Source organism: Corythoichthys intestinalis, chromosome 1, assembly GCF_030265065.1.
Source record: "Corythoichthys intestinalis isolate RoL2023-P3 chromosome 1, ASM3026506v1, whole genome shotgun sequence".
NCBI classification, from domain to species: Eukaryota; Metazoa; Chordata; class Actinopteri; order Syngnathiformes; family Syngnathidae; genus Corythoichthys; species Corythoichthys intestinalis.
Window position 1 is genome coordinate 10996331 of NC_080395.1, and position 119420 is coordinate 11115750.

The 119420-nt window shown below is 40.1% G+C and overlaps 7 protein-coding genes across 25 annotated transcripts; all 7 read right to left on the minus strand.

Moving 5' to 3' along the window:
• Window positions 1-818: 818 nt before the first annotated feature.
• On the minus strand, window positions 819-7072 carry LOC130921463 (gastrula zinc finger protein XlCGF52.1-like). The gene is made up of 2 exons (XM_057845393.1): window positions 6978-7072; window positions 819-4031 (listed from the first exon to the last, which is right to left on the minus strand). Exon 2 carries the CDS (start codon window positions 3990-3992, stop codon window positions 2691-2693), a length of 1302 nt encoding a protein of 433 aa, XP_057701376.1. The 5' UTR covers window positions 3993-4031; window positions 6978-7072; the 3' UTR covers window positions 819-2690.
• Window positions 7073-7557: 485 nt separating this feature from the next.
• LOC130924990 (gastrula zinc finger protein XlCGF57.1-like) lies at window positions 7558-31017 on the minus strand. The gene is made up of 3 exons (XM_057851290.1): window positions 30916-31017; window positions 30534-30654; window positions 7558-12065 (listed from the first exon to the last, which is right to left on the minus strand). The coding sequence occupies exons 2-3, from the start codon at window positions 30537-30539 to the stop codon at window positions 10710-10712; spliced, it is 1362 nt and encodes a 453-aa protein (XP_057707273.1). The 5' UTR covers window positions 30540-30654; window positions 30916-31017; the 3' UTR covers window positions 7558-10709.
• A 608-nt stretch (window positions 31018-31625) lies between these two features.
• LOC130925006 (gastrula zinc finger protein XlCGF17.1-like) lies at window positions 31626-38863 on the minus strand. 4 transcript variants are annotated; one of them, XM_057851293.1, is made up of 4 exons: window positions 38762-38863; window positions 38475-38571; window positions 36974-37074; window positions 31626-32939 (listed from the first exon to the last, which is right to left on the minus strand). In XM_057851293.1, exons 1-4 carry the CDS (start codon window positions 38787-38789, stop codon window positions 32902-32904), a joined length of 264 nt encoding a protein of 87 aa, XP_057707276.1. In that variant the 5' UTR covers window positions 38790-38863; the 3' UTR covers window positions 31626-32901. The 4 variants fall into 4 exon arrangements, with proteins under 4 accessions (XP_057707276.1, XP_057707277.1, XP_057707274.1 ...); XM_057851294.1 differs by having other exon boundaries at window positions 31627-32939; window positions 36961-37074; window positions 38762-38860; XM_057851291.1 differs by lacking the exon at window positions 38762-38863 and having other exon boundaries at window positions 31628-32939; window positions 38475-38594.
• A 381-nt stretch (window positions 38864-39244) lies between these two features.
• On the minus strand, window positions 39245-65693 carry LOC130927356 (zinc finger protein 40-like). Of its 6 annotated transcripts, none has more exons than XM_057853160.1 (7): window positions 65581-65693; window positions 52447-52566; window positions 52205-52345; window positions 47663-48070; window positions 47309-47450; window positions 42625-44194; window positions 39245-40690 (listed from the first exon to the last, which is right to left on the minus strand). In XM_057853160.1, exons 4-7 carry the CDS (start codon window positions 48045-48047, stop codon window positions 40013-40015), a joined length of 2775 nt encoding a protein of 924 aa, XP_057709143.1. In that variant the 5' UTR covers window positions 48048-48070; window positions 52205-52345; window positions 52447-52566; window positions 65581-65693; the 3' UTR covers window positions 39245-40012. The 6 variants fall into 6 exon arrangements, with proteins under 6 accessions (XP_057709143.1, XP_057709116.1, XP_057709135.1 ...); XM_057853133.1 differs by lacking the exon at window positions 65581-65693 and adding an exon at window positions 52807-52894; XM_057853152.1 differs by lacking the exon at window positions 65581-65693 and adding an exon at window positions 52807-52894 and having other exon boundaries at window positions 52205-52361.
• Window positions 65694-67252: 1559 nt separating this feature from the next.
• Window positions 67253-73409, minus strand: LOC130921456 (gastrula zinc finger protein XlCGF8.2DB-like). The gene is made up of 3 exons (XM_057845379.1): window positions 73333-73409; window positions 72966-73037; window positions 67253-70885 (listed from the first exon to the last, which is right to left on the minus strand). Exons 2-3 carry the CDS (start codon window positions 72969-72971, stop codon window positions 69920-69922), a joined length of 972 nt encoding a protein of 323 aa, XP_057701362.1. The 5' UTR covers window positions 72972-73037; window positions 73333-73409; the 3' UTR covers window positions 67253-69919.
• Window positions 73410-78544: 5135 nt separating this feature from the next.
• On the minus strand, window positions 78545-81681 carry LOC130920039 (gastrula zinc finger protein XlCGF57.1-like). Of its 2 annotated transcripts, XM_057842865.1 has the most exons (3): window positions 81598-81680; window positions 81220-81343; window positions 78545-80808 (listed from the first exon to the last, which is right to left on the minus strand). In XM_057842865.1, the coding sequence occupies exon 3, from the start codon at window positions 80733-80735 to the stop codon at window positions 79620-79622; it is 1116 nt and encodes a 371-aa protein (XP_057698848.1). In that variant the 5' UTR covers window positions 80736-80808; window positions 81220-81343; window positions 81598-81680; the 3' UTR covers window positions 78545-79619. The 2 variants fall into 2 exon arrangements, with proteins under 2 accessions (XP_057698848.1, XP_057698839.1); XM_057842856.1 differs by lacking the exon at window positions 81220-81343 and having other exon boundaries at window positions 81598-81681.
• A 5736-nt stretch (window positions 81682-87417) lies between these two features.
• On the minus strand, window positions 87418-116774 carry LOC130920020 (gastrula zinc finger protein XlCGF26.1-like). Of its 10 annotated transcripts, XR_009064090.1 has the most exons (14): window positions 116653-116774; window positions 111342-111465; window positions 110439-110544; window positions 109633-109760; window positions 109363-109500; window positions 109186-109261; window positions 108804-108907; window positions 108674-108728; window positions 108138-108556; window positions 107865-107936; window positions 107701-107777; window positions 107451-107537; window positions 107239-107350; window positions 106981-107141 (listed from the first exon to the last, which is right to left on the minus strand). XR_009064090.1 is itself a non-coding variant. In XM_057842796.1 (3 exons), the coding sequence occupies exons 2-3, from the start codon at window positions 111345-111347 to the stop codon at window positions 89294-89296; spliced, it is 1824 nt and encodes a 607-aa protein (XP_057698779.1). In that variant the 5' UTR covers window positions 111348-111465; window positions 116653-116774; the 3' UTR covers window positions 87418-89293. The 10 variants fall into 10 exon arrangements, 3 of the variants coding, with proteins under 3 accessions (XP_057698779.1, XP_057698788.1, XP_057698799.1); XR_009064096.1 differs by lacking the exon at window positions 107701-107777; XR_009064088.1 differs by having other exon boundaries at window positions 107701-107936.
• Window positions 116775-119420: the final 2646 nt, after the last annotated feature.

A 119420-nucleotide genomic window follows, 5' to 3' on the forward strand; every position in this document is an offset into this window, starting at 1 on the left:
TGCCAGACGTGTCCCCCTGCTGAAGAAAGTACACGTTCAGGCCCGTCTGCGGGTCGCTAGAGAGCATTTGGATGATCCAGAAGAGGACTGGGAGAATGTGTTATGGTCAGATGAAACCAAAATAGAACTTTTTGGTAGAAACACAGGTTCTCATGTTTGGAGGAAAAAGAATACGGAATTGCACCATACACACTGTGAAGCATGGGGGTGGAAACATCATGCTTTGGGGCTGTTTTTCTACAAAGGGACAAGGAGGACTAATCTGTGTAAAAGGAAAGAATGAATGGGGCCATGTATCGAAAGATTTTTAGTGAAAATCTCTTTCCATCAGCAAGGGCATTGAAGATTAGACGTGGCTGGGTCTTTCAGCATGATAAAGATCCCAAACACACAGCCACGGCAACAAAGGAGTGAGTTCATAAGAAGCATTTCAAGGTCCTGGAGTGGCCTAGCCAGTCTCCAGATCTCACCCTCATAGAAAATCTGTGGAGGAGTTGAAAGTCCGTGTTGCACAACGACAGCCCCAAAACATCACTGCTATAGAGGAATGCTCTGCATGGAGGAATGGGCCAAAATACCAGTAACAGTGTGTGAAAAGCTTGTGAAGAGTTACAGAAAACGTTTGGCCTCCGTTATTGCCAACAAAGGGTACATAACAAAGTATTGAGATGAACTTTTGGTATTGACCAAATATTTATTTTCCACCATGATTTGCAAATAAATTATTTAAAAATCAAACAATGTGATTTTCTGTTTTTTTTTCCCTCCACATTCTGTCTCTCATGGTTGAGGTTTACCCATGTTGACAATTACAGGCCTCTGTAATATTTTCAAGTGGGAGAACTTGCACAATTAGTGGTTGACTACATACTTATTTGCCCCACTGTATAGCGTGGACAAAAGCAAAATCAGAGTAAATCAAAGTATCAGGAAAGAAGTCATAACATAAAACAGAACTGATGATCAAGCGGGATATGATCATTTAACAATACATGTTTTGAGTCCAGATTTGAAAAGTGGGAAAGAAGTTACATTGAGTACCAGAGAGTTCCAGAGCTATGGGACAGAATTGGCCAAATATAACAGTTACTCTTTATTTTTTTCAGTGTGAAAAGTGATTTTTTGAAAATAATGATGACGTTATACACATTTTATTCAAACCTGAATTAGATACATCTTGAAGTGATAAAACGACACGGAAAAACAAAAATTGCCAGCGATGCATTTTCACACAAAAAATGCTGGAATAAAAACATGTCCTTTTAAATTTAAAACTATAATTTACCCTTTAAGTCCTGAGCCTTTGTGTTTTTTGGTAATAAAAAAAAACTGCAAACAAACTCTGAGGTTAACCCCCCCCAACAACTGAGGTGTGTTCAAAGTTCCCTCAGGAATAATAGAATATTATTAGGACTGTCAAACGATTAAAATTTTTAATCGAGTTAATTACAGCTTAAAAAGTAATCGTAATTAATCGCAATTCAAACCATCTATAAAATATGCCATATATTTCTGTAAATTATTTTTGGAATGGAAAGAGAAGACACAAGATGGATATATACATCCAACATACGGTACATAAGTACTGTATTTGTTTATTATAACAATAAATCAAAAAGATGGCATTAACATTATTAACATTCTGTTAAAGCGATCCATGATAGACTTGTAGTTCTTAAAAGATAAATGTTAGTACAAGTTATAGAAATTTTATATTAAACCCCTCTTAATGTTTTCGTTTTATTAAAATTTGTAAAATTTTCAATCAAAAAATAAACTAGTAGCTCGCCATTGTTGATGTCAAGAATAACACCATGCTCACTCATTGTGCTAAAACTCATAAAATCATTTGGCCCAAGCGCCAGCAGATGGCGCCAAACACCAAAAAACATGTAACAAGCGGACATTACACTGCTGACATTTTAATCTGTTTGAGCAGGCCATGTGCGTTAATTGCGTCAAATATTTTAACGTAATTTAAAAAATTACCGCCCGTTAACACGATAATTTTGACAGCCCTAAATATATCACAAATGATCACTCAAAATTTCCTAAATAAATACTGTTGATTTGAGTGGGGGGGGGGTGTGCTGTAGTTATTGGATTATAGAGCGTGCACTAGAGTGACGTCACCAGTAGTGATTGTTTATGGGTTGCACCTGCTGAAATAAAGTTTGATTGTCCCAAACGCCTGTGACGTGTTGTGTGCCGGTTGTTCCTCTTTAAACTAGATTTTACCCGGTTATCCAGCCCAGAGAAATGGCAAGTGCAACAAATACAAATGAACTTGACAGAATACAAAAATACAATTAGTGAAAAAAAAAGTACAGATAAAAAGAAACCAAATGGTCATTATTTTGAACATGCTTTTTACTCGTTTCATTCAAACCGCTCATCTTCCACTCTTGTTGCATGTTGTCTTCCGTTATCATGGCAAGCGACCGTACCACGACCAATGAGTTGAGTGGGATTTGGTATAGTGGTTGTTCCGTCAGCTCGTTGGTCAAACAGCAGGATAGGCAGGGAATGCGTTTCCCTGCATATTCTAGTAAATCGCAATAACAGAATTGATTCGTTATACAAATAATTTTGTAATTTCATGATAATAACCCAGTGTGATTTATTGCATGCAATACCAAATGTTGTTTCTCAGCAAATCTTGTACCACAAAGTGTGCAGGAAAAAGGTGTTTATCCATTGTGTATTCTTAAATGTCTCCTCAACACATCCTTCCGAGAAAATCTTTTCTCACAAAAGGAGCAGGCGAAAGGCTTCTCTCCAGTGTGTATAGGCTTATGCTTTTCTAAATCAGTCTTCTGACGGAATTTTTTACCACAAAGTGAGCAGGCGAAAGGCTTCTCTCCACTGTGTGTAGGCTTATGCTTTTCTAAATAAGTCTTCTGACGGAATCTTTTACCACAAAGTGAGCAGGCGAAAGGCTTCTCTCCAGCGTGTGTAGGCTTATGCTTTTCTAAGTCATTCTTCTGACAGAATCTCATACCACAAAGTGTGCAGGAAAAAGGTGTTTCTCCAGCGTGTATTCCTGTGTGCTTTTTTAACAAATGCTTCCGAGAAAATCTTTTCTCACAAAAAGAGCAGGCGAAAGGCTTCTCTCCCGTGTGCCTACGCTCATGCGCTTCTAAATGACTCTTCTGACGGAATCTTTGACCACAAAATGAGCAGTCAAAAGGTTTCTCTCCAGTGTGAGTCCGCTGATGCCTGTCTAAATAAATCTTCTGACGAAATCTTTTATGACAAACTGAGCACGGAAAAGGCTTTTCTCCAGTGTGCGTGCTTGCGTGTTTCTTTAAATTTCCCTTCTCGGTGAATCGTTTACCACAAAATGCGCAGACAAAAGGCTTTTCTCCAGTGTGTTTACGTATATGCTTTTCTAAATCGGCTCTATTTGAAAATCTTTTATCGCAAAGTGTGCAGGCAAACGCCTTCTTTTCAGTGTGTGCGCTTCTGTGTTTCTTTAAATTTTCCTTCTTGGCGAATCGTTTGCCACAAGATGTGCAGGCAAAAGGCTTTTTTCCAGTGTGTGCACGCATGTGTATTGTTAAGTGATGCTTCCAAGAAAATATTTTATCACACAGTGAACATGGAAAAGGTTTCCAAACCGTGCATTCTTTTGTGTTTGTTTCCAATGTTGACTTGTTTAAGGATTTATTAGCTTTCTGGTCAAAGTTATCCTCCTCATCAGTGTTAAAGTCAGAAGAGTGTGACGTTACGTCGTTGCTGTCTGAGAGCGGAGCTAAGAGGCCATCTGGTTGCGATTGTCCCTCTTCTTTTGTTGTCAGGTGCTGAAATGAGCTGTCGTCCAAAGGTTCTGCTGCACTGCTGACTTCGTCATTTTCTTCACTCTTCACAACGATTGTCATTGGAAATTTGATTTCATTTTCCTGTTCTTCTTCTTTAATGCTGGGGGCCTCTGCCTCCGCCTCCTGTTTGATGTACGGCATCTCTTGTTTAACGTAACAGGAATCGTGCATCTCAAGATGAAGATCTTCTGCAGTGAGGGCTGTTGGACACTGAGTGAAAAAAAAAAAAATCATGTGAACTGCTAAAGTTGAGCTTTTGCCTTGATTTTAATGTTGCACATTTTTTTTTAACCGACACTAAGAACCCTTTCGCTGTAGATACGCATACAAAACAGAAAAAAGTTAAAATTATTATTTTCATGGGAGAAAGTAATTTTTCAAAATAGGGGAATCCACATTGGTTCATATGAAGAAAATTTACAGTGGTTGTTTTTTGAGGTGTGGGGGAGATACTACTTGACATCTTCATGGAACTACATGTTAGCTGACATTGTACTTCACCACAAGAGTAACACATCGCTTCAACTGGTTGTCTCTTTCAACTTCTTTTCCGTTCTTTTCATCTCTAAAGTACATCAGTGGGTTGAGCATTCATTCATCCATTTTCCATGCAACTTTTAAATTATAGGAAAAAAAATTCTCAATCAGAATTAAACGTATCTCTATTATGATTAATGTATCACTATCTGAAAATAATGCCAGCATAGGCTGAAAATAAAAATATTTTTAAATAATGTAGAAAATAAATGAATAAATTTGAATTCATTAATGAATGCACTAATAGGTATTTGGTTTCAAAAAGTGTAAAGTCAAAACATGCTCAACCCTTTTTTCCTTCTAAACCAGGCCGTTTACAAAAAGAAAAGCAGCAGCATGTTTTTTTTTGTTTTTTTTTTACTGTCAACACTTTCCTGTGAAACGCGGACAGGGTCCTGGGACCTCTCTCACTAAGCAGCTTCTTGCTCACGTTTTACTGGTTCTATAGTTTCCAGCAGAGTTCACTACGTTTCTCACCGTTCAATTAACACTAACAGTAGAAAACACACTGCAAATTAATAATTAGATCATAAGTCTGTCAATCTTACTTCTATTTTTCTACACTCTGGAATTTTCTTTTGTATTCACATTTAATACTCTTTTGAAAGTGCAATCTAAGCAAGCCTTTGTTTTACATGTCCAAAAATTTATTCTGCAACGCATTAAATGTTCTTAATCCGATTACTCGATTATTCGAACTGACTAGTTGATACATTAATCGGCTACTAAAATAATCGATAGCTGCAGCCCCCCACACACACCTAAATTTAAATTTGCTGACTGAATTGTCTGCCTTGTTACTAATATCCCAGCTAGGGGTGTGACAATATATCAAAAAGGTGATATTAGTGCTGCAACGATTAACCAATAAACTTGAGTACTTCAATTAGAAAAACGCTTCGAATCAAATTTGGCTGATTTGAGGATTTGTTGAGCGGGATTGTAATGGTTTGTTTTAAAAGTGTTTGCATTCAATTTAATTCAATTGGGTGGATACACTGACCTCTAGTGGCAAGAGTGAATATGACAGGTCATTGAACATGGCTGAATCAAACTGCTCCTTGTTAAGACCAACATAAGGAAAGTTTTTGTTTGAGCCAATATTTTTTTTTTTCATGAATCGATTTGTTAAGAGCATTGCTTTTTTTTAAAAAAAAAAAAAGTATTTTAGAGCATTTAAGATAGCTGACTTTTGCTATGCAAGTTAGCCAATTCTTTTGTTGTACTTAGATCCTCATTTATTTGTTTATTTTACAGGCTAAGCTCAGGTATAGAATTGTATTTTTAAATGACAGTGAAAGTCTGCATAATTTGAAGAAACACTTGAGAATTTTATATACTAATTTAACACTCTTTTGAAAGTGCAATCTTAGCAAGCCTAAATCTCCTAAAATTGATTCTGCAACGCATTTAATGTTCCTAATCTGATTACTCGATTAATCGAACTAAATAGTTGATAGAATACTCGATTACTAAAATAATCAGCCCTCGGTGATACATAGCAATACTTTGTAGCCCAAAAGGTTATCGGTATGCTTACACCAAAATTCGATTATCCGTTTAGAAAAGGTGTCGCTGTTTAAAAATGTGAAAAGAACCAAAAGGTTGCGACCAAAATCTTCCTTTAGAATAGTGTGTACATTAGCTAAAGGGAAAACATTTCAATTTGATTAAACATAAATGGCACTGAAACCAGAGCATTCAGTCTTTTGCGGAGATTTACAGATCACTTCTTGTTCATTTTGTGGTTACTTCCTGTTGATTTTGAGTGACTTCCTATTCATTTAGAGACATTCCTGAGTCACTTCCTTGAAGGCATCCCACAATCTACCGGAAGTAACCCATAAATGCCCCAAAAAGGTAAAGGAAGTGACCAAAAATCAACAGGAAATGATGTGAAATGCCCCAAAACGAACACATTGCCTGGCATTGGCTGTCTCTGTCGGCCAAAGACAACACATTCATTCATTCGCTGCCACACTCCCACTTCAAATGGATTGGATGTCTACTAGTGATGAACTCATTCCAATTCACAGCAGAATGATGAAAATAGCTTGTTTTTCTTTTTTTAGTTGTTTTGTAGAATATCCTAGACCTAGAATGATTTCCTGAGGTTTGTTTATCGCCGTATCGTTATTGTAAAAATCTTAATAAATGAATATCTCTTAGGTGATTATTGCTTCGTTTTGTTCTTGAATTGTGTGTCGTCATCTCCTGTTCGTTAAGAGAATAACCTGAACCTGTAAAAAGAGGAAATCGACTTTTTTTCTCTAGCACTCTCATCTTCCACGTCTCTACTCTATGACTTGATGTCTGAGATTGCGTAGGCCTTGAATCACTACTATTTTGTTGCATCTTTAAGACAAGTCGAAAAGCGTCTTGTACAATTAAATGTAAACACTCTTATGTTAACCAAGCGAACCCCCGCCCCTTAAAGCTACATTTACAAATCGGAAGTGGCAAAGCAATCGAAATACGTGAACGTGTCTTGGCTAGCGAGCTAAGCTAAACAAAATGAAATTATACAAGCCAGCAAAGCTCAACATCACGCCAAACGACTTCAACTAAGCTTAAAGATGGGACGTTTTAGTACTATAAAACGCTTACTTTGGTACTAACCTGATGAGAATGCTTTGAAAGAGCTCGTCAGGGTAGGAGAGTACACTAATGAATGGCAAATCCCGGATGGTACACGGATGTTGCGTCAAGTGAACCGGAAGTAGAAACGTTCAGGTGCTGAAACTTGAGTGCAATATGTTAAATTTGGAAGTTCCATCTCAACTTCACATCACTGGACTCCAAAAATATTCAATAAATATAATAAACATATGAGTCGTAACTATCAATAACTCCATTTTCAAAGCTCAGAACTTTGTCCGTAACTCTATGAAAGTGTGGTCTTTATCCAATTTACTGTTCCGCTTCCGCTGGACTCTTGATGTCTGCGATTTCTGCATTGCGATTTCACTCATAAAATCCCCCAAAAGTCCGACTGTGACCAATCACAGCTGTGTCTTGACACTCGGTGAGACAAGCGAGATGGAGTTTTTGGATTGAAACAAATAATATCTCGTTTAAATAATGAAAATTGAGATTTTAAGCTTTCCAGTGATGTATCACACATGCACAGAATAAATAAAGAGCAGAATCCAAGTATTTTAAATAATGTCAATTTTATTTCAAAGCGCCTTCCAAGACACTCAAGGACCCGTTACAACAGAGTTTACAAAAGCTACTACAAATAGAGTGGACAAAAGCAAAATCAGAGTGAATCAAAGTAACGGCAAAAAAGTCATAACATAAAACAAAACAGATGATCAAGCTGGATTTGATACCCAGTTATGTTTTGAGCCCAGATTTTAAAAGTGGGTAAGAAGTTACACTGAGTTCCATAGAGTTAAAGAGAGTTCCAGAGCCGTGGAACAGAGTGGCTAAATATAACCGTCACTCTTTGATAATTTTTTCGTGTGTGAAAAGTTTTTTTTTTTTTTCTCTCTCTCAAAATAATTATAATATGGTAATTTTACTCAAATCTGAATTAGGTACTTATTTAAGTGATGAAAGCGCATGAAAAAAAAAAATGGCAGCAATGTATTTTAACACAAAAACTACTACAATAAAAACATCTGTCCAGTTAAATTTAAAACTATATAGCCTAATAGGGGGACCCATCGTGATAAGTGAAAAACCGCGAACTAACACACCAATTTTGTGTGTGTGTGTGTGTTTTCAATCTATTTATTCAGATTTAGCATTGAAAAGAGATAGAAAAAGGACATGTTTTTTCACCGTTTTCCCCAAAGTATAATTTAATAAAAAAACTTTTATTTAAATATATTTTTTCAATAAATGGTTTTCAAGCACTTGAAACGTAATGATGATAAATTTAAACATGTTACTGTCCCACCGAATTATTTCTAAACAAGAATAATATAGAAAAATGTTTCTTTATTAAATGCTTAATTGAGTGAGTCAACTCAAATCCTCTCATGCTGCTCATTCGTCTGTCTTTATTAAATGCTTAATTGAGTGAGTCAACTCAAATCCGCTCATGCTGCTCACTTGCACATAATAAGTGAGATGCCACAGCAACTGTTTAACATGCTAAACGATGATGGACACATGTGACGCTTTGAATTGTGGGATTCCAAGCTTCTTTGGCAAGATCAAACCATAACATCTGTCAATTATCGTTAACTTTAAGAAGCAACTCTAGTGCACTGCCTGAGAAAGAAGAAAAGCAGCAGGAGGGAGGGTGAGACTACATGGTCGGATGGGGGCAGCTCATCTGTATTTTTTTAATTGGGAAAAAAAAATCTGTGATGGACTGAGGGCGCGAAGTTTGAAGGGTGAAGTAGCGAGGGATCACTGTAATTTAACCCTTAAGGTCGTGAGCCATTGTTTGTGCGTGTTTTTGGCCATTTAAAAAACGATATACTTTAAAAAAAAAAAAAAAAAAAAACTGCAAACTTTAAGGTAAACTTTTTCCAACAACTAAGGTGCAAAGTCCCCTCAGCAAAAATATTTTTGCAAATGATCACTCCAAATATCATGTGGAAATACAAATGAACTTTACAGAATACAAAAATACAATTAGTAAAAATAAATTAAAAAGAGAATAACAAAATATCAAATTATCATTATTTGGAACATGCTTTTTACTCAAGCTTCATTCAAACTTCCCACACTCTTGAGTTGTCAACCGTCATCATCATCATAGCAAGCGACAGTATCACGACCTATGAGATGAGTGGGATTTGGTATTGTCATTGTTTTGTAAGCTCAATGGTCAAAAAGCAGGCGAAGCGGGGGAATGCGTTTCCCAGCATATTCTTGTAAATCACTATACAGTGGTGCCTCGACATGCGACAACTTCGACACACAGTATTTTCGACATCCGACGTAAAATTTTACTTACCATTTTTTCTACATCCGACGACATGCTTGAAATACGACGATTTTTGCCGCAGTTTGTTTTCCCGCAAGACGGACACACGGAGGATTTTCTTGTTGGAGAAATCAACACGGGTTTCAAGAAGGTGAGTGCAGGTGGTAAAAAAAAGATACAGGCGACGCTTAACATCGCAATGAAAATGGAAATGATAGAAAATATGAGCGTGGTGTGCGCATTCGTGAACTAGCTCGACAATACGGCCATAGAATGTCTACGATCTCGATGGTCCTCCTCTGACTTCCATTCCAATTTTTTTAAGGTGGCAATTGTTATTGTGGTATGAAGGGAAGTGATATTTAATAACGGGTACTAACATATTAAAAGTAATTATACAATAAAATGCATTTGCAATAAGAAAGTTGAGACTGTTTCTGTAAGCAGGTGGGCCCGATAACATACCGCTTCTGACCAGTGATTGACATCCGAGGAGTGAAGGCAACAAAAGACAACATGCCATCTGGAATTGGCCCACCTCGGAGAGGTCTAAAGAAGAAGAAGGGAGGAAAGGGCACATTTTTTAGGGCCAGGGGACACGTAGCAGCACCAATTCTGGCGAAGCCAACAGCTGACATCTAGAATAACCATCTCCCCATTTGGCATCAAGGGACAGGAATTCCATGGACATTCAACCAGTCACATGAACTCACATCCTCAGTTCCTCATCCTCATCTACAAAATACCGGGCAAGCCGGAAAGACCGGGTCAGTCTACTCCAATCACTTTTAGGAAAGGAGTAGGTCACTGACCCAGCATGCGGTTTAGACTCCTATGTCAAAAACTTAGGGCAATGAATTGTTGACTTCAAACATGTCGTTGTTGGAGTCCTTTAACAAAAACGAATACGAATGGAACCTTGAGGATTAATCATTCAACAGGTAATTTAAAACACAGGTTCCTTTAGGTAACATCGCCAAAGAAATTGCCAGCTTCGTCAGGTTTTTAATCATTTATTTCAGAATTTGTGCAACACAACACACCTACTGTCCGCAGCAGTTGGCGCCAACGACAAAACATTAAAAGTAAAATCACGACCACACCTTTCTCACTCTGTGACTCGTCAGCCACGCAGTGCGTTCAGGTATAGCACGCAAAACACGTTTGACACATTAGAAATCGATTTGTTCAATTTTTACAGGAATTAATTATTCATTTAATTGTTTTGCTATGTGTAATTGCCATTTGTAATAGTCCCAGCAGCATTTATGAAGGATTTACTGTAGGTTTTTTGGCTGTTGAATTAATTAATAGAATTATAATGTATTCTTATGGGGGAATCCAGCACGACATACGACCATTTCGACTTACGAACAAGGTCCTGGAATGAATTAACTTCGTATGTAGAGGTACCACTGTACCAGTATCCGTTCGTTCTACAAATAAGACACTAGTTTTCAGTTTCATGGTAATTCACCAGTGTGGGTTCTTGCATGCAATACTAAATGTCGCCTCTCAGCGAATCTTGTACCACAAAGTGTGCAGGAAAAAGGTGTTTCTCCAGTGTGTATTCTTGTATGCATTTTTAACCGATGCTTCCGAGAAAATCTTTTCTCACAAAAGGAGCAGGCAAAAGGCTTCTCTCCAGTGTGTGTATGCTCATGCTTGTCTAAATAAGTCTTTTGACGGAATCTTTTATGACAAACTAAACAGGAAAAAGGCTTCTCTCCAGTGTGTGTGCTTATGTGTTTCTTTAGATTTCCTTTCTCGGTGAATTGTTTACCACAAAATGTGCAGACAAAAGGCTTTTCTCCAGTGTGTGTACGCATATGCTTTTCGATATGAGTCTTCTGAGAAAATCTTTTATCGCAAAGTGTGCAGGGGAAAGGCTTCTCTCCGGTGTGCGTGCTTGTGTGTTTGTTTAAATTTGCCTTCTCGCGGAATCGTTTACCACAACATGCGCAGACATGAGGCTTTTCTTCAGTGTGTCTTCGCTTATGCTTTTGTAAATAACTCTTCCGAGAAAATCTTTGATCGCAAACCATGCAGGCGAAAGGCTTCTCTCCGGTGTGTGTGCTTGTGTGTTTCTTTAAATTTGCCTTCTCGCTGAATCGTTTACCACAACATGTGCAGACATGAGGCTTTTCTCCAGTGTGTCTAAGCTTATGCAGTTTTAAATAACTCTTCCGAGAAAATCTTTGATCGCAAAGTGTGCAGGAAAAAGGCTTTTCCCTAGTGTGCGTGCTTGCGTGTTTCCTTAAATTTCCCTTGTCGGCGAATCGTTGATCACAAGATGTGCAGACAAAAGGCTTTTTTCCAGTGTGTGTGTGCATGTGTATTTTTAAGTAATGCTTCCAAAAAAATCTTTTATCACAAAGTGAGCAGGGAAATGATTTTCCAATCGCGCATTCTTTCGTGTCTCTTTTCAATGATGAGGATTTCGAAGCATTTTGGTCAAAGTCATAATCCTCCTCATTAGTGTCAGTGTCAGAAGAGTGTGACGTTACGTCATCACTGTCCGAGAGCGGAGCTAACAGGCCGTCCGGTTGTGATCGTCCCTCTCCTTTTGTTGTCATGTGTTGAAATGAGCAGTCGCTCGAAGGTTTCGCTGCTTCGCTTGGACTTTCATCTTCTTCACTCTTCACACCGACAGTCATTGGAAACTTCATTTCATTTTCCTGTTTATCTTCTTGCAAGTAGGAAATCTCTGGCTCCGCCTCCTCTTTGATGTACAGCATCTCCGACTCCTCTTCCTGTTTAACGTGGAGGGGATCGTGCTTCTCCGGGTGAAGTTCTTCTAGAGTGACGTCTGTGGGACACTGGGCGAAAAAAAAAAATTACATGATTTGCTGACGTCACAGATATGGAAAAAAATACATGTAGTCCCTGGGTTACGACTAGAGTAGGCATGGGAATTGATAGGATTTTTACGATTCCGATTCCATTATCGATATTGCTTAACGATTCGATTCTTTATCGATTCTCTTATCGATTCTAATTTGGGGGGAAAGAAGAACAAACGTTTTGATTGGCATCGAGTTTGTTTAATCAGAACTCACAACCTTACAAACTCACAACGAAATCAAAAGAGGCCCAAAGCCTCAATGTTAACTATGGCAATAAGTGGCAAATACACAAGAATGTGTAACATTTTACTGAAACATTTATCTAATAGAAATAAAAAATATTGGTATATATTGGCAGATAGGTTGTTGTTCTGCCTTTGGCAATATGTGTTAAAGCAGGGGTCCCCAAACTTTTTCCTGTGAGGACCACATAACTTTTCCCTTCTCTGATGAGGGGCCGGGGTCAGATTGTAACAGAAAAAGTGTGACGATTGCAGAAGTGCATAAATGTAAAAAAATATTGTTTTTCAGAAAGCCACAATCAAATAACCCTTTCTGGATTCTTCACGGAATGAAAGTAAATAAAATAAAAATAATAATATAATAATAATAATTAATAATAAAAACACTATTAATTAAATACATAATAACCAAATAACCCTCTCTGAATTCTTCAAGGAAAAAGGCCAGGAAATAAATAACACGATTGAGGGGAAAAAAAAAAAAAAAATCAAAATGGCCGGACCAAATGTGGGGGCGGGCCGTATTTGGGCCGCGGGCCGCAGTTTCGGCACCCGAAGAAATGCCGCATCCAAGCGAGTGAGCGAGCGAAGTGAGAGAGGGTAACACTTCTACGAGCCTACGTTCTTTGTTAATGTTAATATCTACAGAGGCAACGCCTGTATGTATCATCTTTTGTGTTGTTGTTGTTGTGTTTCCACTTGCGATCGGACACTTAAATCCAGTTGTGTAGTGGTTTGAACGATGTGCTAATGCTAGCGAACGAATGCTAACCATACTGTTATTAGCAGCTAATCATCGCTGATTTACGTTGATGCAAACCTGTTTGTTATTGGAGACGAAATTGATTTGTTTCATTTCTATTCTTAGTTTCACTCTTCAAGTGATGGTTGAATAAAGTCAGCAAATTATACCAACGTCTTCTACATCGTCATTTGGGAGTTTAGCTAGCTGTATAGCTAGAACTGAGCCTTAGCCTCTCTGTGAGGACAGCACAGTCGTATTCCCTCCCGATGCAGTAATCTCCACCTTGCAATGACTGCAAGTCGCTTTGTTTTAATTTTTCCTCGTGAAGTGAAGACACACTTTCGAGCGTTTGAACCTACGTGCTGTCATTGTTATGTTTATGGCTGCAATGCTCGTGCTTACCCGTCGTAACCTTTCATTTTCACACTCTTTCCTGGTGAAGTGTAGTCAAACTTTGGAGCGAGTGGTTCTTGGCGCCATGCTAGTTTGATGCGTCTGGACAACAAGTCACGTCACGACGCAATACGCGTCTTTAGTAATCGTTAAAGGGATCGTTAAGGCTTTTTCATTGTGATGTCGAGGCCTCGAAACAGTCGGAACCGGTTCCGAATTGGAATCGGATTTCGATTCCCATCCCTAGACTAGAGGTGTGCGAAATTTCCGATTCTTGGATTATTCGGCCGTGGAAGATTCGAGAACGATTCACAAACTTCCAAATTCCAATTACTGAAATATGTCAAGTAAAGCGGAAGTAAAACAAACTCAGCGCGCCGCGTGGTCTTCGGGACACAATGAGGAACGGAGCACGAGTAGCTAAACATCATGCTTGTCATTACCCGGTGTTCTGACAAATTTTTTTGTCAGAACACCGGCCCCTCGGGTAATGCCAATGCTCAACTCATGCCGCGAGATGAAATAACAACAACAACATACCTGACTGCTGCTACAAAGTACGTCCGCATAATGGTACGGTAGATATCATATTTATATAGGACTAGATGCATTATAGACTCGGTGGCTATAGCAGCACATGTGCAGAAAGCTAAAGCTAGATGCGGACGTTAGTAAACGGCCGCCATCTTAAAGCAGTAGACTTCCCTGCAAGGCTGTTGTAGCGAACTTTCCAAGCAAACCTAATTAACTTTTTATCTAAAATACTCCTAAATCAGTAAAATATTGACTTGAAACTATCTTTAAAATAGTTTTAAAACTTTCACATGTCGAAAGTAGACAAAAGGGAAATTATGGAATAACGGGAGGAATTTTAACAACTTTAACGGTTGATTCACAACATTAAATTAATTGAATGTAGTTTAAAGCTGCTGATACAGAATGGGGATTTGAGTATATTACTTATTGTTTTTAACTGTTAACTTGATACTGAAATAGTCGTTTATTTAAGCCTGCGAGGCTTTTTTTTTTTTTTTTTTTTTTTTTTTTTTTTTTACAGTTTTTGTAACTAACGTACAAAACATTAAACGCAGCTAATAGCGTGGGGGGGGGGGGGGTCATCAATAATTGATTTATAATCGAATCGTAGCCTCTGAATCGTTATCGTAATCGAATCGTTAGGTGCCCAAAGAGTCCCATCTCTAGTTACGACATACCCGACGTGATTACGTGATTTCAACTTTACGACGCTGGAGTCTCCAGTCTTTTTTTTTTTTTTTTAATAATGTTGACTTTTGTTTTGTGATGCATGCTTTTATTTTGGCGTAGGAAGCGTAGAGCAGATAGTACCTCCGCACGCGAGATTTGCGAGTAAGGGCGCATTTACACACAAAGTCGAGCGTACCTGCACATAGCAGTCTACGCCCACTTGATGCTAAACTAGATATCACATGCATATAGAACTAGATGCGAAATGACAGACTCAGCGGCGTTAGTAAACAGCCGCCATCTTAAAGCACTAGACTTCTCAGAAAAAAATTTGTGTGATTCACTAAAGTAGAGATTTTTGTGTTGCTTAATTTTTACTGACACGTAGAACCCTGTTGTTGTAGATGAGTGTAAAAAATACTTAATCATAATAATAATAAATTTTATTTATAGAGCGCTTTTACCGGTGCTCAAAGACGCTTTACAGTTTGAGGAAAAAATAAATAAAAAGCTCACACAACATGGGCAGAACAAAACAATAGAGAAAAGAATTACAAATTAATAGCCTGTTTAAAAAGGTGAGTTTTTTAACAATTTTTTTAATATGGGGAGATCAGAACAGGTGCGGATGGTTTGAGGGAGTGCGTTCCAAAGTGAGGGGGCAGCAACGGAGAACGCTCTGTCCCCCCAAGTACGGCGTGTTATTTGTGGGGCATTGCGGGAATGTTTCCATTAGATGAGCGGAGATGGCGGGAGGGGGTGTGGGGACAGAGAAGGTAATCATGTACACTCATCTTTCATCAACTCTTTCAACGCCATTGTTGATTATCGCTAGAATCGCAAACTCATTAGCTGCCATTGACAGCGCTAGAAGTCCAATTCATTTTGACCAAGAAGAGTGAATGAAGGAATGTCTATCGCCGTCAGTGTCACTGAAAGATGAGCATTCACAGCCAGTCCTCCCAGTTTAAACAAATTGGATGTCTATAGTCGTCAATGGCAGGTAATTCATTAAATCTGGGTCACTTCCTTGTTAATTTTAGGGTGCTTACAGGTAGTGATTTTCCTTTTAAGGCTGATTTATGCTTCTGCGTTCCAGTGACGGCGGAGCGACCGTGTTGACCCAACACTGTCATTGCGCATTCGAACCTCTGCGTCGAGGAAACAGGTTGCTCTGTAATTCACCGCCATGCCACTAGAGGGTTGTGGCTTTGTCTTTGTACGGTTTTGGGGCACTCTTGTCGAATTCCTTTAGTTTTCCTCCGGTCATTGACAGAAATGGCAACAGAGATGGAACATGTGTACTTGCAGCTGCAGCTAATAAATATTGAACGACAAATGTCGTTAATACAGTGGTACCTCGACATACGATCGCTTCGACACGCAATCTTTTCAACATCCGACGTAAAATTTGACTCGCCATTTCCTTCTACATCAGACGACACGCTCGAAATACGACAACATGACCGCGCCGCAGACAGACCACGGCGGATTTTCTTCTAAGAGAAATCAACACAGGTTTCAAAAAGGTTGGTACAAGTAGTGAAACAAGGAAAAAGGTTACCATTGAAATGAAAATGCAAACGATAGAAAAATATGAGCATAGGGTGCACATCCATGAACTGGCTTAGCAATACAGCCGTAGAATGTCTACGATCTCCAAGGTCCTCCTCCGACCTCCGTTCGCCAGTCTTTATAACTTAAGGTGACAATTATTATTGTGGTAACATCGCCAAAGAAATCGCCAGCTTCGTCAGGTTTTTATCATTAATTTCAGAAATTGTCCAACACAACACGCCTACTGTCCGCCGCAGTTGACGGTGTTCTCAACAAAACATTAAAAGTGAAACCTAGACTTCATTACCTATTGACATGACACTTCGTCATTCTTTGCGTCAGGCCTTACCATAGGGGGCTGAGCTGCCGAGCTTCATTTAGTAATAGTCAGCCGAAGACGGCACACGCTCTTTCCAAGCCAGATTTAAGCTTGGATTTTTGGAAGAACTACGAAAGCTGTACCGCATACAAACAAGAAGGATTGTCTCAGGAGTGATTTGTTCGAGGATTCAAGGTAAATATTTTATTTTTCGTACCATGCATGCATTTTGAAACGTTGTGAAAAAAATTAATGGGAGAATTGGAACCGCTACGGCATTGGTGTCATTCTTTGGCAGATATACTTAAAATAGATGCCTAACTGCCTGTTTTTTTTTTTTGCTCTTTTAACAAGGAATCGAGACAGTTTTACGTCCATATCTATAAAGAATTCAGTGATTTAAGCATTTATTTACAATAATTTTGATCAGAAAAAAGCCATTGTGGCAGCCCCCTAATTATAACAAAGAGCTAACAGACTAGCATAATTCTTCGACAGATTTAAGTAAATTCAAACTGCCCATTTTTTTGTTTTTGTTTTTTTATCCAAGAATCGAGACTGTTTTACGTCCATTATCTATATAGAATTCAGGGATTTAAGCATTTATTCACAAGAATTTCAACGTAAAAAGCTCCTTGCTGTGGAGATGTAGTAAGGCGGCGCCACAGTGAACTTAAATGGCACATTCACCATATCTACGTAACATAAATACTACATGTACGGTTTCTTTTGCTTTTAACCAAGAATTGAGACTTTTACGTCCATATCTATAAATAATTCAGAGATTTAAGCAAACACAAGGCATAGTCCAACATTCATTTATATGCAATATTCTATGTGCAATACTCACCTGCAATATTCAAAGCCTTATCTGTCAAACTGCTGCTACTTCACTCCGATTATTTGCACTGCCTGAACATAGGGCTATCTCGTACACATTTTATATTTGTTTATTTAGAATTTATACTTGCAAGTCACTTTTGAGATTTTAACTTATCATGCACTGCAAAGGGAAATGCTCCACAATTTCATTGTACAACTGTATAATGACAATAAAGGGCAATTCTATTCTATAAAAAGATGTGATTGTATGTAGAATTTACTAGTAATCTATTTATATAATTTAATTTAGTGATGCACGATGATGCATTTTTCAGCCGATACCGATAACCGATAATTTCCTCCTCGTTCCAACCGATAACCGATAATGTCAAGCCGATAATTTTATTAAAGATTTATGTAAAATTTTAAAGTATACACAAGAGAAAATATTGCTGTGCAAAAATAATATTGCTCTTTTTTTTTCCAACATCAAATGTGAACAAGTAGTAGTAGTAGTAAATTCCAACATCTAAATAAAGGCATTGTCTGACATTGTGTAATGGTAAACTTTTGGCAACAATTACTTACAGAATAAATACATAAGTTGCACAAAAATGGCTTTAAAAGTATGCCATTCCTAAAGTATAACATTACTACACTGCAAAAACACAGCTCCTTAAGACTAGTTAAAGTCCCTTGTTTCCAGTGTAAATTTATTGGAAATAAGTTAAATTAACTGCCAGCACTTCAAGTATATTTCACTCAGATTTCTTGAAGAAAAATGGCCAGCTGAAAATAAGATTAACAGCCTTATTTTAAGCAATATATTATTATACATAATCCTAAAAAAAAAAAAAAAAAAAACTTGTCAGAAATGTTCAATGGTTCAAAACATTATTTGAAAGCAATTTTTTCTTGATTTAGGTGAAAATGACCTTATTTTTTTTAGATGTTTGGGCTTAATAAGAACAAATTGCAATATTTAGTTCAAGTAAGTGGAATAATCTGGCGCATTCAACTAGTCTTCAACACTCAAACAAGATGGAGAAAATTATTTGACTAGATTTAAGAAGAATGATCTGATTAAGACGTCATAAATTTAAAGCGTACTGAATGCATTACTGACTGGATGACTTCTTTGTGTGGTTTGGTGCATGTTACAATTATCAACTAACCACTGTGCCGTCATGATAAACATGGTTTGTTGACATCACCTGTGTAAATGTCTGTGGTAAAACTGATGTGATCGGCATGTCTTTCACGAAGAATCGTGGTCGTATAAACTGCATTATTTTTTCATCCAGGGATTTGGCTATCGGGTCATTTCGGGAATTTCCTCCCGCCTGTGCCCTTCAGTCCGCCCGGCTGCCAAATTAGCACCCGCGCCAGGCCTCTGTCTTGAACCGGAGTGGCGGCGGCAGCTAAGTTCGTACCGGATATCCGCCCGCCCCGGCCGGCTCGCTGCGGCGCATTCGGTGCATGGCTCTGCTCTCATCCTCTACCCGCCTAGGGCGAGGCGGCGGCGGCGGCGGCCTGCCGGACCGGCGGGCTCCGTTGGAAGACAGCTACTTGTCAACTATCGATCTCGTGAGGTGTTTAGCCATAGATGGGAGTTTACCACTTGCTTTGGGCTGCATTCCCAAACCCCCCGACTCCGGGAGGACCGCAGCGTCTCTGTATCGTCACAAGCCCCGTAGCTTCCTTTATAGTTTATTTGTTAACAATAGCTTTAGCATTCATGCTAGCAGCAGCCTCATATTCGTTCCAAAAATCATTGTGATGCAGTTTTAAATGGCTGCTGGGTTAGTGCTAGTGGTGTTCAATGAGGACGCTTTCTTTAGGCCTTGAGGAACTGTTTTGTAGATGGCGAGAGCATCGTTTATTTCATCTCACACACGGGAAAAGCAACGCACGCTAGTGAGAGCGCCTCAACAGTGTCAACACTGATGTGTAACACCGCCTCCTCTATGACGCCGTACTCCTAAACCCCTCCTCCCACAGGGGCTTCAGAGAGGGGAGGGGTTGAGCAGGCGGCAGTGAAGAAGTGGAGAAAACTGCTTGGTTGCGCACATTTGGAGGCTAAATCAAGTATATAATTATCGGATTGCATTATCGGTTGATTTTTTTATTATCTGTATTATCTGTGTGACGTCATAATTGCCATTATCGGCCGATAATTATCGGTAGCCGATATTATCCTGTATCTTTAATTTAATTGATTCTGCATGCTTTCCTCAAGTATTAAGTTTCTGATGTGAAAATGTAGTGTTTTATTAGCTGTTGAAAACATGCAATAAATAAAAGAAAAATAAGTTGGTATTTTGGGCAAAAACTTATATGTTAAATATTGCTATTGATCCTGAAAATATAGGTGATAATCTCCGCATTTGGTGAATTTTGTGCATCTAGTGTTAAATCTGAGAATTCTATAGCAATTTTAAATTTTGTTATACTTACACAAAAAAATAATTAATCGGGATTTTATTAGGGAATGACTTTGAATTTTTTAATGCCGCTTGTACTGGCATTTTAGCAAACTCAAAATCAAGCCAATACTGAGTACACCTTCGGAACCTGAATGTACGCATAGGCTATACCGGCAATGAACTGCCCACATGGATGGTTTTAGTTTGGTGATTTATTCCAGTCATTCAGCAAACAGTCCACTTTCCAATGCAGCTCATGCTACGGCGTGCTATGGTCCTATGGTAAAAACCGTGTGTCCACCAGGTGCACTAATTAACAGTGGCTCTCTAGGCGCACCTTTATAGTAAAATACCTAATGACATTGGTGGTGCCCCCTGGTGGCAAAAACAATAACACAGTTTCAAAATAAACGCATTGATGCACTCAATTGTGACAGTGAATATGGCTTCTACACTCCGGCCCCTAATTGTGCGTTACACTCCACAATTACCCGAAATATTTAAAGAAGCCATTTAAACTCAAAATAATATATTCAATGAAACCTAACACCCCTATTTTTTTTTTTTTTTTAATTTTTCTTTTAGCTAAATTGAGTTTTCTTAAGTTTTTGATCAACTCCTCTGCTCTTGCATTCTTAATCAGTCCTTTTCATCTGTTGCCTCCAATAGTACACAGCTTTGTTACAGGTCGTTCCAATACACTGGTCTTCGTCTGCAGCCGCACAGTACGTACCAGCCCTCTGGCATCAGGTTTGGCCTCCACGACCCTTCCAAGCATCCACGAGCCTCTGGGAGCAGTTGCATCCGCAATTACGACAATGTCTCCCGGGACTAGATTTCTCCTTTGCATGGACCATTTCTGCCTTTCTTGCATCATAGGCAATACTCAGAAATCCATCTGGTCCAGAAGAGGTCAGCCATATACTGCACCTGCTTCCACCGCCTTCTGATGTATAGATCTTTCTTCTCAAATAACCCAGGAGGTAAAACTGGCTTTCCTTTCAAGAGAAGTATGTGGTTTGGTGTGAGGGCTTCAAGATCGTCTGGCTGCTCTGAAATGGTAGTGATGGGTCTGCTATTCAGGATGGCTTCTGCCTCACAAAGGACTGTTTGCAAACCTTCATCATCAAGGATTTGCTGATGCAGAACAGACTCGAGTACTTTCCTCACCATGCGTATTAGACGTTCCCACACCCCGCCATGATGGGAAGCTGCAGGGGGGTTAAAGTTCCATGTTACACCTTCATGCAGTAAGGCACCTTGCATCTTGTTATGGTTAAAAGCAGTCAGAGCCTCTTTTAGTTCTCTGTTGGCTCCTACAAAGTTTGTCCCATTGTCAGACCGAATACTAGACACTGGTCCTCTTCTGCAGATAAACCTTCTCACAGCATTTATACAGGAGTCTGTATCCAGACTGTACGCCACTTCAAGATGCATGGCTCTGCTTGTCAGACATGTGAAGATCACTCCGTACCTCTTTAGAATATTCCGTCCCCTCTTGACGTTGATTGGACCAAAGTAGTCCACCCCCACGTTGGTGAATGGGGCTACGTCAGGTAAGACTCTTTCCTTTGGCAGATCAGCCATTTTTTGGTCACCGATCTTTCCTCGTTGGCGTTTACAAGTGACACACTCAGAAATGACCTTTCTTATTGCAGAATTGGCGTTTGTGATCCAGTATTTCTTCCTAAGGTGGCTCAACACATGATTCCTCCCTCCATGTGCCAACTGCTGATGGATGTGGCGAAGAATGAGTGTAGATACATGAAAATCTTTGGTCAGGATAATCGGGTGCTTGGTTTCCTCCGGCATTGAGGATCTCCTAACACGGCCACCAACTCGCAGGAGTCCATCGTCCAGCACAGGATCCAACTTGTAAAGCTGGCTGTCCTTCTTGAGAGTGATACCGCTCTTCAGCGTGGCAATTTCCTTCTCAAATTTCAGTCCTTGTACAAAGCACAATATCGTCTTTTCTGCCTTGGCGAGGTCTTCAGGGTGCAGGTATTGCCCACCGAGTGTCCTCTTGAAGACTTGCATTCTCTTTGTGACTTCTTCTGTTTGTTTTTGAAGATCCTTTTCAACTTTGCAGACAGCAGCATGGGTTTCAGTCCTCTTCTGATGCAACAGCCTCAGACAATGCCTGACTCTTAAAAACCAGGCTACTGCAGTTTTCAGCTTCCGCCATGTCGAAAAGTAATTCATCAGCTGGTAAGTGTAGTTCTCATATGTCTTCATGATAATGGCATTGGCTGTCAAGTCTCTTTTAATCTCCGGATCATCCTCAGCAATCGGTTGGAGCTTGGAGTCAGAGTCTGGCCAATCCTCTTCTGACGTTGATAGAAATTTTGGTCCATTACTCCACCTTTTGTTCATCAGAAAGTCGGCGCCTTTCATGCCTCGTGAAACATCATCCGCTGGATTGTCTTTGGTACCAATGTACCGCCACTGTTCCACACTTGTAGCCTCTCTTATGGCCGCAGTCCTATTGGCAACAAAGGTGTGGAAACGCTTGGTTTCGTTGCTAATGTACTTAAGCACTGTAGTGCTGTCTGTCCAAAATGTGGACTTCTCCAACTTGAGTTCCAACTCCTTTTGCAGCATTGCATCAAGCTTCACTGCTAGAACAGCAGCTGTGAGTTCCAGCCGAGGGATTGTCGTCTGTTTCAGTGGCGCGACTCTGGCTTTGGCCAAAATGAATGCGACGTGCAGCCTTCCAACAGCATTCTCTAGCCTCAGATAAGACACTGTGCCATAGCCATCTTGACTAGCGTCAGAGAAATGATGCAGTCTTGCCTTGATGGTCTTTCCAAAGTTCTTGGGCTTGAAACACAGATTCACCTTGAACTCTGTCATCCTCTCCAAGTCGTTGAGCCACTCTGACCACTGCTGAGAGAAATATGGAGGAATGTACTCATCCCAGGTGTGGCGTCGTTTGCACAACTCCTGCAGCAACAACTTGGCTGACAGAGTGAAGGGTGCTAGAAATCCCAGCGGGTCATAAAGTGAACTGACCACTGATAGGATTCCTCTCCTGGTCTGTGTTTTTTCCTTGGTGGTGGTCCTGAACATGAACTGGTCGCTTTCAACACACCATTGCAATCCGAGAGCTCGCTCCAATGGTAGACTCTCCCGTTCCAAATCCAGCTCCTTTATTCCATTTGTTCTGTTCTCTTGTGGGATTGTTGTCAGCACTGATCGACTGTTGCTTATCCACTTGGAAAGATTAAAACCGCCTTTCTGGCAGAGCGCAGTTAGGTTCTGCACCATCTGAATTGCCTCCTTCTCAGAAGACAAGGATTTCAGAAGGTCATCAACATAAAAATTGTTTTTGACTGTAGCAACCACTTCTGCTGGAAACTGACCTGCATGATCATCTGCAGTTTTCCTCAGTGCATAATTCGCACACCTTGGCGAGGATACAGCACCAAACAGGTGGACAGTCATTCGGTATTCAACTGGAGGGTGTTCTGTATTTCCCTGGGGCCACCACAGAAACCGAAGGAAATTGACGTCCTTTTCTGACACTTTCACTTGATGGAACATTGCCTGGATATCAGCCATCAACGCCACAGGTTCCTGTCTGAATCTGAGCAAAACTCCAATCAGTGAGTTTGTGAGATCAGGTCCCTGTAGAAGCTGGCAGTTGAGTGACATTCCCTTGTACATTGCTCCGCAGTCGAACACCACTCTCAACTTTCCTTTTCGAGGGTGATAAACTCTATGATGTGGAATATACCACTGCTTTCCATCCTCTTGTCTCAGTTGACCCTCTGGTACAATTTCAGCATAACCTTGATCGATGACATCGGTGAGAAATGCTACGTACTCCTCTCGAAAGACCTCATTTTTTCCAAACTTCCTTTTCAGGCTCATGAGGCGCTGTTCGGCAATGCTGCGATTGTTTGGCATGATGGGGTTGGCATTTCTAAAAGGTAGGTCCAAGTAATAATGACCATCCTTCAACACTGAGGAGCTGTGCATTATGTCCATGAACTTGATGTCTTCTCTTGACATTTCAGGTTGTTCCTGTAAAGTTGTCTCATTAAAATCATGGTTATACTGCTGAATCATCATTTCCTCAATGTGTACCAGGGATATTCGATTCACAGTAATTGTGGAACTAACATGGCTACTCCTCCTGTCATTGCCAGCTCGAAGTGGGCCATTGAGCACCCATCCAACTTTGGTCCTTACAGCATAGGGACCATCTCCTTGACTGTTTATGATTTCCCATGGTTCCATTACTTTTGATGCATTAGTACCAATGAGAAGGTCGATATTTGAATCAATTTGTTGGAGCTTGACATCGCTGAGATATGGCCATTTATCCACATCATCTTGCCTGGGAATATTGTGGTGGGACACAGGCATGCGTGTCTGGGTAACAACATCAGGCAAGTCAATGAAATCATTGTCGTCCAATCCTGACACCTCCAGGCCGGATACGACATGACTGGCAATTATTTTTTCCTGTCCCAAGGTACGCAGCAACAAATTAGTTCTTCGTTTCCTCATGTTCAACCGCTGAATGAGGCTTTCTGTACAAAATGTTCCTGAACTACCAGGATCCAAAAAGGCATATGTTTGTAGCACAACATCACTCTTTTTGGCTTTAACTTGGACTGGTACAATAGAAAAGATGCAATCATCCTCAAAACCGGCCCCAATATGACCACATGTCTGAGATGCAACAGTTTCAACGGTGATTGCTGGTTCCTTGGGGTCATCCTGTTGTGGCTGCGTGTCTTTTACTTGTTGAACTGTTCTTTTAACGTGCTGCTTGATGTGCAGAACTCCAGGATGCTTTTGACGGCACACATCACACTCCAATCGATTATTGCAGTCTTTGCTAACATGTCCCTCCTTGAGGCAGCCAAAACAGATTGCTTTCTCCTTGATGAAGCTGATCTTGTCACTGTGCAATTTTCCTTTAAAATGATTGCACTTGTCCAATGAGTGACCACTCTTTTTACAAAACATGCAGCATTGTAAAGTACGAGGGGAGGTTTGTGATGCAGACAAATTTGTGGCGAAACTGCTTTGTTTGCGCTCATTCAAATTCTTTATCTGATTTGGAGTTGAGCTTTTACTCATGGCAGCAGTGTGGGTATCCTGGATGTTGCCAAAAAGTGGATCTGTGGCCGTCCTAACTTGCTTTTCAATAAATGCCACCAAATCACTGAACATAACCCTTCGCCCAGAGTGCTCCATCAAATCACACGCAGCGTTTCTCCACCTTTCCCGCATATTGTAGGGCAATTTCAGCACTATGGTCCTCATATTTGACGGCATATCCAAGTCTTTCATGTGCTGGATCTGCTCCGTCACATTACAACACCCACGAAGAAATAAGGCAAAAGCCTGTAGAGCCTTGATATCCTCCCGTTTGATAGGTGTCCAGCTGAAAGCTTTGTTCATGTAGGCAGAGCTGATTTTATACTCATTGCCAAAGTGCTCCATAAGAAGATTTTTTGCCCTTTGGTACCCCTGGTCAGGAGGTAAATGCTGGCAACTTTGCACAATTTCCCTCGGCAAGCCTCTTGTGTATTGCTCGAGAAAATGTAAACAGTCACTGTAATTGTTGGACTTGTCTTTGACTCCATTTTCAAATGCTCGCATGAACGCATGATATTGAAGGGGGTCTCCATCAAAAATGGGAATTTGTCGTGGTGGGAGAGCAGAAGCTAGACTTTGTTGTATCATTAAGGTAGTAATGTCATTTTGCCTTTGCATAATGTTGAAAATGTCATTTTGATTGACAGCTTGCGGAGAAGAAGATTGATTAAAGGTTCCCTGTGATTGGGTATGAACCATGGGCTTCAGCTGAGTGTCATGCCCCACAGAATTACGACTTGCATGTGTTTGAAATGTGGGCATTTTCTGCCTGTGCCCTCCTGACTGGGCTGGAAATGCAGGGAGACCAATAACCTGAGAAGCATTTCCCATATTGTATACATTATGCGGCTTTTGATCAATGAATGGCCCATCATAATTTGGCTGTGAGAGCTCTATCTGGTCATTTATGTTGACCGCCAATGGGGGCGCTGCAGCACAATCATCAATCATGGCTGTCCTCCTTTCCTTTGGACGAACGACCAACGAGGACGCTACAGCGCTATCATCAGGCACAACTGTTCTCCTTTCCTTTGGACGAACTACCAACGGGGGCGCTGCTGAGCAATCAATAACTGACTTCCTTTCCTTTGGACAAAATTCAGCCGCACCGGGATTTAAAATGTTTGCGTTGGCCTTTAGAACTTTGGAGCTCCTTCCATACGAACTTCGGGAGCTCAGTGATGCGTTCTCCTCAAAAACATTGATTTTAGCATTAAATGCTGCCAATTCAGTCTCCAGTGCCAATTGTTCCTTTTGTCTCCTCAAATTTTGTTCCTCCACTTCCAATTGATGCATCCTCTTCAAAGCAGCAACACGTTCAATGAGAGCTGCCTTCTCAGCTTCAGCTTTGATGCGCTCCTTCTGTGAAGATGTTGTGGATGAAGATTTGGACTTTTGACTTTGTTTTGAAGATGTAATTGAAGCCTTTTGTGAAGATGTTGTGGATGAAGATTTGGAATTTTGACTTTGGTTTGAAGATAGAACTGAAGCACTGTCTCCTAGCTTGAGAGAATCTTGGACTCTGGCTCCTTCCTCTTGATCTGTAATTCCGCCATCTTTAATTGGGTCGTTATGAAATACTTCCTCACGTGGTTGCCCAACATCGCAAAGCCAAGCTTTCACTTTTTCCATGAATCCAAAATAAAGTGTTCTTTTTTTCTCAAACCATTGATTTTGTAAAGCAGCTTGATCAGGAGGAATATTTAATTTCAGTAGTGAGTCATGATTTTCCTGAGCATCTTTTAAGCACTTCATCATAATGTTCAACTGCGTTTGAACTTCAGAAACATTCTCAACTGCGTCCATTAGCACTTTGAGATTTTCCATTGAAGCAGTTGCCTTTTTGCATTGTGACTGCCTTTCTACCTGACATTTTTCAATAAAATTAATAAGAGCCTTTTCTGTCATTTTAGGAACCCTTTTTTCATGCTGTGGAGCGTGTTCATTTTGCGTTTTAGAACCCTCAGACATTTTGTGCACTTTCCCTTTAACACACAATCATGCATGAAAATGTACCATCAATAAATATTGGATGACATTGCACATAAACCACATAGCAAATGCAATGAAAAATAGTACAGCAAATGAACAAAACCACACTTAAATGCATTAAATAATCGCCCAGCACTAACACGCATTAATGAATGACTCAACAATCAATATGAATGAACACCGGAACAACTCCGTTAGCTGTCATTAAAACGCTCATTTCGCGATCTGCGCCTAAATGTCCAACTATTGTCCTTGTGAACAGCCCGCGCGATGATATTAACGCGGAAGGAAGGCAATCCGTAAGTCTACCAATTAGACGAGCGGAATGTCAACGCCAAAAAAGTTCGAAGCAACACAAAGCACCGTAGAATGTCAATCAAACGGGCGCATCGCCACACGTCAAAGTCAACTCCAATAGTTGTAAGCCGTTTTCCAATACAGCCGTATTTAATTTCGGTGTACGTTACCCCGTCTTGACACTTTGTTGCAAGTGTTGCGCTGATAGTTGGTGGGTTCGATGTCCGCGAATCCTCCTTCAAACAATGGTGACGTCAGCAACGCGAATCCCCTTAGAAGACTTGATTTCCGGGATTCCCTCCGTCACAATGTATGGCGATCAAAAGCGATCTTCTTGCACAATGAGGTTTCTTGCTTCTCTCCTCAATCTTAGAGGTTCGCAGGACGTGGGTTTACTTATTTCCTTAATCTTGGATGTTCACAGGACACGGTTTTTACTTAATGTACTGGCATTTTAGCAAACTCAAAATCAAGCCAATACTGAGTACACCTTCGGAACCTGAATGTACGCATAGGCTATACCGGCAATGAACTGCCCACATGGATGGTTTTAGTTTGGTGATTTATTCCAGTCATTCAGCAAACAGTCCACTTTCCAATGCAGCTCATGCTACGGCGTGCTATGGTCCTATGGTAAAAACCGTGTGTCCACCAGGTGCACTAATTAACAGTGGCTCTCTAGGCGCACCTTTATAGTAAAATACCTAATGACATTGGTGGTGCCCCCTGGTGGCAAAAACAATAACACAGTTTCAAAATAAACGCATTGATGCACTCAATTGTGACAGTGAATATGGCTTCTACACCGCTGCTCATGGAGACTCTTACATAGCTATGGTAGGTGCCGGTTTTGGTTTTAGGTCGGGAGCAGCTTTGGTTTTGAAAATAATTGAAGTTTTTGAAAATAGGCCCCCTACAGATCGGCACCATTTCCCGTGTGATGTCAACAGGTTATGAAGTCTATGAAGTGAAAGTAAAATCTCAACTGCACCGCTCCCTCTCTTTGTTACGTCAGCAACGCGTTCAGGCACAGTACACAAAACACGCCCGCCACATTAGAACTGGATTCGTTACATTATTACAGGAATTTTATTATTATTATTTTTATTATTCCATTTTTTTTATTAATAATTTGTTTTTCTATGTGTAATTGCCATTTTAATAGTACCAGCAGTATTTAGTAAGGATTTTTTTGTGCTGTGGAATGAATTAATGGAATTATAATGTATTCCTATGGGAAAATCCTGCTCGACATATTACCATTTCGACTTACAAACAAGGTCCTGGAACGAATTAACTTCGTATGTAGAGGTACCACTGTACAAATGTTGAAGCGTCGGCGCCACAGAAGACGTATGCGAATATTTGAAAACGCCGGTTTTGTTGTGCTGAACTGGAAACAACGTTCTCAACGGACCAATCACAGTCCTTCAATGTTCGCGTCACACGCGATGACGTGACGCGTAGTCAGGACTTTTTGGGAGGTGCACGTCAGGCTATGGCATACGCTCATTAATCAGGTCTGCGTTGAAGACGCAGGTCCGCCGTCACCTCCACGCTGAAGCATAACGCTGGGCTCATAACCACGCCCCAAAACTTGAAAGAACTTTCTGGAGCACTGCTCTGCCGCTTGCCTCGAATCACATCATGAATGCACCACTTTACTGGTTCGTTCAGACTGAATCAGGAAGTGGTTTTGAAACTATGCTCCCAAACAAGTTAATTTGTTACAAACGCAACTTGTTCGACAAAAATATATCACACACACATTTAAATTTGCTGACTGAATTGTGTGCATGGAACAGGCATATAAAAAAACACGTCATAAATGATGAGGCATTACCAGGCCAGATGTAAGAATGAATCCAGCAGAGCTTAAAGAAATAGATAAAAAATACTAATATCCCAGCTAGGGGTGTAACAATATATAGAAAAGGTGAACTATCACAATACAGATAGTCCCCGGGTTACGAACGAGTTCTGTTCCTAGGCTGGCGATGTAACCCGAATTTCCGCGTAAGTTGGAATCAACCCTTTAAATACCCCAAGATACCCCCTGAACTTCAAAATAACTATCCAAAAACCTGTATTATACATCATATTAATAAGATAAAGTAGAAAAAGAAGACACTGTGAGGCACGTTGTGTTAAAGGCCGTTATATTCAATGACTATTCAGGCTTTAAATAAAAAAAAATAAAAAATAAAAACTATTCAGGCTTTACTCGCGAGCGAGTCACTTTGCTGAGACAAAAACGCGCTGTGGAAAGAGTAAGGAGGTGAGACAAGGGGATATCATGGTCGCTCAGGTTGCCAGCGTTCACTCTCTTGCACTCTTGCGTTCACTCTCTCAGCGCTCGCTCTGTGAGCCTGTCATCCAAACTAAAAAAAAAAAAAACGAAAGAGGAGTCCGCGCCACGGGGAAGTAGCAACAGCATGAGAACAAGGAAGTGGGACCTCAAGCTGTCAGGAACGCATGACGGCAGCGACGCTTCTGGGGGAGGAAAGGATTCTGACATGGCAAGAACTGCATAATGTGTACTGTTGTAAAAAGGAATGCAGACAGAATGGCGGACGAGACTCTGGCGTCGTCAAGTCAAAATCACGTGAGTCGGGTACGTCGTAACCCTGGGACTACCTGCACTTTGTGGCCCAAAAGGCTACTGATATGCTTCGACCAAGAATCAATATATCGTTTTCAAAAGATGTCACTTTTTAAAAATACATATGGAAATAACAGGTTGCTACCAAAATCATCCATTAGAATAGACATCCAATTCATTTTGACTGGAATCGACGTCAATGGCACTGAAACCACAGCATTCACAGCCAGTAATTTGTGGGCCTTTACAGGTCACTTCATGTTCATTTTAGGGCATTTAGCGGTTATTTCGTGTTGATTTGGAGTCACTTCCTATTCATTTGGGGACATTCTTGAGTCACTTCCTTTTCAGTCTCCTAAAATTAACAGGAAGTGACTCATAAATGCCCAAAAAAAGGAAAAAGAAATTTTGGGGCATTTGGGACCAAAAATTAACAGGATATGACATGAAATGCCCCAAAATGAACTCAATGTCCGGTATTGACTGTCTCTGATGGTCAAAGACAACAATTTTCATTCGCTGCTACCCCTACTTCAAATGGACTGGACAAGTGACAAACACATTCTAATTCATGATAATTGTTCTATCGCTATATCGTTATCGTGCACCTCATACCACAAGTCAGATATTGGAATATTGCCATTCAGTCACAATCACTGATAACAGTCACATCAAAGCAGGTTAATATTGCATAAAATGTAAAACAACTAATATCATGATCTTACCTTCATTTTCTTTCGTTTTTCAGTACCTCGTCGTTGCCTGGATCTGGTCTCCTCATCTTCCACGTCTTTGACTAGATGTTTGGAATTGCGTTTGCCTTCAGTCAGTAGTATTGTGTGGCATCTTTAAGACAAGTCGAGAAGCATCTTATACAATTAAATGTAATCCCTCTAATGTTACCTGAGCGAGCCCCCGATAACAAAATCTTTCAAGTGGCATAAAGCTAAAGCAATCGAAATGCGTTAATTTGACATGGCTAGCGAGCTAAGCTAAACATAACTAAGTTATGTTAGCCTGGCAAGCTTGAACATAAAGCCAAACGACTTCCACTAAGCTTTAAGATGGGACGTTTTAGTCCAATAAAGCGCTTACTTCGGTACTTACTCGATGAGAATGATTTGAAAGAGCTCGTTTTGTAAGAAGAGTACACGAAAGAACAGCAAGTCCCGGATGTGTACAAAGATGTTGCATCGATTGAACCGGAAGTAGAAACGTTCAGGCGCGGAAACTTCAGAGTAATGTGTTGAAGCGTTTCACATTACTGGACTCAAAAAACATTCAAAATGATAAACAGTTCCGAATCTGAGTCATAACATATATCAATATTTCAATTTTGAAACTTTGCCCGTAAATCTATACGTTTAAAGTCTGGTCTTTTTCCAAATTTACCGGACTGCTCCCGCTGTAATTCTTCCATCACAGAACAAAATAATGAACTTGCTTAATTTTAAAATCTTTAAGCTTCTCAGGCTCACTTAGTAGTCTACAACTGCATCGGTTATCAAATTCGTTGCTAAATAATTTATGAATGGATTAGTTGTTGCTGCCTGATTAAGAAGCTAGTTAAGACAGTAAGATGTCCAAATTTTTTTCCAAAGTAAAAGCATATATTTGTTCCTGTCCTACTTTGACCAAACAAAAATATAATTATGAAATCTGATCAGATTTACAACTGAGAAGTTATGTGTACGTTATAATTTCAAGAATTTAGACACATTTCAGGGGAAGAAGGTTCGAAACGATTAATTGGTTATCAAAATAGTTGTCGATTAATTTGCTAATCGATTTATTGTGCACTTCTATATAGAACAATCTCAACGAAAAGAGATGTAACACACTTTATTTTAAAAAAAAATCAAAAAACAAAAAACAAGAATATTGGATTTGGTAAAAAACAGGACCTGCAAAATCATTTAATTAAACAACTTTTTCAAAACAGGCTCATTAAAAACAGAAAAAGGAAATTTAAATGCTTTTTCCACAGTAAATGCGTGGCAGGATTCAGAATACTTTGTCACACACACTGCAATTCAAAGGCTTTCCCCAGTGTGGCTTGCGTGCGATAATAAATGTCCCTTCTTAGCTGATCTTGTCAAATCTTTTACAAAAGGCTTTTCTCCTGTGTGGGTTCTTGTGTGTCTTTTTAAAGTTAACTTCAGAGCGAATCTTTTACCACAATAAGTGCAGACAAAGGGTTTTTCTCCAGTGTGTGTTTGTGTGTGTCTTGTCAACTGATGCTTCAGACAAAATTTTTTCTCACAAAATGAGCAGGCGAAAGGCTTTTCTCCAGTGTGTGTTCTTGCGTGTCTGTTTAAAGTTCCCTTCTCGGTGAATCTTTGACCACAGCATGTGCAGACAAAAGGCTTTTCTCCAGTGTGTGTACGCTTATGCAGGTCTAAATAAGTCTTCTGAGAAAATCTTTTATCGCAAAGTGTGCAGCCGAAAGGCTTCTCTCCAGTGTGGTTTCTTGTGTGCAATACTAAATGTCCCTTTTGAGTGAATCTTTGACTACAAAGTGAGCAGGCAAAAGGCTTTTCTCCAGTGTGCATACGCGTGTGTCTTGTCAACTGATACTTCCAACAAAATATTTTCTCACAAAAGGAGCAGGCAAAAGAATTCCCTCCAGTGTGTGTTGTTGTGTGTATGTCTAAACAGCTCTTCTTAGTGAATCTTTTATCGCAAACTGAGCAAGCAAAAGGTTTCCCACCCGCACATTCTTTTGTGTTTCTGGTCAATGATGACTTGTTTAAGGATTTCGAAGCATTTCGGTCAAAGTCATCATCTTCTTCATCAGTGTTAAAGTCAGAAGAGTGTGAAGTCACGTCGTCGCTGTCCGAAAGAGGAGCTAAGAGCCCGTCCGGTTGCGATCGTCCTTCTCCTTTTGTTGTCAGGTGCTGAAATGAGCTGTTGCTCGAAGGTTTCGCTGCTCCGCTCTCTATGTCATCTTCTTCGCTCTTCACACTGATAGTCATTGGAAAATTGGTGGTTTTATCCTCATGTTCTTCTTTAACGCTGAAATTCTCTGGCGCCGCCTCATATTTGATGCACGGCATGTCCGACTCCTGTTTAACGTGGAAGGCAGCTTGGTTCTCAGGATGAAGATCTTCTAAAGTGACATCTGTGGGACACTGGGTGAAAAAACAACATGTGATACGCTTAAGTCGAGATTTAAGTCGAGATTTTGCTATGATTTTTGAACTCTTTCACTGAAGATATTAGGAGGGGGGAAACTCTTGGTACCTCACGATACGATTTGCGGTACATATTTGTTGTTGCTGTTGAGCTGCTGCCGTGCAGAGCGCTGTTGGATGTTATTGTGCAATTTATTTGAGTGTTGCGAAAAGGGGGTGTTAAACTGAGGCTTATTGGCCCTTGTAGTTTTCAAATGTGTTCGTGTGTAATTGTGCCGTTTAGCTGTGGGGATTTGCATTATAATACACATTATAATACACTAATTATTACACTATAATTATTTCCAGTACAAAAAATCCAACACACGTTGTATGTGAAATAGAACGCTGTTTTTGTAGTAGCCTAGTAGTATAACTAGCGCATAACCTATCCAGCATGCTTGTGTACTGCCATTGTGCTCGCCTCGTATGGGGAGCATGACAAATTTCGATCGAAACGGCTGTTTTTGGATGGGAAAAAGTTAAAAAATAAAATAAAATAAAAAATCCTCAGCACCCCCTGCTGTGAGTGACTTCCAGCGCCCCTGGCGATACTAGGGTTGTAACGGTACACAAAAATCTCGGTTCGGTACGTACCTCGGTTTTCAGGTCACGGTTCGGTTCATTTTTGGTACAGTAAGAAAACAAAATGCAAAATATAAATGTGCTAGTTGTTTATTTCACACTCTTGTGCTTTCAACAATAGGAACGTTAGCCTACACAAAGCTAGAATTCTGCTCAACAATAGAAAATACAATATTCTGAAATATAGATATTTTGAAAAACAAAATAAAATTAACTTTGGCTAAGACTTTTTCTTTAAAATAAATATCTGATGTGTAAAATTGAACAGTTGCAACACTGAAGTGAAGAGTTGTTCCATATATATTCTTTTTTTAATTGAATTCCCCACCCAGAGGGCCAACCATCTTCCATGTTAACATTTAACCGTTACCCACGCTGCTCACTGCACTTCTGAGTGGTGCGACGGCCCTGGCTGTTTAATTGTTATCTTTTTTTAGACTGTCAGTCATCTGATCGCCGCGTCCGCCAGCTGGCTGCCTCCCCTCCCAACGTGGCGTACTCTGGTTGACGCAGTATGAGCAGACGACGTCACCGCCGCTGACGGGCCACCCGAACTAGCCTCTTTCTGACATGTATCCATTATGCAGCACTTTGTTTACATTTGCGGCAATAACGACACTTGCTTTACAGCAGCTAATCCGATACACGGTAATACGGCTCTGGGTAATACTATTAGGCCATTGTTTGAGCTTGCATACCCGTGTGTGTGTTGTATTGTTCCTGAGTCTTCTTAACCAAGTAAAGTCAGCGTGAACAAAAGTCATCTGACCGCTCGTCATTTTACAGTCAACACTATGAGTTCGCAACTTTGCATTTGACAGCATACGTGCCGCGTACCTCCTCGCCAGCTGTTTGCTCGCCATTCATTCACCTGTGCATTTGATCCCTATTTTGTTACACTCCCGCTTTTTCGGTGAGGTATTTTGTGTTCATTCGTTATTGGATCGTTTTTGTTCACCACTGTAAATAAGAGCACCGCAGCAGTAGAGGTAAACTGCCGTTTTCGTTCAACCCGTTTTGTTTAGTGGTCAGGTGGTAGCCAGGGTAGTGGCTGTATTGTTTTTTCTTTTTTACGATCAGGTTTTACTTAGCGGGTGGGGTTCAAGTGTAGTTTCATTTTGTTTGTTGTTTTGGCCTGGGCTTACGCTGAAGCCAGCTTCTTCCACATTTTGTATATTTTGTTCATTGCAGTTCGACTTGTGTGAATAAATTTGTGTCCACTTGCAACTTATGTGCGTGGCTCGTTTTATGTTACGCCCTTAGCAGCCATCCGTGGGACGTAACAGTGGGATTATGGGAAGCATGAGCGGGCATTCCACGCTTGCGTTAAATGTGTCAAATATTTTAACGTGATTAATTCAAAAAAATAATTACCGCCCGTTAACACGCTAAATTTGACAGCACTTTACATTCTGTCAGAAACTCGTTCGGTACATCCCCGTACCGAACTGAGGACCACGTACCGAAACGGTTCAGTACAAATACATGTACCGTTACACCCTTAAAAGATACTAGTATCCATGTTTAAAAATTAAAGTGAAAAATTGCAGTAAAAGATGTTGCATAACTTTTACCATTGTCCCCCGCACATAATTATTCTATAGAATTTTACTCCAATTTACTCCAACTGCAACTTTGAAAATGAATCTGCATCCCTGACTGGATTGGATGTCCACTGGTGTTAAGACTCTTGTTTTTCTGTTTAGTACTTGCTTTGTAGAATATCCTCGAATGATTTTCTGATAACTATTGTATCGCAATACTGTTATTGTGAGCGTTATATCATACAGCAAGACAGATATGGGAACTTCGTTGTTCAGTCACAATCACTAATCATGCTCACATCAAAGCAAGTCTGACATTGCATAAAAAGTTAAAGAACAAATCAAGAGCGAAAGTTTGCATAGGGACGGTAGGGACATAACATGAACAACTTTTCAGGATACTCAAATTATCCCCAGCAATTTTTAAGCAACCTTATTTGCATTAAAGGGTGATTCAAAATGAATGTGCCAAAATCATTAAACAACATGTCAAAAATGAAAAACATTACAAAACTAGCGTGGACACATGCATTGAACATCATTTCAAGTTTTACACTTTGATTAATTTATTATTTTTGACTGTATGGCTCTTTCTAAAATGTGTATTTACTGCCATCCTGTGGCAAACACATGACACGACATACATTTATTATTAAAATGCGTACACTGCTGGCCAAAAGTATTGGCACCCCTGCAATTCTGTCAGATAATGGTAAATGGGCTCAATTTCTCCCAGAAAATGATTGCAATTACAAATGCTTTGGTAGTAATATCTTCATTTATTTTGCCACACTGAGTACTTGTAAGTAGTAGATTGTAGTAGTAGTAGTAGTAGTAATTTGAGCACTTATAAAATATGGAATAAAACTTGAAATGATGTTTAACACATGCGCCCAAGCTAGAGTTTTGTAATGTTTTTCATTTTTGACATGTTGTGACACGATTTTGGCACATTCATTTTGAATCACCCGATAGGTCATTTAGATTGTCTTCCTATATGTTGTAAGGATATAATTGACCCAACCATTATTAAATGACTCATTTTCATTATATTCAGACTTACATTGACCCCTTTTCACTTGCTGAATGTGCCGGTCCGCCCCCCTCCCCCCAAACACACATCTGATTGGCTGATGACTTGGATTTATTTAAAATTTATTTATTTTCTGCTGTATTTACTTAGAAAAGGTTTTTATTTGCAGCCTACGTAGACATTTTTTTCTTCAGATAATCATACATGAATGATAATCGAGGTAAAAAGTGTTCTTAGTTTGTTGAGTTTGGCTGTACTTGTGGACAAAAGCAGTTGTGTTTTACCTGAACGAAGGCTCAATTTTTATTATACCCTGACTAAGAAGTTTTTTAAGTTATATTTAATTTCTTTATTGCGACGGAATGTTGAGTGGTCTTAAGACAAATCTTTATATTTTGCATTCCTGGATAGTTAAGAGATTATTTACACGTTTGTAGGTATGGTGCATGTAAATCAAATTTATGTTCAAATATTGCAATTTAAATTTGCTAATAAAATCTGGTCATTTATTCTGGAAGTTTTCAAAATGTTTCTTTAGCAGTTTTGAATCGAACAGGGGGTCACTAGACGTGAAAGTTAGTATAAATCAACAGATTTTTTATTTTTTTTTGCATTAATCATTTGGCATATTAATTACTAGGTTTCCATTTGTGAGAAATGTAGCCCTAACCCCAGTTCAATAATCAGTTTGGTCTTATTAATGTCCCGTCCCCAGCAAAAAATTTACATGCAGTTTATGCTGTTATATTGTCCCTACCAATGTTGACACGTAACCTACGCCCTTGGAACAAATGTCATATTATCCTCATTTTCTTACGTTTTATCAGTACCTCGTCGTGGCCTGGATTTCCTCTCCTCATCTTCCACCTCACTCTCTATAACTTGATGTTCGGGATTGCGTTGGCCTTCAGTCAGTGGTGTTTTGTCGCATCTTGAAGACAAGTCGAGAAGTGTCTAACTCAATTAAAAGCAATCACTCTAATAGGGGTGTGACAATATATCTAAATGGTGATATATCATGATACTTTGCATCCCAAAAGGTTATCGATACGCTCATGCCAAGAATCGAGCTTTTGTTCTGAAAAGGTATCAATGTTTAATAAAAAAAGAAAATTTTAAAAAAGAAGGAACCAACAAGTTGCTACCAAAATCTTACTATATAATAGTGTTTCAGTTAACTCAATGGCAGCCATTGACAGCCACGCTTTCCGATTTTCAGGGCATTTACAGGTCACTTTCTGTTCATTTTAGGGCATTTACAGGTAACTTCCTTTTGAGTTTGAGTCACTGCCTATTCATTTGTGGGATTCCCGGCTCACTTCCTGTTCTGTAACCCAAAATCAACAGGAAGTGACTGAAAATCAACAGGTAATGACTAGGGGTGGACAAAACATCGAAATGGTGATATATCGTGACACTTTGTATGAAAAAAGCTTATCGATATGCTCCTGCCAAGAATCGAGATATCGTTTTAAAAATGTGTCAATGTCTAAAAAAATAAATAAAAAGGAACCAAACAAGACGCTACCAAAATCTTCCACCATAATAGTGTCTCAGTTAACTCTAAGGCTGCATTGACGGTGCACGACGCCGAATCCATTTAGACTGGGAACGTTCGTTCATTCGAAACCATTCTGTCCGATTTTCAGGGCATTTACAGGTCATTTCCTGTTGAGTTTGAGACACTGCCTATTCATTTGGGTGATTCTCAGGTCACTTCCTGTTCTATAATTCAAAATAAACAGGAAGTGACCCGTAAAATACCCCCAAATCAACAGGAAGTAACTAAAACTTACCAAAATTACCTCATTGCCTGGCATTGTCTGCCACTGACGGCCATAGACGTTCAATCCATTTGAACTGGGAGGGTGGCAGCGAATGAATTCGCTGCCACCCTCCCAGTTCAAATGGATTGGACATCTACTAGTGATAAACTCATTCCAATTCACAGCAGATGCTTGTTTTTCTGTTTATTTGTTTTTTTTAGAATATCCTAGAATGATTTCCTGACCAATGTATCGATAATCGTTGTATCGCCATATCGTCAAACCATCATTATCGTGAGCTTTGTATTGCAAACCGTATCGTACTGTGAGGTACCAGGAGGTTCCCACTCCTACACGCTGATGTGAACCGAGAGACCGCCCTGAAAACAATATTTACACATCTGAAGTGGCTAAAGCAATAGAAATGCGTTAATGTGTCATTGCTAGCGAGCGAAGCTAAACAAAACAAAATAAGTAAGGCTGTGACGCTTCAACATAAAGCCGGACGACTTCCACTAAGCTTTAATATGGGACGTTTTGGTCCACCAAATTTTTTGGTACTTACCCGATGAGAATATTTTGAAGGAGCTCGTTTGGTTGGGAGAAGGGGACACGAAAGAACGCAAGTCCCGGATGTGTACTTAGATGTTGCGTCGAGTGAACTGGAAGTACAAACGTTCAGGTGTTGAAACTTCAGCGTAATTGGTTGAAGTGTTTGACATCACTGGACTCCAAAAATATTCGATATGCATATCCGATTCTCAGTCATAAGAATCAATAATTCCAATTTTGAAAGTTCAGAACTTTGCCTAGAAATCTATACGTTGAAAGTTTGGTCTTTCTCCAACTTACTGTACTGCTTCTGCTGGAATTCTTCCATCAGGGAACAAAATGTTGAACTCACTTAATTTTAAAGCGTTTAAGTTTTCCGGCTCACTTGGTAGTCCACAACTGTATCGGTTATCAGATTCATTGGTAAATAATTTATGAATGGATTAGTTGTTGCAGCCTGATTAAAAAGCTAGTTAAAACAGCGAGATGTCTGAAAATTGGCAAAAATGGGAAGTTTTTCAAAGTAAAAGCATATTTTTGTTCATGTCCTATTTTGACTAAACAAAAATATAATGAAGAAAACAGTTACAACTGAGAAGTTACATGCATGTAAAAATTTCAAGAATTTAGACAAATTTAAGGTGAAGGTTCTAAATGATTAAATGGCTATCAAAATCGTTAAAAATTGTAATTTATTAAATTTTTAATTAGTCAACTAATTTTCTAATTGATTGATTTATGGTTGCACCTCAATATAGAACAATCTCGACGAAAAGAGATGTAACACTTTATTTAAAAAATAGAAAATAAATAAATCAAGAATTTTGGACAGTGGTAAAAAACAGGACGTACAAAGTAATTTCAACATTTTTTTTTCAAAAGAGGGTCATGAGAAACTGAAAAAGGAAATTGAAATGCTTTTCTACAGTAAATGCGTGGTGGGATTAATTTTGTCACACACACGACAATTCAAAGGTTTTCCCCAGTGTGGCTTGCGTGCGATTACTAAATGTCCCTTCTGAGCTTACCTTTTCAAATCTTTTACAAAAGCCTTTTCTCCAGTGTGTGTTCTTGCGTGTATTTTTTTTTTTTTTAAGTTAACGTCAGAGCGAATCTTTTACCACAATATGTGCAAAGGGCTTTTCTCCAGTGTACGTGTGTGTGTTGTCAACTGATGCTTATGACAAAATGTTTTCTCACAAAATGAGCAGGCGAAAGGCTTTTCTCCAGTGTGTGTTCTTACGTGTGTGTTTAAAGTTAACTTCAGAGCAAATCTTTTACCACAATATGTGCAGACAAAGGGCTTTTCCCCAGTGTGTGTACGCGTGTGCCTTGTCAACTTCAAAAAAAATCTTTCCTCACAAATTGAGCAGGCGAAAGGCTTCTCTCCAGTGTGTCTGCTCATGTGCGTTACAAAATTTGTTTTCTGAGCGAATCTTTTACCACAGAGTGAGCAGGCAAAAGGATTTTCTCCAGTGTGTGTAAGATTATGCATTTCTAAACAATGCTCCTGAGAAAATCTTTTATCGCAAATTGTGCAGGCGAAAGGCTTCACTCCAGTGTTTTTTTTGTGTGCAATACTAAATGTCCCTTTTGAGTGAATCTTTGACCACAAAGTGAGCAGGCAAAAGGCCTTTCTCCAGTGTGCATACGCGTGTGTCTTGTCAACAAATACTTCCAACAAAATATTTTCTCACAAAAGGAGCAGGCGAAAGAATTTCCCTTAGTGTGTGTTTTTGTGTGTATGTCTAAATATCCCTTCTTACTGTATCTTTTATCGCAAACTGAGCAAGCAAAAGGTTTCCCACCCGCACATTCTTTTGCGTCTCTGGTCAATGATGACTTGTTTAAGGATTTCGAAGCATTTCGGCCAAAGTCATCATCTTCCTCATCAGTGTTAAAGTCTGAAGAGTGTGACGTTATGTCGTCGCTGTCCGAGAGCGGAGCTAAGAGCCCGTCCGGTTGCGATTGTCCTTCTCCTTTCGTTGTCAGGTAATGAAAAGAGCTGTCGCTCGAAGGTTTCGCTGCTCCGTTCTCTATGTCATCTTCTTCGCTCTTCACACTGACATTCATTGGAAAATTGGTGATTTCATCTTCCTGTTCTTCTTCTTTAATGCGAAAGGTCTCTGGCTCAGCCTGTTTGATGTCAGGCATCTCCGGCTCCTGTTTAATGTGGAAGGGCGCTTGCTTTTCAGGATGAAAATCTTCCCCAGTGACGTCTGTGGGACCCTGGGTGAAAACAAAACAAAACACGTGATTAGCCAAAGTCGAGATTTTGCTATGAATTTGGCTTTGCATATTTTTACCGAAACTAAGGACCCTTTTGCTGTAGATACTAGGAGGTGGGAACCGCTTGGTACCTCACAATAAGATTTGCGATACATATTTGTTGTTGTTGTTGAGCTGCTGCCGTGCAGAGCGCTGTTGAATATTCGTGTGCAACTTATTCAAGTGTTGTGAAAAGGGGGAGTTAAACTGAGGCTTATTGGCCCTTGTAGTTTTCAAATGTGTTCGTGTGCCATTGCGTCGTCAAGCTGCGGGGATTTGCATTATAATACACGGACGCTTTTATTTCCAGTACATAAACTCCAACACACACTGTATGTGAAATAAAACGCTGTCTTCGTAGTAGCCTAGTAGTAGTGCGTAACCTATCCAGCTTGCGTGTGTACTACCATTGTGCACGCCTCGTATGGCGAACATGACAAATATGGATCGAAACGGCTGTTTTTTTGTTATATTTAATTTAGACAATTTTGAGTGGTATTAAGACAAATGTTTATTTTTTTGCATTCCTGAATACTTAAGAGATGATTAACAATTTTGTATTTTGTCGTATATTGTTATACTGTACAAATTTGTGTTCAAATTTGCTAATAAAATCCTGACATTTTTGTTTTCACATTTTTTTTTTTTTTTTTGGTCGTTTTTCCAAAAATCAGTGTAAGTCTACTAAAGATAAGTGGAATTATTTGCCAGTGCTTCAAGTAAATTTAATGCAGATTTCTTGGAATAGGAATAATAGCTTGCTGAAAATAAGCTTAACAGACTTATTTTAAGCAAAATGCTTCTATATTTAATCTTAAAAAAAAAACTTGTTCGTCAGAAATGTTCTTAATTCAAGAATAAATATTGTTCCAAACATTATTTGAAAGCATTTTTTTCTTGATTTAGGTGAAAAATGACATAGATTTTTGGGCTTAATAAGAACAAATGGTCATATTTACTAAAAGTGGAAGAATCTGAAAACTCAAAACAAGATGAAGAAAATTATTTGACTAAAGAAAAAATTATCAGATCAACATGTTATACTGTAAACTGGCAGTGTGAAAGTGTAAATCAATACAGATTTATTTTGCATTAATCATTTAGCCTATCAGTTAGGTTCTTATTGGTGAGAAATGTAGCCCTGACTGTCGTTCACCCAGTCTGTTTGGTCTCATTATTGTCCCGTCCCCAACAAAAAGTGTACGTTAGATCGTCCCTACCAATATTGAGACCAAACCTACGCTAAATTTGGATTGAAACGGCTGTTTTTGGATAATTTAAAAAAAAAAAAAAAAAACTCAGCACGCCCTGCTGTGACTTCGAGCGCCCCTGGCCAAGAAAGATACTAGTATCTATGTTTAAAAATTAAAGCGACTAATTGCAGCAAAATATGCTGTCCAACAAACTTTTATCATTGTCCCCCTCCAATAATTATTCTATAAAATTTTACTGTTTATTCTCTAACTGCAACTTTGAAAATGAATCGGCATCCCTGGCTGGATTGGATGTCCACTAGTGATATACTCATTGGAATTCACAGTAGAAAGATGAAAATAGCTTGTTTTTCTGTTTAGTACTTGCTTTGCAGAGTATCCTAGAATGATTTCCTGATAATTATTGTATCGCCATATTGTTATCGTGAGCCTCACACCATAAGACAGACAGGCTAATTTATTAAATTAAAGGCAAATTTTCTGAAACCAGGCCTAGCGCCACATAAACATATGTTCAGAACAAAGTAAAATTCAAATGAAAACCAAATTGAATGAAATCCGATTCACAGATATGGCCTACTACATGACATCCCATTTGCTGATGCTACAGGGGAATATAAATTTCTGCTCCCTTCTTGCTGTACCACCAAGTGTTTGTGGTGTGGGTAGTTTTATACGCACATCTTCTCTAGGGATGACTCCTTCATCACTTTCTTTGAAAGTGGAGAGGTTCTTTCCATCCACAGACCTCTTATTACTTTGCCTTAGAAACTTGGCACTGATGTCGACACCATCAGCCTTCTCAACCAATTCGATGTAGTTGTCGGATTTGGTTTTGCCTGCAAAGTTCACAATGGCAAAGTCCCCAGCAGACAGATCCTTGTCAATATCATCATCATTATCATCATTCTGCACATCTGAACTTTCATAGTCAGTGGTGTCGTGAAGTGGGATTGAAATGTCACTATCTTCTGAGCTACTGAAGACGGCCGCTTTCGTTTTAGGTTTGGTTGGTTTAGACCCTTTCAGAGTCCTTCTCTTTTTATTTTCACCCCTTTCATTTTCTCTGCTGTGTGTGTTCTGCATGTCATCCTCGGTTTCATCATCGTCAGTGTTGTCATTAAGTGGAATGGCCATGGTGCTTTCTTCTGAGCGACGGTACACAACAGTTTTCTTCATTTTCTTGAATTTAGTTTGATTTGATTGTTTTAGAGCCCTCTTCACCTGTCTTTCATTCTTCTTTTCCCTTTCAGCCATTTCATCATCTTTTTCTTCTTCCGTCACGATTTTTGATTTTATGTTCTTTTTCATTCTGGGCCTTCTTGTTGAGGCTTTTGGCAAGGGAAGAATAGGTTCTGGAGATATATAACCCAAATGGACAGAAGAACCAGTTTTATCAATTGAGGATTGCTCAGAATTTGGTTCTGGAGAAGTGGGTGACTCCCCTGGGTCTGGACCTGCTTCGAGACCTGTGGTTGGCTCCTCGTGTGATAGTCCAGGCAGGTCAGCAGGAGTACTAGTGGAGGGCTTCTCTGGGTTTGACCTGTCTGTTAGCATTGATGGGGCATAATCTTCATCTGGGAAGATATCCCTGTTAAATGGGAATATGCCCGTCACTCTGAAACCTGATGTAATGTTTCTGGGTGTCATTGCTGACATGAATGCCTGGTTTACAAGTCCTGGGATCTGATAAATTGTTACGGTTCTACCAGGATTAGTGCGCATCCATCCATCCACTGCCCTGTTGTAGTAAGTTTTTATGGAGTAATAGACTGTTTTTTCTAAAGGTTGCAAGCGGTGTGAGGTGTGGGGTGGCAGGGTGAGCATAACGACACCATTTTCTTTAGCAGTTGTGACTGCCTTCAGTGAGATGTGTGATTCATGGTTGTCCAGAATAAGCAGAACTGGGTGATTGGTGGAGCAGTTGGTTTGGCGAATGAAGTGATTCATAAAGATGATGAAGGCTTCTTCATTCATCCATCCAGACCTCGTAGAATGACCTACGGAGCCTGCTGGTGACCCATTCAAGAACTGTTCCTTGAAACAAACCCGCGGGAAAACAAACATGGGTGGGATTGCATTTCCTGTGGCATTCACGGCACAGGCCACAGTGACGAGCTCTCCCCTTTCGGTTGATGTCACAGAACCCACTTGTTTCTTCCCTTTCTCTGTGACGATCTGCTTGGGGGTCTGCACCGTTGTCACACCAGTTTCGTCCATGCTGTAGATCTTGTGTGGAGAGAATTTATACCTGAAATGAGATTAATGTTTTGTTGATCAGAGAAGTCTACAGCAGGTTTAGGTACTTGGATGTGTACATGTCAACTGTGCCAATGCTACTGCCTAGAGATGATGTTCGCCCTCTCCTTCCCAAGCTTCCAGGTAGACATGTGCCGGTTACCGGTTTCACAGTTTACTGTGGTGTGAAAACGTCGCGGTTTCAAAACCACTAAAATTTTCCGTCAGACCGTAGTACGGTATTCGCCATTTTTCATGTGTCAAAAATGCAGCCAGAAATGGCGTGGCGCGGAAGCGCTCACCCCCTCCCGTTTGTTGCTGTGTGTGTAAGTGACTATCGGCTAAACAGCCAGCAAACCCTAAACAAATACTCCAAACATAAGGCGTTCTTTTCTTCAATTTATTGAGCTCTCAAATCGTGGTAAGTGCAATATACTAAATGAATACATTTAAAACGTACAATTGTATTTTTCCATGTGTGAGTAGCTAAACAGATTAGGACTATGAAAAAGTTCACCAAAAACAAAACACATATTTTCCTTTGAAATTCGATATACAAACTAACTAAAAGCTTATAAAAGACGAATGTTAGCCTAGGCTTAGCTGGGAGAGCAATTTTGTCGAGTGTGACAGCCGCAGGGTGAGAAAACAAGCTTGATTCGCTTGAATGAAGGGGTGAAAAAAAGCATAGCATCAAAGATCGTTAATTGAGGAAAGATGATCTTGCCCTAAGCACAAATCCACGTTCGCTGGATCAAGGAGAGGTCTCACTCCCCATTTTTTTTTTTTTAGATGAAACCTTTCCACAACAATATTTACATTTTAACTAACTTACACATTTTTAACTAACTTATTAACTTTTGAATTCTTTGTTCTTTCTAAAACAAAGGCATGACATCATGTAGACTAGAGTTGACACAGTGGCTGAAAATGGCGAAACTTCACTTGAGCTTTTCAATCCTCCAAAAAAATTATGCAGTATAAATTTTTAAAAATTTTAATCAGAAGAGTTTTTACTTTTTTTTTTATAGAAATTATTTTGTTCTTGCTCTAAACTTGAGCAACTTGAGCTGTGGCTGTGGGTATAGTCTACGTTATATTTTAATTTTATTTAAAATATGTTTTTTTTATTGATAATTTATTTATTTGAACAATACATTCATATTCCAATTTGCAACTACAGTGCCTTGCAAAAGTATTCGGTCCCCTTGAATCTTGCAACCTTTCGCCACATTTCAGGCTTCAAACATGAAGATATGAAATTTAATTTTTTTGTCAAGAATCAACAACAAGTGGGACACAATCGTGAAGTGGAACAACATTTATTGGATAATTTAAACTTTTTTAACAAATAAAAAACTGAAAAGTGGGGCGTGCAATATTATTCGGCCCCCTCGCGTTAATACTTTGTAGCGCCACCTTTTGCTCCAATTACAGCTGCAAGTCGCTTGGGGTATGTTTCTATCAGTTTTGCACATCGAGAGACTGACATTCTTGCCCATTCTTCCTTGCAAAACAGCTCGAGCTCAGTGAGGTTGGATGGAGAGTGTTTGTGAACAGCAGTCTTCAGCTCTTTCCACAGATTCTCGATTGGATTCAGGTCTGGACTTTGACTTGGCCATTCTAACACCTGGATACGTTTATTTTTGAACCATTCCATTGTAGATTTGGCTTTATGTTTTGGATCACTGTCCTGTTGGAAGATAAATCTCCGTCTCAGTCTCAGGTCTTGTGCAGATACCAACAGGTTTTCTTCCAGAATGTTCCTGTATTTGGCTGCATCCATCTTCCCGTCAATTTTAACCATCTTCCCTGTCCCTGCTGAAGAAAACCAGGCCCAAACCATGATGCTGCCACCACCATGTTTGACAGTGGGGATGGTGCGTTCAGGGTGATGAGCTGTGTTGCTTTTACGCCAAACATATCGTTTTGCATTGTGGCCAAAAAGTTCAATTTTGGTTTCATCTGACCAGAGCACCTTCTTCCACATGTTTGGTGTGTCTCCCAGGTGGCTTGTGGCAAACTTTAAACGAGACTTTTTATGGATATCTTTGAGAAATGGCTTTCTTTTTGCCACTCTTCCATAAAGGCCAGATTTGTGCAGTGTACGACTGATTGTTGTCCTATGGACAGACTCTCCCACCTCAGCTGTAGATCTCTGCAGTTCATCCAGAGTGATCATGGGCCTCTTGGCTGCATCTCTGATCAGTTTTCTCCTTGTTTGAGAAGAAAGTTTGGAAGGACGGCCGGGTCTTGGTAGATTTGCAGTGGACTGATGCTCCTTCCATTTCAATATGATGGCTTGCACAGTGCTCCTTGAGACGTTTAAAGCTTCGGAAATCTTTTTGTATCCAAATCCGGCTTTAAACTTCTCCACAACAGTATCTCGAACCTGCCTGGTGTGTTCCTTGGTTTTCATAATGCTCTCTGCACTTTAAACAGAACCCTGAGACTATCACAGAGCAGGTGCATTTATACGGAGACTTGATTACACACAAGTGGATTCTATTTATCATCATCGGTCATTTAGGACAACATTGGATCATTCAGAGATCCTCACTGAACTTCTGGAGTGAGTTTGCTGCACTGAAAGTAAAGGGGCCGAATAATATTGCACGCCCCACTTTTCAGTTTTTTGTTTGTTAAAAAAGTTTAAATTATCCAATAAATGTTGTTCCACTTCACGATTGTGTCCCACTTGTTGATTCTTGACAAAAAAATTAAATTTCATATCTTTATGTTTGAAGCCTGAAATGTGGCGAAAGGTTGCAAGATTCAAGGGGGCCGAATACTTTTGCAAGGCACTGTATGTTCTGAAAAAAAAAATCCTGTTCAATGGGAAAAAAAAAAAAAAATTAACTCATACATCTCAAAATAACACATTTTGGAGCTATAATTGCAATACCGTGATACCGTGAAACCGCGGTATTTTTGCTCACGGTTATCGTACCGTCAAAATCTCATACCGGCACATGCCTACTTCCAGGTCAATATGTGTAAGAGAGAGAGAGAGAGAGAGAGGGAGAGTGTGTGTGTGTGTGCGAGACGGTGAGAGTGTTTGTGTGAGACAGAGAGACTTTAAAGGAGTCTTTCTAGGGCTGACATGTCTAGGCCATATGATTATTACCTGTCCATTACTGTAGATAGGTTATCAAAGAACTCCCCCACATTGTGCCTATTAAAGGCAGAAGCTCCACCAAGAGAGGTTGCCTCAGGAGTCCGGCATGACAAATGATGGCGTGTTTTAAAGGCTGCAAACCAATCACGGCCTAGAAAAGATGATGAGTTTATTAGAATTTCTTTCTCTTAATTTGTCCCTTAGAGACATTGCCTTACCATAAGTTGAAGCTATACACTCTAAATAAGTACCCACTTTTGCTTCTCTTACTATCTACAAGAGTATTTCCCGGGGAAATTATTATTAAACTTCCCTTTTATTTTATTTTCCCATTTTTCTTAATAAATGCACTCTTAAACAAACCTGCTTTTTTCTCTCTGATCCAGCTGACAGGGATAGGCCTATTAATGTCATTTCTTTGTGCATACTCAAAAGCAAGTTCACGGCATTTCATGGGACTTAGACCATGAAACATTGCTGCTAGTGCCTTTATATGTTCTGCCAGCTCTTTCTCCGTGTGTTCATCAAAGACTTGATTGGCAAGTCCAGTTCTTTTATATCCTGGTCTTATTTCTTCTCCATCTATCTTTTTCTTCTCCATGTATCGTTTTAATGTCATCCTGCATATGCTCATCTGCGTTGCCACCTGACGAATGGACTTGCCCCTCTCCACCTCTTTCACTGCTCTGTCCATGTCCTGTAGAGGAGTGGAAGTCCTGTCTGTCTTCCTCTTGTAAATCCGTGGCATGATGGTGTATTTCTATTTTTGGTCTAAAATTAAGAATGTTACCGTTTAGTGATAAAATGTAGCAACAACATGCACAATTATAATAAAATAATATGTTTAAAAATATACAGAAGTGGGGTGAGTTGTGCCACTGGCAAAACTTACACCAGGCCCTGTGGTACAAATCACCCCAACCCCACTATTTTGGAAAAATTGCATCATCCATCAATTTTGAGCTAACATCATGCTAGCTGTACAGATTCATCGAGTATCTTACAAATCACTAAAACGTGTGAAATTAGGCCTGCACAATATATCGTTTGAATAGTGCAATCGCAACGTGCCCATGTGCAATAGTTACATCGCAGGACATGCAAATGTTTTGTTTTTAACATATTATCTTGTTTTAGTTAAAAAAAGCAGCACGTGGGAATTACCTGGATCCCTTTTAAATACACGCCAGCCAGGATTAAACGGCATTAAATAAATTAGTGAGGTCCCCGATCCGATCATGTTTTTGGAAATTGGACCGACTGAGCTATTTTTCAGAGGACCAGAATCGGGTGAAAAGGATCGGGTTTTTAATTTAAAAATATATTCATGTTTTTCTGCTTCATGCTTGTACAGCGCCACAACCTCTCACCCTCCCTCCTGCTAAGTAGTGCAACCAAACTGTTTGTCTTGTGAAAAATATGGGTGTGCCTACATTTTGTGTTGGTGCAAAAAAAACAAAAAACAAAAAAAAAAAAAACATTAGGTGCAACCAATGCAAAAAGTAAGTGTGGAGCTTTGGCAATATACACAACCATTCAAAAGTTTGGGTCCACTTAGAAATTTCCTCCTTTTTGTATTTTTTTTTTCAATGAAAATAACGTTAAATGAATTAGAAAACTCACTATACATTATTAATGTGGTAAATGACTATTCTAGCTGGAAACGTCCGGTTTTAATGCAATATCTACGTAGTCTTTTAAAGAGGTCCATTTACAGCAAACATCACTCCAGTGTTCTTATGGTACATTGTGCTTGCTAGTTGCCTTAGAAGGATAATAGATGATTAGAAAACCTTGTGCAATTATGTTGGCACAGCTCAAAACCGTTTAGGTGGTTAGAGAAACTATAAGACTAATCCTTCTTTGAGCTAGTTTGGTATCTGGAGCATCATGTTTGTGGGTTTGATTAAACTCTCAAAATGTCCAGTAAAAGACAACTTTCACATGAAACACGACAATCTGTTCTTAGAAATGAAGGCTATTAGAGAAATTGCAGATTTCCTATAACACTGTGTATCACTCCCTTCAGAGAGCAGCACAAACAAGATCTACTGTAACCATAGTTGAAAGAGAAGCGGGAGGCCCTGCTGCACAACCGAGCAAGAAGACAAATACCGTATTGGCCCAAATATAAGACAGTGTTTTTTGCATTGATATACAGTGGGGAGAACAAGTATTTGATACACTGTCAATGGGAAAAAACCCCCATTGGCAGTGTATCAAATACTTGTTCTCCTCACTGTAAGCCTGAAAAAGAGGAGGTCGTCTTATATTCACGGCCTAGACAGTATACCATTCACGACGCTAGATGGCGCTAGATATCATTGAAGCGATGTTCTGTCATGACAGATCTCAGCTACTCTCCCCATTCACGACGCTAGATGGCGCCAGATATCATTGAAGTGATGTTTTGTCATGATAGATCTCAGCTACTCTCATTATTTTATTGCAATGTTTTTCCTTATTCATATTTGTTTCAAGACTACAGTTAGTTTGACTTCACTTTGATGATTAATGCAGTTATTGCAATTTTGTTGTTTCATCACAATAGATTGGTTTATTTACATTTCAAAAACCAAAAGCCATTCATTTATGAATGTGATTGCACTTTAGTTTACATATTTAAATGTTCAGATATTAAGATTTGAATGAGGCAAAATAACATGCTTTTTCTCTCAAATATATTGTTATAATCATTTGTTTCGGATGTACTGTAATTATTTTTTGTATAAAAATTAATTTGGCGTTCGAAAAGTCTTTTTTTAAACTTGAGTCTTGAAAAAGACGGGGTCGTCTTATAATCAGGGCAGTCTTGTATTCGGGCCAATACAATACATAAGAGTCTCTAGTTTGAGAAATAGATGCCTCGCAGGTCCTCATCTAGCAGCTTCATTAAATAGTACCCGTAAAACGCCAGTGGCAATGTCGACAGTGAAGAGACAACGCCGGGATGCTGGCTTTCAGAGCAGCGTGGCAAAAAACAAAACAAAAACAAAAAAGCCATATCTGAGACCGGCTAATAAAAGGAAACGATTAATATGGGCAAAAGAACGCAGACATTGGACAGAGGAAGATTGGAAAAAAGTCTTATGGACAGACGAATCATAGTTTGACGTGTTGTGTTTGGACTTTGGATCAAATAGAAGAACATTTGTGGGATGTAGAACAACTGAAAAGATGCTGGAAGTGTGCCTGATGTCGTCTGTCAACCATGGTGATGGTAATGTAATGGTCTGGGTTGCTTTGGTGCGGTAAAGTGGGAGATTTGTACAAGGTCAACGGGATTTTAAATAAGGAAGGCTATCACTCCATTTTGCAAAACCATGCCATTCCCTGTGGTCAACGCTTGATTGGAGTCAATTTCATCCTACAACATGACAATGACCCAAAGCACACCTCCAAATTATGCAAGAACTGTTTAGGAAAGATGCATGCAGCTGGTATTCTATCTGTAATGGAGTGGCCAGCACAGTCAACAGATCTCAAACTAGGAGTGGGAACCTCTTGGTACCTCACGATACGGTTTGCGATACAAAGCTCACGATAACGATGATCTGACGATACTGCGATACAACGATTATCGAAACATTGGTCAGGAAATCATTCTAGGTTATTCTAAAAACAACGAATAAACAGAAGAACAAGCTTCTGGAATGAATTTATCACTAGTAGATGTCCAATCCATTTGAACTGGGAGGGTGCCATCCCTCCCACTTCAAATGAATTGAACGTCTATGGGCGTCAGTAGCAGCCAATGCCAGGCAATGTGGTAATTTTGGGCTATTTAAGGTCATTTACCTGTTGATTTTCAGTTACGTCCTGTTGATTTTTGGGTATTTTATGGGTCACTTCCTGTTTATTTTGTGTTATAGAACAGGAAGTGACCTGAGAATCACCCAAATGAATAGGCAGTGACTCAAACTCAACAGGAAGTGACCTGGAAATGCCCTAAAATGAACAGCAAGTGACCTATAAATGCCCTGAAAATCTGACAGAATGAACAAACTTTCCCAGTCTAAATGGATTGGGTGTCGAGCACCGTCAAGGCAGCCTTAGAGTTAACTGAGACACTATTATGGTGGAAAATTTTGGTGGCAATTTGTTGCATTTTTTTTTTTTTTAGACATTGACACCTTTTAAAAATTATATCTCGATTCTTGCAGGAGCATATCGATAAGCTTTTGGGATACAAATATTCACGATACATCACCATTTCGATATTTTGTCACATCCCTATCTCAAACCCATTGAGCTGTTGTGGGAGCACCTTGACTGTTTGGTACACAAGTGCCCATCAAGCCAATCCAACTTATTGGAGGTGCTTCTGGATGCGTGGAGTGAAGTTTATCCAGATTCCCTTAACGAATTAACAGCTAGGATGCCATAGGTCTGCAAAGCTGTAATTGCTGCTAAGCGAGCATTCTCTCATAAACGCAAAGTTTAAAAGAGAAAATGATAATTTCAAATAAAAATCCTGATTTCTAACCCTGTCAATATAATTGACTATATGTTCTATTCATTTTGCAACTCATTTGAAAAATTAAAGTGTGACTTTTGAAGGAAAACACAAAATTGTCTGGGTAACCCAGAACTCTTGAACAGTAGTGTATATCGCAATGTAATTTTTTCTAATGTCGTTCAGGCCTATCCTAAACAGAGCTATTCAAATTATCTGGTGAAAATTCTTCGAGTTTTAATATCGCAATATATTATCACAATATATCGCAAACCCCCCAAAAATTGCAATGAGTTTTTTCCAATACCGTTCAGGCCTATGTGAAATGTTTTCAAACTAGTCTATCACTGTTCAGATACAACAATAAAAAAACGATCATAGAAATTTTACTTTGAAAGGCAAACAAATGTTTTTTTTTGTTTTTTTTTTTTTTACTTAAATGTGCTTACCTCTCATGCAATGAGGCTCTCTTCTTTTCAGGATGAGTGAAATGACTGAGTCTTCAAAAATGTGTGGTCACATGACCAATTTCTTCTATGGTTGCCTAGAAACGGGCTGGCACAACTTCCCCACTGGCACACATCACCACACTATGGGAATTTTGCCCTTCAGTCACAATCACTGATCATGGTCACATCAAAGTAAGTCTGAGATTGCATAATAAGTAAAACAACTAATATCATGATCTTACCTTCATTTATTTTTTTCAGTTTTTAAGCATAGCCTGGATACCCTCTCATCTTCCACCTCTCTCTCTTTATTTTGATGTTCGGAATTGCGTTGGCCTTCAGTCAGTAGTATTTTCTCGCATCTAGAAGACAATTAGAGAAGCGTTTTACACCATTTAAACCAATCACTCCAATTTTAACCGTGATTCCCCCCTTCAAAATAAATTTAAAAATCGGAAGTGAGATGAATCGAAATTCGTTCACGTGTCTTAGCTAGTGAGCTAAACTAAACTACACTAAGTAAGCCTGTGAAGCTATTGCATAAAGCCAAACGACTGCCACGAAGCTTTAAAATTGGACGTTTTAGTCCACTAAATTCTTACTTGGGTACCCATCCGATGAGAATACTTTGAAGAAGGGTACAGGAAAGAACTCCAAATCTGACGAGGGTACACGGATGTTGCGTCAAGTGAACCGGAAGTACAAAACGTTCAAGCGACGAAACTTCAAAGTTATACTTAAAAAAAAAAATAATAATAATAAAATTAATTATACATCCATACAAACATTACAATATAGTGTAACTGGTATGGTACATTGTTAAGCCTAAGGAATAATCATGAATCATAAATCAGAATTTACAATCACAAATAACTAAATTTTAAAAAACGATGACTATAAAGAAAATATTTCTTCGACCAACATTTTTTTCATGACAATGGCGACACGATAACGAGCTAAAAATGTGTCTTAGGAGACTACAACGTAGCATAAATGCCAGTTTTTGTCTGACGAAACTAGAATGAGACGAAATGTGCCATAGTTTCTGTAACTTGTTCACAATGATTCAGATTCAGAATATTTATTGTCATTGTTACAAAAAAGCACAACGAAACTTTGTTTGGAGCATCCATGTGTCACACAATGTGTGACATTTTGTGTGTAGTTAGCCTACATCAAAACAATGTCTAGTTGTGTCACTCATGTCACGTGCTGCGCCCCCCAACTCACCCGCTCGCGTCCTCTCCAGTCTCCTCATTGCTTGTTTTGTGACACACGCTAAGATTTGTGTTCTTATCTTGGCAAGAGAGAATATGCAATGTTGCCTTAGCCTTTAAAGGTGTGTGCTGAGTGATCATCACACACTAAATGTAACTCAAAGCGTGAGCATAGCATTCAAGTTTGCATTAGCATCGGGAAAGTGTCCTCTTAAACTTTCAGCCAACTATTTTTTACATACATTTCGTGGTGTCCAGATGGGTATGATTAAAGTTTTTCATTTTACGGCCGAAAACATTTTTATAAAACGTCGACTAAAACTGGACGAAATTGGTCTTGAGTTTTGGTCAACAAACACCAGACGAAGACAAACACATTTTGAGATGACTAAAATATGACTAAAACTAAGAAGTATTATCGTCCAAAAGACGTAAACTATGAAAAAAATTAAAAGGGATGCCAAAAACAACACTGATATAGAATAATAATAAAGGAAGAATTGTAGGGTCTATCAGTCAATTCAAGCTTCTCAACAATCCAAGAGAGTTTCAAAGCATTTTTCCCCTTCATGTATTTCAGAGAAGAAAAATAATGAAATAATTGTGAAAAATATTACATTTTGGAATAGATTTGGAATATTTATTCTTATGTATGAAAACTTCACCAAGAATTATAGTTGTGTTGATGGCTAAGTTGCGCGAGGACTCTAATGCAGAGATACCATATAAAAAATTTCTTTTGTGAAGCTAGATAGATTAGCCATTTTAGGAAATAACCAGGCATACAAATCTTCCCAGAAAGTATTCACAAATTTAGTCAAAAATAAATGGTCAGTTGTTTCAATGTTCATTATAAAAAACACAAGCTGTTGTGCTTCAAATTAAAATGGAGCCTTAAAAATTCTGAAGAGGACTATACTCTGTTCACATATTTACGATGAACTTCCTTTGCTTTTGGTGCAATAGTAAACTTCAAGAATTATTCGATGAGAATGATTTGAAGGCGCTCGTTTCGTTAGAAGAGTACACGAACGAACTGCAAGTCCCGAATGGGTACACAGATGTTGCGTAAAAACGTTTAGGCGCTGAAACTTCAGTGTAATTGTGTTGAAGCGTTTCACATCAGTGGACTCCAAAAATATTTAATACGATAAACATACCCGAATTTGTGTCATAACAATCACTAATTCCGATTTTGAAAGTTTAGAACTTTGCCTGTAAATCTAGACGTTGAAAGTTCGGTCTTTCTCCAACTTAATGTACTGCTTCCGCTGGAATTCTTCCATCAGGGAACAAAATGTTGAACTCGCTTAATTTTAAAGCGTTTAAGCTTCTCAGGCTCACTTAGTAGTCCACAACTGTATCGGTTATCAAATTCGTTGGTAACTGAAGTATTAATGGATTAGTTGCAGCCTTATTCAGAAACTAGTTAAGACAGTAAGATGTCTGAAAATTGGCAAAAATGTGGTTTTCTAAAGAAAAAGCATATATTTGTTCATGTCCTACAACTGAAAAGTTATATGTTGTATAAATTTCAAGAATTTAGACAAATTTAAGGTGAAGAAGGTTCTAAATGATTGGTTATCAAAATAGTTCAATTACTGTAAATCCTGGACTATAAGGCGCACCTGACTATAAGCTGCCATGCATTAAATTTGACACGAAAATGACATTTGTTCATAGATAAGCCGCACGGGACTATAGGCCGCTGTTGTCCTCACTGTATTATGGGATATTTAATCCCCAAAAAATGTATTAATCAGTAACACTTTATTCGACAGCAGCAGCATCAGACTGTCATAAGACCAAATGAATCACCATGAAGCTTTGAACCGATTGGCTGCAGAGCTTCATTGCTTCAAGAAGCTTCATTTGGCCATCACTTATCTCTTGGGGTAGACGGTCAAACTCTGCTGCCACCTGCTGTCAACGTTGTCGACCAACATGCCTCCTAGCCTGCATTGCAGCGCTACAGATGTAAATAGCCGTCAAAATTCATGTACTGTGCTATTTCTTCAGGTATTGTTCCAGTTGTTTCATTAATTGATAGCTTTGGTGTTTGGTAACACTTTGACAATGGCACCATAAGACTGTCATAAGACAATCATAATTATGACACTGTCATGAGCATGAATAAATACTTATAACAGATGTTATTTAGTGTCATCAGGCAAATTATCTCACTTTTGAATGGATGTAAAAGATCCCAGCTGGACATAATGGCATAATATGCCGGATGACATTTAATGTCATCTGTCATAAGCATTCAGTAATGCCCATGATAGTGTCATGTCATAATTATAGTTTTTGAAAATAGGCCCCCTACGGATCGGCCCTGTTTCCCGTGTCATGTCAAGTATTATGCAGTCTATGGCTCATGACAGTGTCATGTCATACTTATGACGGTCTTATGACAGTCTTATGACGCCACTGTCAAATAAAGTGTTACCTATTAACCAAAATAAATCAATAAGTCGAAATGGACTATAAGCCGCAGGATTCAAAATGAGGGCAAAAAGTAGCGGCTTATAGTCTGAAAATTACGGTACTATTTTTAACTCATTAATTTTTACTTAATTATTAATTTGCTAATCGATTTATTGTTGCACATCTATATTGAACAATCTCAATGAAAGTTATAACACACTTTATTTAAAAAAAATAATAAACATGAATATTGGATAGTGGTAAAAAAAAAAAAAAAAAAAAAAAAAAACGAGACCTGCAAAATCATTTCAACAACTTTGTCAAAAGAGGCTCATGAGAAACTGAAAAAGGAAATTGAAATGTTTTTTCCACAGTAAATGCGTGGCAGGATTCTGAATATTTTTTCACACACTGCAATTCAAAGGTTTTTTTCCCCAGTGTGGCCTCTGTGCGATACTAAATGTCCCATCTGAGCTGATCTTTTCAAATCTTTTACAAAAAGGCTATTCTCAAGTGTGCCTATGCTTGCATCTTGTCCACAGATAGTTCTGACAAAACATTTTTCTCACAAAAGGAGCAGGCGAAAGACTTCTCTCCAGTGTGTGTTCTTGTATGTCTAACTATCCCTTCTTACTGAATCTTTTATCACAAACTGAGCAAGCAAAAATTTTCCCACCCCGACATTCTTTTGCTTCTCTGGTCAATGATGACTTAAGCATTTTGAAGCATTTTGGTCAAAGTCAACATCCTATTCATCAGTTTTAAGTCAGTAGAGTGTGACATTACGTCGTCGCTGTCCGAAAGAGTAGCTGAGAGGCTGCCCGGTTGCCAATTGCCCCTCTTCTTTTATTGTCCGGTGCTGAAATGAGCTGTCGCTCGAAGCTTTCGCTGATCTGCTCTCTGCGTCATCTTCTTCGCTCTTCATACTGACAGTGATTGGAAAATTGATGATTTCATCTTCCTTTTCTTCTTCTTTAATGCTGAAAGTCTCTGGCTCCGCCTCTAGTTTGATGTACGGCATCTCTAAATAAGACTCCCGTTTTACGTGGAGGGCAGCTTGCATCTCAGTATGAAGATCTGCTATGGTGACATCTGTGTGACACTGAGTGAAAAAAAAAAATCACGTGATTCGCCAAAGTCGCGATGATTTTTTTGTTGCATATTTTTTACAGAAACTCAGAACCCTTTCACTGTAGATACTAAGGGTGGAAACCTCTTGGTACCTCACGATCCGATCCGATATGTGATACAAAGCTCAAGATAATAATGATCTCACGATATGGCGATACAACGATTATTGATTCATCGGTCAGGAAATCATTCTGGGAGAGTCTATAAAAAACAAGCTATCCTCATCCTTCTGCAGTAAATTTATCACTAGATGTGACGGCCCTTGGCCGTTTAATAGTTAATTTTCTGAGACTCTCCCAGTCAGCTGATCGTCGCCTCCACCAGCTGGCTGCTTCACCTCCCACTGTGACGACAGCTGATCGACGCCGGACGGACCGACGACGTCGCCGCCGCTGATTGGCCACGAAAAAAGGCGCCAAGCTTCAAAAACCTGCCGCTGTCAACGCTTTGGGAAGTCGCATTTGACAGCATTCTGCCGCGGTCCTCCTTGCCAGCTGTTTGCTCGCCATTCACTCTCATTTGCATTTGATCGCGAGTTTGATACACTCCCGCTTTTTCGGTGAGGTCTTTTGTGTTTATTCGTTATTGGATCTTTTTTGTTCACCACTGTAAATAAGAGCACTGAAGCAAGTAGGGGTAAGTCGCCATTTCTGTTCAACCCGTTTTCTCCTGTTTTGTATAGTGTCGGAAGCTAGGTTAGTGGCTGTCTTTTCTTTGTTCTTTTTCATGATCAGGGTTGAGATAGCGGGTGTGGTTTAAGTGTACATTCCTTTTGTTTGTTGTTTTGGCCTGGGCTTACCCTGAAGCCGCGCTTCATCCACATTTTTTACATATTCATTGCGAGTTTGATTGTTTTGTAAATAAATTTGTGTCCACTTGTACATTTGTGTGGCTCGTTTTATGTTATGCCCTTAGCGAGCCGTCTGTGGGACGTAACACTAGTAGACGTCCAATCCATTTGAACTGGGAGCGAATGAACGCCTCCCACTTCTTTGGCAGTCAGTGGCAGCCAATGCCATGCCACGAGGTATATTTTCTTGATAGATGTTTTAAATAAAACATATTTAATAAATAGTGTATATATAAAGGGGAGGTTCAGAATTTTTCTACTTCAGGCCATAAGTGGATTTTAGGGGGGGGGGGGGGGGCTGGTGGCCGAAAAGTGTCATTGCATGTAATTCACTTTCTTATATATATATATATATATATAAGTTGTAAAGCAATAAAGCTCCAATAAAAATGGAGGAAATAAACAAAAAAATATATTTTTATAATGGGTCAAAATTATTTTTCGAGCACCTTAGACGGTCATTTGCTTTGCATATAATTTAAAATATATACACTCACCGGCCACTTTATTAGGTACACCTGTCCAACAGCTCGTTAACACTTAATTTCTAATCAGCCAATCACATGGCGGCAACTCAGTGCATTTAGGCATGTAGACATGGTTGAAGACAATCTCCTGCAGTTCAAACCGAGCATCAGTATGGGGAAGAAAGGTGATTTGAGTGACTTTGAACGTGGCATGGTTGTTGGTGCCAGAAGGGCTGGTCTAAGCATTTCAGAAACTGCTGATCTACTGGGATTTTCATGCACAACCATCTCTAGGGTTTACAGAGAACGGTCCGAAAAAGAAAAAATATCCAGTGAGCGGCAGTTCTGTGGGCGGAAATGCCTTGTTGATGCCAGAGGTGGCCAGACTGGTTCGAGTTGATAGAAAGGCAACAGAGTCTCAAATAACCACCTGTTACAACCAAGGTAGGCAGAAGAGCATCTCTGAACGCTCAGTACGTCGAACTTTGAGGCAGATGGGCTACAGCAGCAGAAGGCCACGCCGGGTGCCACTCCTTTCAGCTAAGAACAGGAAACTGAGGCTACAATTTGCACAAGCTCATCGAAATTGGACAATAGAAGATTGGAAAAACGTTGCCTGGTCTGATGAGTCTCGATTTCTGCTGCGACATTCGGATGGTAGGGTCAGAATTTGGCGTCAACAACATGAAAGCATGGATCGATCCTGCCTTGTATCAACGATTCAGGCTGGTGGTGGTGGTGTAATGGTGTGGGGAATATTTTCTTGGCACTCTTTGGGCCCCTTGGTACCAATTGAGCATCGTTGGAACGCCACAGCCAACCGGAGTATTGTTGCTGAGTATTGTCCATCCCTTTATGACCACAATGTACCCAACTTCTTATGGCTACTTTCAGCAGGATAATGCGCCATGTCATAAAGCTGGAATCATCTCAGACTGGTTTCTTGAACATGACAATGAGTTCCTGTACTCAAATGGCCTCCACAGTCACCAGATCTCAATCCAATAGAGCATCTTTGGGATGTGGTGGAATGGGAAATTCCCATCATTGATGTGCAGCCGACAAATCTGCACCAATTGTTTGATGCCATCATGTCAATACGGACCAAACTCTCTAAGGAATGCTTCCAGCACCTTGTTGAATCTATGCCACGAAGAATTGAGCCAGTTCTGAAGGCAAAAGGGGGTCCAACCCATTACTAGCATGGTGTACCTAATAAAGTGGCCGGTGAGTGTATATATATATATATATATATATATATATATATATATATATATATATATATATATATATATATATATATATATATATATATATATATATATATATATTAGAAAAAATATATTTTTAAAAAATAATTTTTTTCTTTAATTTTTTTTTTTTTTTATTGAAGCAACTTTTTGTGGGATTGAATGATTTAGACACAAATGCCCTAATCATAATATGGCCCAAACACAAAAAGGATTGCTTCATCAAAGAAAACTTTTTGAATGAAAAATGCAGTGTTTCAATGCAAAATTTTCAATCTCAAATATTTTTTCGCATTCAAAAACTTTTTTTTTGATTGAAATTTTTCCTTTTTTTGATTGAAGTGATTTTCTTTTTGAAAATCTATATTTTTTTGAAGCAACTTATTTTTTGATTGAATAATAAAGACACAAATGTCCTAGCCAAAATGTGGCCCAAACACCAATCAACATTAGTTCAATACAAAAAAAACACCCCAAAACAAACAAAAAAATCAAAGAAAAATAGCTTTCACATGCCTTTTTTTAAGTTTCAAATTTATTTTTGCATTCACTTTTTTTTTTTTTTAATTGAAGCGACATTTTTTCAGTTGAAAATATATATTTTGATTGAAGCAACTTTTTTGATTGAATAATAAAGACACAAATCTACCTCCATATGGCTCCACCCAGGGGATATAATTTTTGACAGGGGTAACTGCATTGGCACGACACCGGCAGGCATACCATATTCAATGGATGACGATCTTGGCAAAAAGTATTGCCTAAGCAGCCTGATTTAGAATTTCCCTCATGAATGATGTGAAACAAAAAACGCTCATTGTCAACTTATTGTTATAAATATTCTTGTAAGTTAATTTTACTGCTGACACTGCGTTTCGGGGTCATCAACATGTTGTGCCCACCCCCCGCCCCAAAAGTCAAACTCCGCCTATGAAGGCTTAATCTTAGAGTTATTAAGGGCTTAATTAGTGGAGTTTATTTCATCAAATTCCATGTTGTTTGTTAGTTATTTGTTAGCATACCTATGGCGTAATTTGTACAAGTGAGCACTCATTTTTAAATGTGTACGCCATACGTTCAAAATCTGTAAGTTTTTTGTGCATTACTTTTTTTCCCCCTCTGTTCGGATTTTGTCACCGTTTCGGCAACAAGACAATGTGCGTTACGATGCGTTACTACGTTGGTTGAATGACGCGAGAAAAGTCAGAGACACTGAGAGAAAACAGTGGTTGTTGTGACGCTGTAGCAAACGCGATGCTAGGCTAGGTGGCTCCAATATTTTCTGACTGTAGCCGACAGCCTAAGTTCCACGCCTAGATATCACATGCTTACAGTACTAGATGCGAAATGACAGACGGGATTTTTAATAAACAGCCACCATTTTGAAGCAGTAGACTTCTCAGAAAGGCTCAGTTGTAGTGAACCTTCCTAGCGAACTTAAGTAACTTTTTATCTAAAATACTCCTAAATCAGCAAAATTTTAACTTGAATCTATCTTTGAATGATGAAACAGTTTTAAAACTGTTAAAAGTGGCTAAAAGTTAAAAAGTGGACAGAAGGGAATGAATGAAAAAACCGTAGCAATTATAACAACTTTAACAGTTGATTCATGAAAAAAAAAACATGAAAGGTAACACCAGTTACTTTGCCAAGTAACTAATTACTCTTACATTCAGGTAACTGAGCTACTACCTCAATTACTTTTTGGGAGAAGTAATTTTTAACTGTAATTAATTACTTATTAAAACTAAGATTAACAACACTAGTCATAAAGATGAAGTCTGCAAAATGAAAAGTGACGAAACCGGAGATTTTTTTCTGCAAATTTGTTGCCAAACACAATTTGCCTTCAACTATTGCTGATCACATTAGCAAACAAATGTTCCCTGACTCAAAGATTGCATCGGTAAGTTAATTCTATCAATTGATCTTTTTAGTTTATAATTGGACACACTAACTAACAACCTTCAAGTCAAACTGAATTGCGGGCTGAAGTGCCATGAATTACAGCCATCAAAAGACATGATAGAAATTTCCAAAAGTGCTACATACAATTATAACAAAAGTCAGTTAAATTGTAGTAATCATGATGTAGCTGTAGATATTGTTAATTGATTGCACCAGGTTATATGTGACAATATTACCAATAAATTCATATTATTTTAAAAAATGAGTTTTATTTTTGTTTCATATTCCACGCTCTATACAACGTTGTAAGATTAGTCACCAATTTGTAAAGGCATACGTCACTATAAGATTGCTAACGGCCGCGGGTTGACAGGTATGCGTTAGTTTCAGGGCCCCGGAGTGGCTAAGCTAGCGCGAGTCAATAAAATTTTACTGATTATGCTCCAACCCCAACTTTGAAAACAGATCTCCATCCCTGGCTGGATTTTGATGTCTACTAATGATAAAATTCACAGCAGAAAGATGAAAATAGCTTGTTTTTCTGTTTAGTACTTGCTTTGTAGAATATCCTAGAATGATTTTCTGATAATTAGTGTATCACCATATCGTTATCGTGAGCTTCATAGCGCAAGTCAGATCTGGAAAATTTGCCCTTTAGTAACAATCACTGATCATGGTCACATCAAAACAAGTCTGAAATTGACATTGCGGCCTCTTTACTCCTGTGAATAAGGTAAATCAGTAAACCATCAGACAATAATTAAAATGGTGATTTGAACAGCAGGATATGGCTTACTTACATTGTCTATATTTTTTGGTCGTCGTGCAGAAATAAGATCGCGTCCACTGTGGCAGGTTTCAGTGAAGTTCTTAGCTGATCTATTGTGCGGTCAGTTGCGCTAAAGACTTGCTCACGGCAGCTGCTGCTGCTTGCAGGAATGCACAACACAGATCTAGCCAACTTGGCAAGTTTCGGGTACATCTTGGAGTTTGTTCTCCACCAGCCAAGCAAATCTCGGTCATCAGCCATAGCATGCCTTTGACTTATGTACAGGTTAAACTCATCTCGAACGGGATCATCATCGCCATCATCAGCATTTTCCCACTCAGCGAAAAAAGAACTCCTTTTTCGTTTGGCTGACCTCGGTGGGGAAAGGGTGCTTTTGTGCGCCTTCTCGTCATTTTCAAAAGTTGAAGTGGTGGCTTCTAGTCCATCTTCTTCTTTCAACAGCGTGCGGACATGTTCGTGCACCTCTGACACCTCTGTCGGTGTCATCATTTTGAGTTTGTTGAAGTTAGGCCACAGGAACAGTGCAATTTTGTGCAGCATATGTATTTTGAGCTTTTGATCCAAAAGTTCAGAATGTCTGTGGCGCACAAACGCCTGCTGTGGATTATCCGTAGGAGTGGGCTGGCAATGCTTTTTTAACTTCTCATTCCAGAGGCAAACTAGATTCAGTGTGGTGTATTTATCTCCTCTCAGTTCTCGTTGTGCTGTATAGAAAGGCTCTAGAAAGGAGGTCAAAAAATCTAGCAGATTTGGCGCAATGTTGACCATACGCTCTTCCTCTTTGATGGCCTGTAGCTTCTCACACAACTCAGGATATATCTCGTGCACAGACTTGAGTGTCAAGTAAACAGTGCAGAATTTTTTGTCACCCATTTGGACCACTGTTTTGGATAGTTGTTCCGCCAAATCAGATTGTTTGATGAAACGGACAACACTCTTGGCCGCACTCATGGTTTCTCCGATATCTGGGGCGTTTACAGACAGTGCGTCCTTGTCCAAGCCATGGCGAAGTACAGTGTTAATGACATGGTCAAGGCATGAGAGGCGCCTGTAAGGCTCTAAAGCTTTCACGATGTTACTCCCCTCTTCTGTCACCCACACCATTTTGCAAAAAGATGAAGGCTCCAAACCAAATCTATTCACCAGAAGCCGCACCAGTTCTCTTCTAATATTCTTCCCAGCTTTGGCGTCTTCTGCTGGAAATACAGCAGTGGTGAGGGTTTTGCCGACCAAGTTGAAGTCTGTTTCAGTAAAGTGACAGGTTATTGCAATATAACTCATCTTTCTGTAATCATCTGTCCACATATCGGTACTCATGGCAATATCACAACTACTTGCTAGCACGCTCTTTACCCGGTCAATTAACAAGCTCCTTTTTACCTCAGCCTTCTCCATACACGCCTTTGACACTGTGGAGTAGTGGGGCAGGACCGAGTCGACAGGTAAGCAGCCAAAAGTTGACCCAACATTAATCAGTTCTTGGGCTAGACTTTTGAAACCTTCGCTAGTAACCACTGAAAATGGTCTAAGGTCCTGACAGCAAAAGTCAATGCACTTGTCTGTGATGTCCTGCTGAACACGAAGATGTGCGGTCCTTGAAACAAATGGTAGATCTTTTTTGCCAGTACAGGTTTTTGAATGCCTGCTCATTGTCGAGGTGCCGGTCTTTCTGCTGTGGTATGAGAGCAAAGCGCCACACTCGTCGCATTCAGCAAAGCCGACACAGGTTTCTGTAGTATCTTCAACTATCAATTTGAAGCCTTTCCACACCCCACTCCTACCGGTGCGTGTTTGCCTTTTCAATTCCCCCGTCTTCAGTTTGTTTTTCACTTCTTGCTGCTTCATATCGAAAGGGAAATCACAGGTAAAAAAATCCAATGAATCCGGAGGGGAACTTGGGAAGCTTAAAAAGAGGGTTGGCCATGGCGTTCACGTGCGCATGAAAAGCTCAGTCCCTGCTTATGCTAAAGCAATCGAAATGCGTTCATGTGTCTTGGCTAGCGAGCTAAGCTAAACAAAATGAAGTTAGGTAACCCTTCAACATAAAGCCAAACGACTTCCACTGAGCTTAAAGCTGGGATGCTTTAGTCCAGAAAATTCTTATTTGGGTTCTTACCCGATGAGAATGTTTTGAAGGAGCTCGTTGGCTTCGAAGGGAACGTGAAAGAACTGCAAATACCGCATGGGGAAACAAGATGCGTTAAGTGAACCGGAAGTAGAAACGTTCAGGCGCTGAAACTTCAATGTAAAATGTTAACGCCTTCGGAACTGTTATATCTTTTGGCTGAGATCACGACACCAACGACGTATTTCTTGTCTTCTTTTAATTCTTTATCACACAGACATTTTTAATACAGCCAGAGGGAACAAATGATTCTGAACAACTAAACAACAACTCTTGTCACAACAATTTTCATGCACACATATCACAATCCAATTGCGTTCTCTACTGGTTCAACACTGCAACATGCTAAATTATTCAGTTTACTACACAAACCATTACTACCTCAAATCACTGGGCTCCCAAAATATTCTATAAATATGATAAACATATCCGAATCTGAGTCATAAATATCAACAAGGGCGTAGGTATGGTCTCAATATTGGAAGGGACGATATAACGGCACAACCTGCATGTACACTTTTTGCTGGGTACGGGACATTAATAAGAACAAACAGACTGGGTGAACAGCGGTCAGGGCTACATTTCTCACCTATAAGCAGTGTTGTTAATTTTACTTTAAAAAAGTAATTAATTACAGTTACAAATTACTTCTCCCCAAAAGTAATTGCGTTAGTAACTCAGTTACCTGAATGTAAGAGTAATTAGTTACTTGGCAAAGTAACTAGTGATAATTTTCTTTTTTTTTCTCTCTCAAAAAAAAAAAAAAAAAAAAAAAAAAAACAGGTCACGCAATGTGAAGTTTAAAGGTGTGGGGGACAATTGGCCCTAGCCCAATTCTTTACCCTCCACTTAACTAGACAAAAGGGTATTGCAATAACTAGATAGTAACCTTTGCTATGTGTGGAAGTCATTTAAAGTTGTGAATCAACCGTTAAAGTTGTTAAAATTGCTCCCGTTATTGCATCAGTTCCCTTCTGTCTACTTGAAAGATGTTTAAGTTTTAAAACTGTTTCATCATTTAAAGATAGATTTAAGTTAAGATTTTGCCGATTTAGGAGCATTTTAGATTAAAAAATCGCTAGGAAGGATCTCTACATCAGAGCCTTGTGATGCAGGTCTGTGATGCAGGTCGGACTCTCAGAAGCAAAATACTGTATAAGTGGTGCCGACCGTTTCCCACCTTCACAACAATGAGTGTTCACATTACTTACAGCGGCTGCTGGCCGGAAAAAAAACTTCTAATATCCCTCCTCTTCGAAACGGGCAGAGGAGGCGGCATGTGGACATATAACGTAATTTTGTACTGCAAGAGTGGGCATGTGGGTGAGGGGGTGGTCTAGTCATCAGCCAATCAAACGTGCGTTTGAAGAAAATAAACATGGACTGGCTCATTCAGCAAGTGATAAGGGGGTAAATGTAAGTCTGAAAATAATTCACTTAATAATGGTAGGGTCAATGCTATCGTTACAATATATAGGAAGACAATCTAAAATGAACTATATAACTGAACACATTATATAATGCAAATAAGGTTGCTTAAAAGTTGGTGGGGACAATTTGAGCATCCTGAAAATTTGGTCGAATTTTGTCCCTACCGTCCCTAAGCAAACCTATGCCCTTGACTATCAATAAATTCAATTTTGAAGGCTAAGAACTTTGTCCGCAAAAAGCTGTTGGTCTTTATCCAAATTACTGTACCGCTTCCCTGAAAGTCTTTCATCAGGGATCTAAATAATTAACAACACAATCCATTTTAAAGCATTGATGCGTCTCAGGCTCACGTGGTTTAGCTTATCTCGCTAGCCATGAGACCTAATTATGCCAAAAATACGAAAAAAGAAGAGCGCAAGGAAAAACTGAGGCAAAGAGAAGGAACAGATGGGAGAAGTCGCTGTTGGCAAGAAGCCTCTACTCAAAGCAAATTGTTCCACATGACTTTGATAAATAAAATATATATTATTATTGCTTAAATACATATTTTTAATGATTATTTATTCGTGTATTTTTAATTCAATGATATCCTGTAGATGAATTGATAAATTAATGTTTAAAAAAAATAAATAATCATAATTAAATTAAAAATAAAATTAATTAATATTTTAAGAAAAACTAATTTCATGAATTCAAAACAATGGTAGACAACGAGCTGCGAAACCCGTTCATGCGACCTCCACTGGAAGACATCTTGCTCTCCACCCAGTTTGCAGGCAGTCACTTGAAGAGTACATGAAGAGTTTGCTGTCCAAGGCTTCCTCCAATCGATCTTCCCATGGGACCGTTAACAGCAGCAACGAGAGATCACTGTACCAGAATACCATTTACTACCCAAGGTAGAAAGACCCTACAAGAAAGTCACTGGAAGAGTTGAGGGAAAGCGAACTCCAATATGAAAAGGAATTGGTAAGTTTCAGCCCCTATGTGAGACCGCTGGAATTGGCTCGGCTGCGATGAGACAAAAAAGGTTTACTGTGAGGTGTGCAGATCAATGCCCACATACGCAGACAAATTAAAGAAAAGTTAACGCGTATGAAACCTATGGTTTGAACATAACGTGATAATTCATCTGCGTTTACTACAGAGAAAATAATATCGTCTAAACGGTGGTCTAGCTTGAAAATCGTGAGCTATGAAGGAATCTGACCTTCTAGCCAGACCACCGGAATTGCGCCAGCCAAACCCCCGCTGGCGATGCTTCAATGGGCCGGGCCGGCGGGACTCCAGCAATCCGGCCAGAAGGGCAGGGTTCCCGAGAAAAATGACAAACCTAATTAAAATTATATAAAATTATATATATATATATATATATATATATAATAATTAAACATTCAGTCTTTTGAAGGCTCTCCAGGGCGGGCCGTGGGCAAGAGAAGGGTGTGTTTGGGATTATTGTCTGTTTGTGGATTGGACAGGAGGATTCGGGATTTACTGTTGTCCGGGTAACGAGGATGTAGATTTTGCCACCTCGGCATCAAAGGGGCTCTTTGAGTCTTGTTAGTCGTGTTATCACTTGGCTATCGGGCGTTCTCCTGTGTTCCTTGTGCTAGGACAGACCGTCCCGCCATTTTTTGTGGACTGTCCGGGAGAACTGATTGCGAGGCTTGGTGATGCAAACATGTGCTTGTCAGCGCCAATCTTGCTCAGTTAGTTGTATGACGCACGCGCTGGGCTTCTGTGATAAGAAGGCGTTATCTCTTATTCCCTATATTCTGCTTGTTTTCCTTAAACTATGGTATAAGTGCTATTTATTTTATATTGGGTATGTTAGAGTAATACAAACAGATGGTGCCTTCGAGAAAAGGTACCATCTCCTTCAGCTATAATTGCCTTAATCATCTCTTTGACTTCTAAATTGTTGCCACGAGAACCAAGCAAGGGAAGACTTCCAGAGGTTGGTAAGGTGAAGACAGAAAAGCTTCGCCGAGGCTCAGGACTCACCCGCGGGCCTACCTCCCCCTCGAGCTCCCAAGATATATATTTTTTGTGTTTCAAAAAAACATCATTAAAATATGTGTAAGTGGTCGGTGGAGTCGATTTGGGTTTATTTTATGATTCTGGTCGGGTTATTCGTGTTCCGGTTTGGTGCCAGAAGTGGGTAGAGTAACCAAAACTTTTACTCAAGTAAGAGTAGTGTTCCATCAAAATAAAATTACTCAAGTAAAAGTAGTTTTCCCCAATTTTTTTTTTTCTGAGCACAAAGTTATCTATATGAACTGTTGTTATAATGATACTGTACAATAACCCATTAAGTAACCACATTAAGCCAAAGAAATACACAAAAAAAAACAACAACATTGTATTCCGACAAGAGAGAAAAAAAATTAAATAAATGAAGCATCATTCATCCAAAGAGCATGAGTGCCCTCTGGTGAAGAAAATAGTTCCTAGTTTGAATAGTGAAGAGTTCCTTCATAACTACCGTTTTGAAATTATAAGGATCATCTCTCCGGTTTTCCGTGGTCAATCGGTGCCAATTAAAAACTAGGAGAGAGGTCAATATTTGCGCTTTCGAGTCATGTTGAAAGAAATACTTCCTTTTTTACCGTGCTTTAAAGACATGATTGAACAGGCTGGCGTAAAGATATGATGGTATAATGGTGTCATGTGATTATTGTTGCGACGTCTCATTGGTGAAATAGGTAGAGCTACTCTTAGCATTGCTAGTTAATAAAAATAAAAAATCTAAGATGTAGAATAAAGAGGAAAAATTTAACGACTTTTGTGTAGCCCAAAGTAGCAGAGTACGAGTAGCGTTTTTGTAAAAAGTATTGCTTAGTAAAACCACTCTTAGAAGTTCATTTTGCTCAAAAAGTTACTCAATTAAATAACGCGTTACTACTCACCTCTGGTTGGTGCACCTCATAAAGTTGAAAACGTGTAAATGCTGATGCCACACGCCAGTTTGTTACATGCAGACGTTACACAAAATATATACATATTTTTAAACATTTTGCGCAAAAACTCCCTGGTCATATTACCAGTGGACTCAAAATCTGTGCGGTATGACAGCACTCCACTGGCTGCATGAGTTAGGCAAAGCCTTGTTTGTCCTTCATACACCTGTTTGGAGCAAATGTCTGTGGAATATTCCACTTAAAACTAACTTCTTGTACACTGTGGGCTGTATCAGTGTTTGAAATGGTATATCTATTTGTATTAATATCTTGGGATTATTAGAATCCAATTTTTTAAATAGGATTATTCACTATAGTCACTTGCTTTCGAGAGGGCTGTTTTGAGATGGTAGCAGTCAGGGCCCAGAAGCAGAAGCCCTGGATACACTGGCTAGGTATTAGGGCGCAAAAATCAGCCAACTGAGGAGAAAATGGAGGAAGAACTGGCTTTACTGGAGGGATTATGAAATGACATGTAATGCAATTCATCCAATGAAAAACACTCAAAAATATTGGATAGTTTTGAAAAGAACAGGACCAACAAAATAGTTTCAAAACATTTTTAAACAGGCTGAAGGGAAACTGAATAGGTCAATTGAAATGCTTTTTTCATTGTAAATGCGTGGAGGTATCAGCCTAAAAAAGAGAAAAATGACATCAACCACATTGTTAAGGTGGCTGGCAAGATAATAGGCTGTCCACAGGTCTCCTTAACTGATATTTATGAGAGGCAGGTTATGAGGAAGGCAAATGACATACTTGACTGTGCAGATCATCCCCTTCATTGTTCGTTTGAGGTTCTCCCTTCAGCCAGGAGTTCCAGAGTCCCTTGTTTTAAGTCCAACAGGACAAAGAACTCCTTTTTATCAAGTGCGATTAGGCTGCTAAATTTGTAAAACTCTTGCATCGAGATGCGAAGCTGTCTATAGCATTTTTTAAATTGTAGTCTGTTATTTTATGTGTATGTGTTATCTGTTGTTGTGTTATCTGTGTGCTCACCTGCTGTTAAGTTAAGTTCCCCCTCCTTAGGGGACAATAAACTTGAACTGAACAGGAATCAGAATATCTTGTCACACACTGTAATTCAATTGTTTTCCCCAGTGTCGCTTCTTGCATTCGATACCAAATGACCCATCTGAGCGACTATTTTACGGCAAAGTCAGCAGGCAAAAGGTTTCTCTCCAGTGTGTGTACACTTATGCTTTTCTAAACAAGTCTTCTGAGAAAATCTTTTATCGCAAAGTGTGCAGGCAAAAGTTGTTTTCCCAGTGTGGTTTCTTATGTGTAATAGTAAATGTCCCTTCTGAGTGAATCTTTTAGTACAAAGTGAGCAGGGAAAAGGCTTTTCGCCAGTGTGTGTTGTTGCGTGTCTGTTTAAAGTTCCCTTATGACAGAATCTTTTATGACAAACTGAGCAGGGATAAGGCTTTTCTCCAGTGTGTGTACGTGAGTGTTTCGTTAAATTTCCCATCTCGGTGAATCTTTTACCACAAAATGTGCAGACAAAAGGCTTTTCTCCAGTGTGTGTACGTGTGTGTTTCTTTAAATTCCCCTTCTCAGTGAATCTTTTACCACAACTTGTGCAGAGAAACGGCTTTTCTCCAGTGTGTGTACGCGTGTGCCTTTCTAAATCAGTCTTCAAAGAAAATCTTTTCTCGCACACTGAGCAGGAAAACGGTTTCCCAACCAAGCGTTCTTTTTTGTCTTTTTTCAGTGATGACTTGTTTGAGGATTTTGAATCATTTTGGTAAAAGTCATCATCCTGCTCATCAGTGTTCAAGTCAGAAGAGTGTGACGTTACATCGTCGCTGTCCGAAAGCGGCGCTAAGAGGCCTTCCGATTGCGATCGTCCCTCTCCTTTTGTTGTCAGGTGTTGAAATGAGCTGTCGCTTGAAGGGTTCACTGCTCCGCTCTCTTCGCTTGGACCTTCATCTTCTTCACTCTTCACAATGACAGTCATTGGAAATGTGGGGATTTCATCTTCCTGTTCCTCTTCTTTAATGCTGAAAGTCTCTGGCTCCGCCTCCTGTTTGATGTACGGCATCTCCGACTCGTCCTCATTTTGAACATGGAGGGGATCGTGCTTCTTAGGGTCAAGATCTTCTACGGTGACGTCTGCTAGACACTGGGTGGGGGGAAAAAAAAAAAAAAAAAAAAATCACGTGATTTGCATGAGTCGAGCCTAAGACTTCACTATCAGTTGACTGGAAATGGGGCTGCTCCGAAGGGGGCCTATTTTCATAACGTTAAAAAGTCAAATATTTCCAAAACCAAAACCGCCAACGACTTAAAACCAAAACAGGCATTATCCTTAGGCATGTATGAGTCTCCATGAGCAGTGGCATCAAAAAAAAAAAAAAAAAATAGTTCCCTGATAAAATCCCGATTAATTATTTTTTTATATAAGTCTAACAAATGGTAAATGGACAATACCTATAGTGCGCATTTATCTCCTGTATATGGTTACCATGCCCAAAGCGCTTTACATGAGCACACATTTACCCTTTCACGCACACATTCACACACCAATAACAAGAAAAAATGGCTATAAAATTCTCAGATTTTTCACCAAATGCACAAAAATCACCAAATGCAGAGAAAATCACCTACATTTTCAGGAAGAATAGCAAATATTTAACATATCATGTACGGTTTTGACCGAAATAGCGACTTAATTTTTTAAAATGTAGTACTTTTAACAAATTTTCAACAGGTAATAAATCACGCATGCACAATCATCTTGATTTTACTCAAGAAAAGCAAAATTTGCATTTTTCTATATACAATCACAACTTGTTTAAGTTAAATTCTGATGTCACTATTGCCTCAGCACATCTTGCCAGCTATCTGGTGCTCGTCATTTTTAGATTGAAATGTTACATAAAATAAAACAGGTAAAAGCCAAATTGTTTTTTGTATGGAAGCAAAAAAGTGTAAATTACTAGTTTTTTGCCCAAAAACAGTCAGTTGGCAGAAAATTAGATGATTATTTGAATGTAAAGCTATTGTTTATGGATACAAAATTTCTTTATGTTTAAAATGTGTTACATGACAATAGATTGAATTCTTACATATTGGTAGCAGGGTTTATACACCTTTTTCAGGGCCAAATTCAAGCACTTTTTAAAGAACTTTAGAGACTAATTTTCTAGTACCTTTTAATTATTATCCCAATAGGTTTCTATTGCGTTTTTTTTCTTTTAGCGATGAGGCGAACTCATCATATGGCTCAGCCTGTCACGATAACAAATTTTAGTAAGCGATACAATGTCTCATAAATTATTCCTGATATGCGATATTGTTAGTCGTTTTGTTTTTTTAACCAATTCAACCACGAATGGAGTGACAATACATTGTAATAAATCTCCCAAATGCAATAGTTTTTCTTAACCCTTTAACACCTGAGCCAGAAATTGCATGCCTTTGATGTTGCCAGAGTATTCACAGTCAGTTTAGTGGGCAACAATGTCTACGTTAGCTCACTGGCTGCCATTGACGGCACTAGCCATCCAATTGATTTTGACTAGACTGGGCATCGAGTGCCGTTAATGGCACTGAAACCAGAGCATTCACAGCCTGTCATTTCAGGGCATTTGGAGGTCACTTCTGGTTCATTTTTTACAGGTTACTTCCTGTTGATTTTGAGTCACTTCATATTATATTTTGGGACATTCTTGAGTCATTTACTTTTCAATAACCCCAAATCAACATGAAGTGACCTATTAATGTCACAAAATCAACAGGACGTGACTTGTCAATGCCCCCGAAGAGGAAAAGTGATAAAAAATCAACAGGAAATGATGTGAAATGTTCCAAGATGAACTGCCTGACAATGGCGACTACTGACGGCCATAGATGTCCATTTCGTTTAAATTGGGAGGGTTGGGAAATAATTAACGACTGTTCATCTGCTACCACCCCTTCCAGTTCAAACGGATTGGACGGCTACTAGAGATGAACTCATTTAAATTCACGGAAGGATGAAAATAGCTTGTTCACTGTTCATTACTTGTTTTGAAAAATATTCTAGAATGATTTCCTGACCAATATTTGCTGTGTAACCATATCGTGCGATCATAGTTATCGTGAGCCTCGTATAGCAGGTCAGCTATGAGATTTGTCCCTTACAGTCACAATCACTGATAAAAGTTACATCTAAACAAGTCTGATATTGCATAAAAAGTATAATAATTTCATAATCTTACCCTCATTTTCTTTGGTTTTGCAGTTGATCGGCGTGGCCTGGATTTCCTCTCCTCAGCATCCACGTCTCGACTCTTTGGATTTCAGTCAATAGTATTTTGTCGCATGTTTAAGAAAAGCCGAGAAGCGTCTGAATAATAAAATATATCACTCTCATGTTAACCGAGCGACCCCCCCCCCCCCCCTTTAAAACAGAATATAAAGTTCGGAAGTGGCGTGAAGCTAAAGCAATCGAAATGCGGTGAAAGTGTCTTAGCTAGCGAGCTAAGCTAAACTAAGTTATTCGGTAAGCCTGCGTAACTTTAACATGAAGCCAAATGTCTTCAAAAAAGCTTTTAAATTAAACGTTTTAGTCCACCAAATTCTTACTTGAGTACTCCCCCGATGAGAATATTTTGAAGAAACGCGTTTGGTTAGAAGAAGGCTACAGGAAAGAACTGCAAGTCTGACGACTGTACACGGATGTTGCGTCAGGTGAACCGGAAGTAGAAACGTTCAGGCGCTGAAACTTCAGGGTAATACGTTGAAGCGTTTGAAGCCAAAACTACTTCAAATCACTGGACTCCAAAAATATTTAATAAATATGATAGCTATGTCCAAATTTGGGTAATAACTATCAATAACTCAATTTTGAAGGGTCCCAATTCTGTCCGTTAAATGTTCGGTCTTGACCATCCTGCTTCTGCTGCACTTCTTCCATCAAGAAACATCACAATGAACTTGTTTCATTGTAAAGCACTGAAGCCTCTATGGCTCCTCACTTGGTTTGACTTTTTTCGCTAACCACCATGATCTCGTTTCATTTTAAACCACTCAAGCCTTTCAGGCTCACTTGGTTTAGCTTTTTTTTTCTCTAGTCATGGGACCTAATTTTTCCAAAAATACGAAAGTAGAAGAGTGCAATGAAGAACTACTTGGAGCCGAAGAGAAGGAACGGCCAGGTGAGGTCACTGTTGGCAAGAAGCCTCCACTCAAAGCAGGTTTTATTTTTGCCTGGCACAGCCAGACTGTTTTCCCTTTATTTTTCAAACACTGTGAGAATTGTCTGGGACCCAGCACCTTATTGGCCTCTCGAGCCAGAACAAAATCATCCGTGCAATCAGATTTGTTTATTTGCGTGACGTGTCCTTAACTCATTTGCTCCTAAAAACAGATAAATATTTTCTATTTTTATTTGTTTCAGTGTCCCAAAAGACGTATTTATACATCTTTTACGTTTTTTGCTTTTTTTCCCCCAAAGAATCTCTGGGTCGTGATTCAATTTAGCTCTAAAGCACAAAGCTAAAAATCCATTTTAAAGCAATAAAACTGGCCACTGGAGGGCAGTAGCGCATTTCAAAGGCAACGTACGGCCAAGCCGCACGGCCGGACGCCGACGGAAGACAATCGAATGGATGCCAGGCGGCGGATGACCGAGCAGAACAATCGGTAGGACGCCCGGGATGCCAGGCGCTGGACAACCGAGCAGAACGACGGGGACCATTAGTGCAGCGAACGATACCTGAGTCCGTGCTGCTCGCGAGCAGAGCCCGTAGAGACTCAAAAAAATTCATCTTTTTGAGACTGACGGCGATGAGGGAAGTTTAATTGGCTGTCGCAGCCACAACAGTGTCATCTTTCAGTTAGTTATATGTAAATAAATTGTTACTTTATTATCAAAACCCCTAATTGTCTTGTTGTTTATCTTATTTTGTAAAAGAAAAACATTCAGATGTTTGGGATGTAACTAAAGCAAAAAATAGCTGTGTATAAGTCAAAGGTATGTTTGAAATGTATGCTTTCACCAAAAGCTCAATTTCTCGTTTTTTTTTTCATCAGAAATTGGAAAATTGCTCAAACTAAGCTATTTTCTAATGCTGATTTCTAAAGAATGGAAAAAGACATGAACAAATTTTTTTCTGCTGAAAGATAATCTTTCTTTTGGTGGGTTCCATGTTTATATAGCAATAGAACAGAATTTTCTGTGGGCCTTGCAAAATCAGTCAAAATCCAGTAAAACTGCCTGGAGCAAAGGGCCTTGCTCCGCTGAAAATGGCTGTGAGTGAATGAGTTAACGAGATACGTCACTCTTGCGCGTCGGAAGTCGTCTCCACAACAACACAGATGGCGAACGGGAGAGAATGTTCCAGTCTGCAGTAAATTCAGTTTTAAATGACCAGAAACACATCGACACAAGTCACTGACAACAGTCTGTCTCGCGTTCGCCATGTTGAATAAACTTCTCCGTTCGTGCTAGTTTCTTGTCGCTTCACCAACGTCACGTCCGCCCGTCTCTGATTGGTCCACTCCGCTGTCGGTTTGATGTGGCTTGCTCCGCCCTGGGAATTTGATCCATGGGATGGTCGCCAGACTCTATAGCTGGAACAGCGGTGAGTTTGGAGTTCCAGGCTAGGTTGTTTTTAGGGCTGCAGCTATCGAATATTTTAGTAGTCGATTAATTGATGGACTAGTTAGATCGAATAATCGAGTAATCGGATAAGGAACATGAAAAAGTAAAATACCTGAGCTGAGCCTCAAACGGTATAATTTTTTTTAAAAATGAGGATCTACGTACAAAGAAGAATTGGCTAACTTACGTACATAAAAAAGTCAGCTAGCTTAAATGCTATAAAATGCTAAAGTTTTTTTAACGTATTCCCACAGAAAACGGTTAAATATACCTATAAACTAAATTATGAATGCATTAAAAAAGCATTAGCTCAAACAAAACTTAGCTTACGTTGGTCTTAACAGGGAGCAGTTGGATTCAGCCATGTGAAAAGAGGCAGACTAGAAGGCAGTGTATCCACCCTAATCAATAAAACTAAATGCAAACACTTTCAAAATAAACCATTACGCCACTTAAATGAATACTCAAAGCAACAAAATTTGATTCGAATATTTTTTTTCTAATCGAATAATCGAGTTACTCGATTAATCGTTGCAGCACTAGTTGTTTTATTTGAGTTTGATAAGTAAAAATATATATAAGCAATGATATATTTTGACATTTTGATTCATTTGTGTATTTTCTAATTCGATAGAATAAATGAATTGATAAATTAATGCAATGTGAATAAAAACATGTTTAATGAATTCAAAATAAATGCTGAAATACACATTTGGATGTCACTTAGGGATATCGTGCACAAGACCGCCAGTAGTGGAGGGGCCTAGCTCACTTGGTCAGCTTCATGCAATAGCTGTGATGAAGATGATAGGGGTATAGCCAAAGATGATTTTCAAACAGAACAGGGAAGAGCTCTAAAAATGGTTCTCAGTAGAGGAAGTTAAAAAAAAAAAAAAAAGCCACACATCTTGAAAGACCCAAACACGATGATCCTGGAATCATTAGGTGTTTTGGGTCTACCACACATCAAAAAACAAAATACTTCCAAATTATGGACATGTCTGCTGTGAGCCAGAAGTGTTAGCTTTCGATGACCTCATCACAAGAGGACTAAGCTTCTTCACACTTTTCGGTGGTAAACTTTCGGCCTTTTAATCGATAACGGAAAATGCAATTTTAGCTATTTTCGCTGCCTAATTTTCAGTCACATCTTTACTAAATATCCCTTCTGAGTGAATCTTTTACCTTGAAGTTAGCAGGCAAACGTTTTTTTCTCCAGTGTGTTTCGTTGCGTGTCTGTTTAAAGTTCCCGTCTGACGGAATGTTTTATGACAAACAGAGCAAGGAAAAGGCTTTTCTCCAGTGTGTGTTAGGGGTGCAACGGTTCAGTTAGCCCACAGTTCGGTTTGAACCTCGGTTTTGGGATCACGGTTTCGGTTCCGTTTGCGTTTTGCTTTTTTTTTTTAAACTGCCTTTATTTTGCTTTTTTTTAAAAAATGAAATAAACACTTAAAATGTAAACATTTTCGACTGTTAAAATGCCTCTTAGCTCTTTGGCTAGTTTAGTGACTGACTACTGAAATACACACACAGTAGTAAAAAAGTTACCTGGCAAAGTAACTGGTGATACCTTTCATGGTTTTTTTTTTTTTTCATTAAAAACAAAACAAAACAAAACAAAAAAGCATAGTAACCTTTGCTATGTTTGGAAGTCATTTAATGTTGTGAATCAACCGTTAAAGTTGATAAAATTGCTCCCGTTTTTGCATCAGTTCCCTTCTGACTACTTTCGACATGTGAAAATTTTAAAACTGTTTCATCCTTTAAAGATAGACTCAAGTCAAGATTTTGCCAATTTAGGAGTATTTTAGATAAAAAGTTGCTTAGGTTTGCTTGTAAGGTTTACTACAACAGAGCCTTTCTGAGAAGTTTACTGCTCTAAAATGGCGGCTGTTTACTAACGCTAGCGAGTCTGTCATTTCGCATGTAGTTCTATATGCATGGGATATCGAGGCATGTTGTCGGCTAAGTCAGGTAATATTGGAGCCACCTAGCCTAGCATCGCGTTTGCTACAGCGTCTTAACAAACACACTTCCTTCTCCGAGTCTCTGACTTTTCTCGCCTCATTCAACCAACGCATTGTCTCGTTGCAGAAACAGTGCCCAAATCCGAAAGGATGGAAAACAAAACAAAACGTAATGCACGAAAAACGTGCAGATTTTGAACGTAATGTACGGCGTACACATTTAAAAATGAGTGCTCACTTGTACAAATTATGACGAGACCATACAATTTGACAGGTATGAATTATTGTGGACCGTCACAGTTAGGTAGTAGCACTCTGTAGCACGGGACGTCCAACTTCCAACTATCAGTGGTCAGGGCGAAACTATGTGCTTTGGCGAAATCATCTTCGATGGCTTTGCGTGCCATTTCATAAATGTCGGGGATTACGTTGTTGGAGAAATATGTCCGCGAGGGAACAATGTAATGCGGGTCAAGTGTTGCAAATACATTAACGAAGCCTGCCGTGTTTTCACTGGTGTCGTCATTGGGGTTGTCCAACCCTGAGAAAGTGATATATGTGGGTGATGCTGGCTGATGTGCCGGAGTCATGTTATAAAAGTGTTGCCATTAGCATGGGGAACAAGCGCTGAGCAATGCTTGCAATTTTTTCTTCAATATTTTCTCTCCCTCCGCATTGTAATCCACGGGGAAACCATAATGTTGCCACACCGCAGAATTGAAAGAAGCCGGTGCTTCCTCAAAATTTGGTCTCTCCACTCCTCCGCTCGTCATAGCTATTTGTTTTCTTTCTTGTTTCACTTTCACTTCACTCGTAAGCGAGAGAGGGCATTACTCGGCTTTCATTACACAGGTGCTTGACAGCGATCCGACATTTACTTGCGGGGCGGGAATTTCTCCACAGCGGTGCTTCACGTCACACACAGGCACACAAAGCTCGATCAATTCATTCCACAAGCGTTCGAAATACATTAATTGCACAACCGAAAAGGCGCGGTTCATAAAGACGTATTGAACCGTACAGGGCAAACCGAACGGTTCGGCTAATGTTTTTTCCAAAAGTACGAAAGTAGAAGAGTGCAATGAAGGACTACTTGGAGCCGAAGAGAAGGAACGGCCAGGAGAGGTCCCTGTTGGCAAGAAGCCTTCACTCTCAGCAGGTTGTTTTATTTGCCTTAGATAAATAAAAATACACGAGTATATAACCAATGAAAGAAATGAATTGATAAATTAATGGTGTGAATAAAAACCTGTTTAATGAATTCAAAACAAATGCTGAAATACACTTTTGGATGTCACTTAGGGATATAGTTCACGAGACCGCCAGTACTGGAGGGGCCTAGCTCACCTAGTCAGCTCTACGCAATGGGATGGGAAACCTGCCCCTACGCAATAGCCGTGATGATGATGATAAGGATGTAAAGCCAAAGTTGATCTTCATGTAGAACAGAGAGCAGCTCTAAAAATGGTTCCCCATAGAGGAAGTTTAAAAAAAAAAAAAAAAAAAAGTCACACATCTTGAAAGACCCGAACACGATGTTCCTGGAATCATTAGGCGTTTCGGGTCTTTTGACATCAAAACAAATTACAGTGATACCTCAGCTCACGAACATAATTGGTTCCCAGAAAGTGTGTGTAAGGCGAAAAGTTCGTCTTCCGAACATTTATTTCCCATAAGAAACCATTAAAATGAGAATAATCTGTTCCCAGGTCCCCATAAAACATAATTTTCTACTAAATAAGCCTTAAAACTACAAAAAAATATACCTTATTTTCTTTAATGTCTTCTTAGGCTTAACACTAGCCTGTGGTGGGGTCTTTTTCGGTCCCATAATAGCAAAAGTACACTCAATATGGTCCAAAATGTCTATCAAACACAAAACACGTCCGCACTCAACGAAAGCGAGGGGACGAACTGGGACGCCGTGAGCGTGCGTCAGCTTCTCGTGGCGCTGTTCGACCGCGTGGTTTGGTTCGTCCGCCGAAAACTAGTCCGTCAGCAGAGACTATATGCTCGCGAATTTAATGTTCTTGAGGCGAAAAGTTCGTGAGCTTAAGCGTTCGTGAGCTGAGGTATCACTGTACTTCCAAAGCATGGACATGTCAACTGTGACCCAGTAGTGTTAGCTTGTTGAGTTTCGATTATGTCATCACAAGAGGACTAAGCTTCTTCCCACTTTTCGGTGGTAAACTTTCGGCCTTTTGACCGATAACGGAAAATGCAGTTTTAGCTATTTTCGCGGCCTAATTTTCAGTCACGTTTACTAAATATCCCTTCTGAGTGAATCTTTTACCTCAAAGTTAGCAGGCAAATGGTTTCTCTCCAGTGTGTGTCGTTAAGTGTCTGTTTAAAGTTCCCTTCTGACCGAATCTTTTATGACAGACAGAGCAGGGAAAAGGCTTTTCTCCAGTGTGTGTGCGTGTGTGTTTGTTTAAATCTCCCCTGTGGGTAAATTTTTTACCACATGTGCAGAAAAAAGGCTTTTCTCCAGTGTGTGTACGCTGATGCTTTTTTAAATCAGTCTTCGAAAAATATCTTTTCTCACAAACTGAGCAAGGAAAAGGCTTTTCTACAGCGTGTGTGAGTGTGTGTTTGTTTAAATTTCCCTTCTCGGTGAATCTTTTCCCACAACATGTACAGACAAAAGGCTTTTCTCCAGTGTGTGTACGTGTGTGTCTTTCTAAAATAAATTTCTGAGAAAATCTTTTGTCGCAAAGTGTGCAGGAGAAAGGCTTCTCTCCTGTGTGTGCAAATATGTGTTTTGTCAACTGAGACTTACGATAAAATCTTTGCTCACAAAAGGAGCAGGCAAATGGGTTCTTTCTAGGGTGTGTTGTTGCGTGTCTTTTTAAAGCTCCCTTAAAACGGAATCTTTGATGACAAACTGAGCAGGGAAAAGACTTTTCTCTCGTGTGTGTCCGAGTGTGTTTCTTTAAATTTCCCTTCTCAGTGAATCTTTTACCACAACATGTGCAGACATAAGGCTTTTCTCCAGTGTGTGTACGCGTGTGTCTTTCTAAATCAGTCTTCAAAGAAAACCTTTTCTCGCAAACAGAGCAGGGAAAAGGTTTCCCAGCCAAGTGTTCTTTTTTGTCCCTTTTCAATGATGACTTGTTTGGGGATTTCGGATCATTTTGGTCAAAGTCAACATCCTCCTCATTGGTATCAGTGTCAGAAGAGTGTGACGTTACGTCGTCGCTGTCCGAAAGCGGAGCTAAGAGGCCGTCCGGTTGCTCTCCTTTCGTTGTCAAGTGTTGAAATGAGCCGTCGCTCCAAGGTTTCGCTGCTTCGCTCCGAGCTTCATGTCCTTCGATCTTCACACTGACCCACATTGGAATCTTGGAGATTTCATCTTCCTGTTCTTCTTCTTTAATGTCAGGGGTCTCTGGCTCTGCCTCCTGTCTGATACATGGCATCTCCGACCTTTTTAACGTGGAGGGGATCGGGCTTCTCAGGGTGAAGATCTTCTACAGTGACATCTGCGGCATACTGGGTGAAAAAAAAAAGATCACGTGATTTGCTAAAGTCGAGCCATAGACTTCACTATCACATGACGGGAAACGGTGCCGCGCCGTAGGGGGCCTGTTTTTCGAGCTTTTACAATGATATTCAGGTTTGATATTTTTGATAATATGGAGAGAAATACACAGGCCTTTCTAAAAAAAAAATAGCATAGTGTGATAAAATTAATTACTTTCCACAATGTAATAATAAAAATTAAACTTAATTATGTATTAATAATTGTGTTAACATCATATCATGAGGTCATCGTTATTGTGAGCCTTGTATCGCAAATCAGATATGGGCCTGCTGCCCTTCATACACAATTGCTGATCATGTTCACATCAAAGCAAGTCTGATATTGCGTGAAAAATACAACAACTAATGTCATGATCCTACCCTCATTTTCTTTAGTTATTCAGTTATTCGTCGTGACCTGGATTTCCTGTCCTCATTTTTTCACGTCTCTACTCTTTGATGTTTGGGATGACGTTGCCCTTCAGTCACTAACAATTTGTTGCACCTTAAAGACAAATCGAGAAGCGTCTCATACAATTAAACGTAATCACTCTAATGTTAAACCATCTACTTAAAACAAAACTTTAAAAATCGGAAGTGGCGTTAAGCCAAAGCAATCGGAATGCGTTAGCGTGTTTTAGCTAGCGAGCTAAACTAAAATAAACTAAGCCTACGAAGCTTCAACATAATGCAAAACGACTTCCACTATGCTTTAAAATGGGACTTTTCAGTCCACTAAAGTCTTACTTCGGCACTTACCCGATAAAAATGTTTTGAAGGAGATTGTCTCGTTAAGAGAAGAGTAAACAAAAAAACTGCACATCCCGGATGGGTAAACAAATGTTGCGTCAAATGAACCGGAAGTAGAACGTTCAGGTGCTGAAACTTCAGTGTGATATGCGTTGGACATTCCATCACTACTTCACAATCACTGGACTCCAAAAATATTCAATAAGAGTGACTTATCCGGTTTCTTGTAATTACTGTCAATAACTCAATTTGAGGGCTCGGAATTTAAATAATCATAAATCGTAAATGCATAAGTTGAAAGTTCGTAATTTATCCAATTGACAGTACTGCTTCTGCCAGGAACGGCAAGGAGAGGTCGCTGTTGGCAAGAAGCCTCCACTCAAAACAGGTTGTTTCATTTGACTTTGACAACTGTATCATTGCATATACAGTGCTCACCATAATTATTGGATTTTGTGGTGACTCTTTGTTGGACATAATTCACCCACCGTAATTGTGTGTCTGATTGGCCGAGCGCGTTACCGGCTGCGCCACAGTCACGTGACTAGACACTATAAAGAGCCGCGCGCGTTCCGGTTCATTAGAGAGAGTGCACGAGAGTTCACAGAGTGCAACATAGCAATTCGAGCAATAAAGACTCTTAACAAGCATACACGGGGCTCAAAGCGCACCTCCTCAGGCTTTTTGTACCGTCATACAAGTTGACTTCGTTGACGCCCACGGTGCCCGCCTCGAGAGCCCTGCTGCCTGAGGTACCCGCCATAGATGGCGGCACTTCCGCCCCGGTTCCTCGCAGCCGTACTGCTGTCCCGCGCCACCGCCGCGCGCTTCCGCTCTGGCACTTCCCGACGCCGACGTTGCTGTCTCGCCTCCGGCCCCGCTCTCGCTCGCCTCGGCTCCGTCGCCGCTCTCCGTCGACGCCGCTGCGCCCGTCCCTGGCTCTCCCGGCTGCGGCGCCATTGCGCTGGCCTGCAGCCTACTCGACGACGGTGCGCCGGCCTGCGGCCTACTCGACGACGGTGCGCCCGCCTGCGGCCTACTCGACGACGGTGCGCCCGCCTGCGGCCTACTCGACGACGCCCCGTCCGCCTCGGGCCTACTCGACGACGCCCCGTCCGGCCCTGGTCTACTCGACGGCGTCCCGTCCGGCCCTGGTCTACTCGACGGCGTCCCGTCCGGCCCTGGTCTTCTCGTCGACACTGCGCCTGCTCTTGGCCTTCCTCACGACGTCATTCCTGTGCCTGCGTCTCTGGCCACTGCTGACGTCGCTCCAGCACCTGCGCCTTTGGAAGTCTCCGAGGTCGCCCCTCTGCCGGCGCCGCTGGACGCCGCTGCCAATGACCTCACTCTAGCGCCTCCGGGAGTCTCCGAGGTCAGTCCTCAGCCTACGCCGCTGGCCATCGCCGCTAGCCTTGCTGCTGTGCCGGCGCCTCCGGAAGTCTCCGAGGTTGCACATCGGCCAGCGCCAGCGAACGCCGCCCCCGACGTCTTTCCTCGTCCTCCGCCTTTGGACAACAATGGCGTCGCTCCGGTTTCGGCGTTTCCTCCGCACCTGCTACGACCGGTCGACTTGGTTCGTCTCGCCTGTCGCCCTTGTCCACGGCTGGGCAACTCCGACCGCCGCGCCCGTCGCCCTCGTCTGCAGCCTCGACCGAGTGGTGCTGCTCGTCGCACGTCTCGACCTCTTCCTCGACCGTCGCTGAGCAACGCGTGCCGCCTCTCTCGGCGTCCGCTTCTCTGGCCTCGCCTGCGCGGTGCTGCACGGCGCGCTCCTCGTCATGGGCGTCCTCCAGACCGTTCTGCTCAGACGTCCCGCATCTGGCGTCCTGGACGGCCGCCTGATCGTCTCGTTCCGTCGCCCACCGCCTGGCATCCTGGGCGTCCTCCAGACTGTTCTGCTTGGGCGTCCCGCATCTGGCATCCTGGACGGCCGCCTGACCGTCCGTTCAGTCGTCTTCCACAGACGCCCCGGCCGCGCAACCCATGCTTTCTGTTCTGTTGATTCGGGTTGCGCCTGGCGTCCTGTGTGGGTGAATTCGGGGGGGACCTGTGTGGTGACTCTTTGTTGGACATAATTCACCCGCCGTAATTGTGTGTCTGATTGGCCGAGCACGTTACCGGCTGCGCCACAGTCACGTGACTAGACACTATAAAGAGCCGCGCGCATTCCGGTTCATTAGAGAGAGTGCACGAGAGTTCACGGAGTGCAACATAGCAATTCGAGCAATAAAGACTCTTAACAAGCATACCGCTTCAATTTATAACAATTATGTGTCTTTTAGCTTGTAATATTTTTTCCCTTCTAAATAATATGGGACCTTCATGGAAAAAAGAGAAAAATCCAACTTTCAATACAAGTGCATTTATTCTGTGGGGCAAAAATCCCACATAAAGAAATAATTATTTGACATCAAATAATGTGTGTCACAATTATTAGCACCCCTGGTGTTAATACTTTGTACAACCCCCTTTTGCCAACAAAACAGCACCTAATCTTCTATAATGTTTCACAAGATAGGAAAAGACAGAAAGAGGGATCTTCAGCCATTCCTCTTTGCAGAATCTCTCTAAATCAGACATGTCCAAAGTCCGGCCTTGGGGCCAAATGCAGCCCGTGGTCAAATTTCATCCGGCCCCCAGCCTCAGTCATAAAATCAATAACGTCTGGCCTGCACACTCTTAATAAATTGGTCAGCAGTACTGCTACCAGCATATGAAGTAGCTTACACACTAAATGCTGCTCATTTACAAAGGCAGTAGCACTCTAAGCAACATTACCCCGTATGACCCTTTACTCCCAATTTTCTAAAATGGCGACAATCAACAACAACAAAAAAGTGACTGCGACAGCCGACCCTTCAAGGATAGGTGAAAATTGGACTATTTCTTCACTAAAATACGCAACAACTGTGTCTGCCTCATTTGCAAAGAGACAGTCGCTGTTTTGAAAGAGTTCAACGTGAGGCGATTTTACCAAACAAGACACGCTGACATGTGCAACAGGATTACAGTGAAGATGCGTAGTGAGAAATTGAAGCAACTTGAAGCTAGTTTAATTTTACAGCAGCAGTATTTCGCAAGAGCCCGAGAGTCGAAGGAGAACGCCACAAAGGCTAGTTGCGAGATGGTTGAAATTATTAATTAAAAATAATAATAAAGCAAATGTGACACACAGAATGGCTTGCTAAAATTTGCTTTAAATGTGATTTTTATGATCTTCATGTGATGTAAAGCACTTTGAATTGCCTTGTGTTGAATTGTGCTATATAAATAAATTTGCCTTGCCTTGCCTAAATATAACGTTCTACGTAAAGGACATCAGCCAAGGTCGGCCCTCCAAATTTTTACCACACCAAATCTGGCCCCCTTTGCAAAATGTTTGGACACCCCTGCTCTAAATCATCAAGAGACCTGGGTCCTCTCCTCTTCAGCTCACCCCACAGGTTTTCAATAGGGTTGGGGTCTGGGGACTGAGATGGCCATGGGAGGAGCTTGATTTTGTGTCTGGTGAACCATTTCTGTGTAGATTTGGCCATATGTTTAGGGTCATTGTCTTGCTGAAAGACCCAGTGACGACCCATCTTCAGCTTTCGGGCAGAGGGCAACAGATTTTGATTTAAAATGTCCTGGTATTTCAAAGCATTCATGATGCCATGCACCCTAACAAGGTTGCTAGGGACTTTGGAAGCGAAACAGCCCCACAGCATCACTGACCCACCCCCATACTTCACAGTGGGTATGAGGTGCATGCAGCATGCACATCTTTCGTGGCACGCCAGACCCATTTAGTGTTTGTTGCCAAAAAGCTCAATCTTGGTCTCATCTGACCAAAGCACACAATCCCAGTTGAAGCCCCAATACCGCTTGGCGAACTCCAGACGTTTGCGTTTATGATTGTGAGTGAGGAAAGGTTTTCTCCGTGCATGCCTCCCAAACAGCTTGTTGGCATGTAGACAGCACTTCATACCCACTGTGAAGTATGGGGGTGGGTCAGTGATGCTGTGGGGCTGTTTCGCTTCCAAAGGCCCTGGGAACCTTGCAAGGGTGCATGGCATCATGAATGCTTTGAAATACCAGGACATTTTAAATCAAAATCTGTTGCCCTCTGCCCGAAAGCTGAAGATGGGTCGTCACTGGGTCTTTCAGCAAGACAATGACCCTAAACATATGGCCAAATCTACATAGAAGTGGTTCACCAGACACAAAATCAAGCTCCTCCCATGGCCATCTCAGTCCCCAGACCTCAACCCCATTGAAAACCTGTGGGGTGAGCTGAAGAGGAGACTACAGAGGAGAGGACCCAGGTCTCTGGATGATTTAGAGAGATTCTGCAAAGAGGAATGACTGAAGATCCATCTTTCTGTCTTTTCCCATCTTGTGAAACATTATAGAAGATTAGGTGCTGTTTTGTTGGCAAAAGGGGGTTGTGATGATGGCACGGGCACCTTACTTCACGGAGGAGGAATGCGCGACAATCATGCAGAATTATGAGGAATTAAAATCCACCCGCACCGCGAAATCCAACACTGCTTCAGGTGGTAGAGCGCTACCGGTCTGATGGCAGCGAATGACAGATCGTGTGATTTGTGAATGCGTCAATATGCCAGTTTACTTACGTCCATGAAAAGTAATAAAGCCTGCTGTCAGGAAAGTAAAATAAGATTTGGTACGTTAACTGTAAGAAATAATTTATCGTGCATTACCACATGAAGCAGGATGATCGTATGTTTAGTCCCATTGACTGTATGAATATGTATGTCCTCTTAACATCTTCAGAGTAGAGGTTAGATTGGGCATAAAAAATTTGGCCCGATCAATCAACTTGATTTGCAGACCCAAGCCTGACCCCCCCCCCCCTTTCCCGATATTTTATATTTGTGAGGACTCAGGAGAATAAGGAAATGCGGGGATGCGATGGGTGCTTGTGTTTTTGTGTGATACATCACAAAGCTCCACCACATTCGTTTACATTCAGCGAAGCCGACACAAGTTTCTGTATAGAATTTTCAACAATCAATTTCAAGCGTTTCCATACCCCACTCCTACAACTTTCCGAATCGCACTGCATACAATGTTCTTACTCATATATTGTCCGCTGGCGAAAGAGCGCAAGGGCAGGCACACAATCTGTGCGGTTGTGAGGGCCTGACTTCGGCGGGTTACATTAGTGATGCCCGCCTCGATCAGCTGGCACAGGTAACGAATTCCCTGAGCTGAAAATCTATATCTTTCATGGAGAACATCATCCGGTTACACCCGCGGATTCTGGCGGCCTCCAAAAACCCGCGCCATCCGAAGAGAGCCATTCACAATCCGCGCGCCAATGTCGTATGGGTCGTCCAGGTACGCTTTCATTGTCAAGAGGACACGTCCGCGGAGGAGTGCTGTTTGAATAGAGCGTGGTTAATTGGAATCTTGTGGTTAAGCAAGATCTAACTCTGAGACGACAAGGTTTGACATGCGGCGTGTGTTGCCATGGCAACATTCCCCGGTTTCAACATATCCAGATTTCGTAGTCCTGTTTAGCCGTTAAATTATGGTGCACGTGATGAAGTTACTCTCGAAGTTACCCTGCTATGCCAGAAAACCGGCTTTGTAGCAAAGGCCATTGGGATTCAAAGACAAACTTAAATCATCCAAATATAAAGAAAACATTATTCCAAAAACATGAAAATTTGGTCTTTGATTTACATACTTTACACAATGAATGTGGAATTTTGCCAAAATTACGATAAGATTTATAACATATCTTTAGATAGGCCAAACAAAATATGTCTAAAACCTAATTTCAATGAGGGCTCAACTTTGGAGTAGATAAAATTGTTCAAGTCAACCCAAAGTATGTGAGAGTATGTACATTCCCAAAACAAATGGGAGACAGTTTCCTCTGCATTTGCACAAAAAGAAAATAACGTATCAATATTAATTTTGAAATTTACCATTGTTGTCTTTACAGGGTAACACTTGTGAAGTAATTTGGGTGTGATTTCTTTATTTCTCAAAAGATATTTTCTCATGACATCAACACTTGAAGAATGAAACTAAAATAAAAATGAAATAAAATCAGTCATCTTCAAAAACAGCAATTCAAATGAGCGTTTAGAACTAGCTGCTGATACATCAATAACAAGCCATGCGATTAGCATGTATCGGTTGGCATTCGCACATCATCAAAAAATAATTACATCAACTCGCCTCAAGTATTCGACCACAATGGCGTACCGCACGCATGCTATTTTTAGACCGTGACGTCGCATTGTAAGGCGGAAGTAAAGTAGAAGTGGGACATTATAAACCCGCCCTCACATAGAAGCAATGCATTTCTGCTACTTTTCTCCGGTAATCTTTCAAAAACGAACATGCTGATCACGCATTGCTCTTTTGGAACTTGTTGAAACGACTCTAGACATTAAGGATGTTTTCTTCATACGTTTGCCGAAACCAAAAACTCGGAGGAAAAAATGTGACGAATGAATCAACTTGCGCGGAGGTTTTAACGCCAGCTAGGTGAAGCCAGGGTAAAGCCATTCACATTTCATATGCACTAAACATTTTGTTGGGTTGCCATGCTCCTTCAGAGGACAAAGAGGTAAGCTATTTTGATATTTTTAACTTATTTTTTAGTGTGACATTGTGGCGTGCTGCTTCTGACAATGAATGACCTGAAAATAATTAAAATGGTATTTGACTGCCAGTTACTTTTTCTGTTGTAAAAAAAACAACTTTAGTAAGGGGGAAGTGTAAATAAATTATACAATCAAGATTTGGTATCAATGAAAAAATTAAAAGTGTTTGTTGGCTGTCACTGAGTAGCATTTGCGATCGCTACACAAAACTAACTAAATTACCCCTAAAACAGTCAGAGACATAGGACAACCAGAGGATATAATATATAAGAAAGACAGGGCTGGTGGTAAAGGATAGCTTGTTGGAACAGGAAAATGTAATGGTCAGTCGCGTCGATAAAAAAGCTAAGGCTATGCTTAGGTCGGCTCGTTTTTTTTTCGTCTTTTTCATCCTTCCACACTCAAGCCATCTCTTTAACTGAACATTTTTATGTTCTTCCACATCTTTGCCAGTGAATTTGGCACCAGGGACATCATTTTCGGAGAGAACTGGTAGGTTTAGCTCTGTAAACATCTCCTTCGTACACGATTTCTATTCATTTCCTATTAGGGACAAACGGTAGCGTGAACCCCCCTTAGCAACAGTAGCTAATGTCATGAATATTAATGAGCGGAAGTGACGTGTTGCTTGTGGTACGCCATTGGAAATGCACAATAAACCATACAAAAGTGTTACATACAGCCTCTGTGAATGCTTCACAAGCATCTCTTTCGCTCAGCTACCAAATGCATTCTTTCTCGTGTGTGCGTGTGTCCATGCACTCTTCTTTGTGTGCGCAAATACGTTCTTGTGTGTACATGCGCCCTTACTCGCGTGACATTAGTACTACCTGCTCTATGCTTACTGCTCGAAGATAAAAGCATGCATCAAACAAAAATCAAAATTTTAAAAAAGAAAAAAAAAAAAAAGTGGAAATCATGTAAATCGGGTACGTGGTAATCCGGAGACTACCTGTATTGAATAGTTGTGAAAAAGAACAGGCCCTCCAAAATCGTTTCAGCAACTTTTTCAAACGAGACTAAAGGGAAACTGAATAAGGAAACTGAAAATCTTCTTTTACTGTTTTTATGATTATTAATTAATGTGAATCTTTTACCACTAATTCAGCAGGCGGTTTCTCTCCAGTGTGTGTTGCTGCGTGTCTGATTAAAGTTCCCTTCTGACTGAATCTTTTATGACAAACTGAGCAGGGAAAAGGCTTTTCTCCAGTATGTGTACGCTGATGCTTTGCTAAATCAGCCTTCAAAGAAAATCTTTTCTCGCAAATTGAGCAGGGAAAAGGCTTTTCCCCAGTGTGTGTTTTTGCGTGTCTCCTTAAATTTCCCTTGTCGGTAAACCTTTTATTGCAACATGTACAGACAAAAGGCTTTTCTCCAATGTGTGTATCCTGATGCTTTTCTAAATCAGCTTTCAAAGAAAACCTTTTCTCGCAAACTGAGCAGGGAAAAGGATTTTCTCCAGTGTGTGTGCGTGTGTGTATGTTTAAATTTCTCTTCTCGGTGAATCTTTTACCACAATATGTGCAGACAAAAGGCTTTTCCCCAGTGTGTGTGCGAGTGTGTTTGATTAAATTTCCCTTCTCGGTGAATCTTTTACCACAACATGTGCAGACAAAAGGCTTATCGCCAGAGTGTGTGCGTGTGTGTATGTTTAAAGTTTTCTTCTTGGTGAATCTTTTACCACAACATGTGCAGACAAAAGGCTTTTCTCCAGTGTGTGAACGCTGATGGTTGTCTAAATCAGCCTTGGAAAAAAATCTTCTCTCGCAAACTGAGCAGGGAAAAGGCTTTTCTGGGGTGTGTATGCGCATGTGTTTTTTTAAATTTCCCTTCTCAGTGAATCTTTTATCACAAAATGTGCAGACAAAAGGCTTTTCTCCAGTGTGTAAAAGTGCGTGTTTTTTTAAAACTCCCTTCTCGGTGAATCTTTTACCACAGCAATTGCAGATAAAAGGCTTTTCTCCTGTGTGTGCGCGTGTGTGTATGTTTAAAGTTCTCTTCTCGGCGAATCTTTTACCACAACGTGTGCAGACGAAAGGCTTTTCTCCAGTGTGTGTGCGAGTGTGTTTGATTAAAACTCCCTTCTCGGTGAATCTTTTACCACAATATGTGCAGACAAAAGGCTTTTCTGCAGTGTGTGTACGCTGATGCTTGTCTAAATCAGCCTCGGAACAAAATCTTTTCTCGCAAACTGAGCAGGGAAAAGGCCTTTCTACGATGTGTGTTTTTGTGTGTCTATTTAAGTTTCCCTTCTCGGTGAATCTTTTACCACAACATGTGCAGAGAAAAGGCTTTTCTCCAGTGTGTGTACGTGTGTGTTTTTTAAAATCTCCCTTGTGGGTGAATCTTCTACCACAACATGTGCAGACAAAAGCCTTTTCTCCAGTGTGTATTCTTGTATGTATTTTTAACTGATTCTTTTGAGAAAATCCTTTGCCGCAAAGTGTGCAGCCAAACGGTTTCCCACCCGCACATTCTTTTGTCTCTCTTCTCAATGATGACTTGTTTAAAGATTTCCAAGCATTCTCATCAAAGTCAACATCCTCCTCATCAGTGTTAAATTCAGAAGAGTGTGACGTTACGTCGTCGCTGTCCGAAAGCGGAGCTAAGAGGCCATCCGGATGCGATCCTTCCTCTCCTTTTGTTGTCAGGTGTGGAAATGAGCCGCCTCTCGAAGGTTTCGCTGCTTCACTCGGACCTTCGTCTTCTTCCTTCTTCAAACTGACCATCTTTGGAAACTTGGAGATATCATCTTCCTGTTCTTCCTCTTTAATGTAGGGACTTTCTGACTCCGCCTCCTGTTTGATGTACAGAATCTCCGATTCCTCCTCCTGTTTAATATGTATGGCATCGTTGTTTTCAGGGTGAAGATCTTCTACAGATACGTCTGCGGGATACTGGGTGAAAAAAAAATTCAGGTGATTTGTTAAAGTCGAGCCGTAGACTTCACGATCAGTTGACGGGAAACGGAAATCTCAAATTCAAATATTTTCAAAACCAAAGCCCCTAGCAACCTAAAACCAAAACAGGCACCTGAGTCTCCATGAGCAGCGGCATTAAAAAAATTCAAAAAGTCATTCGCTAATAAAATCCCGATTAATTATTTTTTATATACCGTAATTTCTGGACCGCAAGGCGTCCCTGGCTATAAGCCGCCACCCACCCAATTTGACATGAAGACAGCATTTAATCATAGATAAGCCGCGCTGGACAATAAGCCGCAGCTGTCCTCACTGTATTATAGGATATTTACACCAAAATATATTAACCGGTAACACCAAATGAGCCACCATCAAGCTTTGAACTAATTGGATGCAAAGCTTCTTTGCTTCAAGAAGCTTCATTAGGCCATCACGGCTCCCTTTTGGGAGACAGTCAATCTCCGCTGCCACCTGCTGTCAACTAGAGCTGTCCCGACTAGTCGACATCGTCGACGTCATCGATGACGTAAATCCGTCGATGAGCACAACATCCCGTCCACGGTTAATGAAGGGTTAAAAAAATATATGCGTGGAAAGTTCAGAATGTTTGACGCTCTGTATGCAAGCGGGGAAAGCGGCCCAAAGCCAAAAAAGCGCACCAGAGTGTCCAAAACATTGACTTATTTCAAAGAAACAAAGGAGGGAACACTCTTGTGTCCTGTCACTTCAATGCCAAGCTTGGCTGCACGTCGGCCGTGAATAAACACCCAAACCGCCATCACCCAATTTGTAAGTCAATCTAACTAACTAATGACATCTTTTATTGAAGTTGCTAAGCCTGTCACGATATGCAATGAGTCCATTTCGCGCACGGCAAATAAAAATGAGGGCGGTAATTTTCACGGCTGCCTTTTATAGCTGCACACGTGTATACATTGGTGCGTGCGTGCATACATTGGTGCGTGCGTGCATACATTGGTGCGTGCGTGCTGATGGCATATAAGTCTCGAGTTCCTTTCTCTTATCAACACGCTGTAGAATTAAAGTTCAGACATACAAAATAAGAACACACATCGATATTAAACACTGTAACGTCGTTACAGTGTTTAATATTAGCACTGCTACACTGAGGTGAATGGGGGGGAAAAGGCAACTTAGTTTAGCCTGCTATAAAACTTTGGCAGTCGTCTCGTGAAAGCAAACTTGCGGTTAAAAGGTGACACTTCAGACATGAAAAATAGCTGGTTAACAGCATTTGCAAACGAAAAAAAATGACCAAAAAAAAATCTATTATTGACAGTACATGCAATGACAAAAAGTGCTTTTTTTGCGGAATGTAAAGCTGAAGTTAGCGGTTTAGCGAACGTACTTCTGGTGAACATTTCAAAATAAAAGCATGTCATGTTCGTCATATAAATAGCGATTTCTGAAGTTAATCCCACATACTTCAGAATTCAGATTCTACACTAAGCCTTTAAAATGACACCCTTTATGAAAAATCTGACTGGCAAGGAATAATTATTATAATTATTATAATACTATTATTGTGTGAGTGTCCAATTACTCACATAGAGAGGAGAGCGGGGCTCTGTCTGACGCGCTGCATCCACGACGACTCGGGTGAGGCTGGGTCGGTCATCCGATGGCTTCCATTTGTCTAATTCCTTAATATGATCGCGTGTATAATAAACTTTGGTCACATCACTACTTTTAAATTTGTCACTTTCACGTCCGCTTAAGCTGAACTAGTGACACGTTCGTATACGCTGTATCGCAATAGTGTGCACCGTCACCGTGATCGTGTCAAACTTAAAGTGAAGTTGAACCGAACATAAACTATCAAATATTAGCGTATAGAGCGAATCTAATACGATGGGATGGAATACTAAATGCAATGCTGGCGTTAGCGGTCAACAGAAAATTGGCACCCTGCCTCCTCTCTTTCTACCTCAATCAAACTTTCTCAGGTAGTCACAGGTGGTATTAATCAGGTGCCAGAGTGACAGTGACACACCCACCCCACGCACACACACTCATTAACCCTTTGCACACCAAAAACAAGTAATGCTCAAATTCCTGCCTCTAACATTCCGGCCCCTAATTATTAACATAATAATTACTGAACTATCATAGAGGCATAGACCAAATTGAATACAAAACGCATGCAATATTAACACCATATTTTTTCTCATTTTGTTTTTTCTAAAATACAATACTCCATCCGTGCCCGTAAGCAAAGGGGATCATCATGTGCTCTTAAAATCACTAGGCTTGAGGTTCCATAATTCATGGAGCCTAGTAAATCAAAGTCAATGCCATAAGATGAATCAATTATGTCAGCACGGAATCATCAGGTTACTTCAGATTCTTGCAGGAGACAAATTTTTGTGACAGGCCTGTCCAGATAGTTAGTCTTGGTCTTAATCTTGACTTGTCGAACAAGTCCTTTCCTATCTTGAACAGTCTTGACAACTCTGCCCATGATCCATGAGTTGCGAGGTGCAGAATCATCTACAATGAGCACGATGTCTCCAGGAATGAAATTCCGCTTGATTGTATTCCACTTGTGACGTTCTTGAAGCTGTGGGAGGTACTCCTTCGTCCACCTCTTCCAGAACAAGTCTGACATGTATTGTACTTGTCGCCATCTACGCACAGCATACAAGTCCTCTTTTTGAAAAACACCAGGAGGAAAAGATGGCTGGCCTTTAAGTAGCAGGAGATGGTTTGGAGTCAAGGCCTCTAAGTCATTAGGATCTGGTGATGCTTTCGTTAATGGCCTGCTGTTAAGAATGGCTTCCACTTCACACAGCACGGTGTGAAGAGCGTCATCATCCAGAGCCTGCTCTCTCAATGTTGAGTTGAGGACTTTCCTGATTGATCGAATTAATCTCTCCCAAGCTCCGCCATGATGGGACCCGGCTGGAGGATTGAATTTCCACTTGATACCTTTCTGCAGGAGTTCATCATGGATCTGAGACTGATTCCATAGTTCCAACGCTCTTTTCAACTCTCTATCAGCGCCCACAAAGTTTGTTCCATTGTCTGAGCAGAGCTCTTTGACTTGGCCTCTTCGTGATATAAAGCGACGTAGGGTGTTGATAAAAGAGTCCGTTTCCAACGATGCAGCCACTTCAATATGGACCGCTCTAAGAGCTAAGCAGGTGAATATCACGCCATATCTTTTAACTTTGGATCTTCCACGTTTTACCTCAAATGGACCGAAACAGTCAACTCCCACAGAGGTGAATGGTGGTTCATCAGGGGAAATCCTGTTCCGTGGTAGGTCCGCCATTTGTTGGCTAGCTGGCACAGCTAAAACACGTCGACAAACGACGCATTTAGCCAGAATCTTGCGTATAGCCATACCGGCCCCAATGATCCAATATTTCTGTCGTAGTTTAGCCAACATGTGGGTTCTACCACCATGACCAACTTCCTTGTGTACATGTCGTAAGATTAGATCAGAGATATGAATATCCTTGGTCAATATGGCTGGATGCTTTGCTTCTTCAGGCATTGCTGCCCAGCTGAGTCTTCCACCAACTCTTAAAATGCCATTATCAAGTTTTGGATTAAGTCTGTGTATATGACTTGTTTGTTTCACAGACTGATGCTTTTGGAGACTTGAAAACTCCTCTGGAAATCCTTTTCTTTGACATAGTTCAATTATTTTTAGTTCTGCCTCTTGGATGTCCTCTACACTGAGGGACACTTGGAACAAGTCTTTGACATGCCGCAGTTCTTTATTCATGATCTCGTTCTGTTCTTGCTCATCCTTTTTCCAGTCCCGCAGCAGTACATTGATCTCCTTCCTCTTCTTCATGAGACTTAAGAGCCTTTGTCTGAATCTTAAAATCCAACTCATCACCCTTCTCAGATGGTTCCATGATGAGGACCGGTCAATCAAGCGAGAAATTGAATCAACTTCTGCTGCTGTAACAACGTTAACAGAGATGTTCATTTTGAGTTCAGGATCATTGTGCTCCAAGAGCTCTTCTATGCAGTCTTGGTTTGTGGGCCATTGTTCATCTGCCATCAGGAATTGTGGGCCACACAACCATTGTTCATTCTTTAGGAAACACTTCATTCCAAGTCCTCTGGATGCTATATCTGCTGGATTTAATGAAGTGCTTACATATTTCCATTGAGATGCGTAGGATGCTTTCAGGATGTCGGACACTCTATTTGCCACAAATGTCTTAAATCTGGTGGTTTCATTTTTCACATACTTTAACACTGACGTGCTATCAGTCCAGAAAATAGAGTCAAGCAATGTCATTCGCATCTCCTTTCTCCATAACCTGTCCATGCGTGATGCCAGTACTGCTGCTGTTAACTCCAGTCTGGGAATGGTAACTGGTTTTAAAGGAGCCACCCTTGCCTTTCCCATTACGAGGGTGCTACACAGCCTTCCAACGTCGTTACGCAACAACAGATAAGTAGCAGTTCCATAAGCAGCTTCACTAGCATCTGCAAAATGATGTAACTGGGCAGACGCTATGCTACCAAAGTCATCTGGCTTAAAGCATCTTCTGATATTGAACTCTTCCAGCATGTGGAGATCCTGCATCCAGTTTGTCCATTCCAATGCACTGGCTGTGGGTATGACATCGTCCCACCCAATGCCTTTCCTACAGAGGTCTTGCAAGATCAGCTTCGCTCTTAACACAACGGGGACAAGCACTCCTAGTGGATCATAAATAGAGCTGATCACTGACAAAATCCCTCTACGGGTCAAAGGTCGATTGTGAATTGAAATTTTGAACTTGAACACATCTGACTGTGCACACCACTGCACACCCAGTACTCTCTCAACTGGAAATATACCATGGTCCAAATCCATCTCTTTTATACCCGTTGCTCTCTCTTCTTCAGGAATATTAGAAAGGACATTTCTGCTGTTACTCATCCACTTCTTTAGCTGAAAGCCACCTTTAGCACAAATAGCTCGAAGATCATGGTAAAGAGCAATGGCTTCGTGTTCTGACGGAATTGACACGAGACAGTCATCCACATAGAAGTTGTGCAAAATGGTGTCCACCACCGATTGACTGAAGGAGTTGCTGTTGTCCTTCGCACACCTCTGCAGAGCAAAGTTAGCACAGCTTGGTGAGGAGGTTGCTCCGAATAGATGGACACACATTCTGTACTCCTCAAGAGGTTGCCTGAAATCACCACTTGGCCACCAAAGGAATCTTAGTAGGTCGCAGTCCTCTGGTGGTACTCTTACCTGGTGGTACATGGCTTCAATATCTGCCATCAAAACTACCAGTTCTTTTCTAAATCTGGTGATAACGCCTACTAAAGAGCTAGTAAGGTCAGGTCCCTGCAATAACTCTGAGTTCAGCGATATTCCTTGGAATGATGCAGCACAATCAAACACCACTCTGATCTTGTTCTTCTGTGGGTGGTATACACCATGATGTGGAATATACCATGTTCTGCCAGGTTTGCATGTCAGTTCAATAGTAGGGATTTTCTCAGCATAACCGCTGGAGATAATACTATGCATGAAGGTGGCATAGTCTGTGTGGAACTTGGCGTCCTTTTGGAACCTTTTTTGGAGACTCGAAATTCGTTGAATTGCTAATGTACGATTGTCCGGCATTAGCACATTTCTTTTCTTCAGAGGCAAACCAATGGTGTAGTGACCATCCTCCAGCTTAACCGTACTTTCGACCAGTTGCATAAATTGGCCATCTTCCCTTGATGGGCCCAGTTGCTCATCATACGTGCATTCAGCGAAGTCCACTTGAAACTGCTGCTTCCACAGTTCATCCAATTTCAAAACAGATATGCGGTTAACCGTGATGCTAGTTTGCTCTAAATCAGTTTCACCTGATATTGGTCCATTTACAGTCCAACCCAACAACGTCTGCACAGCAAATGGGCCTCCATTTTCACTAGGAATCACTTTCACTGGTTCCAAAGCTTTTGGTGCATTCAAGCCGATCAACAATTCAACGTCTGCATCAATTTGAGGCAAATGTAATCCTTGCAAATATTGCCACCTCTCCAAATCCTGCTCTTGTGGGATGTTGTCTCTGGATACAGGCATTTTTTCCTGTGTAAAAACATCTGGCAAATCACAGTACAGGTCACCTTCTAGGCCAGCTACTTCCAAATCTGTTACGACTCGACTTTTCACAAGTTTTTCTTGACCCATAGTCCTCAGGAGAATTTTTATCGCTGTTCCTGACACATTGAGTCTGTTAATGAGGTTTGTCGTGCAAAAGGAGCTGGAGCTACCTTGGTCTAAAAAGGCAAATGTTTCAACAATCTTCTGCCCCCGTTTTGACTTTATCTTGACAGGCACAATGGGAAGCTTGCAGTCATGGTCGCCGGCCCCAGTGAGACCACTGCTTTGTACCAGCACTGGAGAGCTGTCCACTGGAACGAATGAGTCTTCTGCACTTGCTCCATCTGTATTTTGGTCTTTAGTCTTTGTGGGAATATGAAGCAAGCTAGGGTGATTAGCTCCACATGTTTTGCAAGATAGGCGCCGTCTGCAGTCCTTACTTCGGTGGCCTACTGCTAGACAACCAAAGCAGACTCCATGTTCTCTCAAAAAAGTTATTTTGTCTTTATGTGGCTTTTTCTCTAGTTGGGGACAAAACTCCAATGCATGTTGGGCTTTGCAATATATGCAGGTTCTTTTTCCCAATGGGGTTTCTTGCCTTTTCACTTGAGTCTTGTAATCACCTATTGCTGTTGTGGTTGCAAAACTGCTTCCTTTATTTCGTATTTGACGATTGGTATCCTTGATGCTGTATCTGACTTGACTTGTCTTTGAAGTATCCTGTATATCGCCAAATACAGGGTCTGTACTGATTTTCACTTGGCGCTCTATGAAACTTACAATGTCAGAGAAAGTTACTCGCCGTTGACAGGTCTCTTGAATGTCACAAACTACTGACCTCCATTTGTCTCTGAGCTTGTATGGTAACTTCTTAATCATCAGCAGCATATTTGCAGGCATGTTAAGCTCATCCATATATTGTATGTCATCCATAGCATTACAGCATCCTCTCAAGAAAAGACCATAAGCTTGGAGAGCTTTGGTATCCTCTGCCTTAACCATTGGCCATGCAAGTACCTTATCCATATAAGCTGAAGCTATCTTTTGTTCATTCCCAAAATGTTTTTCAAGCAATTCTTTTGCTGTTTGGTATCCTCTATCTGGAGGCATTCGTTGACAACTTCGAACAAGCTCTCGTGGTTCTCCTCTTGTGTATTGTGAAAGGAAGTGCAAGCAATCCCGAGCATCTCCTGACCTCTCTTCAACAGCATGCTCAAAATCTCTCATAAAGGTGTGGTAATGAAGAGGATCTCCATCAAATACTTGGATCTCTCTTTTCGGCAAATGAGAGGTGTTATGTTGTCGTACCAGCAGAGCAGATATTTCATTTTGTTTTGCCATTACGGACAATAAATTTTGACTATCGTCACCGGATGGCATATGAACGTGTGGTCTGGCTGCAGATTGAGAAGCTGCCACAAGATTTTGGACCTCAGGAGCCACTGGATATACAAATGGTATCTGCTGGACTGTTTGAGAACCACCATCAACAGGAACTGTCCTCTGTAATTTTATTTTGTGTGACTTGGATGAAATCAGGCTGTCATACCGTACATGGCCACCAGGCACAACAGAATCCAACTGAGCGTTGACAGCAGCAAGAGCCCCTCTGGCAAAGTAGGATTCCATACCATCTGATTGTTTGCTTCTGCTGCCCTTAACACAGCTTCCTGAGACTTTTAAGACATCCATCTTTGCCTGAGCTGCTGCTATCTCCATTTCAAGCTCAAGTCTCTCTTTCCTTTTCTTTATTTCCTCTTCTTGCTGATCCAACTCTTGTTTTTGTTTGAGCAATCTTTGACGCGCGAGAAGAGCAGCCATGTCCGCTTCTGCTTTGACCCGAGAAGAGGAAATTGAAGAGCCAGAAGTTGAACTCCCAGATTTTTATCCATATTTTTTATTTCCCACATTTGAAATGCTGTCATTCGGCTGAATGTCATTTGGGTCCATTTCATTTGACGCATGCTTTGCAACTTGCTTCTTAATTCCACACAGCCACTGTTTCACATCTTCAATAAACCTTTTGTTATATTTATTAATACTTGAAAACCATGCTGTTTGTTTTTCTTTTTCAGCATCAGGGATTATTTCCATTAGTGACTCATGTAGCATTATTGCATCGTCGTGCAATGGCATCAAGATGTCTAACTGAGTTTGGACTTGTGATGCGTTGTCATCATTCTCCATTAGCTCTTTAAGAGCAATAATGTAACTCTTCATTTTATTCACCTTTGTTTGGCGTTCCTTTTGAAGCTTTTCCATTTTACACATTAAAGCCTTTTCAGTGAGAATGACTTTCCTTTTCACAGCTTCATTAGTTTTTGTTTCATTTGATTCTGACTTTGATTCATTCACAACTGAACCAGGCATTGATCCATTCATTTTGAAACCCAGCAAACGATGCACACAAAGTTGCAGAAGAAATTTATGAGCCCTCGTTAACGCAACTCTTGACACCAATTGTCACCTAGTTAATGAGCGCGCACACACACGCACTTCGTCAGTTAACGGGAGATCAAGATGACGTCACAGCGACCACGGCATCCAAAGACATCCAATATGTCACTATTATTAATCAACTGTGTCCAAGCATGTGAATGTTCACAGTATGAATAAAAAGACTTCCACATACCATGGGTTGCGCTGCGCTCAGTCAATCTTTTTCATTTACTCACAGTCAACATCCAGCGTGGTCCATTATTTTGCGAGTGGCAATCCAACGAAGTTTCCGCGCTAATAGGTAAGCACCGTTTTCTGTTGACAATATTGTGTGAGTGTCCAATTACTCACATAGAGAGGAGAGCGGGGCTCTGTCTGACGCGCTGCATCCACGACGACTCGGGTGAGGCTGGGTCGGTCATCCGATGGCTTCCATTTGTCTAATTCCTTAATATGATCGCGTGTATAATAAACTTTGGTCACATCACTACTTTTAAATTTGTCACTTTCACGTCCGCTTAAGCTGAACTAGTGACACGTTCGTATACGCTGTATCGCAATAGTGTGCACCGTCACCGTGATCGTGTCAAACTTAAAGTGAAGTTGAACCGAACATAAACTATCAAATATTAGCGTATAGAGCGAATCTAATACGATGGGATGGAATACTAAATGCAATGCTGGCGTTAGCGGTCAACAGAAAATTGGCACCCTGCCTCCTCTCTTTCTACCTCAATCAAACTTTCTCAGGTAGTCACAGGTGGTATTAATCAGGTGCCAGAGTGACAGTGACACACCCACCCCACGCACACACACTCATTAACCCTTTGCACACCAAAAACAAGTAATGCTCAAATTCCTGCCTCTAACACTATTATATATATTACTATGCTATACTATTAATGCTAGGTGTTTTTTTAAGAATTGTTTTGAATCATGTTGGAAAGGCGAAGTCAGTGTTCTGAATCTGTTTACATTCCATTCTTTTGCACTAGTTAATTCTATCAGCATTTGAACTCATTGTTTATTTGGGATTTATTATTTTTATTTACGTGTTTATTTGTACTTTAATAAATAATTTAAGTGTTCCAATATGTTTTTGTGAATTGATAGGCGTCAACAAAAATTTCATTGCTAAATTAGTAAAAAAAAAAAAAAAAATTTTTTTAATCATTAGATTAGTCGACTAATCGTAAAAATAGTCGGCTGACTAATCGGGAGAAAATTAGTCGTTTGGGACAGCCCTACTGTCAACACTGTTGTCGTCACTGTTGAAGCGCGACAAATATTAAATAACAATCAAAATTCATGTTCTGTGCTAATTATTTCTTCATTTACCCTTCCAGTTGTTTCATAAATTGCTAGCTCTGGTATTTGGTAAAACTTTATTTGACAGTGGCACCATAAAACTGTCATAAGACCATCATAATTATGACATGACACTGCCAGGAGCATTAATGACATCATGACAGATGTCATTTTGTGTCATCCGGCAAATTATCTCACTTTTCTAATGGATGCAAAAGATCAGAGCTGGACATATATGTAGTGTTGGTGACGTAATTTGCCACATGATACTTAATGACATCTGTCATAAGCATTTATTAACGGCCATGATATTGTCATAATCATGTCGTAATTATGGCGGTCTTATGGTAGTCTAATGACACTGTTGTCAAAGTGTTACTTATCAACCCAAATAAATCAACAAATAAGCCGCACTGGACTATAAGCCGCAGGATTCAAAATGAGGGAAAAAAGTAGCAGCTTATAATCCGAAAATTAAGGTAAGTATAACAAAACAAAATGACTATAAAATTCTCAGATTTTACGCTAGATGCACAAAAATCACCAAATGTAGAGATAATCACCTATATTTTCAGGATCAATAGCAATATTTAACACATCAAGTTTTTGCCCAAAATAGCAACTCATTATTTTTTTTTATTTAGTGCAAGTTTTCAACAGCTAATAAATCACTCAATTTTCACATCTGAAACTTAATACTTAAGGAAAGCATGCAGAATCATCTTAATTTTACTCAACAAAAGCAAAATGTGTATTTTTATTTATACAATCAGAACTTATTTAAGTTGAATTCCGATGTCACATTGCCTCAGCACGTCTTGCCGGCTATCTGGCCCTCGTCGTTTTTAGACTGAAATGTTACATCAAACACACAAAAAAACGTTTTTTTTCTGTATGGACTCTGAAATGTCTAAATTATTAATTTTTTGCCAAAAAATGTAAAGCTATTGTAAAGCTTTTTTGTGATGGTTTTTTAAGTTGAAAATTCTTATGAATAAATGCGTAAATCCCGGAATTTCTATAGATATGAACATAAAACAGTCTAGATTATTGGGTGCAAGCAAAAAAAAAACAGGCAGTTATCATTCATTTGACCTAAATATTTCACGCTAAACTTGCGCAATTTTTTTCCATTCATTTTTTTCACAACGTTTCAAAATACATGCATGGTGCTATTTTATCTGATAATTACATTGAATCCTTGACCAAATCGCTCTTGAGACACTCCTGCCTGCTTGTATGCGCTAAAACTTTCGTCCTGTTTCCACCTAAATCTGGTGTTAGAACGCAGTGTGTGTTTGAGTTACCATAGTGAAAGCTGTCACGACACTCTGCCTGGCCCGGCCCCCTACGGGAAGGCGTTGTGCAATGTCTTTGGGAGCTGTCTCGTCAACTGATAGTGAAGTCTACGGCCAAGCTTTTACAATGATATTCAGTTGCATATTTTTTATAATATGGAGAGAAATATAAAAGTATTTCTAAAAAAAAAAAGTGTGAAAAAATCCGTTACTTCGCACAATGTAATGATAAAAATTAAACTTTCATATATTTAAGATGAATTAAACACAACTTTAGGAGTTCAAGCCTATTATGAGAAGGACTAGTACATGGATGAATTAACTAACTTCATGTTTTTTAATGCTGGGCTGAGGAGCATGTCTTTCTTGGTGTTTACAATTTGTTACCTGGCAACAAATTGAACCCTGACATATTGGTAGCAGGGTTCGTACACCTTTTTCATGGCCAGATTAAAGCACTTTTGAAGAACTTTGAGGACCAATTTTCCAGCTTTTCCAGTACATTTTAAATATTATCCCATTGGGTTTTTACTGAGTTTTTTTTAACGATGAGGCAGAAAGCATCCTGTGGCTAGGCCTGTCGCGATAACAAATTTACGTAGGCGATACATTGTCTCATAAATTATTGCCGATAAGTGATATTGTTAATTTTCTTTCAACCAATTCAACCACAAATGTAGTGACAATACATTCTAACAAATCACTCGAATGCAATACATTGTTATTATTAAAAAAATAACACAAACTATATTAACTCACTTATATTTAGATTATTGTATTGTTATATGTTACAAAAGCGAATGTTATGCTAACGCTACGAGTTACACGAGTTATGATCACTCAACACAGACCTTTAACTCATTAACTTCCAGCCATTTTCAGCGGAGCACGGCCCTTCGCTCCCGGCCGTTTTACTGGATTTTGGCTGAGTTTGCAAGACCCACAGAAAATTCTGTTCTATTGCTATAGACCCTACTCACCAACCTCACAAAATGATGTGTCGCTGTATCCGGCCGCCATATTGTCCGTATTTTTTAGACCTATTCTCATTGTTTTCAATTAGTCGTGCAAGTTATAGAGCAATTCATGGAAGCCCCGGTGTTATCTGACGCCGTAAACTCATTGGATGCGTTGCATAAAAGGCGTTATGTGGAAAAGCTTCAGTTTATCCATTCGCCAGATCCATATTTGATGCCTAAATCGATGTTTTTCGACCCGCTGTCTTCGCCGTATTTGCCTGACCCTGATATTTGCAAGATGTCCACACAAAATCAGCCTATTCTCACGAAAGTTTGAAAAACTTTAAGAGCTTGGAGGCTTATAAATGCTACGTTGCTGGTTGGGTGAAACAGGTCCTCGTACACGAAAATTCGGCAGGAATCTTGTGCTAGGAAGGTGAGTTACGAAATTTTCAATTCAAAATCTTTTGTTCTCGCTAACATCCACTGTCAAGTCTAATGTATTTCATGTCATTTGTCAATGGAGCTAGGGCTTTTAATGTTTATATGGTTTAGCGATAGCACTCTCACTACATACATATATAATATGTAATAAATATGAAGTGCGATAGCACTACTCCAGATTGTCCCTAGTTTAATTTATTTTTTGGCTTTTGACCTCAATAGTGAAATTGTAAATTAATTGTATGACAACTGTCTTATTATCCCCTTATAATTATATATTTTCAGGTAGTTCGTTCACAACGTCTGAGTGTATGTTGTCAGCGATTAGCCTAGCAATGATCTTAGTTGTGGTTGTCAGCCCAAAACCCTCTAAATATATATTAAATGCATCTTACCAGATATAAAATGACTACTACATAATCTGTGGAAGTCGTTTGGAGCCCAGTTTTCTCGTCGAATTGCAGCAGTCAATCTCGCTCTCCTCTCCGGGTCTCTCGGAATACGGTAAAACTTCAAGTCTCTCCGTCTATCTTCTCTGTTTTTGCAACCGACCGCCACACACGCCTTCACCATTTTAATTATTAATGTTAACGAGGAGAAAAACACGCCACAATAGGATGAATTTACGAAGCGGCTAATGCATTAACATGACGAGTATACGGACAACATGGTGTGGGGGCGTGGCTGTGACGTCACGTGAGTAGGGTCTATATGAACATGGAGCCCACCAAAAGAAAGACTAGACTCTCTTCTTTCAGCAGGAAAAAATAAGTTAATATCTTTTTCCATTCTTTACATATCAGCATTAGAAAATAGCTCAGTTTGAGCAATTTTCCAATTTCTGATGAAAAAACGGAGAAAAGGAGCTTTTTGTAAACGCAAAAATTTCAAACATAACTTTTATTTTAACACGGCTGTTTTTTGCTTCAGTTACATCCCAAACATCTGAATAATGTTTTCCCTTTTACAAAATAACATGAACAACCAGCCAAATAGAGCTTTTGATAGCCAAGTAACAATTTATTCACACTTACCTAACTGAGAGATGACGTTTGGTGGCTGCGACAGCAGTTAAACTTTTTCCTCATTGCCGACTGTCTCGTAAAGATGAATTTTAAAATTTTTTTTTGTGGTGACCACTGTCTCGTTCGCCTGGTGAGCTTGTGTTCCTGTGGGGGAACTGGTTTGGCCGTGCCCGTTTCCGTGCAGGACACTCGAGCGTGCGGGCGACCTGAGCTGCGGAGGGGCTCTGCTAACTTACTTACACCGTCACAATAAAGTTGTACTGGTTGAATCGGGTTGAGGGGTCTTACCAAATGCGCTACTGCCCTCCAATGGCCAGTTTTATTGCTTTAAAATTGGTTTTGAGGCTTGTTTTTTGTTTCGGCGATAGATCGGAAGCTATAGAAGCTTCTTGTAAAAAAAAAACAAAAAACGCAAAAGACGTATAAATACGTTTTTGGGACAATGAAGCATTTAAAAATAGAACATATTTATACGTTTTTGGGAGCAAATGAGTTAAAGGCTAAAGCAACATTGCATATTTTCTCTGGCCAAGATAAGAAAACTAATTCTACCGTGTGTGCAAGCCTTGAAGGCCACTGAACAGGTGGGGGGGGGGGGGGGGCATCACGGTATAAGAGTGACACAAGCAGACACTGCTACGATGCAGGCTAACTACACATAAAAATGGCATACATTGTGAACATGTGATGGAAACCATTGTGCATTTTTGTCGCATCAAACAAAAACTGGCATTAGGCTATGGGGTCAGATTAGTCTCATAAGTACTCGTACATACATTGTGGGATTCGTAAACACATAGCACGCGAAACACACACACATTGTGGGATTCGTACACACATAGCATGCGAACCACACGCAATTGTGGGATTCGTACACACATAGCACGCGAACCACACACATTGTGGGATTCGTAAACACATAGCACGCGAAACACACACACATCGTGGGATTCGTAAACACATAGCACGCGAAACACAAACACATTCACCAAATGTGTGTGTGAATTGTTTTACGCGCATTTGCAACGTGCTTCCAATTACAAATTCCCACTTACGAATACAAATTCCCACTTACGAATGTGTGGATCGTTTTGATACCCGTCATGCGCAACTGAGAAGAACACATGCATTTTTTTAACTGGAGCCCGTCTTCAGCCAATCAGACGTCTTCTTCTTAAACAGCCAATCACAAGGGCTGGGCTGTTTCGTTACGTCACTGCTGTGCGCCTTCAAGTCCGGTGTACTGAGTGACAAGTGACAAATGGGGAGCTTTTGTAAAAGTAGGAGCCCCGTTTTTGACAGCTCAACTCGACCGCGGGGACTATCGATGCAAGGTGTCCCGTCGAACAAATGTAGCGTACGTGTAGCATACGTTTAACGGTTTTGCCTTTCTCTGTCATTGACAGCTGAAGACGTCCCATCCATTTTGAGTGGGAGGACCTCCCATGCACTTCAAATGTATTGGATGTCAACTGGTGAAAAACTCATTGAACCGCTCAGCAGAGGGATGATGAGAGCAAGATTAGATGTCTAATACTGTACTATATGTGGCACATTTTTAACAGGCTTTTTTTCCGCTAAATAAGTCTTTTTAAGATTACTTTCTCCATTTCAAGCCTATTTGAAAGTCATACTTGGGAAAATTCAGACTTCTTAATGTATGATTGTGATGTCTATGCTTAAACCAATTTAAGACCATTTTAAAAGGAAAAAAATAGACATTATAAGCCTGTTAAAAATGCTACCTACAGTGACAGTATTTAAAGGATGGTAGTCTATTACGGATATAAAAAAATATATTTTTTGAAAGACTTGGAGCAACAGAGCTTTCTTGCCAAATGAATCACATTTGATACACTTAGGATTTAGAACTCTTTCCTCAAAAAAAAAAAAAAAAAAAAAAAAAAAAAAAAAAATGGATGCAAGTCAACTCATGCATCTGCATGTTCCATGAGAAAAACAGGATTTAACAAGGAAAATAGATATTAGAGCGCTTATTACACATTTTTCTTTACAAATTTGGAAAAAAAAAGGTTTAAGACCTTATTTTTCACATTTTGTGATTCTCTGACAATTGCTTCATATTGCAGGCATTAAGGGGTTAAGACCTGCCACATGAATTTTACTACCTTTTTAAACACTTTTTTTTATTGCGACAAACCTAATAAGTGATCAATGATGGCAAGAGAGGATAAAGCGCAGCAGCAAATCCTCAGATCTGTTCTTTGGATGCCTTTGAAAGTAAATAGTGACATTGAGAGCAATCAGGAGTTCAATTATGTGAGGTGAGGAGACCAAGTAAGTTTTGAGACATTTTTTTAATTCAAATAGACATCTCAGACTCCCAGCCTGTAGGAGGGCACAGGCTAGATCTCCTCGAGCCTTCAGAACTTCGGGAAGGTGGGTCTGGTTGTGCCTGAGATCTCCATTGGCCATATACTCTTCCGCAAACTGAAATGGCATTTTAGGCATTCTGTTACATATCAGTGCTAAACAACAACAGCAGCAAAGTTTTACTGCAGAGACTCCGAAATCTTAAAATCATTACCTTTAATGTGAAAACCCCACAGCTACTGTTGTTCTGCTGCTTGTTATGGGCCACAGTTTTGGTAGTCCAAGTTTCTATTTGGAACTCACGGCCCGCCAACCTCAAGAAGTTCCTAATTATTGTTTTATAAGCAAAACAATGAAGATGAACATTGAACTATTAACTTCCATATTAACATAATACTAGGAATTTAAACTTTCTGAAGCGGTTACCTCCAATTCCGCAAGATTTTGCTCATATTTGTCCTCGTTACTCAAGGGATCGTTGATCACCAGTGTTCTCTTAGAAATGTGGACAATCTATAAAAGGTTAGTTCCTTTGTGTAATTCTGCACAATGACAGATTTATGTAGTTAACTTACTAATGAAATTTAACTTCTGTATGGCATCAGCTAAATTAATAGCTATATATAATACATTCCAGAATCGGTAGGTCTTAAGAAAATATAAGAAACCCACTAACCACTAAAATCCAATGAGCGCATACAGGACAGGACAGGACAGGACAAATACACTTTTTTTTTCAACAGGGAATTTCCTCTGAAGAACATACAATACCAAATTATTGTTATTTTGGGTTACTGGCGTTAAAATAATATAGCTAAATATTGGCATGAAATGGATTACCTTTCTAACAGGCTGAAATTTTCCCAAAAGCAGACTCCCAGCTACCACAGCAGAGAGTTGGTGAATGGGCTCCTGTTAAAAAAAGGGGTAACAACATTACAACTATACTCCGGCAAAAAATAAATGCATTGAGAAAAACTATATCCAGCACTTGGCTGCTGCCTTTCAATGAGGATATGCATGTATGCATCAAATACTTGCATAGCAAAATAAAAAAATTGGCAAAAGGCAAGAATCTTTGTTATTTGCTAAACACTTATTGCTCCCACTGACTTCATCAGACAGCCAGCCGTTGCCTTTTAGCGTATGAAAAGATGTGTCATATAATTTATACGGTCCAACGACAGCCTCCACCTTGCCTTGATCCTCTGCAGCCCACAGTAATTTAACTGAAAACACAACATTGTTAAATCAAAAAAGTTATTATTTACGGCACTTGACCAGATGACCATCCGGTCAAAATTATCTACTGAATAGGCCAAACCACCAAACAAATCCTGTCGGTCGTTCACCAATTTTGTAAGAGCTGTACGAAGTAGAAGGGTACAATTAGATATACATTTTAGAACACCAACAACAACTTGCCGTTTTATATTTGCTATTTGTCCTCTCATCCAGCCCATTCGTCTTAGGATGATATGCAGCTGTAACACTCCTTTCAATGCACAGGAGGCACAAAGGTTATCGTTGAGCTGAAAAATTGATACATTGTAAATAAATCCAATTAAAAAAATAAAAAATAAATAAAAAAGGGGGAAAACAACAATGCCAAAATCCCACTGTGAAAATAATTTAATGCATTCAGATACCTAATTGACAAATTCTCTTCCTTGGTCGGACAGGATTCTTTGGGGGCATCTGTGTCTATAAACAATTGAGCAGATACGTTATGCCACTTCTGATGCTGTTTTGTTTTTTAAAGGAAAGGCCTCAACACACTTGGAAAAATAATCGGTGGCAGTAAGAATGTACTGAAAGCCATCCTTGGTTTTTGGGAGAGGCCCAGTCAGGTCTATCCCAACCAACTCCCAAACAGCAGACACCTGTGAAAGGCAAATCCAATATTGAACATATCTCTTACAGCTATTCCTACAAAATCTGAAGAGCACCATGTTTTATCTTTGAAGTTTTTAACTTAATCTGGGTAGATGGCTCCCACCTTGATATGAAGGGAACACATAAAAACCTAATTTTCACGCATGTCCAAATATTAAATACATGCGTGACATTAGACAAAGCTGTTTCCAATTTTTCACGCATGTAATAAAAACCAGAAATACATTTCTTTATTTGATTACACACGGTCAGTATGAAAATATACCTTAATGCTTTGTAATGGCTGTGTCACACACAGCCAAAGAGTTACCAGTCCTCTGACATCCGTCGCATTCAGAGACCTTAAAACAAATCGTCATGAGAAACGGGTCAGGTTAATAAGATCTGAAATAGCTCACCAAAATTAGTTAGTGACAAAATGCAGAAATAAACCATCACATACCCATCAGTCAATGTCCACCGTCATGCCATCCCAATAATTTCTGGAGTACATTGAGGATCTGGTTTTAACAGTGCCTGTGTGTGCACCAATTGAAGCCGAGTGTACTTCATTAAACAGTGATCGTGCTTCTGTTTGGGACTGGATCACATATAAACACAAATACACACAAATAACAATTATATAGCTGTATACACACACACACACACACACACACACATATATATATATATTATAAATAACAGCAACATCACAAATACTTTGCCTACTCACCCTTCAGTTTGAGCTTCTGCATATATCTTCTTAAAGCACATTTCTGAGATTCACTATAAATTAGGGAATTCACCCCTAGACATAAAATTGAAAATCTCCTGGAACCTCTTCTCCATGTTGTACACCAACTGTAAAGCACATGCACAGAAAGACAAATTTGAAAAATGACTTCCAAATACTTTATACATACACTCCCGAAAACAATGATTAGCAGTTAAGCTTTTTTGAAAAATTTTAATATATATAGGACTTAGCCTTCTCAAAATATAATGGCTTAATTGGGTCACTAGCCATATGGTTAATTTCTGTATGATTTCAAGCACGAAACTCCATTAAAACCCAGGTGACCCAAATGTTTAATGCTTATATCATACAATGCTAACTTCCGTACGCTGTTAACCGGCTATAATGTAAAAAAATCTCTCTTGAACAATAACCGAATCGCCATTAAAACTTTGGCGACCAACATGTTTACTGCTTAGACGTTAACTTCATTACGCTTTTGTCTTGCAATATCATCAATATTCCAATTCAGTCTTTCGTGTATATGTATTTGCTTACAGAGGTTAGCGGACAAAACGCACTATACAATGAATATACTTTAGAAATATTACTCCCTTCCAACGACAACAATAGAAGCAAGGAAGCTAGTGTTTACTCCTTATCATGAGACGTTAACTTCGTTACGCTTTCGTCTTGCAATATCAACAATATTCCAATTAAGTATTTCGTGTATATGTAATTGCTTACATAGGTTAGTGGTCAAAAGGCACTATAAAAAGAAAATACTTTAGAAATTTACTTACCCGCACGACAACCGCATGAACTGCGTTGTAGTCTAAAAGGAATCTCCAGCCGGACTTGAAGGCGCACAGCAGTGACGTAACGAAACAGCCCAGCCCTTGTGATTGGCTGTTTAAGAAGAAGACGTCTGATTGGCTGAAGACGGGCTCCAGTTAAAAAAATGCATGTGTTCTTCTCAGTTGCGCATGACGGGTATCAAAACGATCCACACATTCGTAAGTGGGAATTTGTATTCGTAAGTGGGAATTTGTAATTGGAAGCACGTTACAAATGCGCGTAAAACAATTCACACACACATTTGGTGAATGTGTTTGTGTTTCGCGTGCTATGTGTTTACGAATCCCACGATGTGTGTGTGTTTCGCGTGCTATGTGTTTACGAATCCCACAATGTGTGTGGTTCGCGTGCTATGTGTGTACGAATCCCACGATGTGTGTGTGTTTCGCGTGCTATGTGTTTACGAATCCCACAATGTGTGTACGAATCCCACAATGTGTGTGTGTTTCGCATGCTATGTGTTTATGAATCCCACAATGTGTGTACGAGTACTTATGAGACTAATCTGACCCCATATTAGGCTAGTTATGCTTCAGTCTCTCAAAACATGTTTTTGGCTCGTTATCGTCTCGTCATGAAAAAAAGTGTTCGATGACGAAATATTTTCGTTATCGTCACTGTTGACGAAAGGAATACAGCTTTGCAGAATGCAGTATCATCGAATGATTTCCTGGCCCGTGTATTAATAATTGTGTTCCCACCATATCATGAGATCATTGTTATCGTGAACCTTGTATCGCAAGTCAGATATGGCCTTGTTGTCCTACAGTCACATTCACTGATCACGATCACATCAAAGAAAATCTGATATTGCATCAAAAATACAACAACTAATGTCATGATCTTACCCTCATTTTCTTTTGTTTTTCAGTTGTTCGTCGTGACCTGGATTTCTTCTCTTATTCACGTCTGTACTCTTTGACTTGATGATTGGGATTGCCTTGGCCTTCAGTCAGTAGTAATTTGTCGCCTCTTAAAGACAGGTCAAGAAGCGTCTCAAACAGTACAATTAAATGTAATCACTCTCATGTTAACCGATCGACTTAAAACAAACTTTACAAATCGGAAGTGGCGTTAAGTCAGTATTTCTCAAACAGTGGTGTGCGCCCCCAGGGGGTGGCGCATGTGACTCGAACTGAAACAAATACTCAAGCAACTCATGTATCTCGAGAAACTGATCAGAGTAATTTTATTCGCCCCGAACAATTGTTTAATTTTGCCAGCTCTAAGCATCACGTTTTGCCCGGACCACTTTTAATGCGGGACAACGCGCTGACTTTACGTGAGTAGAGGAAGACCGCCCCCCCCCCCCCCAAAAAAAAATGACTGCAGCCAACAGTTGCTACAAACTATGCGGACGTTGCTAAAAACTACGCCGGCATGGTGCTACGGTGGTAGCGTCTGATGCATCTCATAGATATCACATGTATATAGAACTATATGTGAAATGACACTCAGCGGTGATAATAAACAGCCGCCATCTTAAAGCAGTAGACTTCTCAGCGCTGATAAATAAGATTAACGTTACTGTCCCTTGCTTACGTAACGTTAGCCTTGCGGAGGGCTGGGTTTCTATTAATTATGACTACCGTCGATGCGTGGCTAACGTGTTTTACATACAGGCTTTATTTAATCTGTAAAAACATAGCGCTGTAGAGTGATGAGGATGTAAAGTTAAAACATAATCAAGCTAACTGTCAATTTTATCTCAGTAGTCAGTTGCCACGTTTACATGGAGCCAAATATTCCAATTACAATCGGAATATTAGTTCAAACCGAATAAATGTGTTCCATATAAACACCTCATTCGGAATGAACAGGCCCAAACCGAATGGAATTTCATTCCGATTCACAGGGGTGGAATATTCCTTTTCCCAAACCAATTAGAAGTAAAATTATATCATGTAAACAGGGAAGCGGAATGGTGTCTGGTTGCGTTCTTTCTGCGCATGCTCCGTACTGACGTGGCGACGTCACTTGGTGACGTAAGTAACGTCACTTGCAACATGGCTTCCAAGCACACGCACAGCGCACCCACACAACTTTTTAAATGAACGGCGTGTCATTCTGAAGTTTTGTTTCCACTCGAAAAGTTAAAACAGCAGCTGATCTGACGATCGATCTCCATGTTTTGCAACGTGACGCTTTGTTTTGATTAATCTGCGCATGTCAGACGGCAGCTGTCAAACGTCCTTTCGGAATAAAGGCAGACACATGTAAACGCTGGATCGGAATAGATGAAGTGACATGTAAACAGCTGATGTGAAATTTCCATTCGGAATTATTTGAATCGGTATGAATATAAGTCAGCATGTAAACGTGGCTATTGCTGGATAAAACAACAAGTAGCAATGGTCCCTAATGTCCTCCATTACGGGAGGTATCATACATTTATTTTGAACACTGGAAAAACTCAAAATCCAATCAGGATTTAACAATTTAGATTATTTTAAAACTTTAACTAGAATTTAAAAATAGCTTGACACAAATGTAAATTCAATTGAAACATGTGGGAACTTTTAAGTGATGTGTGTTATCAAGCGTAATGACATTTTTAGGTAAGAAACAAGATTTAAAAAAAAAAAAAAGATCTAGAAGTTCTTTGAGTGAAAGCAGTGAATTTGTCTTTTTTTTTTCCTAGTCACATCTGAGATGCAATTGTCGGCTGTTTTCAACAAAGTACATCGAAAATAGACATTGATGGACTGAAAATGGTTCAGTATTAGATGAAATGTCTTGTTTTGTCATGTCTATTTATAATTGCTCTTTGCCTAAAAAATATATGTTTTATCCGATTACTCAATTAATCGATAGAATTTTCAGTCGAATACTCGATTACTAAAATATTCGATAGCTGCAGCCCTACATGTGACCTCTGGGAACATTTTTTTTGCATACTGGAATAAAGTGGACTTGCACATTCACTCGGTGGGTGGCGGTGGCGCTCTCATTTTCAGAGTGCGCACAATATTTTCGAACCTAACAAGAGTACACAGCAGAGCGATATGAAGAGCTGTGGCCGTTTTTTAGACCGGGCTCACGCAGTGACCCACCGTCTTCTCTGGTTCTCCCCAAGCTGCCGAGAATGTGCTGTTTTCGGGCCGTTTGGCTTTTGGCTTTGACTTTTAATACAGTGGGAGACGAGGAAAGACAACTGTTTACTGTGTCTAAAAATGTTTGTAGGAGACATCGGAAAGCCAAATCAATTAAAACGTCACTTAAAGACATTAGGCCCCAATCTCGTTGATAAGCCCCTTGATTGTTTTTCAGCAAAATTGTGACAAATTTTGCCAACAATCGTCCCGCTTTGTCACTGTTATGAGTACCAGCGAGCACTGTTTAGCATGCTCAGTGCTAAATAGACCCTACCCACCGACGTCACAAAACCACGTGCTCGCTGTATGGTTCCGCCCACTTGTCCGTCATTTTGTCTCTGTATTAGCATTGGTTTCAATTGATCAAGGAATTTAAAATGCATTTCATGGAAGACCTGGTGCTTTCTGATGCCGTAAACTCACTGGATGTGTTGCATAAAAGGCGTTATGTGGAAAAGCTTCGTTCTATGCAGTCGCCAGATCCATATTTGATGCCCAAATCGATGTTTTTCGACCCACTGTCTTCGCCCTGTCTGCCTGACATCTGCTACGCTGATATTTACAATTATCTTGTCCACACAAAATCAGCCTATTCTCACGAAAATTTGAAAAACTTCAAGAGCTTGGAGGCTTATAAATACTTCGTTGCTGGCTGGGTGAAACAGGTCCTCGTCCATGAAAATTCGGCAGGAATCTATCTTGTGCTTGGAAAGGTGAGTTACGAAATTTTCAATTCAAAATCTTTTGTTATTGCTAACATCCACTGTCAAGTCTAATGTATTTCATGTCGTTTGTCAATGGAGTTAAGGCTTTTAATGTTTATATGGTTTAGCGATAGCACTCTCACTACATACATACGTGTATGTTGTCGGCGATTAGCCTAGCAATGATCTTAATTGTGGTTATTTGTCAGCCCAAAACCCTCTAAGTATATCTTAAATGCATCTTACCGGATATAAAATGACTACTACATAGTCTGTGGTGATTTTTTGGTGCCCAGTTTTCACGTCGAATTGCAGCCGTCCATTTCGCTCTCCTCTTTGGATCCCTCGGAATACGGTAAAACTTCAAGTCTCTCCTTCCATCTTCTCTGTTAGTGCAACCAACAGCAACACACGCCTTCACCATTTTGATTATTAATGTTAAGGAGCAGAAAAACACGCCGTAAATAGGAGGAATGTACGTAGCCGTAACAGGTTAACACTATGTTTTGACGGACAGTTGGGCGGTACCATTCAGGAGAGCGGAGTTGTGACGTCACGTGGGTAGGGTCTATAACCCCACACCATTGCAAAGGAGCTGGTACTGCGAGCAGCGAAAATAAAAACTGTCCCTCATTCGAATGACGGTCGTTTAGTTGTATTCGTTTTTTTTTTGGTTTTTCGGTCAAATTGTTTGGCATATTGTCCTCACTAGTTAATGTTGCTAATTGATTTTATTGAATTTTATTTTTCAGTATCAAATGGTCAAAAAATGTACCTTGGGTGTATTTTTACAATTTGGATGTGACCTTTTTAATCGATCAAATCGATGCACCTTTTCTGTTACAAAACACAATGTTCGTTAATAGGCTCGAGCGTATGACGTGGCACTCGCGAGGTTTCCGCCGCTATCACCATTTTGGAAGCGGGAAACATAAACAGTGAGGCATTTCAACACAGGTCGCTGTTTAAAAATGGTTGGAAATTATTGTGTAAAGAATTGCAACAACCGATCGAATAGAAAGGAGAAGGTACAGCTCGACGGAACACCATTGAGTTTCTTCCGGATCCCTACATGGAGAAAAGGCGAGGGAAAGCTCATATCTGAACTTACCAAACGTCGAAGAATGGCATGGGTGGCCTCAATCAGAAGGAAGGGCATACCGTTTGATTCTCCAGTTACACACAGAGTTTGCTCTATGCACTTCCACTCCGGAAAGTTAATTTCGTTTGTTTACGCAAATTTCGGTAACTTTATGCCCTAAGTTGGCCTGTTGTTAGCTATAGCTACAGCTAAACAACTAGCATGCATACATGTGCATTGTCTTCATAAGACATAATTCCTGTCGTTGCTAAATGAAAAAGCTGTAATATTTTGACGTGAGAGAGTGGCAAAGAATTTGTACACAAGCTACATTTTCTGCAAAAAAAAATTTATACATCCGTGGTCACAGACTAATGTAACCACACATTGCCTACCTTTGCTAGAAAGATGGTGTTGCCGTTTGCTATGGTCATAATGTGCAGATCCTGCACCCATCCGCAGCAAAACTTCGTAGTTTTGTAGCGATTTGTAATTTTGGAATTGCTGATGAGTGTAGTAACTTACACCAAACACTAAATACAGCATGATGTCCATTTCGCGTAGTGGTGGAAGCTTGTCGACATCTTTATTCCATTTGTGTTCAGCTTGCTCGTAAGGGTCAACATTGTTCACATCCTTAAAATTGCTCACATATCTGTCCTTCGCCGTGGTAACAAGTTTGTCTCTGTATCGAACTGGCAAGTTTTCCTTACTTTTTTCCATCTTTGGCACTCGTAGTTGAATTGTATTTGCCGTTAAGTTTAAATGTCCCGTGATGTAGACGTGCTTCCGAAATGGCTGCGTTGTCGTAAATCTCGTACGATCCCGTGCTGCTGTGACGTAAACGCTCGAGCCTAATACTTAAGTTTACCTTATTGTAAGTTGATCTATATTATTTTTTTCTTTAATCGAAAAAAAGGACAATCTCAGGCAGTAAGCTTACCTTATTGTAAGTTGATCTATATTATTTTTGTCTGTAATCGAAAAAAGGACAATCTCAGGCAGAGGTGTACTTATAATAATAGTTTGGGGGGGGGGGGCGCGAAACGTTTACGTCTTCCTGGGGGGACGTAACAGAAAGTTGATTAATGATTAATGAAGTTAATGAGGACCACTGCGTTAAACCAAAGCAATCGGAATGCGTTAGCGTGTTTTAGCTAGCGAGCTAAGCTAAACTAAGTTAGGTAAGCCTGCGAAGCTTCAACATAAAGCCAAACGACTTCCACTATGCTTTAAAATGGGACTTTTCAGTCCACTAAATTCTTACTTCGGTACTTACCTGATGATAATGTTTTTAAGGAGATCGTTTGGTTAAGAGAAGAGTAAACAAAAGAACTGCACATCCCGGATGTGTAAACAATTGTTGCGTCAAGTGAACCGGAAGTAGAAACGTTCATATGCTGAACCTTCAGTGATATGTTAAAGCGTTTGGAACTTCCAAAACTACTTCACATCAATGGACTCCAAAAATATTCAATATGAGCAATATATCCAAATTCCAGTCATCACAGTCAATAACTCAATTTGTAGGCTCAAAATTCAAATAATCCGTAAACGGACACGTTGAAAATTCGGACTTTATCCAATTTACTGTACTGCTCCCGCCAGGAACGGCAAGGAGAGGTCGCTGTTGGCATGAAGCCTCTACTCAAAGCAGGTTGTTTCATTTGACTTTGATAAATAAAATATTAGGGTTGGGAATCTCTGGCATGAAGCCAATTCGATATGTATCTAGATACACAGGTTACGATTCGATTAAAAAACGATACATTCTTACGGCCGAGCGATTCGATACGATTCGATACAGTTTAAGAACGATACGGTTCGATACAGAGTGAAAACGATACGATAGTAAACATTTGTTGTGTGTGTTCGTACAGTATTTTAAAAATATAAAAAAATATTAAAAATTAAATTAACAAAATTTCATACCAATGTTATGTTTTATTTTTTAATGGAAAAAATAAATAAATAAAGCTTACTATATGACCGTCATTTTGTTGGATGGGATTGATAATAAAATAAAACTCCAGTGACAGACAACAATATAGTGCAGTAATTTAATCAGTGTATTTCCTGGTGTTTTGAACACAATAGGTAAGTAATTTAAGTGCAAACTTTCAACGTAAACATCTTACAAGCAAAAAATATTAGTTACAGTGCCTTGCAAAAGTATTCGGCCCCCTTGAACCTTGCAACCTTTCGCCACATTTCAGGCTTCAAACATAAAGATATAAAATTTTAATTTTTTGTCAAGAATCAACAACAAGTGGGACACAATCGTGAAGTGGAACAAAATTTATTGGATAATTTCAACTTTTTTAACAAATAAAAAACTGAAAAGTGGGGCGTGCAATATTATTCGGCCCCCTTGCGTTAATACTTTGTAGCGCCACCTTTTGCTCCAATTACAGCTGCAAGTCACTTGGGGTATGTTTCTATCAGTTTTGCACATCGAGAGACTGACATTCTTGCCCATTCTTCCTTGCAAAACAGCTCGAGCTCAGTGAGGTTGGATGGAGAGTGTTTGTGAACAGCAGTCTTCAGCTCTTTCCACAGATTCTCGATTGGATTCAGGTCTGGACTTTGACTTGGCCATTCTAACAGCTGGATACGTTTATTTTTGAACCATTCCATTGTAGATTTGGCTTTATGTTTTGGATCATTGTCCTGTTGGAAGATAAATCTCCGTCCCAGTGTCAGGTCTTGTGCAGATACCAACAGGTTTTCTTCCAGAATGTTCCTGTATTTGGCTGCATCCATCTTCCCGTCAATTTTAACCATCTTCCCTGTCCCTGCTGAAGAAAAGCAGGCCCAAACCATGATGCTGCCACCACCATGTTTGACAGTGGGGATGGTGTGTTCAGGGTGATGAGCTGTGTTGCTTTTGCACCAAACATATCGTTTTGCATTGTGGCCAAAAAGTTCAATTTTGGTTTCATCTGACCTTCTTCCACATGTTTGGTGTGTCTCCCAGGTGGCTTGTGGCAAACTTTAAACGAGACTTTTTATGGATATCTTTGAGAAATGGCTATCTTCTTGCCACTCTTCCATAAAGGCCAGATTTGTGCAGTGTACGACTGATTGTTGTCCTATGGACAGACTCTCCCACCTCAGCTGTAGATCTCTGCAGTTCATCCAGAGTGATCATGGGCCTCTTGGCTGCATCTCTGATCAGTTTTCTCCTTGTTTGAGAAGAAAGTTTGGAAGGACGGCCGGGTCTTGGTAGATTTGCAGTGGTCTGATGCTCCTTCAATTTCAATATGATGGCTTGCACAGTGCTCCTTGAGATGTTTAAAGCTTGGGAAATCTTTTTGTATCCAAATCCGGCTTTAAACTTCTCCACAACAGTATCTCGGACCTGCCTGGTGTGTTCCTTGGTTTTCATAATGCTCTCTGCACTTTAAACAGAACCCTGAGACTATCACAGAGCAGGTGCATTTATACGGAGACTTGTGTACACACAGGTGGATTCTATTTATCATCATCGGTCATTTAGGACAACATTGGATCATTCAGAGATCCTCACTGAACTTCTGGAGTGAGTTTGCTGCACTGAAAGTAAAGGGGCCGAATAATATTGCACGCCCCACTTTTCAGTTTTTTATTTGTTAAAAAAGTTTAAATTATTCAATAAATGTTGTTCCACTTCACGATTGTGTCCCACTTGTTGTTGATTCTTGACAAAAAAATTAAATTTCATATCTTTATGTTTGAAGCCTGAAATGTGGCGAAAGGTTGCAAGATTCAAGGGGGCCAAATACTTTTGCAAGGCACTGTATATGCAGCAGCTCTAGAAAAAAAAAAAAAGAATTAAACGTGCTAGTGTTATCATAAATAAATAATAAATTATGCTTTACCACTGGTATAACGGGGGAATAAAAACATGGCATTTTAGACGGACAGGTCTATAATCATTACTTTAACCTTATGCACAACAAAGTCATTCACTTATGCCTGTGCTTCCACATTTTTTTCTTTTTGAAGGGCAGATTTTTCTTAAGGAAGATCAACTGATCCACATGATCATGTTTAAGTAGACTGGGT

What these genes read in the sequence shown, in the direction of transcription:
- LOC130921463 (XM_057845393.1), bottom strand. Translation starts at nt 3,992, where the DNA reads ATGCACGATTCCTGTTACGTTAAACAAGAGATGCCGTACATCAAACAG.
- LOC130925006 (XM_057851291.1), bottom strand. Translation starts at nt 37,003, where the DNA reads ATGAGGAGAGGAAATCCAGGCCACGACGAG. An exon ending in GAAATCCAGGCCACGACGAG is followed by an intron (nt 32,940 to 36,973) that starts GTACTGATAAAA and finishes TTTTTCACCCAG; the next exon opens with TGTCCCACAGATGTCACTTT.
- LOC130927356 (XM_057853160.1), bottom strand. Translation starts at nt 48,047, where the DNA reads ATGCCACGGATTTACAAGAGGAAGACAGACAGGACTTCCACTCCTCTA. An exon ending in GATCAGAGAGAAAAAAGCAG is followed by an intron (nt 47,451 to 47,662) that starts GTTTGTTTAAGA and finishes CATCTTTTCTAG; the next exon opens with GCCGTGATTGGTTTGCAGCC. An exon ending in GAGTCATCCCTAGAGAAGAT is followed by an intron (nt 40,691 to 42,624) that starts GTGCGTATAAAA and finishes GTTTTCACCCAG; the next exon opens with GGTCCCACAGACGTCACTGG.
- LOC130920039 (XM_057842856.1), bottom strand. Translation starts at nt 80,735, where the DNA reads ATGCCATGTATCAGACAGGAGGCAGAGCCAGAGACCCCTGACATTAAA.